Source organism: Rattus rattus, chromosome 14, assembly GCF_011064425.1.
Source record: "Rattus rattus isolate New Zealand chromosome 14, Rrattus_CSIRO_v1, whole genome shotgun sequence".
Taxonomy (NCBI): Eukaryota; Metazoa; Chordata; class Mammalia; order Rodentia; family Muridae; genus Rattus; species Rattus rattus.
In genome coordinates, this window is record NC_046167.1 from 62213307 (window position 1) to 62357485 (window position 144179).

A 144179-nucleotide genomic window follows, 5' to 3' on the forward strand; every position below is an offset into this window, starting at 1 on the left:
TGGACTTTTGAAGAGACCGTCAGCAGTATATATAAAATGGTGGGAGCACACAACAAGGGGAAACTGAATGGAAAGGCTCCTAACCGCCTCTGTAAGCTGGGTTGTTGCCAGGACTTCGATCCAAGTTATTTTGCAGAATGTTGTCGAGAGCTTGGGATTTCGGCCTCACACTGCTGTAGCCAATCAAGAATTTGCACGTGCAAAGGCAGGAGCTGAGGGAGTACTAAAGAAGCCCCTAACCCCATGCCCTGCCATTTTTACATTCAGAGAACTGCCTGGCCCTCTCTCCCTCCTGTTGGTACCTCTACCGTGTGCACACTCACTGCTCTCCCATGCTTCTTTCAAAGAATACGTATTCATTCTTTCTACATCCCCTGCCCTCAAATGGGAGTTTTTGGTTTCCACCCTGCATGTTTATCACAGAGTCCAGAGGCCTCTCATAGGAGAGCTCTCAAATATCCTGGAGAGAGCAGAGAAACCAAAAGTTGAACTCCACAGCACATTAACGTAGGTAAATGACTTGGAAAAAGGAACTTCGTACAGCCATCCACCATGCCCCTGATTTCATCCTTAGTCACAGCTTTTCAGGGTAGCAGGGGTGGGGGAATTACTGCCTCGGAGAGGAGGGACTCCAAAAATGTCTAGGAGGCAGCTGTGTGCTGAGTGTGGTTTCAATCTGACTACTGGAAACCTGGACCACTCGCCATGAGGGGTGGCAACCCAAGCTGTGGACGGTTTCGCTGACTGACTTTACCATGCTGTATTAAGGGGGTACGGGCTGGGGCGGGGGGTGTTCCTCAAAGGGCAACACCTGAGAAAATGACCATGATTCTGCTGGCATGTGGCCTCCAGTATGACGACTGTCTCTGTGAATTACCGGGGCCTCAGGAACACTGACTCTGGGCAGACTACTTATAGGGACTAGACACTAGTCTACCTACCCAGCCTCAAAACTGCCACAGGCCTGGTGAAGAATAGCAAAGCCAGCCAAGAAAAAGACAACACCCCCATGTTCAAAGTGTGTGTGACTTGACTTTTCTTTCCAGATTAGACTTGAATGCTTTAGTAATACTCGAGGACAGCAAACATTTACAAAGTTGTGTCTATCTATGTGCCCTTGTCTCTGTGAGCCAGTACTTGGCCATCTCTAGTTTCAAATGGAGGATAAAAAGACTAGGCGACCAGGAGGGGAAGAAAAAGATAGTTTTTCCCCCCAACTTGAGCCTTCTCCACCTATGTACGGCCCACTCCAGGCTCTAAATCCCCCTTTTAGAAACACTGAGAGTGATGTTCCCTGTTGGCTTTTTGTTTTTAATACCTATCCAGTAGTTTCCAGCTATCAGAATCCCAAGAGCCAAGGCCAAAGGAAGAGCCTTGAGTCTTAAGGGAAAGGGACTCTATATGGGCTGAAGCCACTGGCTTCCTGTTTAAGCCCACAAAGCTCACTCAGAGTCCTAAATGTCCTTCATCAGCTTGGCAGTTGGAGCTTCCAGCAACTCTGGGGCTGGCCTCGTGTTCCATTCTTTTGGGGCGCTCCTATTACCACACCCAGGGTTGCAGGCGCCCCACCCAGGCAGGCAGCTGCAGTCAGGCCCATGCCACATGTAGCGTTCTCAGCGCTGCCTGGAGAGCCTCTTGGCAGGACTACTGGGTCGCCACTCACACTGGTCCCACCGTGCTGAGGAGGGCTCTGAAGTAGCTCATTGCAGCTTGCCTGTCATCTTGGTCAGCTCAGAGGTACAGCTTACCGCCTCATTTGCTGTCCGTACACTGCACCACACACACTCACAGCAACGAGCCAGCTAGAGCTAAAACGCTTCCCCGAAGATAGAGCGACCGCGGGAGCGGTGCACTTTTCCTTCAGATCCTTAAAGTAAAACACACAGTGGCTTCCCGGAATTACAACTTTTTCTCAAAAGCCCCACCACCTCCTCTACCTCCCTCCACCAAAAACAACCCCAAAAACCAAAAAAAAAAAAAAAAAAAACAACCCTATGTAGGCATTTGATGAAGTGTGCCGCTCCTGCCAGTGGGGGGCGCTGACAGAGAGCCTGGCTCTGGCTGAGCTCGCCATCTGATACACAGCCTTGGTTTGCAAAGAAGGCCAAGGTCTGTGGATGGATGAGGTAGGGCAGGGGGCAGCCCCTCCTTGCTTCTCACAGTAATGGACTGCAAAGGTGCTAGTTAAATTCTCTTCCTCTCATCAGATACCCAATTAGGATGGCACGCCCTTCTGAATATTACGTCGGCCCACCACCCCTACCTTTGACTTGGGCCCCTCTACTTGGGATGGGGACCCACCTTATGTGCTGTGCATTCATGCTGTCCCTTCCATAATCCCCACCCACCGCCACAGTGCAATTCCCCCTAACTGGCCCCATGCAGCAGGTCAAGTCCACCGGGTCCCAGTGCTAACAGTAAAGGGACATCCTGCTTCTGCGCATGGCCTCACTGATCAGGTAGGCGGGGCTCAGCTCTGGCTCCTCGGTCATGATGGCAATGTTCTGCCACTCTCCGGTCTGGCTGGACCTCTTGATGGTGTCTACCACGCACAGAGCATACAGGCAGTCGTCAAAGGTGGCAGCCATGGTAAGAGGCCGCCCGTCCCATGTGCGCCGGTCATCTTGATCCTGGAAGGCCTGGCGCACTGCCTGCATCATCTTCATGGTGCCCCGCAGATAGGGTGAGGGGATGTCGCTGAATGCCTTCTCGGGCAGCAGGGAGTTGCTCACTGATGTAGTGTCCTGTAGCAGCAGCTCCTGCTCTGGGGCGCTATTACGCTGTCCATAGAGGTCGGTGCCCGCTGCCAGGAGCCGCCCAGCAGAGCCCACCACGGTCACGTCCTGCTTGAACTCTCCAGGCACGTTGAAGTTCAGGGTGACGGTGCAGCACACTCCACCCTCCAGCACCATCTGGAAGGTGCAGAAGTCATCGCTGGTGATCTGACGGATGCCCTTGATGTGATCTGTCTGCTTGACAAAGGTCTTGAGCAACCCATGGACTTTGACAGCCTTCTGGCCCGTGAGGAAGGTGAGCAGATCGATGATGTAGGTGCCCACGGAGTGCAGGCCACCGCCACCCATCAGGTCGTCGCAGCTCCAGTTGTACTTCTTGCCCAGCAAACTACCGCTGTGCACCTGCACCTCGCACACCAGCAGCTCGCCCACGTAGCCCTCCTCAATCAGCTGCTTCATGCGTACGAAGGCTGGCAGGAAGCGCAGCACGTTGCCCATGATGCTCATGAGCTTGGGGTAGTAGTGGGCAGCTGACATCATGCGGAAGGCGTCCAGCGGCGTGGCGGTACGGTCACAGATGACATTCTTGCCTATGCCTGGAAAGAGCAAGAACAGTAGGTCAGTGCCCGGTGTGGAGGGAGCGCTAGGGGGCGCTGTGGCCACCAAGGGAGTACCACGCTAGAGGAGCCCTCTCGATTCTCCCATTGGACAAGTCAGTCAAAGAGAAGTGATTGTTGCAAACTGGAGAAAAGAAACACGACAGATACCCATGGTCTTACACACACACACCCCTAGTTGCAGCTCTCGGTGATAGCCTAAAGCATAGAGTGCCTGAATCTGTTTGCCAGTTCTGAAACATGGCTGTTTGGCTGTCCCTTCTCAGGACAACACCTGCACAGTAAGAAGCCTTTGTAACAACTCCTAGAAGCCAGGTAATGAAGAAATGTGTTTTTTCACCAGATGACATACACCCCTATCACGGAATGCTCTGACAACAGGCCCATGCTGGCAAGGACAGATGTTCTTGTAAACAGATAATCCCTACAAGGATGTGTGACAAATACAGCCAACATCTGTATTACACCTGTGGACTATGGGCTCTGGCTACACTCTATGCCATATATCCTCTACCTCAGAAACCCCCAAATCTAACGGCCATCTCTTCAGTGTTGTACTCTACTGGACATGTGAATGAGCCTTTTTGAATTTTCTCTACTGTGAAAACGATGAAAGAAAAACAATCCACTTAACCACATACACCCCAAATATGAACAGTGAAAAGGGTGAGCTTCGTTAGCTCAGCAGATGAAGAGAGTCTGATGGACGCTCTAGGAAACGGAGGATGAATACACACAGAATCCTTCCCCAGCCTGAAATCTGCGGACAGAACCTGGTGGACGCAGTGTCTCTTCCTTCGAGGTTCTGATGCATGTTGGGGTTTCAGAGCCTCAAGTTCTTATTCCCCAAGGATAAGAACTAGATGTTGTGAGCCTTATGCCCAGAGCCAGAGTGTCCTGCATGTGTGGATACCCAGTCCCACTGCCCTGCCCACAGCCTATGACAGTCATGCTTTGCAGATGGGCTTGGGTACCAGTCCTTGTATACGCTATCCTTGAATCCATAAGCAACCTCTAGAAATCAAAGAAAAAATGCATATCACAAACCGCTCCTGCCTCAAGGGTGCTTTGTACATATTATTTCACACACACACTCACTCACTCACACATGCACACACACGCGCACGCACACACACAAACCTGGGAATTGTATAGATGGCCAAGAATGGGTAAGAAAGAGTGCAACCTTCAAACAGAATGGTGAGCAGTCTGGACACAGAGGCAGGCAAATCTCTGTGAGTTCGAGGCCACACTGGACTACAGGGTGAGTTTCAGGACACCCAAGGCTACACAGAGAAATTCTGTCTGAAAACCAAACCAAACTAACAGTGAGTCATGACAGGAGATGGCACCACAAAGGCCATTCAATGACAAGCAAGATGACTGGGATGCCGTGGTACGTGACAGGCTATGACTTCATCTCTCCTTAAAGAGACAGAAACGTGGTGGGAGGGAAACTGCATTGTTGTTTACAGTGGTTAGCTCCTGGTCGGTCCAGTTGGGTCTCATCTTTCTCCTCCTCTTTTGTGGTGCTAGGGCCTGAATGGGGGGCCTGACAATCTTAATGGGTCCCCTCTCACTGACCTAAAGTACCCCCAAAGACTTGTGTATGGTCTCCATAGTATGCTATGATCGGGGGGGGGGGAAGAGGAAGAAATGCTAGGTTGTTTTAGTGTTTGAAGGTGACAGGGAGACTTTAGGAGGCTCTACTCAGGGTAATGGGAAAGGCCTCTATCTCTTGGAAATCTTCTGGTCCTTGTCCCCACAAGAGCTGGTGAATATGCTGCTGACTTTGAACTCTGTAGGTTTCTGAGGTTCAGGCTGTGTGGATCCCCCCTCCTGCTCCAGTGGTGAGAATCTCTTTGCATGTGATACTGGTGGGTGAAATGCAAGGGCTTGACCTCAGCCAGTGACCTACTTGCCCTAGCCCCCTTCTTTTTTATGGGGGGGGCAGGGTTTGGCTAAGTTACACAGGTAGAATTTTAAGGCCCACTGAGTGGAAAACTGGGATCCTCCTGCCTCAACTTCCCTAGTAGCAGGGATAAGAGACCTGTACCACTAGAGAGATAAAGCTCCTCAGGAGACAGACTGTGCCTTCTCTCTAGAGAAAGGATGGGAGAGACCTGGCTGCCATTCCATAGCCTCGTGGCAGTATATATACCACGTGAGATATGGTATAGTATCTTCATGGGAAATGTATCTTTCTTCAAAGGCAGAGGACGCCAAGCTTTGGGACTTCCAACAATTTCCCAGAACATCCCCACTGCAGCAAACTCAGCAAAGGCCCTCGGAACAACACATGGGTTCCATCTCTGCACACACAGTAACGGCAAAGCAGATGGAAAGCAAAGTGGCTGAGAAAAACCATTTGTCCTTTTGCGAGCCCCAGACATTTCCTGAACTCTGAGCACGCTCTGTCAGAGTCCTCCAGTGCTGTTAACAACAATAAGAATGGGCAGGCATCGTGCACGTCCACCGCCGCTGTGACAGATACCAGTCACTCTGCCACTTCACCTCAGCCACCAGGAGCCATCACACTATAGCTTGCTCCAAGGGACCTGTCCCTGTGCCCGAAATGAATGTCTTGGGACACTGCCCATGTGGTCCTGTGTGACCAAGAGTGGATGGTAGAGAACACGTCGAACTGTGTCGGGCCATCTAGAGAAGGCTTAACCATCTTCTGCATGGACCCAGATCTTAAGACAGACACGAGCCCTCTGTATGTAAATTAACTTCATTTTTAGCACCAAGAGACCCCCATCAACAAATAAAGTGAGAGCTCCCCGTTTATTAAGGAGAAAGATGGGACCTTCCCACCTCTGCATGGAGCTGAGGCTGGGAGCCACGTGAGGTGGACATGCTCTCAGCTGTGGGAGGAGGGCTGCTGTTCTCCTCGTCCTGAGGTTTCTTCAAACCCGCTCACTGTGTTTTCTGTCACCGGGCTCAATGCCCGCGGCCTTCGTAAGGAGTCAATGCTACAGAGGGAAGATGTTTCCAACTATGAGATACCAAAGCCATCTTGTAAACAGCTGCTGCTTTCGTTTCCTCCAAGCCCGGGGTCTCTCAAGTTGTGACCAAGTCCCAGCCCAGGTCTTGACCTCCCAGAGACCAGAACTGCTATGGGCTGATTCTCCCATGCAAATATTGCTTCTGCATCCCGGGAGCCTAGGGGAGAAGTCTCCTGTGGACACACTGAGGAAAGACACCCGCTCTCTGCCCTCCCGTGGAGCAGGCAGGAGGTGGCAGTCACCCAGTGGCCAGGGCCATCCCAGACAGAATCAGCCAGGATCTTCAAAGCATCCTTCCCTGCTGGCGTGTTTCCAGCTGTACACTCCCTTATCTAATCTAGGTGGAATCTTCAAGAGCCATGCCGGGTTCCCACACCGCCTCCTGATCACTCCACTGGTGCTGACAGTCCCTTATCCTCTGGAAGCTCTGGGCAGCTGTCCCGGCAGACTGGCAAAACTCCCAACAGACATTCCATCAGAGAGGGTCCCCCTTGTCCGAGGATAAAGAGAAGCCCTTTCTGCAGGTTACCCTAACTTACACCCTGACCCTTGATCTTTTCTGCAGGTAACCGCTTACTAGTCTAACCCTCCAACACTACCAGACTCTGGGACCAACAAGATGCATAGAAGCTCCCAATCCAATCAGTAGAGGAAGCCAGCCAGGCTACGAGTGCCTACAGGATGCAGATCCAAGAGAGGCGCGGAGGCAAAAACAATGCAATACAGCTGCTTTGGGCAAGTGAGAAAGCTCCGCTTCAGAGGTAACATTTTAGCTGGGTTCTGAAGCATGTGTAGGAGTTTGCCTATTCAACACTCAGTTGACTTCCATTTAGAAAATGATATAAAAACAAAGGTACTTAATTTGAGATCCAGAAGCCACCGACTCTGGACGGTTTACAAAATATTGTATAAGTCTATTGTGAAGTGCAATTTTCTGGATTAGGCTCGTTAGATTCATAAAAGAATCTACCATTCAAAAAATTAAACTGTGAGTCTAGAGATGTGGTTCAGTGGGAAAGACAAATGCACTGCTCTTCCAGAGGACCTGAGTTTGGTTCCCAGCACCCGCTTCATGCGACTCACAACAGCCTGTGACTCCAGCCCCAGGGAACCTGCCGCTTCTGGCTACTATATGCAGAGATACATAAAATGTAGTTGTTTGTTTGAGACTCAGGGTCTTTCTATGTAGCTCTGGCTGGCCTGGAACTTGCTCTGTAAACCAGGCTGGCCTCACACCCACAGAGATCCACCTGCTTCTGCCTCCTGAGCTCGGGGGACTAAAGGCATGCAGCATCACACCCAGCTCTGATATTTGAAGTCAGATCTTTTTGTTCTGCTTTCTAAAGGTTAAGCAGAACAGGATCTTCAAGTGAAGGAAACAAACGGGGCTGAGAGCCAGAGGCCTAGCTCTAGCAGGTGCCACCATCCTCTCCGGAACATTTAGCCAGCTTCACTCACAGCAGCTCGCCCTGTCTCTGTCCACTCTTTCTCTTCTCCCAACTCTTCCTTGCCCCAGCTTCACTCCCTATACTTTGGCCCCTGCTCTACTCCCCAAAGACACACACACACACACACACACACACACACACACACACACTCACTCCGAGAAGTAGTGGCATCAGCATGGAGGGCTCATCCAATCCCGTTGCTCATGGCCCTAAGTCTTCAATTGCCAGAGCATCCTGACAGAAACGACGTTTCAGTTCACACGACTCATCTGATCACGGTGTGTGTGTGTGTGTGTGTGTGTGTGTGTGTGTGTGTGCGTGTGCATGTGCGTGTGTGCGCACACACGCATGACGACACTACTTCAACTAGTGAGTACAAGGGACTGGGGAGGTGGCTGAGTGACTAAGACACATGCTGTTCTTGCAAAGGACCTGAGCTCTGTCCCTAGCACCTACATAGGGCAGCCTATGACTGCCTATAATTAACTCCATGGGCTCTCTCTGCCTCTGGCCTCTGCAGGGACCTGTGTTCTCTCTCTCTCTCTCTCTCTCTCTCTCTCTCTCTCTCTCTCTCTCTCTCTCTCTCACACACACACACACACACACACCTCTCACCCCCAACACACATAATTTAAAATTTAAATATTTTAAATTATTAAAGCCATGTTTTAAGTAATTACTTTCTGCCAGAGGAGGAGGCTTGATGGTTTACATTCACAGTCTACCGTGTAGCCTTTGGCAATCCCAGGAACCAGACTGATAAAGAGATATGGAAACTAGGGCTTTAGGTGGCCAAGCATCTTGCTTTGGTCACTAGTCCTATCTGGGACTTGAACTGGCCCCCTTCTCTGAGAACCCTAGCTTCAGGTTGGGGGGAGTGGTTCCTTGCACACAAGTGTAGACTGCTATGTGTTCCCTGTTACTGCCTATTGCGGGGGCTTGTGCACACAGGCAGCGAGCGTCTGCAGCATGCAGCCCCAAAGGAGGCTGGGAAAAGAGCAGGCAACTGTACTGAGTGAGCATCGGAAATCAGGGCAGAGGGGGCTGGGGAGCCTCATGCACAGCTGGGTGGCATTTCAAGTCTCAGAGCAACTTGATTAAGTTTCCACCCTAATTCTGATCTTGAGATGGAAGTGGGTCAGGGTGACCCATATTCAGCTCCTTTGTCACAGCCCCGGGTGCTGTCACTGGGCCAGGAAAGAGGGTCACCACTAATGAGAGGCAATGGGCCTGGCCGACAGCGACAGAACCTGAAAGTGAACTTGGTAAAGTCACCGTGCAGACACGGGACTCACCCCAAGCCCAGCGGGTGCCCCACTGTCTCCTTTACAGACTGTCCCCACAGAGGCAGGGTAGGAAGTGACAGAAAACTGTATGGGTTCATTGGAAGGGGCAAAGGTCCCTTCTACTCCAGTCTCTTTAAATTCCTCTCCAGCACAGTTCACGGAGGTGACCTACACACAAAGAATATTTCTTACGTAGAAATACTGTTGAATAAGAAAGTAAAAATGGCAATAAACCAGGCTGGCAGTCTAAATGGAGGTAACCTAAGGGCCCCATGCCTTACTAGCAAGACTATTAACATGTTTACTGTGGAAGTTTCTTAGCCTACCTCATCCCTGTGATCCAGAGTTTAACCCTGTCAGGTGCCCCTCAGGAACCTCTCTGTGGTCTTGTTTAAACTCCGTAGCAACCCCTGGAAGATTCTAACCCTAAATCCGACATCTAACTGTTAAGACGACAGAGAAGTGAGGCTCCTCCCAAAAGCCCACGCCTGAACGTTGCGCCTATATCCCATAATGCCTTTCTCCTAACTCTGCTTCTTACATTTGCTAAGCGTGTCTTCTAATAAACTCCAGCTGCGCTCCTTACTGAAATTCTTTTCCTTCAGCAAAGCCGAGGTCCTGGCTTTACCCAAGCCGAGGCTTCTTAAATCGGGACTCCTCAGTCCGGCTGGTAGCAGCACGAAGCTGTGTCTCCAGGCCATCAACACAGTGACTCTAGTCCCTGGCCCCAGTTCCCTTTCGCACAGGAGCCCTATGAAAAGTAGGATCTTCCGTATGCTGCTTCGTGAGCATAACTACCACAGAATGAACAGCAGGGATCACACCCCAAATACCATACATCTCTGTGAGGCTACAGTAACAGGGAAGATATGTTCTGGGGAAGTTGCCAGCTAGTTCCTCCCAGCCTGGACGTCCCCAGATGTTTTGTTTTTAGATGTGAAATGTGCCCCCCTCCCCATAGGCTCACGGTGTTTGCATGGAAGGTTATGGAACTTTTGGTAAGTAGGGCCTAGCTGGAGGAAGTGGGTCACGGAAGGCCTCGAGATTCCACTTCCGGTCCCACCTGCAGTGCTTCCTGCTGTCTATGTCTTCCCTTCCTTTGTGGACCAAATCTAGACCTCCTAGAAGTTGCTTCTGTCATGGACTTGGTCAGAGCGAGGAGAAGCAACTATGCACAGAAGGGAGAGGAGTTTCTGCTTTTGGCCTAGGGGAGGTGAAGGAGATGTGTCCGCGGGAGCCAAAGCGCTAAGCGAATGGCCAGCTCCCCAGGTAGGTGGATCCGGCCGGCTTTTCATGCTCTCGGGTTGTATATGTGGACTAGAGTGGAGGAGTGGGAAGATGGAGGAGGGGAACAGCCAGGGCTGTGAACCCTTAGCAGTTGAGTCTCGCTAAATAAATAAGCCAGGTGATGCCCACTGGCCTCAGCTGTCACGTGTGGGGCCAGAAAGTGGTGCAACTGGGAGAACCAATCCAGAGCCAGAGTGAGGTCTAGATGTGTGGCCAAACCCTGAAAATCTCATCCTGCGACTGGCAGGAGTCAGATTGCTTTCTCTGGCCTACCCATCCCAATGCAATGTAACCAGTACGACTCCACATTTCTGCCACCGTAAAAGAAGTCATGTAGCTTGGTAGCCAAATTACAGGTTAATCATCCCTTCTCCCTATAAGGACATGTCTAGCAAGCACCCTGAAATGCCTCTTGATGCAAATGAAACATTCCCAGCACCTCAGCCCCGGCCAATGACATACACTACCCTCCCCCCAAACCCTTCCCCACTCCCCACGGTTTATATAGCCCTTGTTATCCCCAGGAAAAGAGAGCTGTTTCACTGAAAACCATCTCTGGAGAAGGCGGTTTCTCCTGCACTCATTCGGGCAGAGATCCTGTGTGACCCACCCACCCCGGCTAAGCTGCTCTCTTTCCAGCCCAGTGTGTAATGGTGCCTGGCTTCCCTGGGGGCAGAAGCAGACACAGCTGGCTGTCATGATTCTGGGGAGTAACCGCTCTTTAGTCTTGACCACCATTCCCAGAGATCCACCAACTAGATCTTGGGAGTGAAGAGAAGATCTATAGCAGCCATAATTTCTTCATAGAAGTGGTCACTTCTGTGTAACCCCAGCACTTGGGTGGTGGAGGGTGGGGCAGAAGGCAGAACGCCCGACCATTAGCCCCATCAGAGTCACTAAAAAGGAAACCGCAAATGGTAGAGTTCTGTGGGGCAGTGGGGTGGGCTGTGAAAGGTATTCTGGTTCCCAGTTGAGCTAAGGTTTGAAACCCCAGTGACCCTGAAAGGGACGGTAGGCGTCTTTGCCTGTTCCTGGGCTTTAGGCCTCTGTCACATAGCTACAGCCCCCACAGACCACTGTAGAGAGGTTTGGGGTCATCAGTCACCTAGGAGCAGCACCCCAAGCCCTCCCACATGTAGATAAGCCAATGGAAGTACCTACTGTCAGACCCCGACCCACCCCAAAACTGTATATAAGAATCCTATCCAGAAGGAATAAAGGCGTGCGAGAATTATTCTGTCATCTGAGTTTCTGTCATAAGAGCTGTAACACTATCACTTGGGGAAGAGATCTGCTCTCGGGGGAAAATGCCCCCAGCAGCTCCCCTGCACCCCTCACTGGCTCTGCTGGCCTCCAGCTGATGTCTCGAGCAACTAAAGGGCAGTGGGGAGAGGGAGGTGGAGCAGCAGGGGTGACGCCCCCTCCCTGCTCCAGTTCTCTCGCACCGACCTGACCGGGCCAGGGATCTCCAGTAGACAGGCCCACAGAGTTCCATGAGATTACTAGACCAGACAATTCCATTTCCTAGGCCCCTTTCAAGATGGTGGTTTACAGCAGCTATTAGCCCAGTTATAGAGGAATACAGAAATGAACATTTTTTTTTTACTCCTTAAGTGGAGTGTCTCAGTTCTCATCACATGCCTCCCAAGGTCCTCACTCAGTCTTTAACCCAAATTTACTGCCTGCTGCTTGAAGCCAATGTTTTCAAGAGAAACGCTATCTTCTCTGTGGGTAAGAAAGACCAGAGACTTTAAATTAGGCAACATTTCAAAAGAGGGAGACAAGGTGGTGCACCTCAGCGGTAGAGCAGGTCTTAGGACAGACAAGGCCTTCACTCCATCCCCAGGACTGAAACAAAAACAATAAGAGGAGGAGAGAAGAGAAAATAAGGCAGAAATGGCAGCTCACACCTGTAACCCCAGTACCTGGGAGGCAGATTGTCACAAATCAGAGGACCCCTGTCTCAACTCTGAACAAAGAGGGGAGAGGAGGGGGAGGGAGAGGAGGGGAAAAAGGAGAAAGAGGTGGCCACCTCTAAGGAGTATACTTTAGAGGAGGGATCTGAGACTGTTTACTCCAAAGGTGTTTGGGGTTTCAGTCATTGTTTTAAAAACAAGACATGTTACACAGCCTAAGTTTCTGGCCTCTCCTGAAAAATGGAAAGATGCAGAAACACTGATCGTCTCCCCGGAGCCTCCAGCACAACGTGGCAGCTGCAGTCCTCCCGGTGCCCCTGTGGGCTTCTCTTGTTGCTGTACTGCTAAGCAGGACACTGCTTCCCTAGCTCTTGTTTCCCTAGGTCAGAGGTTCAAGTAGCATAACTGGGTCCCCGAGAGGAGCCTACAAAGCCATTCTGGGGAGTAGTCTGCCTCCAAGCACACTGAGCTGTTGGCCAGGTTCAGTTTCTTGCGTTGGTGGAACTGGCCCTGCTTTCCTACCAACAGTGCAGTAGCATCTGGATCCAGCATCCCTGCCCGAATGCCATCACTCACCTACCTGCCAAGCACAGGCTTTGGAAGCTAGCTGCTCCTCCCACTGGCCATCTGACTCCCTCCCTCCTTCCCTCCCTCCTTCCGGTAGCACTCGCCAGAGAGATGTTCTGCCTTGGATGAGCTCCAGTTAGATCAGATACCACCACCCACAGTCTCCGTCTCTAGTCTAGGGAGTGCTACCGAGGGGCGAGCAAAGTCATCTTAGGGCACTGCCTACCAGTAACTCCCTCCCAGCCCGCTCATCTGCCGGGAGCTCCAGAAAGCTGCTCCTAGGAGGGGATGGAGGGGATCAGAGGAGGCAAGGAGCCTTCAGTATCTCTCATCGCAGTGCCCCTCCCTGTGTCTGCACCGCCACCTTGCCGACGCTAGTTCTCTCAACAGTTGTTGCTTCAGCAGATAGACTCGGTGAAGTACTCCAGGGTTTTAAAAAGAACCTATTATTAACCTATTATTAGTCTCCTCGTTACCAAGGTGATTGGGTCCCCACTTGGGCTCTCTCTATAGAGCAGGAGCAGGTGTTGGGTGGGGCAGGGGAAGGAACAGAGGACTCAAACTGTTCTGTGCCCACAAAGTGCCACACCAGTGCCATGTGGCCCGGGCATGACAAAATGGGGAAGTTGAAGCTTAGCAATTCCAACTGTCTAAGACCAGCAATACATACCAAGTACATGACGCGTGGCAGGGCTGTGATCTCCAGGCCCATGCCTCCCATTAAAAAAAAAGTCTTTATTTACATTGGTCATTTATTAGGGGGCCGGGTGTGTGCCGTGGCATATGTGTGGAGGTCGGAGGATAATGAGCCATTGGTGCTGTCCTACTGTGCGAGTCCACTTGGATTTGTCAGAGCTGGTGTCAGACATCTTTACCCACTGAGCATTTCAGGCTAGACAGTGGCTGCATGGGGAAAGGCCTGTACAGACAGCCTGACCCTCAGTGGTTCCCAAATCGTTCAGGAATTAGTCTTCCTCCCTTCCCCTGAACCCCTACCCTGCAAGCTTACACTGGCTTATGGTAGAGGGGCCATGAAGGTAGCAGAACCTGGTGTCTGAAGAGCAGGGAGGAAAGAAAGGACAGAGGTTGCCCACAGGTCAAGAGGGCTGTTGCTCTTTTTGAGGTCAGCTGTCTGATTACTCCATATCTGGGGCAATATAGCGGTCAGATCAACTGAAAGATGACTAACAGGGAAGAAGGTGACTGCAGGAACGGGTCATGGTGGTGACTGTGTTCCTCAACCAAACGCAAATACTCCATGGGCTCTGCCCTCCACAAGCCAGCACTGGCCATCTTGGCCAAAGGTGCTGTGTGACTTTGGACCTGCCTGAGGTTTTACCTCAAGACAAGCTACCACAGGAAAATATCTTGGGGTCAGCCTCATGACACCCAGGGCCCCAAGATCCATAGTGCTGCAGGCCCTTGCAGGCACCAGAGCATCTCAGGGCGGCCAAACCCTACCCAAGGAAGCAAAGAAGAACCATCTTCCCTTCCCAGTCAGGCAGACAGACGGCAGACACAGTGAGGACTGCAGCAGATTTATAACCTCCGACCAAAAGAGCAGTGTAACCAGTAAACAGCCCCGGCCCATCCCATAGCCTCAGGCAAACCGGAGCCTGCTCCGTGTAACAGCTGGGGATAATTACCAACAAGCCATTTCCTAGAGCACCTTCACCCACAGTGTCACCAGGCGCTGTGCAATCACAGAGCAGGTAACCCAAAGGCTAGTGCCCATGTTTGGAGACCCAGGAAGAGGCGTTTTGGGGAGCCTGCCCAGCCCCATCTATCTTGTTGGTGTGCTGGGGTGTACCCCACCTAAGGGTCTTCTTAAGGGGCGCAGTTTCTAGTTGTTAGGTCTCTCAGGGAGTCCAAATATCCAGAAATGAGCTCGTGCTGTAGAAGGATTGATGCTGGTTAGCATTCCTCAGGAACTTGTGAAACAGGTTTTTCATTTCCCCAAAAGAAGTCCGTTCCCTTACCTCTGGCAGAAGGGACACACTGCACACCAGCTGACTACTTATACCTGTGGCGCTCATCAGAACCATCAGAGCCCACACCGGCCTCCAGGCTCCCTCAACATCACCGGTTCCTGTTAACAATTCAAAGTCCACTCTAGCATCCTTGCCCCTCAGCCTTCCCAACGCTACTCTTCCTCCTTTTAATCCACGTGTTTTATCCACCCTATACTATCTTTTTGCTCTATCTCTTGCTCTGTCTGTCTCCCTCTGTCTTTCTGTCTCTTTCTCCCCCTCCCTCCCTACACTCCATTCTTTATCTCTTGCTATCTTTCTGTCACCATGATTCTTTCTGGCTTCCTTGGCCCTAGCCTCGTCCAGTCTGCTTTCTTTTCTCTCTGCTCTGGTTTTGTCCAGATGCCCCTGAATATTTCCTCTCTCCTAGTACAGTAGAAACTCTCCTAATAACCATGGAGCGGCCATGTTGGCTGTTTCATTACTGTGCCCCCTCATACACTGTACCCTGTAAAGCCAAGATAGTGGTTTGCAGTCCCAGTAGCCTTTGCAGGGTTTGGGCAATGGGTTTGCCCAATCTTGGATCTCTCCTGAGCCTGATACATGAGGGGAGAGGGACGCTGGAGAGCCATGATGACGGGGGGTGGGGGGAGTTGTGAGGAGACAGTCATAATAACACCTCATTTGCAGACTGTGGTAGCAGAGATGCTAAGAAAGGTTTGTCTGGTCCAGGCAAACATTACTTCATGCCACCAAGTCTGTCCATACTGGCTGGGGTCCCTGGCGCATTGGGGACTGTCATTCTAGTGATCTATTTCCCCTGCCTCCTGTAAATGACTGTAAAGGAATTAACAGAGTTTCCCAAAACGTCCCAACCAGCTAAGATCAGCCCTCTGGCCTCTGTGTGGGCAACTGATACGCTCAGATACCACAGGTTTCCTAGCTTTCTAGACTCAGCCTCTGAGATAGAACCGGACAGAGGAAGCCCTGCAAACCTATTAAGAACCCAACAGGAGGCAGACTAACTGGATAGAGAAGAGTGAGGGCCACGGGATATGGGTCTGGTTTATAAACGCTGTGAGCCTGGCCACTCCACACAGAGGAACAAACCTTGGTTCTTGCTAAAGTTAAAGTCGCTACACCCATTTCTAAGGGCTGCTGTGAGTACAGAACGGGAGTAACTGACCCGAGGCCAGGAAAAAAAAAAAAACAACACAACCATAACCAGGTCCGTTAAGGTCAATAACATGCAAATAAAAACTGCATGAGTCAGCTCTAACTGCAGGAATTCAAAACAAGTCATTGGCTGAGCTAAGTGTGTGACAAAGCAGTGGGAGGAGGCAGGGACAGGTCTGTAAATCCAATCCAATTCCTGGTGCAGAAGCCTAAGCGGGCGAAGACAGTGAAGTGAGCCACATCCAAGACTGTACACATGGTACCAATGCCAAATGCACTTTATGCCATGCATAGCCCAGGCAGAGACTTTGGAAGCATGGCTGCCTGTCTGGATTGGTCACTGGGAGGCTAGGCTAGACAAATGCAGGGCAAAGGTTGCCCATTTGCTGCTTCTAGTAGATGAAGAGGGCTTGGCTAGCTACGAGAGGCTGTCGATTAAAAATTCTCTGGCTACATTACAAAACTCAACGTTGGTTGCTGCCCACGGGGTAATTTGTTTTGAGAGGGGAGTGTTCCGTCTGGCTGGCCTTCAACTCCCTGTGTAGGATCCTCCTGTCTCCGCCTCCCAAGTGCTGGGATTATAGGTGTTAGGATCAATGTTGGGGTTTAAATCTTGGCTCGTGCCTGGACAAAGCACACCAAGCCAACATGGTTCCACACGGAGAGATTTAATGAGAGAAGAGGAGAAGAGAGGAAAGGCCAGCCGTGAGCACATTGGAGGGGAAGGGGTAGCTAGAGAGAAGGAACAGGGAAGAGGGGAAGAGCAGGGAAGAGACGAGAACAATGAGAAAGCAAGAGGAAGAGGAGCAGGGCAAGCAGCCCCTTTGTAGCTGGCTGTTGCCAGACAACTGTGGGGCAGAGCATACCTCCTGTTCCCAGGTAGCTGTGGGGTTGGGGCTTAGACCAACAATAGATAGGTACACACCCACAATTCTGGAATTGGAGGTCAAGCTGGGGGCTTCCTGCATGCTACAGGGTACTGTACAGACTGGGCCACATCTCCAGCTGCAGCTGATGTTTGGATTGATGCTTCCATCCTCTTGATGGTAATTATATCCTGTCAGTAGAGCTCAGCACCTTAACAACTGAAGATGAGGAATGAATGCTGAGAGGCTGTTTACAAAGCTCCTGATCCAAACCCGCCCCCCCCCGCCCCCCAGCAGGCCTGAGGCTAGCTAATTTCTTCTCTCCTATTGCCCTTTCTCTTGAAGGCACAGCACTTGGTTTTCCACCCGAGGAGAAGGCTTGGGCAAGTCCAGTCATCCAAAGTGAAGGCACTGCTCACTGGGGAAGGGAGACTGATATCATTGCCCCCTCACTGGCTAGAGAAATGCCTGGCTGGTTGTTTGCAAAAATTTGCAAGCAAGGCAGACTGTTTTTAGTGTGTCGTAAGACTGAGAGCTGCTGTACCTGGGTTTACATGGCCACAGCCACTTCCTTCAGAGCTAGAACAGTCCATGGTCCTCATGATGGTGTCAGGTAGGGAGGACCCTACCTGCAGATGCGGAAGTGGGGAAGGGATATACTTTTAACTGTGTGTGTGTGTGTGTGTGTGAGCGCACATGCATGCCATATAACACAAATGAAAGTCAGAGGACATTTTTAGAGGTTGGTTCTAGATACGGAATTTAGCTCGTGGCAGCCATCTTGCTGGCTCTGAAATGTCATCTGTTTGTTCTGTTTTGTGTTTTGTTTTGAGACAGGGTCATTTTTACATAGTCCTGGCTGTCTTGGAACTTACTATAGATATTTTAATACTTTTTCTTCCCTATGATATTGTGAGACCCTTAAAAAGAAGCCAGGATAGAGAAAGAGAACGGCTCCATCCCTGAGAGCAGAGTCCCAGCAGGGCTGTAATAGCCCCTCCCCCATATCTAACCCCGCCTCCGTGGAAGACCTCACTGACACAGAGGCTGTAGGGATACAATCCTGGGAGAAGGCTGGCTGGGGATGCAAGTCTCTCATCAGACTTCCCAAGGGCTCGGGCAAAGCCTATGGGAACACGGCTCCTCTCTTAGACCAACAGATGTCCCTAAGGATGTGCTAGATACAGACAGTCAGGTGGAGAAACACCGGCTTGGTTCACTCTGATCCTCGGTATGGGAGGTGAGAAGGGTATCCCCAACTCAGCTTCCTCTCTCTAACCCCTCCTGCCTCACATCTCCTGATCACATCATTGAAGGACTGACCTAGACTTCCTAGGTTGGTGTGGGCTCACAGTTCTTTGATCTTTGAGAAATGACCAAATCACCAAACAATTCAATTACAGGAACTTTTCTCCATCTGAGTGTCACAGGACTGTATTATAACATTTGGAGAGAAATGTAATATTCAACATGTAGTAGACTCCATGATAGAGACTGGCATGGGGCCACTGTTCCAGAGTGGTCTAAACATGGAGACCTTTCATTGTCTGCCTTTTTCTGTGAAGCCGAGCTCTTAGCAGTTGCTCTGATTAGAAACAACAACAACAACAACAACAACAACAACAACAACACACACACACACACATACACACACACACACACACACACACACACGAGGCAAAAAAGAAAATGGGAAAAAAATGAGGGTGGGGTGTGTGCTGTGTGGTCCAAGCCTGAGACCTTAAGCAGTGTCTAACAGGCACACATCCTGTTGAACGTCATCCTGATGACTTAAGAATAAAATGGAAGACATTTCTACTCTCTTAACATGTCTGTGTTATCTTTTAAGTCTGTGCCAAGTTGTTAGGAAGCAGATACATTGTTATTTGGACTTAATTATGTCTTAAACAAAGTTTGTGAGTCTTTCTTTTGGCCTAGAAGCTTCATTTAAATAAAAAAATCATTGGCATATTAAAGGGCACAGTAAACAGAGACTAGGAATATGTATTCTAGAATATTCTGTGTACACACCACCCCCAGCTATAGTAACACATTCTTTGAAGGGAGGCCATTTTATACCAGCCAACACCAGTTTACCACTACCATCATGCCTGAGTTTCACCAAGGCTCTTTAGTACTTCCTGGTAATTTATAATAAAAGACAGAACTTGGCTCTGAGAAGACCTTAGAGATGAGCATAGCTCCAGTGAGGGGTGAGAAAGAAGAAAAACAATGACTGTCTAACTCATAGGACCCCTGAGGTGGGAGTCTAATGGGGTTAGTGCCTTCCTGACCCTAACAATAAGTAGTTTCCTGAGCCCTCTGGTACAACGTAAAATAGTCAGCCGTCTTTTGTGCAGGTTTATGTACAAAGGAAGATGGAAGATTTTGTTATAAATCGTCTTAAACTCCTCTAGAATTAGTAAGCTTCTCGGCCCACATAGTTGAAGTTTGAATCTATCATTTTATAACTCCAGGTTATTTCTCCCAGACTCAAAAGGCAGACCCCAGCTCCAGGGGAAGAAAGATCCCCTAGGATATAGAGGTCAGTCAGATTTGCTTGGAGACAGCAGAGTTCAAATTCCATCCCTGGGGGCTATCTCAGGGCTGGGATTCTCTGACAGGAATTGTGGTGTTGGTCTGCCTTCTGCATCTGCTGACCAACCCAGCAGTGCTACAGATAATCTGGTTGCTTAGCAACCGTTGCAACCCAATGCCAGGGGAGGGCAGAGAAGGTGAGTGTTAGATGCAAGGTTGATGGTCTAGTGTCAGGCAAGTGTTATCTCTAGAGAGCACAGGCAAGAGAAATTCTACACAGGCAGCTGCTCCGGTTGCGCTCTCACCTTAAGGAAAGGTAAAGGAACCCAGCAAGCTCAGAGTACCACTGGAAACTTATATCCCCCACCCCACCCCACCCCAGCAAACCCCCAGTCCCCCACACACCTCAGGTACATCCTCCAGGGCTGTCCTTCACAGCGGGAGAGTGGTGGCGACAAAAACTTCCTTAAAGACCACCAGACCTTCGTGGTTTGTATCCCTTGCAGCTGGGGTCAGGAAGTTAAGAACATGAGGTCTATAGAAGACTCTTATCCTGCACTTGAGCTCAGAGAAGGATTGTTTTGCGCCCCCCCCCCAGTGGATTTGTGAGAACTGACTGGCCAGATCATCCAGCTAGTTCACTGCTCGTGTTGTGTGCAGGCTAAAAACCCACAAGTATTAAACACAGGGCTGTAGGAGAAGTATGGTGTCAGCAAAAATAAAGTGTCTGAGACAGGGGCAACCCAAAGCCCCTCCCACCCCACCCCCACTTCCAGAACCTAAATTCTAAAGAACAATGCGCATCAGGTCATCCTCTGCTACAAGGGGAGTTCAAGGCCAGCCTGGGCTACTCGAGCCTGGGTCTCAAGCTTCTCCCACAAAATAAAAAACAACATCCTAAAGAACACAGGCGGAGAGTGGAAGCACTTCCAGAGAAGAGTAAAAGCAAACATTCTACAACAGCACCACCATGTTGGCAGCTCTCTGTCTCCATAACAAAGAGCAGAGTTGAATAACTTACAAAGAGAAATGTTTGCTTTGGCTCTGTCTTGAAGGTTTCTCTGAGCCTGTGCAGCCCGTGATGGCAGGGACAGGAGGAGATGAAAGGCTGCTAACCTCATGGCTGGGAAGCAAAAGGACCCGAAAGGGGAAGGGGCTAGGGTCTATCCCACTAACCCTGTCAAGAGCACATGTCCCAATGACTGGGCTCCATCCCATAAGCCAAACCATATACACTGTCCTGCCCCGGGTATTGTGTTATAGCAATGCAAAATGGACCAAGGTAGGGCCTGTGCTTTCAGAAGGAATTATCAAAGTGGAATAAACAGGAAAAGGACATATCCATTAGGATGGCAGGCATGGCCTTCAGCATGGTCCTCAACTAGGAAGCACTGGGTCTACAATGGAGAGTGGATAAACCCCTGATTAATTATCACAGCCCTGCTGGAGAGACAAAAGGAGGCAAAATTAAAGGCAGAAAGGCCCTCACTTTAATCAGAGCCTGACTACTTGGAAGCTGACCTCTCCATGACTCATGTCTTACAGGACTCTTTTGAGCCTTATTCCCAAAGACTCATGACCCTTACCCGAACTGATCAATCTTAGTAGACAACAGGGCTACAAAATTAACTACTTGATAAGATATGGAGATTCCAGCTTATCTACCCCCACAGAATTGGCGTGAGACGTGATAAAATATCGTCTTTAACCGTGACACAAGAAGTCCTGTTCTTTCCCAGAGCCAGTCAACCGCTCCCCACCTCACCACCCTCACCTCCATCTCACTCCACCCCTACCCCTACACCCCACACCTCCAAACCCCCATCTCTCTCTGCCCATCTTCTATTGCTCTGTCTCCCTAAGTAGTTTCTTAAATAAATTTTCTCCAATTAATCTTTTTCTATACTTGTTCTGGTCTGGTTAAGTGGCACACACACACCCTGCCAGTGACATTTGTCTTCTATGAGAGTATCTCACTTTTCCTTTCCTGTAATATAGCCAGAGATCAGGAGATTGGTGGGTCAGCCTGACGATCAGGTATTAGAGTAGCTGCACTTTGCCCTGGGAAGGCAGATGAGGAAGTGAGTGGCTTCAGCTCCTAGCGTCTCCTAGATAAGTGTGGATAGTAACATCCCAATTCACAAAGATAACCAAACCCAAGACTGGTGACAAATGCTAGCCCCTTTCCCTTGAGCTCAGGAGCTTAGAGTGCCCAAATTGGAGATGTCATGACCCCCTTCACCTTCCTTCCCACCAAAGAAACTTCCTTTGCTTAAACATCCTGTCCAAGTACAAACCAAGGGGAGGAGGAAACGGTGGTCGATGCTATTTATTGAGCACTGTCTGCCAACCACCGTGCCAGACGTTTCTTCTTTGATCATCCCTGCAGCTAGATTACTGCCTTCATTTTATGGAAGAGGCCGTTGAAGTTCAGAGTTCACGTAAGTCGCCTGTGCCACCTCACAGACCCAATACGGCAGCCAGGTCAGAATTTAAACTTGGGCCTGAGTGATGGGGTGGAGGTGGGTAATTACATAGTAGCATCGCCGTCAGGGACGGGGACCTGTTCCCAGGGAGATGGTGCCAAAGATTCTAAGTCCTACTGAGGGTGAGCAAAAGATACCTCACAGACTGGAGGGCTGGCACACTGAGAGTCTTCTGAGCTACCTCAGAACCCAAGGCCTTCCCATCCTCCCTTGGTCCCCCTGCTTCTGGGACAGGTATCAACTTTCTTCCAAGTTCCCTTGTCTGCCTAGAGACAGGATCCTCCAAGAGAAGAAGCAATGGCCAAAAGACTTCTTACTCAAGGGAGTGACCACAGAAGACTAGACCCATCGGCAGACAGACAGAGCAGACTCAGTCCACACACCTGGACAGACTTCTGCCACATACAGTTATCTTCTTCCCTGACTTTGTAGAGAACTATTTGCAAATCGGTTTGTCCTCTGCAGGCCCAACACATTTTTCTCTCAGGTCACTAAATATTCTCCAAGTCCATTGGGTTCCCCTAAAAACCACTTACTCTTGTCCTAAAAGTTGCTGACATTTCCCAGCCTCTCCCCTCCCTACAGAAAAGGGGTATGTAGTTTTCCAAGTGATGTTGGGCTAAAAATAATTAACATTTGCCATTGCCCCATGCATGTAACACATTTGTGTGTCTGATTTCTCTGATGTCTTATTGTAACAACCGTAACACAGAAGCGAACAACTCCTTTTTGTCCCTATAGTCTTGAGGTAGTTGCTGGTTTAAAAGTGTCGATATCTTAATCCCCAGAACCTGTGAATGTTCCTTTGTGTGGGGGACAAAAGGGACATTTCTGATGCTCCAGTAAGTCAAAGGTCCTGAGAAAGCTCTGAGAAAGGTCCTGATGAGCTCTGATTAGCCAGCCGGCTGGCCCATTGTAATCACGGTGCTCTCCCTAAGAAGTGGGTGAGAGTTCAGCGTGTGTAACCACAGGTTGTAGAGCAAGAGGCTGGGATGAGCTTACCCAGAGGTCACAAGCCAGGATGTACTGGCAGCTGCTAGAAGTTCCCAGAGAGAGCCCGGTTCTGTCAGTATGCTGGACTAGAGAATAAAAATAAGTAAATGAAAAATAAATATTGTTTTAAGCCATTACACCGGTGGTAGCAGCTAGGGGAAAGGCATAGGTGTATATGGGGATGTGTTGTATCAGGGGATGGGCACTTACATCCCAGGAGCTGAGAAGGAGCTGAGCAGTACTGACCACAAGGGTGCGGTATCCCTCAAAGACCCACACCTGCAGAGTGGCTGAGAGACCAGGGGTGAGAACACCACAGAGAGAACACTCCAGGGGAGGGACAATGGCACCCAAGACACTTAGGCACTTAGACTAGAAGATGAGAAGGGGCGGGGAGCAGACCCACTGAGCATCTCCCAAAAAGGGACAAGGAACACCAGGCCTCAGGACCACGGCCCCTCCATCTGAGGACGGTGGCTGCTGAGAGAAGCCTGAGCTTCCCGAGTGGCTTTTTGCGTCTTCCGCTTCCAGCCCTTGGCCACATCCTGAACGTCTGGGAGCCGTAGCAAATCATAGAAGGGAGAGACAGCTGTGGGGAAGGCCCGAGGCCCTGGAACCAACTGGTGGGTAAACATCTGGCTCATCTGGTTCTGGCTAGAAACCAAGCCAACTAGGGGGGCAGAGTGGGAACAGGAAGCACATCTGGCCAAGGGCCAGCAAAGGCTCAGGAATCTCGAACCCGTAATGGTGACCCGCAGTAGGGGTGTGGCAGAAAGGCACCTCTGCAGAGTGCCCCTTGACCTGATGAGCTTGGGGACAGAGGGGAGGCAGGTTTTTTTTTTTGTTGTTGTTGTTGTTTTGTTTTGTTTTTTTAATAAACGTGTTTTAGATGACAAGAAACCAAGTGCCTTTGGAATTTGGAACTAGATCTAAGCTCTGCATTAATTTTTACAATTGGGCTTTTGAGACAGGATCCCATTACTTTGCTCAGGTTGCCCTGGAACCCGCTGTGCAACCCAGCCTTTAAATTCAATCTCCCTGCCTCAAGTTCCTAACTGATAGGACTACAAGTCTGTGAGGACACTCCTGTGTTGCACTGCCATCAGTTTTAGTGTCAGCACGTGGTGCTGTGAGACAGGCCCTGGTGTGTAACTTAGACGGACCTCAAACTCACAGCAGTCCTCCTGCCTCAGCCTCCTGAATACTGCAATTTGCATTGATTATTTTTTTGGTATATGTATGTATCTCTGTGTGTGCAGATGTGTGTGTAGGTGTGTGTGCACAGAAGTGTGTGCAGATGCGTACAGATGTGCCAGATGTATGTGTGCAGGTGTGTGTGCACAGAAATATGTATAGATATGTGCACAGAAGTTTGTGCAGATGTATGTGAAGATGTGTACAGATGTGTGCAGATGTGTGTGCAGAGGTTAGAGGCTGATGTCACTTTCCTCTATCACTTTCCATCTCATCCTTTTATTACACTTATTTATTTATAGTTGGGGGAGGTGGTGGGCACATTCCGCAGCACATATACAGAGGTCAGAGAACAACCTTTCCATTATGTGGCTGCTGGGGATCGAACTCAGGTTGTCAGAATTGGCTGCAGGTACCCTTATGCCCGAAGCCACTCAGAGGCCCTTAGTTTTAGTCTTTATGATTTATTTACTTGTATGTGGAAACACAACATTGCATGCATGGAGGTCAGACGAGGACAACTGGATCCTGCAGGACTGGAGTGCACAGGCCTTTGTAGGATGCCCAGATTGATACATAGCTGCGAGTATCCTAACTCTGGTTCTTACAATTGAGCAGTAAGTGCTCTAAACCGCAGAATCATCTCTTAGTCACCCCATCTTGTTTTTTGAAGAAAGGATCTTTCAGTTGAACCTGGAGCTCGCCAACTAAAGTACATTGGCTGGACAGCAGGCCACAGGGAACCCTCTGCATGCCTGATGCTAGAATTGGAGGCCCATACTGTGGCGCCTGGCTCTTTACATGGGTACTGGCTTTGAACTTGTGCTTGGGCAACAAGCTCGTCAGTGTCTGTGTTAGCCCCTGCACTAAGTTTTAAAAAGAGAAATGTCTGACTCTAAGTCCTACCCTCAGACATGCTCAGTCCTCCAAAGGACACAGGTCTTCTCTGTCCTTAACAAGTGTGCACAAGAAAGTGAAAAGAAGCTGGACTCAGGGAACAGAGCACAGAGGCTGGGGTGCAAACCAGGTTCATCTGCAGGCTCGGCTGCTAAGCACTGTTCCAGTTTGTTCGGCTCTTTTTGCTCCTCTAAAAGGAGAAATGGAACTCTGGCCTCACAGAGCTCGTCTGAGCGCCAAATGGGATCCAGTGCAGATGTGCCTTGTGACCCTCACAGATGCTGCAGTTTCTATAAGGTGTGGGGCGACTGTCATTGACCAAATGCATGACATCTTCCCAGCACCTCATGTGGCCAAGAGATTTACATTTTAAAAAATCTGTATTTACTTAGAGTGTGTGTGTGTGTGTGTGCACATGTGTGTGTGTGTACACCTGTGTCTGCATGCATGCATGCTATAGCATGTACAGAGGTCAGAGGACACCTAAAGGGAAATCGTCTCCTCCCAGCACATGTGTACCAGGAGTCAAACTCAAATCATAATACTTGGTTGCAATTGCCATTAACCTGCTGAGCTCTCTCCAGCCCTAGGCACGCACGCATGCACACACTCACACACACATACACACACTCACACACACACACTCTCTCTCGCTCTCTAAGCAATAAAATATTTTTAAGTTAGGTGTGAACACGTTTTTAAAGTTGTGCCAGTAATGCTCTCTTTTCGTTGTGTGAGCATGCGTGCATTTGCTCCCATCAGGGTCTGTTCATGTCCACATCAATGTGCCTGCTCCCAGGCCAGAGGCTAACGAACCTCAGGTGACATTCCTCAGTCTCTCCCTTCTTCCCTTCCTGCCTCTTCCTACCCTTCTCTGATCTACTCTGTCTGTTTGTCTGTCTGTCGGTCTATCTGTCTATCTATAGTCTGTCCATCCGTCCATCTGTCTGTCTGTCGGTTGGTCTATCTATCTATAGTCTGTCTGTCCGTCCGTCCGTCCGTCCGTCCGTCGGTCGGTCGGTCGGTCTCTATCTATCTATCTATCTATCTATCTATCTATCTATCTATCTATCTATCTATCAATCACAGGGTCTCTCCCCAGAACTGGGGCTCAACAAGCTCCAGAGACGTCTTCCTGTCTTCATTTCCCATCGATGGGATTACATTCCCATCATATCACCACATCTGGCTTTTTAAGCACGTGCTAGGGATTGAACTCAGGTCTTCATGCTTGTACAGTGTAGGACGATGTCGTTATGATGGAGATGATGGGGCAGGACCCAGGGGGACTGGGTCGATTTATCTTGTCTAGGTGGGCGGTTTATATCTTTATTCATTGGCAGTGAATTTACTGTGTGGATGGATTGTGGATTGAGAAATCAACATGTACATCTAATTGCTAAATGACAAGTTTCTGGAACTTTGATTTACCGGGCCAAGGGGACAGTGTGTGGAAGTGGCTGGCAGAGAAACAGCTGGAGCAGGCGGCTCCTGAGGATCTGCGTGGAGTGAGAACGCCTGGGGACCGGTTCAGCCGCTTTTTCAAATTTTCACCATAACAGTACAGTATAGGAAACTACTGTCAGAACCGTCGTCCCAGTAAGTTCATCTAGTCACGGCATTAGGCTATTGCTTGACAGACTGTAATGAATGGCACCAGGAAACAACTACAAACCCTATGTGACCTGCTCTACGGTCACATCTACTCTACTGCACTCCCTAGAGCAGGACCCTAAATACCCTGAGGTAAAGCCTAAGTCTGGATCTACCTCAGACTCACTCCCCTTTAAGCTGGGGCTGAATGGGTAGGAATCAGGAAAACGCACGTGGCCCTGGAGTCTACATGGGGCCTCCTTTCAACGTTATCCCTTTGACATATTAACATTTTGTTTGTTTTTGAGACAAGGTCTCACACTGTAGCCCAGGCTGGCCTGGAACTCAGAGCCATCTTCCCACCTTAGCCTCCAAGATTGACTGGGATCAATCCCAGGTGACTGGGATTACAATTACCCATCACCAAGTATAAATTTGTCCAAATCTTAACTAGAGTTATTATTTGAATGTGTATTTATAAAAGCCCGTAGGCTGTGTGCTTACTGCCTCTATATTTCCCTGTATGTAAATTTGCCTCAGCGAAGTGACTTTGCTCTCAAACATGCTTTTTTGTATGTTTAGCACAAATGTTCCTCGTCACCGCACAAATTTAGCATCCAAGGAGCTCACATCAGATGTCAAGTTTTGATTAATGGGCTTCCCTGGACTCATAAAAAACTCATTTAGAATCTCAGTGCCTGGAGGTCGAGCAAGGTTCTATAGAGCAATGAGCCAAGGCATCCCCCCTACCCCCCCACTCATGCACTCATGCACACACATATACACACGCATGCACACAGCTCCTCTCTCCTCCTGTTCATTGGCTATCACAGAGTAATGCCCAGATAGGACCTGAAGCGACATCCAGAGACACAGGGTTGTTTCTCTGACTGACTGAATCTCGAGTGTAGCTGAACCCACACATCTTTATTCCCAGCATGCCACAGAAGGGCTAGCCTCAGGAACCCTGCACATTTGGAAGAGATGTGCTAGCCAGGTGTGGTGGTTATACACTAATACCCCTGCATTCCAGAACCCAAGGTAGGAGAATTGCTGTGAGGACTGAAGAAGGCTAGCCTGGGCTATTTAGTGAATATCATATCAGGCAGGACCCTGTTTTTTAAAAATAAAAACGTTTAAAAAAAAGTAAAGTAGGGGCTGTGGAAATGACTCAGCTTGCCATACGTGACTGGGAGCCAGAGTTCAGAGCCCCAGAACCCACATAAAAAGCTGGATAGGTACCACGGCCGTCCGTTATCTCAGCACTGGGTAGGGAGACAGAAAGGCAAGTGAGCTAGCTGGAGCAGCCAGAACGATGAACTCCGGGTTCAGTGGGAAGCTCTGACTCAATAGAATAAGGTGAAAGCTGATGAACAAAAACACCTGGCATCACTTTCAGGTCTCCTCATACACGAACAGCACACGTACAGGAACAGCGCATACACAGGAACATACGCACACAGGTAGGTAGGTAGGTGGACAGACAGACAGACAGACAGATAGGTAAGTAGATAAATAGGTAGGTAGGTAGACAGACAGACAGACAGACAGACAGATAGAGAAGATAGACAGACAGACAGACAGATATCAGCTAACTATACATCCCCTTTGGAAACTAGACACAGTTGCCACCAGGAATACTAAGTATCTACCCGGAAGCTTGTCAATTTCACTCCTAGGGATTCTCTGACCATAACGAATGCATACATCAACCCAAACGCGTTCACAGCAGTCACAGTTACAGTCGCCCCAAACTGGAGACGGCCCAACGTCTGTCAACAGCTGGAGAGAGAAGCAACTGTGACCCACAAAACAGAACGGACTTCAGAAATAACGCGTCAACTACTGACACAGGTGGGGGCAGGGACGCTCTGAAGCATGACACCAAGCGAGAAGCAGAGGAGTCACCTCTGTGGACAGACAACTGATGACAGAAGCGAGCTATCACAAGAGGAAGCACAGGCACCATTACCTGCCCAGGCTGCTGGTGGAGGAGGAGCTGGGAGGGTGGGATTTTGTGGCAGGAGACCCAGACCCTCAGACTGATGTAGTGCTACATAGCTGTATCTGTTTTTATCAAAGTTTATCAAGAAATACATTTTAGCTGCGTGGTGATACATGCCTTCAATCCCAACACTCAGAAGGCAAAGGCTAGCCTGGTCTATAGAACTAGTTCCAGGACAGCCAGGACCATGCAGAAACCCTGTCTCAAAACAGCCAAATATGGGCTGGAGAGATGGCTCAGTGGTTAAGAGCACTGTCTGCTTTTCCAGAGGACCTGAGTTCAATTCCCAGCAACCACATGGTGGCTCACAACCATCTATAATGAGATCTGATGCCCTCTTCTGGTGTGTCTGAAGACAGCTACAGTGTACTCTAAATATAACAATAAATAAAAAAATTTAAAAAGCCAAATATATATAAAGTAATGTATATAAAGTAGACATGTGTGTAAGAGCACTTCTGTGGTTGTCTGTGTGGTATGTGTGTTTGTCTTTGAGTGTAGTGTGGTGTAATGATGTGCGACTGTGCATGTCTGTGTCTGAGCATAGTATGTCCACAAACGTGCATGTGTACACATGTGAGTGATGCGTCTGTGTGATATATATATAAGTGTACATGCATATGTGTCTGAGGGTGATGTGTGTATGAGTGATGTGTGTATGATCGTGCGTGTATTATGTCTCTGTGTGAGTGTGGTTTATGTGCACGTGGTGAATGAACACACCTGAAGCTATGTGAACGTGTGTGTGTGCCCACACTTGCCCATGGAGTTAAAGGGCGATGTCCAGTAGCATCTACTGCTGTCATCCTTATTCCGTTGAGGCGGGGTCTCTCCCTGAAGCTTGTGCTGTCTTCTCTAGGCTGGAATCACTGGGCCCTAGCTTTGTCTGCCCGTCTCGGTGCAGGGGCCGCAGGCTCGCTCGAGGCATGCACAGCTTGCTATTGGGTGTCAGGATCTGGACTCAAGTCCTCACGTTCGTGCAGCAAGCACTCCATTCCTGAGAGCTCTCTTTAGCAGTAAGGGTGCCAGGACAACCCAACGGGACAAGAATAACTTTCCAAAAAGTAGAGGCATACATGCAAAGAATGAAACTGGACCCCGTCCTCGACTCCCATGCACAGATGTACTCCAGAGGGCTCAAAGACGTAGATGTATATTCACAGAAGAAAGCAGGAAGGGGCTGGCCCATGGCCTTGACAGTTGCTCTTTCAGAGATGTCAATAGGGATCTTCTCTCTTCCCTATCTTCCAAATGGCTACTTGTTCCCTGAAGAGCTGAGTTCACATCTGTGAATTCATGGGAATACTGACCATTTTTAAAGGAACGGCCTTTGGGGCTGGAGAGATGGCTCAGCGTTAAGAGTGAAAGTTGATACTGCAGAGGACACAGCTCAGTCTCTAGCACCCACACCAGGCAGCTCACAACCGATTCTAATGCCGGTTCTGGAGCATCCAGTGCCCTCTTCTGGCTTTTGCAGGTACTACACCCATACACTTTAACCTCATACATTTGCACACAGACACCGCCCCCCCCCCTTTTTTTTTTTTTTTTTTTTTTTTTTTTTTTTTTTTTTTTTAAGAGTATCGTGGCCACTAGATCCACTAGAAGGAGAGTGGAGATTTTAGGGAACAGAGTGGAGCTCACATTAAGACACACACACTAGGCAAACTCAACCAGCTCACTGTGGTAGTCACCAGAGACGGGAAAACAAATTAAATAAAATATGTGCTTATCTATTGAGAAACTGCCACTGCCCTCAAACAGCTGAATCTCCCCCACATCTACACTCGAAACTCCATTCATTGCAAAGCTGACTCCAAAACCACCTCCAGTTCTGGTGGGGTAGAGCCTGATAATACCAGATGATGAAACATTTGGATTGCCCACAGACACAGTAGTCTAGGATTAACCCTCAGCAGACAGTGATCAATGGGGCACACAAAGAAGAAAAGTAATAAAAGTAGGAAGCCAAGCCTTCAGCTTTCTCTATTTCTGAGTCCTGCTTTCTCCCCAGCCGCAGACTAGCGTCTGTCTTTCAGATCAAAGTTTCCAATGAAGGAAAAGAGTCGTGGAGGATCCGGGAAGGGCAATATCTGGAGTTAGAGGAAACAGAAAGCAAGAACACAGAGAGATCCTGAACAGCTCTTCCACAGGACAAGGCAGAAGGGTGTCTCGCCGCGCCCTGTGAGCACCCTGTTAAAGAACAGAGATGAGTGAGGTCTCTCCCCAGCGCTCTACAACAATCTCCCACAGACCCTCAAGCGCTGGGGGTGGAGAAGGGGAGACAGAAGAACTCTGCCCAGCGCCTTCAGTGAGGATTATGTGTTCCCCAGGAGGTGTGGAGGTGGTGGCTTGTCACTCACAGTGCCACCCACTCGAGTGGCCAAGTACTAGGGGAGAAAATAAACCAACCGTTGAGTTTCTTCTCGTGAATGAAGGAGGGAAAGCGCCAGGTCATCAGACTGCAGTGTCATCCGTGTACTCTGTGAGCATGCGGGCCACTACGCCCGAACAATTGGTATTTAAACACTCAAAGGATGGCAGAGAACAAAAAAGACTACTAGACAATGGAGGCAGATTGAACAGTGCTGTTCTAGAGTAGAAGGCGTGGGCTAAGGTAGATCCTGATGGGGTGGGGGGTAGGGGTAGAGTTATCTTCAGAGCTAATCAGAGAAATGGGAACTTTACTGTGTGGTGGGTTAAGAAAGAGAAGGAAAGGGAACAAGGTCTGTATTCTGAAAACAAAAAGACTTCGTTGAAAGAAATTAATGTGATCATTGGAATGCACAAGAAGTAACTAAAATGGTCAGAAGACAATGTTATATGGTGGCTGTTCCCAAACCGGTCCACAGATTCACTGGAGGGCCTCCCTGCCAATTGACTTTATGCAGACATTGATTAAAATGGCTCTAAAATTCATCTGAAGATACAAAAGTCGTGGAATGGAAGAAAAATAATCTTGACAGAGAATAAAGAAAGAAAACCAGTGTTCTGTGGTTTCACAGCTTACTATAAAAGTGCACACACAAGGGGTTGGGGATTTGGCTCAGTGGTAGAGCGCTTGCCTAGCAACCACAAGGCCCTGGGTTCAGTCCCCCACTCCTAAAAAAAAAAAAAAAAAAAAAAAAGTGCACGCACAAAGCTGGTGTAATACAGGCACACGGATGAAGGGTAGACCCACTCCGAGAATTAGGTCTATAAATGTATACGGAGTCCTTGCTTTTATGTTCCTTTCCTTTTTCATTTTATTTATTTCGCATGTATATGCATGTGGGTGAGCACAAGCACAAGCCATCATGTGTGTGTGCGTGTGTGTGTGTGTGTGTGTGTGTGTGTGTGTGTGTGTGTGTGTGTGTGTGTAAAGGCCGGAGGACAACCAATGGGAATTGGTTCTCTCTTTCCACCATGTTTGGTCTGGGGAGACAACTCAGGACATCAGGCTTGGTGGCAGGAGCCTTTATCAAGCCAATTCTACAACACTCATCACTGACTTTTCAAATAAGCCTGCCAAGAAAAAAAATAGTCTTTTCAATATACAGTGCCAAGAAAACTGGAGAGCTACATGTAGAAGAGGGACCCTGGGCCCCTCCTCACGTTATCTGCAGACGGTGCTTTGGATGGATCAACAAGCTCTACACTAGAGTTGATGCTTCGAACTCTTGGAGAAAACCATAGTAAGTAAACAGTGAGAGCATGGGAAGGAAAACCTTTTTAGATATGACAGCAAATTCAAAGGAACAGAGAGAGGGGGGAAGGGAGAGAGAGGGGAGGGGGGAGGGAGGGAGGAAGGGGGGGAGGAGAGAGAGAAAGGAAATAGAGAGGGAAACTGGACTTCTACAACGAAAGCAGTTTGTACTTTGAGGGACATCATCAAGAAAACATAAAGCAATAGGAGAAAATACTTGCAAATCATATATCTGAGAAGGAAACAAGTGTCCACAGTATGTAAATCCATTTACAGTTCAATAATAGTAAGATAAACCAAGTGAACACTCATCGAGCAAAGGACCCGAGTAGACATCTCTAAGAAATGCCTGAAAATAACCAGTACATTTGCGGAAAGAGGTTCAACCCAAATAGTCGTTAGGGGAGTGCAAATCAAAAGATGTCAAGAACTCACATTGGCTAAGATGACCAAAACAACAACAACCAAAAACCAAAACAAACCCCCAAACCAGAAAACAGCACGTGCTGGCATGGCTCTAAGTAGGATACCCACACGCTGGCAGGACCGGATGGTGGTGTGCCCACTTCGGAAAACAGTCTGGCCATCTCTCCAGAGGTTAACCATCACGAGACCCTATGACCCACTGATGGCATTCCTGGGTTTATAGCCAAAGGAGCCTAAGGTTGTAGGCTAACCCACACTTGCACAAGTGTTCCCGGCCACACTATTTATCAGAGCCAGCTTTTGAAACAACCCCCGTGTCTATCAGTTAAGGAATGTATAAACAAAATAGAGTTTATCTACACAGTGGAATGCAGTCGGCCACAGAAAGGAATGAAGTCCTGATGTTTGCTACAGCACGGGTAAGTTCTGGAAATGTTATAGCTCGTACGAAGCCCAACACACGCGCAAACCCACATGTGGTATGATTTCATTTATGTGAATTTCCCAGAGTCAGCAAACCCGTAGAAACAGAAAGAAATTAGCATTTCCCTGGGACTTCAGTAGAGGGAATCTGAGAAAGTAATTGATACTTGATATGGGATTTTATTTGGGGAGGATGATAAAATATTGTAAAATTATGGTGATGGCTGTAAATTGAAAACTCATTTGAGGGGACAGAGGGAGAAATCAGAAAGCTACAGATATAATGTGGCAAAATGTTTGAATTTTTCACACCGTTTAAAGATCTATTTTTATTTTATGAGTGCTTTGCTTGGTGTGCACCGTGTCTGTGCAGTGCTCACAGAAGCCAGAAGAGGGCACTGGATACTCTGGAACTGGAGTTAGGAAGCGTTGTAAGTGGCCCTGGGGATGCTCAGAACTGAACCCTGCTCCTCTGGAAGAGGAGCCAGCTGAGTGGTCCGCCTTCATGTATGCAGTTAGTGTAAAACATACACCCGATCTCCAAGGGATGGTTTGAATGACACACGCATAGATCTCAAAGGTTTATATAGTTACGGTTCATCAAAGTTGAGGCTATACTGGCTTAAAGACGGTGCATTATCAAAAGAAATCCATTTGGCTACCCCTTGGGGTTCAGGCCCATCTCTCTAAGTCCCATATTTTAAAAAAAATTTTTTTTAAGTTGCAGGAGGCTAAACAAAATAGTTGGACACCAAAATCTAATTTTAAATGAAATGTGGAATAAAATACTGACTACCATTTACTGCACCGGGCGGGGAGGGCCTTGGGAGATACTCTGTGAATCAGCTGAGGGGTCCTCAGGAGCAGAACGCCTTTCAGGGATAACATTTTCTTTTGGAGGTGGAGGATGAGGACACAGAGCTATGAAGCCCAGATTGACCTCAAAGGTACCATCCTCCTGACTCCAAATGCTTGGGAGGATGTGTGCCACCAGCAAGCTAGCCCTGCCTTCTACCCAGGCAGTCACAAACACACCAGCTCGGAAAATATTCCACTTCTTGGAATGGAGAGAAATCACAGCCAGACAGCCATCAAGACAGAGGGACATGTCCAAGCCCCCTGCCTTTCACAAGGGCATCTGTAAGGAACCAGCCAGACTGCATATAAGGAAGCTTTTAAAACCCTTGCGATGAGAGCACTGGCATCTAAAATATGCAGACTTCAACCTTGCTTCTGCTTTCTTGCTATGACCAAACAAGAGGTTTAATTTCCTGAGCCCCAAAGGGCAGCCAAACAGACATTTCTTTTGATAATAAGTCACCCTTAAATCCATATATCCCCCAATTTTATGAGCATGTAACCATAGAGACATTCGAGTTCCACGTGTGCCATGGAGAGCTCGTGTTTAGCTTAAACTTACTGCACGCTGAAGGTGGACCGCTCAAGTGCTCGATAGCTTAGTGGCTCCCGCACTGGACAGCCCAGATAAGGGTACAGGCATGTGCTACGTGACCCTGAAGGGGGAGATAGGGTGATTCAGGAAAAAGAAGAGCACACCAGAAGCTCTTCTCATGTCATCTCTGTGGCAACCAAGATAACGGTTATCTTGCCTTCCTAGAAGGTGGGGAAGGGAGAGGGCTGTCGGGGATTTTGTCCTTGTTGAGGTTCCTCCTTCTTTCATTCCTGGTCTCCGAGTAACCAGAGTATGGAGGACAGAGCTGAAGACAAAGGAAGGTAGACAATAGGGCTTAAGCCCGCCATTCCCAGGCTGCCTCCACTTCCACAGTCATCAGAGGCCCCAAGGGTCCTGGGCCCAGGAGTCTGGGAGGACTGGGAAGCCTGCCTCCTGTCGTCCCTGTCCCCGTCCCCAGCTTCTGAGGCAGCATTCTAAATCTCCACAGAACAGGCCTCCTGTTCTGCTATTCCCGACATACCCTGTTCTCCCAACTGTGATATTTTGGGTCTTTTTGGCAGGAGGTGGAGATGGGCAGGGGTGGAAAGAACCCCCGAATGTTCTCGCACAGACATCTGGTGCTTGGATTTTGCTGGCTCCAGGGACCGCACTATAAACCCACTAACACTAATTGCTTTCCTGTCTGCCTCCATTTCTAGTGGAAATAAAATGCCTCTCTAGCTAATGGAAAATGAACGGCCCATGCGCCGGTTCTTATGTAAGGGCCCATGGCGTCTATTCTTTTCCCCTGGCCCCTGTCTTCTCCAAAGCCCTTACAGCACAAGAGAACAGGTACCCCCATGCCTCCAAGGACTGCAGAACTCCATCCTAACCTATGTGGACCGCAAGGGGAGAGGAGAGGGCAGAGGGAGAAGGTGGGGGAGGAGGCAAAGACCCCTCTTTGTTTTAAATTCATGCTTCCAGGAATACTTTTTCTATCCTTATTTGATGTTAAATAAAAGGCATAAAGATGCTTTACGGACTGCCCTCTTCCAAGTTCAGCTGCCCTGAAAAGGGGGAAATACCAGAACTGAGGTTCAGGAAGATGTATTGATGTCGGTCACAGGAAAGACTTCATTGACAGATCTGTTGCAGTTGGCTGCCCTGACTTAGGTCTCACTACAGAAAATGGGGACGGGTGAAGAGACACCCCTATCCCTACCACCCCTGGCTATTCCCCCACCCCCCCAGAAGCCATTCCCTTCTCCAATAACAAAACAGCTCATTTTCACTATGAACTACATTTCCCACATGCCCTTGCAATAAACAAGAACGAGCACTGGTCTAAGTTCATGTGGCAAGGGTGACATGGGAATGTCCTATGGGGCAACTCTCCACAGGCTTTTCCTGTTATGAATTGTGGGGCACCATGACAGGATTGTGACCACAAGTGCTATGGTGCTGCTCGCCATACTCTTACTAAGGGACAGCAATGTATGAGAGAAAGTGGGTTTGGGTCTGCATCATGGGAACTGAAATTGTATCACTGGATTTTGTCTCCTGAAGAGAAATAGATGCCACCACCATCTGGCTTTCAGCCTACAGCTAGACTCTAACTCTTGTTGCCTTCCTTTCCTAACTGCTTAGCTGCAAAGACTGTATCATCCTCATGGACTTCCTCATTCCCCCCAACTCTCTCTACTCCTCCCTCCTACTTCAGGGCTATACCCATGAAAGCAGTACTCCTTGACCAGACCCACTCTGGCATTAAGAATAAAGGTTCATGTTAAAAACAAGGCCTTTGATGTGTCTTTGGCCTGCCCAGTTAAAATGACCAAGAGAGTAAAAGCTTATCTTAGAATCCAAACCTTCAGAGCCCAGACTGGGTTTTTGTATAAAGGCCATCTCTTTTGCCCATCTCTGAGGTTAGAGCAAACACAGAAGGGAACCAAGGTCAAGTGGATGCAGAAGATGAGACATTACAATGGGACTCCATTGGATGCCTTTGTCCGAGCCACTGGATTTCGTCAGCAGAGAATTGCAAACACAAGCCCTTTGTGTAAGGTAGCTGGTGATGCCAGGGGTTGACTCTAGCTAGATCTTACCACTCCTCTCCCCAAGCTCATCCAGCTGACTTTTGGAGATTGTTCAACCCATGAGTTGCAGCTCATAGAATTTCTCCTCTTGGACCAGTTCCCAAAGGATAGGAATGCTTGGCTCGGCTCCCCCCAAAAATCTCTGAAGCTGCCAAAGGTATGTGAGAAACAGTCCCTTCCCCCACTGAACACGACAGAAGAGAGTGGCCTGCAGCCCTGTCAAGTGGCATCTGTCCTCCACGTGGAGAGCACCGTATGAAGTGACAGGCTCTCTCCTCAGCTCCAGAAATAGCTGTCTGATCAGGAACATTACCACAAGCAACCTTGGGCCAGGCTGAGGCGGGCAGAGGTCAATGTCCCTTCCAGCTGAGGGCGGGACCCAGTTCCAATTGTTTTCTTTTGACTAATTAAATTTGCTGCACAATATAACAAGTGCTTTAGCTTGGGTGGGGAGGCCAAAGGCTTCTCTGGTTCTTCCCTGTGAATGTCAAGTGTAAATTAAAACCGACATTAATTGAGAGCAGAAATCGCCTTTTGTTTTTGTTTGTTTGTGGTTTGTTTTTTCTGCCCAATGCTTACAGCCTCTAAATATTTGTGTTGGCCTATAAGGACCTGCCTCGGTGGCCTGACAGAGAGAAGAACCACCCTGGAAAGGAGCTAGAAGAACCCCCAAAGGAAAGTAGGCTAGTGGGTCGAGATAAGATCCAACCAGAAGCAAACAAAAGGCCTAATACTCACAGGAGCTAATCTGACGCCCGGCAAAGCCCTCAGGCCTCCATCCTCAGAGACTTCGCGGCTGACTGTTCTCAGGACTCTACCCTGTAAAGGAAACCTCAGGCAGCTCTGTGTGTTGCTTCTAAATTTATTTATCTTGGAACCTTGTTTGTTTGTAAAGAAATGACATGTTTGAGTTTTTTTTCTCTTTTAATTAAGCAATGCAAGCAAATTTGAAGGAGAAAATTTATAGTCCCCAGATCCCACCACCGAATCAAGGACCCCACATTAGGTTTTTTTTCAAACTGTGATTCCAGTTACTTCTTCCTCCGTGACCCCTAGAAATAGGAGAGATTTACAGGCAGAAGCAATTGTAAAGGGAATATAATTTTTTTCTCTTTAATGAAGATGAGTCTGTTATGGAACTTGGGAAAGCAAGAGACCAGCAGAAGAATCTGTAGGATTTCTGAAACCATGTAAAAGTAGACATGTCCAACCAGTGGATCCCAGGAGAGCTGTGAATGTGTCCCGACACACATATCACAGTGTTAAAAGGTTGGACAACATGTCATGTCCTCCCAGCTCTCCCTCTCCAAAAGCCTACCCTGAGACTTTCAGCTTTTTCTGAACTGGCAGGATTTGGAAAGTGGCGTGGCGGGGTAAAGTTCACTGCCAGCTGAGGTCATTAGACAGGCTGGTAACGGGAGAAACGAAGCCCCCAAGCTCCAGTGACTTGAAAATATTTTCCTTGGCATTTCTAGCAAGATGCCTGAACTTCAGATAAATGTCGCAAGCTGTGTCGGAATCTGCACTTTAAATGGTGTAGCACTCTGCTCTAACGATGCGAGGCTCACCCTTTACGCTCGAATGGGTTATCTGACTTTTTCAGGAAAGGGTATCTCTCTAATATTTAGGAAATCCCTACAACAGCAATCGTAAAGAAACAGCACCAAGCACTCCAATCGGCTGGCAGGAAAGAAGTGGAGAATGGCGTATGAGGCTCCTGGGATAGACCAGGGTAGACCTGGCCGGTTTGGATGGGAGAAGAGCAGCTAAAGAGGAAGGAGAAGGGATTCAGGGAGAGAACCACTCCTAACACTGGCCTGAGAACATGTCTTCCCTGACTCCTCCCCCTTCAAGGTTCCCATGTCCATTGGCTGTGTCAGCAAAGCAGAGACTCAAGGACACAGTGGGAAATCTTTTGGCATCACCAGGAACCCTGACCCAACTGCATGGTGAAGCCTTACGTTCTTTCTGGAAGAATCCATGAGACTCCCAGCAGACAGGTACTATGTAGCCCACATCTTGTTACTGCTTCCCAGAGCAATGGCAAACAGGAGTAGGTCCCAGACAAAGAAGCCGATTTTAACCCTGGCAGGATCCACCGGTGGCAGCTGGGCCTGCCTCCTTTCTGTGCTGACCAATGGACACGTGGTGGTCATTATCGCCCTGATGTAGTCACATCGCCATCAGAAAGATTCCTTCTTCCAGGACCTCCGGCCTTACAAAGGTGTTATCTGAGTCTACTACAGGAGCCAGGCACCAGTGCGGACGGACAGCTCAATACGTCCTTCTTACCAAGGGGTTTGGACTAAGCCTCTCTATGGCTAGCACCAGTGAGAGAGTCAGATGAAGCTTCATGTGGGAATCTCAGGGCAAAAGCGGTACAGTGTTATGGCTCCTTTGAACAAACACATAATCAGACCCAGACCCGAGAAGCCATTGAGAGTTCTGCCTGCTTTTGAGGACTATGCAGGTTTACAAGGATGACAATCATGGCCATGTTTGCTCATGTGACACTATGTTCGTGAGATGTCCAAAGGCGTCCACCCTGAGAAAGAGGCTCACCCAGACGATCACGTAAAGCTGGTCTGACAGCTGAACGCGTATTTCTGCCACTCTACTGAGCGTCACCAACGCGTCTCAAATTTCTACATCCAAGATTCATATGCTTTTCATGCCTGATGCTCCCCTCACTTTTGAAATTACTAGCCACGGTATTTGGTGGAGCGCCTGGCACGGCAGTCCAACCCTTTGTGTTGTCTTAGGGAGCAGGAAGAAAGAGAGGGAAGCTGTCTATCTTAAACATCTGCCCAGGGCCAGACACCATGGACTAGGTACCAACTGGTTGTCACTTGTCTGCGTTCTCTCTCCTGCCATCCCAGCACTTGAGCACAGCTAGAGTTGGCACCCATGGTGACAAGCACCAAGCATATGTTCCCTGTTCTAGGCTAATCAAAAGGCAAGATCTGATCTAAGAAAAGCCAATAAACATCCGTGCTAAAAGATAATGCCTACAGGATAAAGACCTGCTGGGGTGGGTGTGGTCCAGTCCTTTACTCTCCCCCAGTAAGGTAAGCCAGAAAGGAGAGGGTACTCCTTACTGACACAGGGAGACACCCCCACATTAGCATGCACTGATCCTCTAAGGATGCGCCCACCACCAGCTCCAGGACCATCAGACCAGCTCCTAGGCTGCTTGCTTGCTGCCTGACGAGCCTGTTACAAAGCAAGCACAGGAAGGACAAAGAACCACTAGACAGATATGACACAACCCCTCGGGGGAGGGAGGGTTTACCAAGCAAACCAGGCCCCTTTGCAGAGCTCCGTGTAGTTCTGTTTTTCTGCCCAGAACACCTAGGAGCAGTGGCCCCCCTCGGGGACTATAAGGCACAAAGATGCCTGCAGAAAAAGGGCACCGTAAACTGCATGGGATGGCTGGGTTCCTGCGACTCACATCGAGACCAGGCTGATGTTTTCCATCTGCCGTGTGGTTGCCACAGCAGCCTTGTCTGCTCTTAAAGGAGATAAGAGCTCGCTCATCCCAGACGCTCCTGGGCAGGTTTTTATCTCCCACTACAAGGCCTCCACTTCAGAGCAGTCTAGCCCACTCCCCGCTCTGGAAAAGCTGCGTGAAAGAATTTCTAGGGACTGTGCTCGTGCGCACGCACGCGCACATGCACACGCATGCCTGGGTGTGGTAGCTCACACCTTTAACCCCAGCACTGGTGGGGTTGCAGGAGCAAAGGCAGGCGGATCGCTGAGTTCGAGGCTAGCCTGGTTTACAAACGGAGCTCCAGGATAAGAGTGACATAGAGAAACTTGGTGTTGAAAAACAAAAAAACAAAACAAAAAAAAGCCAGTCCTTCCCTCCTTCCATCTTTTCCATGACGAGTACACACTGCTTGAGAGCATCCCTCACTGTGAACACCTCCACCTCTCCCTCCCGTCCTGCTTACTCTGCCTTTCATCCACTGAGCCCCTTATCTGAGGCAGGGAGCCCACCTCAATACCCCCAGTGGATTCCTGAGACTAAAACAGCACCAAACCCTATACATGCGTTCCTTTTTCCCCTAAAAAATACATTGTATCTATAACAAGGCATAGTTCATAAATTAAGTGTCATATGGGCTGAAGACAGGACAGAGGGACATGTCACATCCAGAGTCGTTCAGAATGAGATAATATGAGGCTTCATAACATTGCTCAGAATGGCATACAATCTAAGACATGATTGTTGGTTTATTTCTGGAATTTTCCATGTAATATTTTTAACTGAAGCTGACTGCAAATAACTAAACGTCTAGACTCAGGGGGCTGGGGTACTGGAGAGTTCTCTAGTACCCCATGCTTGGAGATCTGTAACCCACTTCCAATGGCTGAGCCAAGAAAATTCTTTTCTTAAAGAATATGACATCTGCTCAGTGGTTCAGCTGATTAAACTCAGCTCTGAGGACAAAACCCAGAGACTTAAGCGTAAGAACATTCCCATGGCTCACCAAGGGCAATGGTGCTCTTGGTACAGACAGAACTGAAGGTGGTGGGTACTTAATGCTTCACACACCTGTCACACAAAGACCCAGGACAATGGCGGGCTCCAAACAGGAACAGAGCCAGGGACAACTTCTCATAATTGCAGCAGGAAAACAATTGCCGGAAGACAGTCCTTTCAGCCACAGCATGAATGGTAGCGCTAGCGGTCACATCATTGTTCAAACAATAACAGACATCTGGATTCAGAGCCTGCTAGGAAGAGATTAAGCTAAGAGAGAATAACGTGCCTTGGTGTAGAGCACGTGTGTGGATGGATGGACGGACAGACGGATGGACAAACACACACACACACACACACACACACACACACACACTTTGGTAGGGATACATTGTGGAAAACACCGTCCCTTTAAAACATGGAAAGGTTCCGTAGCAACATTTATTAGTCATCGTAGGAAACCAAAGCTAAGAGGAGAAAGAAACCCTAAGCTGGACTGCTTGGGTCTCCCCTCGTGCAGTACCCGGGAAGAAGGTGTTAACTTGCAGGTAAGATGAAAGGTATCAGGCTTATCTGACCTGGCTTCAGCCCCAGACTGGACTAAGGTTGTCATTCTGGAAGCTAGCCATTTTCCTACTCGGTTAAACCTTATACATCAAAGGCCCTGGAGGGACGAAGCAAGAGTAATTGAGAATAGGAGGAGTGGACCAAAAGTTAGAGGCTGGAGCTGGAGGGAGCAAAGCATGTGTGTGTGTGTGTGGGGGGGGCAACTGTCCATCTTCATTAATCAGTCATTTCCCATCAGATACGAAACAGCAACCCAGACACAGGAACTGGCCGGATACACTAGGATCCTTTGCAGAGCACACTATAACCAGCAATGAGTCTCCTCCAACGGAGGCTTACTTCCTTTAGCCCTGCCTTGAATTTGCTCATCTTTCCAACTGCACTCAGTTGTACAGACTTTTTATCAAACATGGATGAACACGAAGGATTACAGGAACCCGGGAGCTGCTCGGAATTCAGACCTGGGCCACCACTGTCAGCAACCTCCCAGGGGAGCATGGAGGGTTTCATCTGCCACCTCTGTTCCTTATTTCTTATTCATACTAGACACTTAGAATTGTAAGACGTTAAAGATGACATCGTCTTTGAAATCCGGCTGGCTGGGACTTACGGGCAAGTTGAAAACACGGTCCCCAAAGGGATCCATGTTCCCAACCACACACCTGGCCAACTAGCAGGCCAGCAATAGGAGCGACCAATGTCCCGGGTGAGGCTCTAGTAAGGCTCATGTCACCCTGGGAGACATCCCTGTCTTACTTTTCTGTGCTAAGACAAAACACCAAGGCAACTCATAAAACAAAGTATTTTGTGTTTCCTGGTGGGACTTTTCAGTGTGGGCACCCTGCAGGTGGTTGCTGTCTCTGCGCTTCTAGGTCCCTGCTCCATAGAAGGGTCGGCATGAAGGACAGACAGCAGGTGTTTCTTGGGCAAGTCCTGACTGCCGTGTTGGACTTTCACCGCATTTCCTTGTGAAGAAAGAACTCGGTAAGAAAGATAGGGGCCCAGATTAGATGGTGGGAAAAAAAGAGCCCCCAAAAATGGCTAAGACGGATGCAGAGACTGTGGAAAGCATGACTGTGACCCGGAGTGAAGATTCCAAGGAGAAAGTCGAATATTACCCAAGTTCTACTCCTCCCCGGGGAAGGGAAGGATGCCAGAGAAGGCTGCCACACCTGCGCCTGGCTACAGCTCTCCACGCAGTGCTGAGAGGCCTACAGTGTGTCCTGAATGGACACCTCTCACGAGCCACGGCCACCTTTGCCTGTCTCATCTATAAGGTAGCAGGAACCAATACTCCCTTGCTGCCATCTTGCTAACTGTTAAGCCAGAGTCAGACTCAACCTCTTCAAACAAGGTATCAGATCCGGTCCCTTCCTTGCTGTCAACCCTGAGTCCATGTAATGGAGAACCCCGATGTCTTAGTCAAGGTTTCTATTACTGTGATGAAATACCACAACCAAGAAAGCAAGTTGGGGAGGAAAGGGTTTACTCAGCTTACATTTCCAGATCTGCAGTCCATCACTAGAGGAAGTCAGGACAGGAATTCACACCAGGATGGGACCTGAAGGCAGGAGCTGATGAGAGGCCACGGAGGGGTGCTGCTCCCATGACTTGCTCAGCTGCTTTCTTGCAAAATCCAGGACCCACAACTCAAGGATGGCACTGCCCATGATGGGCCCTCTTGCATTGATCACTAATTGAGAAAATACCTTACAGCTGGATCTCACAGAGGTATTTCCTCAACTGAGGCTCCTTCCTCTTTGATGAACCTAACTTGTGTCAAGTTGACATACAAAACCAGCCAGTACACCCAAGTTTTTATAATGCTATTTGGGGCTACCAAATCCCTCTGTCACCCACAGCCCACATCACCACTTCTCCTCCTCCTCTACTCTCCTTGCTAGGATGGGAAGTCCAACTGTACTCTAAAGGCCCTTGGGCTTACTGTTGCTTCCATCTGGAGCCTGCTGTCCCCAAATGCTCACCTTCCTATTCCCCGAGTCCCTTCACATTTCTACTGGTCAGTGTTACTCCAATCTCCTCAGCCCCACTGTTTCTCTATGACCTCCCTTAACTGCATGGCTTTTGGTCCTGAGCTTAGCAGTCCTCTCAGAAGAGGGGACATAGTCCTGTCTTTAGTGTGTGTGTCTCTTCATCCTTCCCAGAAGGTGTGTGAGCATCATGTAGGCAAGACATGGCCTGCTTGCTTTGGGGTGCAGTATCCAGCTCAGAGAAGGCACTGGGCACGTGCTTTTGCTGGCATGTGTGGAGTCTCTTTCATGGTTTTAAGGGAGGTTCGCTGAGAGAACTTGTCTTCCAGAGAAGATCACAGCCAGCAGCTTCTGTCCAAACTTCTTTGTTTACCCAGCTTTGTGTCTGAATATTCATCCTCCTACCTTTCAAAAGTGATAACCAAGCCTGGGACAGGCTGGCGGGGGGGGGGGGGCTGAAAACACAGAAGATGCCATCTTCTTTGAGGGGAGGGGGTAGGAAGGTTAGGAGAATCCTGTGGTCAAACCTCAAGAATCATCTCGATTCCTGGGCCATCTCTTTGGAGAAGAGCCTAGTAGATCCTGGGCCTTCCAGATACAGCCAGTTTGAGGGGCCACATTCCAGGAGTTGGGATTAAGGAGAAGAGCAGTGGAGAGGCATGGATGAACGCCTTGAACTTGCTGTTGAAAGGAACCCAATCAGAGAACAGCTCTCTCCTCTCCTAAGTCTTTAGAACAGAGGTTTTCAATCTGGGGGTCAAAAGGCCCTTTCACAGGAGCGGCATATCAGATATCCCCCACACATATCCGAGATTTACAATTCAAAACGGTAGCAAAATTACAGTGATGAAACCACAACAAAAATAATTTTATGGTTGGGGGGTCATCAGAACATGAAGAACTGAATTTAAGGGGTCGAGGCACTAGGAAGGTTGAGAGCTATTGGTCTAAAACAAGCACAGCTGGGTACTTGGCTTAAATTATCAAGACTTGAGTCACACAGCTAGCTGATGGCTCGGTGTCAACAAAGGGCTGGTTTTTCTAAGTCTTTGAAAGGAAGTAGGCACCGGTGCGCTCTTTTGCATGGGAATGTAATGTCTCACTGAAGCAAGCCTGCGATACATTTCAAGTTTTGTTTTATTGCTTTTTAAATTCCGTGCCCAGTAATTGTGCTCGGAAGAATCGACTCTAAACAGGATGCTGTAAATCACACAATTTTATGAAGAGATATTCATCTATGTACAGGGCGGGAAAGTCTGAAAACAAGCCAAGTATCTAAAAATCGGGAGGAGGACACATGCAATAAGTCTTAGCCCAGTGCCTGGCCAGATACCGCGTTTGCATTTGAATCATTAACGTGTAGGAGATTTTTACCACCATTTCTACCTGCATTTTCAGAAGATCCCCACCAGTCTCCCCATCAACTTCCCTACTAGTGTAACCTCTGCATTTGACAATTGTACAGGAGCCACGGGCTACTGTTAGAGCTTTCTCTCTGCCAACCCACTGCAGTCCTCGTGAGTCTTCCCCAGGAAGGGCAAGTGAAAAAATAGTCCCCCATTTAACTGACATTTGTGCTTTGCTGTTGCTGTCATTTTAGCATCTGTGGGGCATGTATGTATGTGAGTATATGCTTGCATCTGTATATATATGTGTGTGTGTGTTTGCATGTATATATGTGTGTGCATATATGTGCATGCTTGCATGTGTGTATATATACGTGTGTATTCTTGCATGTATGTGTATAGATAGGTATATGTGCTTGCATGTATGTATATATGTGTGTGGGGCTTGCATGCATGTATATATGTGTATGTATGCTTACATGTATGTATATATGTTTAAGGGACAAGACTCATGAAGCTCTGGCAGACTAAAAATAGCCTTAAACTTCTGATCTTCCTGCCTCTATCTTCTTAGTGTGTGTATGTGACTATCCCCTATGCCTGGTTTATAAAATGCTGGGGGCCAAGCCCAAGGCTTCTTGTAAATTAGGTCTCAAACCTGGGAGCAAACCCAGGGCTTCTAAGCATACAACTGAGCTCATCTACAGTATTCTGAGCCCTGGCAAAGATAAAAATTATAGAAGCAACTTCTTGGGCTATTGGGCTGGAAGCCAGGTCTGTCTACAAGGGTTTCCCAATGGGAGAAGGGTGAAAAAGGGTTTTCTGCAGAAGCATGGCCTGCTTCCAGGACTGTCAATCAAATACATCCCAATCTGTAATGGAAAAGACAAGGGACAGTTTCTCCCCTGGGAGGCACAGTGAACTCAAACATGAAATCAGGAACTTTAGATCCTTCAAGGAGAAATATATCCAGTGAATAAAGAAAAAAAAAGCAATAGAAAACTAAGATTGGTTAGGATTCATCCCCTTTTTACCTAGACACACAGATACACACACACACATGCATAGATGCATGCACACATATATACCCATGCACACACATACATGTATATACACACATACACATACACTCATGCACACACATACATGTATGCACACACATGCACAATGTACGTACATACTCATGCATCACACACACATGCATACATACACTCATGCATAAATAGATATACACACACTCAAGCACACACACATATACACACATGCACACACAAACATGCATGCACACACACATATACATGCATGCACACATACATGCACACGTGCATTCACACTCTAACACACCCTGCACTGATATGCAGATGCCCCTGCATACACACATGCACACAAGCTCTCTATTCCTCATTCTGTCATCGTGCCTATCTTTAATTTAAGCATCCACTTGGTCTGTATTGTCCTGGTGACAATAAAATAAATATGACGCCCCCTCTGATGGTAAGGCAAACACCCCAAAATAATCAACAAGTCCACGGTGCACGAGTTGCCAGGCTGGGCTTTCAGGAGAGAGAAGGTGAGTCAGACATGCCTTTACTGTCAGAACTGGGGAGGCAAAGACGGGTAAATCTCTGTGATGCCAGCCTGCTCTACATAACAAACCCCAAGCCAGCCATGACCCCACAGTGAGACCCTGATTCAAAACATATAAAAAAAAATGAGAGAAAGCAAGAGTAAAAGAGAGGATGGCCCTGAGGATGCAGAATGACATGGGTAGAAGGAACAAGAGACAAGGAGCAAACTGAGGCTCCCTAAGTGTTTAGTGTCCCCAAACTGCTCCGTGGACACACCCATTCCCTCCCCATCCACAGTTCGGCCCAGCCCTTCCTTGCCTATATCCCACTTCCCTACTTGCTCATAACTTACTTTTAAACAATGCCTTGAGAGCACAGGAGCGACATTCCCCATAGCGGTGATGCCCGTGCAGCCCTTCACAAGGCAGTCACTCGCTCTTTAAGGTGGGTGAGGAGAAGGAAGATGGGATGAAGGAGGAAAGAGACCCAGGTTCTTTTGGACTCACATATTTCTATGTTAAACAATAGACTTCCCCCCCAAAGACTGCGGGAACCAGGGCAGGACTTCTTGGCAAAAAGTTTCTCTTCGTGAGGAGGTGCCCTGGTGGGATGCCTTAGCCCGGTTTGACAATGCTGGAAACAGGGGGCTTCGGGGAAGCTTTGTGTCACTGTGAGGGATGAGCAGATGCATTAAAGGCAATACTTTAAACCCTGTGTGCTTTAACTGGCCATTTCTTCTACAGCTCACACCATTTTAGGTACACATCTTTGATGTGGAAGATTCAAGCCAGCAACAAACATGGTGCACAGAAAGTCTCACATGCCCAAGGGAGCTAGACAAGACCTGCAGCTGCTTGACTGGATACTTAATCAACCAAGAAAAAAAAAATGGAAATCTTGTTTTCTTTACAAGAACCCCATGTGGCACTACATCTGAGGTCTAACAGACTTTCTGTCACAGAACTTGGTCTAGAGAGAATGGCATGCAAATGAACCAGGGCTGGGGTGTGGTTCAGTGGTAGAACACCGACCTAGAATCCAAAAAAGGCCGGGAAGGCATGGCTCGACGGTGGAGAGCTTGCCTGGAATCCAGTATGGAGGGGTTGGGTGCATGGCTCAGCGTGCACAAGGCCCACGGTCCCATCCCTCACACTTCAACAAGCAACAAAACCCCGAATCCTTCATTCCAGTGTGGAGTCTGCTGTCCTACTGACTGCTGAAACTCACAGTCACAGACATGGGCATGTCTGGGAAGTAGAAGCGTTGGTTTGCGTATTGAGCACTGAGGAGATCAACGCAATACAGGCAGGGGGCTAGCCATCGCCCATCACTGGTATTACACGTCACCCTGAACATGTGCTCAGACGCATCCACCAATCAGGGGAGGACACTGAAGGCACTGAGCCACGACACTCAGACCAGAGACTGACTCTGCTGGGGTCAGGAATGCACACCCCTCCCCACACTTCACAATGGCTCCTGTGAAGGAGATAGGCCTCCCTCTGACACCACCGTGAGACTCAAAGCCAGCAGATGGCCATCCACTCTGGTCCTGAACTAACCGGTGGTAATGGGCTCTAAGAGTCAACACTCCACCATCGAGCTGAGATCTAAGGACCAAAATTTCTGCCCCTACCCTAGACACAGATGAGACCAAAGAAGCTAGAACAGGTCACTTGCCTAAGGCTGTAAAACCAACCCAGGCAGTCTGGACCTGAGAGGCCATGTTTGCAGCTACAGATTAGGGACTATTTCCTCCGGGGCTTAGCTAAAACTGATGGGAGTCAGAAGGGCAGGAAATGACTCCAGACCCCATCTGGAAGTCGTGAGCTTGTTAAAGTTCTTTCTGTGCTGCTTGCCAGAGAGACAGCAGCGTCAGCAGCCCTGACTGAAAGCTTCAAGACCTCCACCTCACGCTGCTTCCTGCAGGACAGATGGAACCTGACTTCCCCACCGGAAAACTAAGCGAGCGAGCGAGTGAGCGAGCGGCCTCCATGTGACTCTTGTAGAAATTAAAATCAAGGTGACGTGCTCACCAGTTGTTCCCTGGAGGAGGACAGGAGCTCAGACAGACAACAGGCACACCCCCAAGGGCCACAGCTGGGTTCTGGGCCCCTGTTTTGTGGCCCTGCAGGACACAGGAAACAGCTTCCTGAAGCTCAAGAGGCCGCTGAGGCAGCCTCTCCTGCTTATTCCGTCCCTTCTGCCTCAGTGGGGCCTCCTGGGAGCAACTTCTGGATAAAGAAATCCACTTGCCCAAGGCCACATACACTGCCTGGATAGGCTACAGTGCAGAGATGCAATTGCCAGGGAGCCGTGTGTGGGGCTCGGTCCTTCTGCAGTCTTCCTATGTCCTGTGGGCTACAAGAAGACTGAAAAGCATGACTGGCCTGTCCCCAACAGTAACTGTGGTATCTCATTCATCCTTGGGCAGCCTATCAGGTTCCCACCAGTTTCTAATCATCTTTATGACTGTGTGTGTGTGTGTGTATGTGTGTGTGTGTCTGTCCATATCACAATTATATCACCCACATATGCACATATAAACGTATATACCATTTGAATGCAAGGCTCTTAAGCATGAACTCTGTATTCTGTCAAACACAACTGTTATGCCTAAAGGTTAGAACTTAGAAGGGCGACGCCTCTGACCTCACCCAAAGGACGGGGTTATAGCAAACATTCCTCTGAGAACCCAGAAGCTGAGGCCTGGGTCACTGGAGGAGGCAGTCCTTATGCTAGGAACAGAGTTTACAGGCAAACGGAGATTGGGAGAGAAGTTTCGGACTGTGCCATTTGCCTAATGCTTCAGATTCTCCTCAGGTTTTCTTTGCTCTGGCAAAGGCTGCCTGTGTCACCGGGAAGAGAGCATTGCCCTAGTGGTAGCACATACACTCTGTTTCATTATTTGTGTCTTGGGACACACCCCTTCGCTTCTCTGCCCTTCCACTTTTGCCTCCAAAGCACCGTTTATTTCATAGCGGTGAAGAGCAAAAGCAAGGTAGGGCATCAATTTGTAAACCACGAAGCAGTTGGCGACACCATGATGTTGTGTCCTGACAACCCACTGGACACCACGGAGGTGACAGAGGACTGTACTATCCCAGTCTTTGCGGTTGCCTTAATCCTCTCTAAGCCACACTTCCAAGGCCACCCACTCTTGGAAGAAGCCACAACATGAGTTTGTCTCACATCTCTGAAGAGAGGATATGTCTGCAGAAGGGTGTGGCTTTCAGAAAGTCCAACACCTCGGCAAACATTTGACAACTGGGAGAGGGCAAGTGAGAGGATCAGAGAGAACAGGAAGAGTTTAAAATGGGATGATAAAAAAGCAATTGGACTCAGTAACCAGCACCCACATGGCAGTTCACACGTGTCTTTAACTCCAGTTCCAGGGGATCTGACACCTTCTCACAGACATACATTCAGTGAAACACCAATGCACGCGCGCACACACACACACAAATGATTAAATAATTAATTTTTAAAAATAAAATAATCTACCTCCATAGCATGCTTTTCTTGTATCTTTCTGAACTCTGTTACAATTCTGATAGCTATACTCAGAAATGTCATATCCCATGGGCTAATAAAAGTTTTACCCCACTCTCTGCTGGGCCTGGTACTTCCTCAGACGTGTGCATCTGGACTTCAAATGTCCCTGGACAGTGCCTTTCTAGATTCCAAGGAATCTTTAACAAACCCAGGAAACCAGGCTGAGCCTCATGATTCTGAGGCCACCAAGCGTGGGAAGAGACTATGGTTTTTTGTTTGTTTGTTTATTTTATGTATGAGTACATATATGCTGTCTTCAGACACACCAGAAGAGGGCATCGGATCCCATTTCAGATGGTTGTGAGCCACCATGTGGTTGCTGGGAATTGAACTCAGGACCTCTGGAAGAGCATACTGTGCTCTTAACCTGTGAGCCATCTCTCCAGCCCCAAGACTATGTTTTGAGATCACCTTGACCATAATACAACAACCAGTCCTGGAGGGAAGCTATTGATCACACCCCTTCCAGAGACTGCTACATCTTGGCGGAGCACTGAGGCCTGAGCTCCCTAAGCTGTTTGCACACAAGCAACCTCCAAAGACTGGTAGGGTAGTGTACTGGTCAGTTTTGCCAACTTGATACAAACCTAGACACAGCTGAGGGAAAGAATCTCTATGGAGACAATGCCTCCATAGGATCGGTCTATAGGCAGATCTGTGGGGGTGTTGTCTTGATTAGTGATTGACATGGGAGAACCCAGCTCACTGTGGGCAGTGCCACCCCGGGCACGTAGTCCTGGATTGTATGAGAAAGCAGGTTGAGCAATCCAGTAGCAGCGTTCCTCCATGGCCCTGCTTCAGTACCTGCCTCCAGGTTCCTGCCTTGAGTTTCTGCCCTGACTTCCTGGGAGAAAGGCTTATCTGCAAGTGAACCCTTTCCTTCAGAGGGGCCTTTTGATCATGGTGTTTTACCACAGCAATAGAAATCTAAGGAAGACAAACTACATACCTCGGAGATACAAAGTCCAGATGGAAACAATGTTTCTTTGCTTTTGTTTGTTTGCTGTTTTAATGCCTTGCATATGTTGGGCGGGCACTCTCCCACTGATGTGCACCTCCTGCTCCCAAAGTAGCCTTTTCCGATCAGCCATGTTTGAGGTCTGAATGTAACTTCTTAGAATCACAAAGTTAAAGGGCAGTCACTCCACTGTCGTCTCCAGTGGTCATTTCCAGGAGGTTAAGTCCTTTCAGGACCCCTCAGGTTATTCCCTGGTCTGCCCCAAGCAACTCTTTTGACAGGACCTGAGCTCCACTCAAGCTGGAGACACTAGTCACGGGGCTATGCCCTGTGAAGACTGGGGGCTGGGGAGGAAGTGAGGAGGATGTGTAGTTGGGGGTGGCAGGCTGTACCACCTGAGGCCCTTGAGGCTAGCAGTGGAAACACAAACTTGACATTCACATTTTCCTAACCGCTGATCTCAGGCAACAGCGTGCACACGTGCTAACTCTTCATTTCCACCGCCCTCCACACCCCGACTGCTAATGAAGGCTCCATGCTAAAGTCTTAAACCACAAAGTCAGCACACTGCTCCTCCTCTCAAGGAATCCGCAGAGGTCACCTAGCCTGGGGTGGGGGCTGGTAAAAATGATGTCTCATTTAAAATTTTTTCTACTTATATTCATTACTTCATTTATCATCTCTGTTTTTCTTATTTAATATTTATCATCTCACTCTTTTGTGCAAGTGTTCATCACGTATGTGCACATGTGTTTGTGGAGGCCAGTGGACAACTTACCTGTCAGATGACAGCCACCTTGTTTTTTGGAGACAAGTCTCTCACAGGCTTGGTACTTACCAAGCAGTCTAGGCTGACTAGACAGCAAGCCCCAGGGAGGCGCCTGTATCCGCCTCTTCAGGCTGGGATTGTAAGCACATGTCACTGTGCCTGGCATAGCTATGGGGGTTCTGGGATCAAAGTCATGTCCTCCTACCTGTACAGCGAACACTGACTGAGGCATCGCCCTGGGCCTTATTCACTATTCTACCTTGGGCTCATTATGAGTTTACATTTCGAGTAATGTATTTTTATGACCCACACTTCTACAGCACACCTTCGACCCTACTCTCTCGGAACACCATAGCCTGCTGCCATTAGCAAGAGTTCCTGCTGGTCCTCCTTCAGGAGCAGGGGACTTGCTGATTATTCAGACACCCTAGTGGCAAGGCCCTTGGAGTATCTTAAGATGGATGGCAGTCAGTCTGCTCCTGTTCTGAACTGCTTAGAAGGCACAAATGGTCCCGAATGTTTTCGCTAACACCGCAGTTCCTGAGCAGGCGCACTAACCTGCTGGAAACTCATGTAAAGCCTTGAGAGTGTGAAACCAAATTCTCTCTCGCTTTTTTAACTTTTCATCTGTCTGAGAACGAACCCCGGAGCCCCATGCTAGGCAAGTACTCTCCACTGAGCTGTGCTCTCCTATCTCTTAAACCACGTTTGTGAGGCAGTGTTCTGGGAAATAGGCTCCCAGGGGAAACAAGGAAAGAGGCCAATGAGACATAAAGATGGAGATCTGTCTGTGGAAGGCAAAAGTTAGGGGTCAGTCTGTCTCTTTCTCTCTGCCTATCTCTCTACCTGCCTGTCTCTGTCTGTCTCTGTCTCTGTCTCTGTCTCTCTCTCTCCCTCTCTTAGCAACAGCAAGCCGGGGCAGGGGGGGGGGAATGGTGGATAAGAGAAATGAAGGAAAGAGAAAATGTGACAAAGGGGTCTTTTCCATCAAGACATATTTTCAAGAACTCACACAACCCAGGACGTATAATAGGTCCTGACAATCATGTAACTACAACATACCCTCTAATGTGACCTAACTCGGGCTGAGCCTTCTCCCTCCACATCATCTGCGATGTACTTCACAGGCCCAAACAACTGTCTAAAATAAACAGCCATCTCTCGGGTTCTAGCTCAAGTCTCACAGCCTGTTGCCCAGAACTTCACCTACTATGATGCCCCCACACCCCCAGGCCTAGTGGAGGCCACCAAACTTAAGCACCAGTCCAGCCAGGTGAATGCCCCAGGTCCCTGCATGTCCTGCCTGTGTGACTCCCACACCCAGCCAGGGTTCACAGTTTATACACTGTCTGACCCAGTCAAGTGAGCGACTCGGATCCCCACCTGCCTGTATGGCCCCCACACTCCCAGAAGACCTACCTCAGGTGAGGGGGCACAGCCTGTGTACCAGCTTAGCCTGGTGAATTACCCAGACCCCTGCCTACCCGTGTCTCCCTCACATTCACAGTCAGTGGTTCTCAACCTTCCTAATGCCGTGTGACCCTTTGATGCAGTTCCTCGTGTTGTGGTGTCTCCCAACCATAAAAGTATTTTGTTGCTACTTGATAACCGCAATTATGCTACTGTTATGAATCGTGATATAAACATCTTTGGAGATGGTGTTTTCCGAGGGTCGAGACCTGCAGGTTGAGAACCATTGCTCTGAGTCCTAGCTGGTGGTGCAGCTTATGTGCCGGAATTGCCAGGAATAGATTACCTGAACAAAACTGAAATCATAAAACTTGAAAATAAATGGACGGAGCTGCAAAATGTACCCAGTGAGGTGACACAGGTCTGGAAAAATAAAGACTGCATGTTCAATCCTGTTGGGTCCTGGCTCTGAACTTTTGGACTTATATATATCACTTAAGTAACTGCAAAGGCCAGGAAAGCAGAAAGGACCATGGGGGGTTAGGGAGAGCAAGGAACTCGAGAAACAGAGATAAGGGTGGTATGAAGGGGAAAGGGGAAAATGTGGAGTGGGTTTTAAGTAGGAAAGTGAGGAGGGTGGCAATGCAGAGGGAGCTAAGGATGTTTACAAGACCACAGGGAAACAGGTTATTTTAGAAACTTATCTAAAATACACATTAGGGTCTCACTGTGTACACCTGGCTTATCTGGAATTCGATAAGTTGACCAAGATAACCTTGAACTCCGAGATCTGCCTGCCACTACCACCCAAGTGCTGGAGTTCAAGGTATGTACCACCACACACAGCTACCCATTTTATTTCTACAGACGGTCTCTCAGTGGCCTGGGACCCCCTAATTAAGCTGAGCTGGCTGGAGAGCAATCCCCAGGGACCTGCCTGCCTCCGTCTCCCCAGAGTTGGAATTACAAGTACTTGCCACTACGCCTGGCTTTAAATGAAAAAAAAAAAAAATAGTTCTGGGTATGGAAGCCAGGTCCAATTGAACAATCACCTGGCCCCTTTAAATTGCATTTTAAGAATCAAAGTCCTCATTAATTATGAGAAAAGTCCCAAGAGAATATAGTCTTACGCCTCAATACAAACTTGAATGACCATTTATTTGCCTCTTGGTTTGTCCTCAAGTATGACGCATTCCTAGCTAAGAACCACTGATGAAACGCCTCTCTCCACAGTTCTTCCTCTCTCCAAAGTTCTTCCGCTCCCCTTCAAAATCTAAAGCTCTCAAACAGCTGCTACCTCTGTGCCTGTTCCATTTAAACAGCAGCTCCCCCACTGCAATATTCAAAACCACTGAGGCAAGCCCACTCCCTGGTAGCGCCCTCATTTTACTCTCTCCACATAGGTGTCATGGTGGGGGAGCCCCTAGCTTCTCAGTCATTCATCCCCAGGCTGCCTAGCTTTGCGAGGTGGTTTCTGAACCATCGCACAGCTGCAGGACCAAAAGTCAAAACAATGTGTCACACATGAACCATGCAGCTCTGTCTCCAGGCAGGAAGCTACCATCACTACATCACCAGCTACCAGATCCCAACCCCGGTTACACGATGCCCCATAGAGGTGAATACCTAGAAGAAAACAGAAGAGAGAAGCAAGACAAAGCTATTTCCACATCAGCCAATGGTGACACTTCCGCTAATGCAACATTTCAGGGGCTGGAGAGAAAAGAAGAAGAAAAAAAGGTATCTTCATTCAGTCCCCTCACCCTCCTCTCGTCAATAACTCTTCTGTCCTGAGGTCTCCCTCAAGGCTTCCAACCTGTCACATCCCACCACCCAGCACCCACCATGGAGTGGTGGAGGGGCAGCAACAGGAAGCCACAGACTGGCCTTACACTCTGCTCCACCATGGAAGCCTCTCTCACACTCTTGACCACATCTTCCACCCAAGTGAGGCCACTGGGGAGAGAAGGCAGAGAGGGCAAGCAAAGCTGTCCCTCCGCCCCACCCACTTCCTCTCCTTGTGTCTGGTCATCAAATGCTCCGGAGTGTCATCAGTCACACTCAGGTCTGTGTTGGCTAGAAACACTGCACACAGGCACATGAAGCCCTGCCTACCTGGAGTCTACCTCACTGCCCCTTCCCCTCCCCATTAGCTGCATATAGCAGCCCTGTTATGCAGCTAGGAAGATGACCATCGCCTGGGTTGCTTTTTATTGATTGGTGGCCACAGACCAGTGGATGTCCAACAGGGTGAGTGGGACAGCATGAAAAGGCCTGGAATCTGCCTTTCTACTGTGCCTGTCTCCTTGGCAGATTTAACCAAGATACCTACTAACCCCCAAGACAGGAACAGCCGGCCATAAACAGAGAAAAGAGAGGTAGTGCCTACATTTGGGGAGATCTCTGCATGTTTGAAGGCAGAGTGGGAGAATACTCTTCTAAGCAAATACCTCTCCCACTTACCCAACCTCTGGCACAGCCACCCTATGCATTCATTTCAGAGGCCGACTGGCGACCTGAGGCTACCCTCTGGAAGAAATCAGGTTCTTTCTCCTCCTGCTACTATGTCTCCGGAGTCATTAACTTTATCAAACAGCAGCAGAATCCAACCCTTTTCTTCTTACATGAATACCGAGATGAAGTAAGCGCAGCCGCGAGCAGCACCAGAGCCAGGGAGAACAATAGCTACAGACAGTGTCACAGCCTAGTACAGATTAAGTGCTGGGTGGCATGGGAGCACAGAAGCCGAGCGCAAGGCACCATGGGAGCACAGAAGCCGAGCGCAAGGCACCATGGGAACACCGATGTTCAGCTCCAGATTCTTGGTATAAAAGGAAAGGAAGGAGAGCCAGGAAGAGAAGCAGGTGTTCAGGCCAGATCGTACAAGGCCACCGGGAAGCAGAGAGGAGATGGAGTAGGGTGGGCATTCCAGGAAATAGGTTAAAGAAAGCACAGCGTGGTCACTGGACAGCAGCCAGGAGGCAGCCGACCAGCCAAGTGAGTGTCGAGGCCCAGGAGGTGGCCCAGTTGGTAGAATACTTGCCTGGCATACGCGAAGCCGTGAGTTCAACCCCCACAAGCACGTAAACCTGGTGTGGGGTTTACACCTGTAATCCTGGTACTTGGGAGGTGGAAGCGGGAGGATAAGAAGTTCAGGACCAAAACTACATGGTGAGGGCTGAAACCCTAGGATGCAATCCTGCCTCATGGACTTGTCACACACTCAGGTGGCATCCAGCGCCCCTCAGCAGAGCATTCGTTGCAGCAGCTCACCACCAGTCATTACACGAGTTCACACAGCCATGGGCCACGGCTCAAACCAAACATACCCAGGGCCATCTTCAGCGTTGCCTCTTCTCAAGACATGTTTTCTCTGTTTAGCCCTGACTCCCCTGGAATTCATCCCATAGACCAGCCTGGCCTCGAACTAAGAGATCCACTTGCCTCTACACCCCAAACACTGGGACTAAGGCTGTGCACCACCACCACCCTGTGAGAGCTGCCTCTTTCTAGAGCCTTCTTTGCCTGAGCACCTCCAAACACACATCGTACTCCAGTCAAGACCACCTTTAGCTCTCCCTTAAACAGGTGCTTTGGCTCTGAGGCTTCCTACAGCTGCTTTTTTCTTCTTTTCCTAACTCTTACTTACTTTTATATTGCACACATATGTTCACATATAGTCATGCATGCCATGCCATACACAAAGGCCAAAGGACAGCCAGTAAGCCTGACTCCTTGACTCCGAGAGCCACACGGTAGAAGGAAGAGCTATCTGGAGGGAGAGGAATCCTTGCAAGGAAAGACAGAGAGACAGGCAGATCCCTAAAACTGGACAGACAGACATCCTAGCTGATGTGGCAAACTCCAAGTCCAGTGAAGAGACTCTATCTCAAAAAATAAGGTGCAGAGTAATAAAGACACCCAGTGCTGGCCGTTGGCCTCACGGGTACACACGAGGATGTGCTGCTGCATGTACATGAACACACACACACCGAACACACACCCATGAGTAATTAACTCAAATGACCAAGCCTGGTGTCACAGGTCTGCTGTTCCAGCTACAAGGATCACAAGTTCAAGGCCTGCCCGGGCTACAGGGTAAATACGAGGCCATCCTAGACAATTTGGCGAGAATTTTTTTTTTTTTAATCTCAAAAAGAAAAATGCAACTGGGTAGTCAGTAGTAGAATGCCAGGCAGCATGGGTGAATGAGGCACTCGGTTCAATCCTGGGAACTGAAGGTAAGTCATCTACCTATTTGAAGTTTCAAGTCTCAAGTTTTCACTTAATAAGCCTTAGATGCTGTCTTCATGACTATTGCCGTGACAAAAACCTCATGAGACCAAGGCAACCAAAAAAAGAAAATTTGGGGCTCATGGTTCCAGAGGGTTAAAGTCCGTCACCACCATGGGAGGGAGCGTGGCAGCAGACAGACAGACAGACAGACATGGAGCTGGAGCAATAGCTAAGAACTTACATCTTGATCCACAACCATGAGACAGGGAATACTAGTTGGGAATGATGTGGTGTGGACTCTTGAAACCTCAAAGCCCCACCCGCAGTGACACATCTCCTCTGAAGAGGCAACATCGCCTAATCCTTCCCAAACAGTTCCACCAACTAGGGACCAAACACGAAAATATATGAACCTGTGGGGGCCAATCCTATTCAACACATCAGACACCTTTCCATGCCAGGAGACGCAAATCTAAGTGTCAGTTTTTCCGGCCTTCATAATTTATATTACTGTGACACGATTCACTTCATACATTTTCCTACGCCTAGACACAGAGGGAATAACTGCCTCAAGTATTCAATATCATAACCAATGTTGCAATGCACAGTTGCACTCACAAAACTAAGTAAATTACCAGAAGTCGATTTGCAGTGGTGACCGGTGATGTGGTTTCAGCTCTCAACGGCTGCGGCCCACTTGCCAGGCACCTACTTCATTATTCTGTGGCTTTAATCTCTCCATTTGTAAATGACAGGAAATATCGACAGGCTCTCCAGTTACCCCTATAAATGTCTCGTGAGCCTAAGAAATAGCAGGAGGATATTCCTACGGGACATCCAGTCAAAGGCACCGTGTCAGTGCGTAACTCCTACCCAAGAGCCCTGCCTGGGTCAGCTCGCACTGAGGGCAGACTGCTGGTCGCTGGTCATTCTCAGCAGCTCTGCGTGTGCAGGGCCTGTGCGCCTGGCATTTTGGAGGACTCCATGCTTAGCCTTTCCAGACATTTTCAGAGAAAAATCTATGTTGACATAAGATGAAGGTCATTTCATACGGAGAGGGACTGGTCCGTCCTAAAGGGCAATCGAAGGGCAGGCCATAAGGATCAGTCCAAAGTCCACTTCCAGTTCCCAAGCTCATCCTAGATTTCTGATGCTCTCTCCCAACCTGCACTGGAGTTTTCCTTGATGCCTCCTCACTCCTATACACAAGACTGACCTGCAGGACAGTCTCCTGGTTGGAGCTGTTTTCTCCTCTCAAGCCCCACATGCGGGCCTCCCTGAGTCCTAGGAAGGCCGATACTTGAAATGAGGCAGGAAAAGCTGAGTCTTTCATCCTATCTTAATTAATTAAAATGCAAACGACAATCTGCGGCTGGCAGTTCCTATCGGTTAAGCAAGCTCATCTACTGGTCCTTAGAGTGTAGGTAACTTTTCAGTCCAAATAAATCAGGGTCAAGTTAGCTGAGAGTGGGATTCAATTAGCATTCCCACCCTTTATCTGGTGACAAGGTCTCTGTCCCAGACTGTCCTTGAACTCAACCCAGGATGCTCTTGGAATTCTGCCCCCCTGCCCCCACTGAGATCACATGCATGGGCCACCAGTTGTGGTTTATGCGGGGCTGGGGTTTGAACTCAGGTCCTCACACATGAAAGACAAGCACTTTATCAGCGGAGCTGTCTCCCCAGCTTTCAAGTTTGTACCCATTTATTAATGATGGGGGTTAAGCCCAGGGCCTTCCCTGTGCTGACCATGCACTCTGCCACCCAACCACATCCTCACTCCCAACAGGATCATCCTTTAAAACTTATCCAGACATGCTGACAGCAGAGACGGAGAATCAGAGAAAGGGAAAGAACTGAAGGAACGGCTCAGTGGGGGAAAAGGCTTGTGTGTAAGCATACGGACCTGAGTTCAAACCCCAGAACCCACATAAAAGCCAGAATGGAATCTGGAAGGGCCAGCAAGCCTGAAACACTACCAGGAGAAACATCAAGGAGACACATACACACCCACCCTCACCCCACCCCATCACCACCTTAAACATGGTGGAAGGCAAGAACCACCACCTAAAGCGGTCTCTGACCTCCATGGATGTTTTACAAAGTGTTCGTGCCCTCACTCACACATACATCATATGGACACAACACACATGCACATGTCATGTACGCACACATATCGTACAGACATTAAGGAGAAAAGGAAGAAATGAACGAACCAACCAAGCAACAAGTAAAGATCCCCTGCCATTTCAAATAGACTGCTGGGTGCCTGCAGGTCTGAGAAAGCAGGGATGGCTGTCCTGAGGAAGCCAAGCCCATAGATGCTCAAAAATGCAGCTCAAAAATGCAACACCACTGCAGGCTTAGAGTCTGTGAGTCGGTCCATCTGTCTGCCTGCTTGTCTGCCTCAAATAAACCTACATGCCTTTCCTTTAGTATATGAGAGACACCCTGTTTTTCAGGAGTTTTATTTGACCCTCAGAGAGGCTGAGCTAGTGACACAGACTGGCCTTTCCCCAGCACGTCCCACAATCTGGGCAGTGGATAAAGCGGCATGCTCCAAGGCTGCCCACAGAGCTCTCTGGGAAGCTGTCTTCATCTCTAGATCTTGACTTCCGACTCCTTCTTCCCCAGGGCTAACTTGGTCTACTGGAGGCCATTTTGTTAGCAAATGTTTCCAGAAGTCAAAGGCAGTCTGTTTTCTTATTAAATCAGAGAACAGCTTTCAATGTGAACGTTAAAAGCAAACAAACAAACAAACAAACAAAACAAAACCAGATGTTTTTATCCAAGCATCACTAGTTCAAAACATGCACAGCCCTTGAAACACCCCAGAATAGATTGCTTCTGTCCTGGTCTTTTGTCAAAATCACCCTGGCATGTGTCTGTCCTGTTCTCAATACATCCTCCAGCCTTCTGGTCCTCCACACAAACAGGCAGGAGCCCCTGCAATGAGGGAGAGACAGGGGTGAAAAGAAAGAGTTGGGGCCTGATGTAACTCAGCTGCTGATCTGAACATAATCCAATCACAGAAACCGTTTTGGACTCCACCCCTGCATAGGCTGATTGCGTGGTATCACTAGAATTCGCTGATAAGTTCTCTCTCCATAGGCTGGCCTCCTGGCTACTCCATAGTTGTTTCCAAACAGACTCTGAGCTATATCCCTTCATTCTAGCGCAGACATCCATAGGGTTCACCACGGATGTCAGCTCTTCATCCACACCTACCACTACAGACCCAGAGAGCTTGGCTTTCCTTGTCTCCAGGTTGATGAGATATGGGCTGAAAATGTCATGTGATATTCTTGCAATGGACAGACCTCTTTCAAATAACATGAAGCCCACATTACTGAGTTGTCCCCACAGATAAATATCTATCTTGTAGAAAAAAAGAAAATATCTGAATTTAGGATACTTTCCATTTTCATATAGAAAATATACTATTTTATGAAAATTAAGAGAGTTTTCAACACAGGGAAAGAAAGGGTGCAGGGAAAGAGAGAGCATGTGTGTGTGTGTGCACATGTGTGCACGCACGCACACACAGTGAGATAGAGTATAACACAGGTTAATTAGCTTACTTTAACTATTCCATAGTGCATGTGGATTTCAAAGCAATTCAGTACATCCCAGCAGCCTTCATTTCTAGTCACATGCAAAGGAATTTCAGTCCTCAGGTTGAAGAAACACCTGTACTACGTATGTCATTTCTGCATTAGTCACAGAAGTCAAGATATGAAATCAATGTTTCCACCAATGGATGAGTGAATAAAGAAAATAGGATATAAATAATGGAATGCCATATCAACTTTTTTTCATACTGGGTCTCACAATGTAGCTCTGGCTGTCCTGGAACTTACTATGTAGACCAGGCTAGCCTCAGACTTACAGAGAGTCTGCCTCTGTCTCCCACGGGCGGGGATTAAAGCCATGTGCTATCACACTTGGCCATACAGCCTTTTAAAAGGGCAGTTTGGTGGACTGGAGAGATGGCTCAGCAGTTACGAGCCCATAATGCCCTTGGAGAGGACCCAACGTTGCTTCCCAATGTCCACCATGGGGCAATTCACAACCACCTGTTACTCCAGCTCTAGAGGACTGGATGCCCTCCACAGATTACCTACACTCTCTCACACACACACCACACACACACACCCACACACACACACCACACACACACACACACACACACACACACACACACTCACACTCACCAACACACACTCACACTCACACACACACACACACATAACACACACACACACACACACACACCACAAGACAGACACATATACTATACTATACACAAAATTTTAAAAAATAAAAAAAAATACTTTTTAAAAGGACCTTTGATACTCAAGACAATATAAGTGGATAAAATTAAGGGACATAAAACTAAATGATACAGCCAAACCCCAAAAGACAAAATATAGTGCTTACAGGTGGGGTTAGAGCAAGTCAGCCTCACAGGAAGAGTAGAAAGGCGGTTCCCAGAGGCTGGAGGACAAGAGGAGGGATGGAACAAGGGGAGAGGCTGCTCAAAGCAGGCAAAGCTCCTTACTGAAGAGTAAGAGGGTTGCTTGGAGAAGAGACAGTTTTTAACATTCTCACCGCAAAGATTATATCTATATCTATATCTATATCTATATCTATATCTATATCTATATCTATCTATAACTTTGTTAGGAGGAAGAGGTAAGATATATATATATATGTATATATGTATGTATGTATGTATATGTGTGTATATACATACACACATGCACATATATCTTGATTATAATACAAATACCAATCCCGCTATGACAGCACTGCTGTCAGTTACAGGGTGACATGGGGACAGCTGCATACATGAGCAGAAACTAATCACAGTAAAAGCAATAGGCTCAGTAGCTGCCACGGGTGGCGCGGGTGAGTAGAGGGAACAGCCACTCGCATTCCAGTGTCCCTGGGCTGGCAGCTTTTAACAGACACACAGCAGATCCTGCCCTCCCAGGGGGCCAGACTCCCTGCCCTTCCTGAGGACCATTTCTACTCACACTTGAGTGAAAGAATAATATGCATCGAAATGAGATCTCCAGGCCACTGGGACTGTGCTCTCCCTTTCAGTTGCCTTAGTGATAGTCTACACTTGCGCTGTGCCCTTCATCTAAAGGGACCAAGATCCTGCCCGACCCATCCCTAGATCCAGATAGCCACAGGATTAAAACGGTCTAAGCTGTTGCTGCATACGTTCCAGAACCAGGGCATGCACCTTCAGCAATGCCTGGCTCAGAAATCCAGAAAAGACCGTTACAGCCAAGGAGCAGGAGGAGGGAGAGCAGGGTCTGGACTCGAGCTAACTGGGCCTGCCTGCTTTAAAGTAAACAGCAGCATTGCTGTTTCATTTTTGTTTTTTCAGAATCAAGAGGTTTAGTCTACAACAAGGAATCCTCCTCATGCCTCTGGACAATACCTCAAACACATGTCTAAGCTTAAAGGGACACAGGTTTGTCCATATGTCCCTCAGCAGACCACGTGACGCCGCTGTGTGGATCTGACCACTCAAGACCGCATTCCTTGAGAGTGGCAGGAATGGAAGTTGTGATGAGAAGATGTGAGCAGGTAGAAGCAGGAGGAGCAGGAGCTCGAGGTCATCCTCAACTACATGATGAGTTTACGGCCAGTGTATGTTCCAGAAGACCCCCTCCCTGAAGAGGAGGAGGGGGAGGAGGAAGAAGAGGTGAAAGGGGAAGGAGAAGGAGGAGGAGGAGGAAAGAGAGGAGGAGGAAGAAGAGGTGAAAGGGGAAGGAGAAGGAGGAGGAGGAAGAAAGAGAGGAGGAGGAGGGAGGAGGAGGAAGAGGAGGGGGAGGAGGAAAGAGAGGAGGAGAGGTGCTAGGTGACAGAGGGGAGGCTGTTTGCTTAACTGTGTAAAGCAGAAAGCGGTAAGGGCGAGAACACAGTACAAACTGAAGAAAAAGAATCAAAGCCACCATGCTGGACTTCACACCTATGGTATTGTCCACCTTGTTGACAAGTTCAGCTGTATTCCCAGCCCAATCTGCCCAAGAACTAGAGACTAAAGATGCCACAGCCTGAAGACTCCAGTCTAGCAGGAATAGGCCTCTCAAAGACTAGAATCACTAAGTGGAATCTATTTCAAATTATATGCAAGATACTTAAACGTGGGCCAAGTGTGGTGGCACACCCCTTTAGTTCCAGCACTCAGGAGGCAAAGGCAGGTAGATGTCTGTGAGTTCCAGATCAGTCTGAACTACATAGAAAATCCCAGATCGCCGGACCTATACACAGCAAGACCCTGTCCTTAAACTAAACAAATAAACAGATAAACAAATGAATGGATAATTAGTTCAATAGATGAATAACTAAATTAATAATTAGCTCAAACATGTGTCCATTTGCTGGGACTCCCAAAACTCTGCCTGAAGAACCAACATATTCATTGGCCCTGCAGTACCAGAGCAATCAAAGAAGTGAGGTGTGAGGCTGGGGTCAGGTGGGGAGCTGACTGGATCACACAGCCATCCTGTGTGGATGCCGGAAGCTGCTGCAGCGCAGGAAGGACAAGCCTTCTGAGAAAGCCATTCAGCCCAGATACTTCTGGGGTGCAGATACAGCCAGTCAGGGCCAGGAAGCGGGGGGAACAGTAGCCAAGGGTCTGACTGTTGCCATCTGAGTCTCACAATGACTTTCATGTGAGCGTGCATATATGCAGTTTGTGTGAAGGTGTGCATGCATGTATATGTACATGCACATGGAGGCCAGAGAACAAGCTTAGGGGGCATTCCTCAGGCATTCTTCAGCCTCACTTTTAAGACAAGAACCCCCACTGGCATGGATCTCACTCGGTGGGCTAGGCTAGGTAGCCAGTCCCAGAGATCCAACTGTTTCTACTTCCCTAGCATTGACATCACACATGTGTCACCATGCCTAACTTTACATGGGTTTTGGGGATCAAACACCAGTCCTGGTGCTTCTTTGGCAAGCACTTTATGAACTGAGACATCTCCCTAGCCCATCATGGTGACCTACTTACACAATGCTCTGTCAGACACACTCCTGTCATGGCAGTGAATCACATCTACTCCTCAAATACATGTGTGTGAGTGGAAGGGAAGCCTGAACATCAGCTGCTCTTGGTCTGACCCACACACCTCATAGAACTGGCTCTCTAGAGGATTCATCTAGGCTCATGGTTTCGGGAGACTTTCATTCATCATGCTAGACAGAATGTGGTAGAGAGGCTGGGTCTGTGACATCAGCATAATGCAGCAGAATATGTCATGGAAGCCATTCATACCAAACTGACCAGGAGGCAGAGACCATACCAGAACCAGGTTCTAGGCTATGGCCTTCAGAGGCATACCCTACTGACTAGCTTCCACCATCCAGGCTCAAGCCCCCCAAACTCTCACAGCCATCAGCTCCGCGGGGGATGAGTGTTCAAAACATGAACCCATGGAAGAAAGTTGGGGTGCATTTCAGATTCAAACCAAAACAAGAAAGTAGGATTCTAAGAAACAGAAGTCTGACATGCTGTCACTCGCCTGTCTCGCCAGTCAGGGTACGGGATTTCGGAAACCACATGTGCATGCCAGGTTTTCTCTCATGTCACCACGGGCCACTGTCACATCCCCTAAGATCACCAGACTCTTCTCTGTCCCCCTTCTAGCTGCCCAAAGCTGAAGCGACTTCCAGAATTCTGAAACCATCCAGCTTCAGGTGTCAAAGACGAGGGACAAATATTTGCTCATCTGAAAGGAAGATTGTTGGAAGCCGTATGCTAGAACATTAAGCCTAGATGCTAAAGAAACCAATTCGCTGATTTTACCACCATTACCAAGGACCAGAGAAGATTCAAGGTGGAAGACGTGATGGTTGGCAAGGGCTGCTGGGAAAAAAGTACTGCAGTCTCACAGCGCTAGAGCCTGGAGATCTAAGAGTTAAGTGTGGGCCCATCTGATTCCTTTTGGGAGATATGAAAGGAAAACTATCCTATGCCTCTCTCCAGATTCTGGAAGGCTTTTCACTTTTTATTTTTCTTTTTTCTTGTGGAATTGAAAGCAGGGCTTTGTACCTGCTGGGGTAAGTGCTCTACAGCTAAGCCACACCCCTCTAGCTAAGCCACGCCCCAGCTTTCCAGCTAAGCCACACCCCCAGCTTTCCAGCTAAGCCACACCCCCAGCTTTCCAGCTAAGCCACACCCCCAGCCCAACTCTTATTAGATCAGGGGGTCTCTTCCTGTGCCTGCCTTACTTTACTGGGTCTGCTGTCCACGTCATCACACATGGCAGGACTGATTCTTCTTTGTAGCTGAATGCATTCTAACCAGTATGCAGGAGTCTTCCAGGCAAAGCCACTAGGCAGGTGTGAAATAGGTAATGGGGAAAAGTGCACGCAGCAACATACATGAGCCATCGTCACAAGCTAAGCCCTATCTCATGACAGCAGACAAGGTCAGTTAGTTGAAGCAGCACAGAGGACCTGAGGCAGGGGATGAGTGCATTCTATCTGGAGGAGGAGGAGAGGAGGAGGAGGAGGAGGAAGAATATGTAGAAACATGGCAGGCCCTCATATCTGAACTTGGTTTCTGCAGTTTCAATATTCACGGCTAACCACAGTCCAAAGATATTACATGGAAAATTCCAGAAATAAACAGTTTGTGAGAGTTTTAAATTGTGTGCTGTGATGAAAACTCACAGCATCCCACTCCATCCCACCCAGGATGTGAGTCACGCCTTTGTCCAGCATATCCACTCTGTCTCCGCCACCTGCACCTGTTAGTCACTGGGTGGAAGGAGGGGCGGAGCTCAAGTCCCCGCCCCCTCACTGTGTTTGGTCTCACTGGTCGTCCACCAAATAAGGATATTGAGAACGATTCTAAAAAGGAAATGGAAGTTTCCAAATGCCATAGCAACACGCAGCCTTCCTCCTCATAAACGCCAAGAGAGGCAGTGTCTGCTGCCTCCCTGAATGCTCTTCATAATCGCTCTGACTGGTGACGTTCAACGCGTCCTCGAGCGCTTACAGGCAAAACCAGCCACTGCTGCTACTAAACCGGCCCCGGAATGTACGACCTGTCAGAGCAACCACAGGAGGTGACACTTCCACCTGGGGCTGGAGGTGAGAGCCTGGTTGTCCCTCTCAGGCTCAGTGCATTAAGCTGACATCCAGCCCCGCCTGTGGAGACTGAGCCAAAGGCTCCCGACAGCAGGGCTAATTTTAAATGCTGGGACACAAAGTCTGGCAGAATGATTCCTTCTGACCTTGGCGAGTCAAACATGGGCAACTGGGGCAACTTGGACCAACTGAAAACAAAACAGGAATTGCCTGAGGAACCAACCTGACATCCCGCTTACAGCGTGCTTACGTCCTACCCCACAAAGTCATTGTAAACAAAATAATATCCTAGGCCCCGAAGTGCACCATTTAAGGCACCTCGCCTAGAAAACATTCTAACTTAGACGCTAAGATGGTCCTGACGCTTTAAGATCGAGGGGCTGACAAGGAGCTGTGGTTCAGCATCGTAAGAGACCTGGAGCACTGATCACTACCTGAGGAAGACCCCAAACCATAATTCTAAGGAGGCTTCTCACTAAACGCACACTGCCTTCCCACCATAGTAAAGTTAAAACAAGAAATCATTACGTAGAACCATTAAGCCAGACTATCTGTGTGGAGACTTAGTTTCTTGTGGTCCACCAAAGATAAGGCAGCCAAATATGAGAGCTTGAACGGTTGTCGACAGTTCTTCCCCAAATCCATGCCCCCCGAAAACGGAACTCTCATGAGTCCCTAGAACGCTGAGGAGTAGGTATACGATGCAGTCAAAAGTCATGGCTACTGCCTCGAGCTCCCTTAACAGAGACACCACACTTGCTCCCACTGGTCTTTCAGAAACATAGCTCCCAATTTCCATAAGGCTGGGCTCTGGAACATACATAGCCATGGAGTTGCTAAACAATCCTCTGGTGACCCCCAGAGTGAAGCAGGAGGGAAGCAGGCACATATGCGCATGTACACACACACACCCCACTATCACCACCACCCTCTAAGCCGTTCTGGTCCAGACACATCCCTCATGCTCTAGAATATCCAGGTGGGCCATGATTTCCTTACTGACTTGTTCCAGATGTTTCCCCACCCAGTTCTGAAGAGTGCCGGGGACTGAACCCAGAGCTTCATACATTTTAGGCAAGGACTCTCTACCAACAGAGCAGAGCTTCAGCCCCACAGTCAGAGTCTTAACCAAGCCGACATTCCTGAGAGCAGGCAGTGACTAAGAGTCCACTCCTGCCACTCACACAGGATGGCTCGGTTCTCCCAGCACTTACATGTGACCAGGGGCGTGAAGGGCTCTCTACCCAGCATGTTTGTCGCAAACCCAACTCTCATATTACAGACTTGTTTCCTGGGGTTGCCTCTGTGTGTCTGTTCTGCTTGTACCATCCCTGGAGTCCTAACTCCCCGATGGAAAGTGAGTGTCTGACAGACCATTTTCAGGATGTAGGCACAGGGAACTCAGCCTACTGGTTAGCAAAGGGAACTGTGTACCAGTAACCAGGTCTCACACCTACAAGCAGACCCTTCCAAGCCACATGGGTGAATCCCAAATCCCAGGACCGGCAATCATCTTGCCACAGCTTGACATTATCAGACCCGTGGCTGGTCCAATCTGATGGTTGTGCTGCTCATGCAAAGCTCAGGCCACACCTGTGGCAATCCTGGAGCGATTGCTAATGGACATTAAAGTTTCTCAGAAGTGGGGGTGGGGGATGGGGGAGGACTTGAAAGAAATTCAGGGTCATCCCTCTGGGAATACGAATGAGGAACAAAATGAGTTAAGCCTAGTGTTGGAAATCTTTCTCTTTTGCCAGATGCTCCTAGCCCTAGACACAGGAAGGGCTTTGCATGTGTGTGCTGTATCCATGTGTAAACACATGTATGTGCATGTAGAGGCCAGACGTTGACATTGAGAGATCTTTGTCTATCATTCTCAACCTTATCACCTGAGAAGGAGTCACTTATTTCAGTGACTCCTGGAGCTCACTGTTTCGACTAGACTGACCAACCAGTACCTCCCACCAATCTTCCTGTCTCTACCCCAACTCCACTCTCTACCCCTAGTACTGGAATTAAAGACAGACATTGCCCTGCCCAACTTCTACATGGGTACTTGGGATCTGAACTCGGGCTCTTGTACTTGAGCAGCAGGAATTTACTCACTGAGCTACCTCCCCAACCTTAGAAGGGATTTTGATGCTGGCTGGGCCCTATTCCAGGGGCCTTTGGCATGACCCACAGGTCTAGAAGGAAGGAAACCAACACATCGTACAGAGGAGAGGCCTGGTTGAGGCAGTAGTCTGGCTTGACTAACTGGGTCTGGTGAGGTCAAGCAGAAGGGCTGGGAAGTCAGCCATGAGGAACAAGATGTCAGAAAGAACAGGAACTCTGTCAAGGTCAGTCTATCCTGAAAAACAAAGAACCCTCAGGAGGTGGTAGCTTGGCACTTGATGTGAGAAGACCTCCCAGATGCTTAAGGGGTGAAGACCAGAGAAGGACAAAACTTGCTTGCCTTGGTCTGGGGTAAGCTGGCTTCGCTGCCATTTCAGGGGATGATGGTACAGCAATGGAACCAAAGTCATTATGCTGAACAGAGACCCAAGGGCACTGGACATGGGGTAAGGACACTCAGCTGGTTTCACTCACTCTCGGAGAGAAGATACTTCCTTTGCTGATATGGAGGTCCATGACGTGTGTTCTGTCCACTAGACCACACCCAGAACCTCCACTCTCATCCTTGTACAAGAGAGAATCAGACACACATCACACACACACACACACACACACACACACACACACACACACACACACACACACACCCCGTTTCACTGCAGAGAGCTTCCTGAACATTCTATGTCATGTGGAAAACAGGAAAACGATACCCTGCCTCCCTCCCGTCAGAGTTCACCTCCAATTTTGTGAGCCTTGTGTTTGCATTGAAACTACAGAAGGAAAAAAATGCTTCATTTCCAGGTAACTTTCTGTTACCTCTTTAAAATGCAGATGGAGGAGGAGGAGGAACTGTCTTTGCCCCCATGAGGATGTTTCAAAGACTGCTTTGATTGGCCCAGAGCCACAGGGTGCAAACAGCCTCTTCCCTGCCATCACCTCAGAGCAGTCTGTCTCTCTCACTCAGCTCAGACACAGAGACATTATCTTTGCTCTTTTGTAGTCCCCTCAGCATCAAACAAAGTGGTTCGAGAATAGCAAAGCTTGAATAAATGTTTATTAGATGAATAGGACAGGCTACAAAGGTAATTTTTCCCAATATTCAAAATACAATGGGTCCTTGCAGATTCCCTGCAGGGACAATTATGGAATCATTTGAAGGCATATAGATCAGAAATGCAGGCGGTAGTGTCCTTTCTTCTTTCAAAGCATATTCATTCAGGTTTCCTCAATAACAGTATGTTTTTATAACTTCAGAAGAACATGCAAACTGTAGGGATGGAAATAGCATCATGAAGCCAGGCGATGTGGTGCATGTGTGTAATCATGCAGTTCAGAGACTGAAGCAGGAGGAACATGAGTTCAAGGCCAGCCTGAGTACCACAGTGAGAATCAATACCAGTTCTCAACATGTGGGTCTTGACCCTTTTTAGGGGTCAAACGACCCTTTCACAGAGGTCGCCTAAGACCATCACAAAACCCATATTTACACTATGATTCATAACAATAGCAAAATTACAGTTAGCAAGTAGCCATGAAAATAATTATATGTTTGGGGGTCACCACAACTGTATTAAAGGGTTGCAGCATTAGGAGCATTGCAAACCACTGCCCTAGACCAAAGCAGCAGCAGCAGCAGAAGCAACTTAGATCTAGGGAAGAGCTATATTAAACCAAATGTTAAAAAGTAACCACACGTACAGATATGCACATACATGTGGGCACACACAAATGCACATACATGCATGGGCACACACAAGCATGCACATACATGCACACACATATGCACATACATGTGCACACACACAGACACAGACACGCACACAGACATGCACACAGACACACACACAGGCACACACACACACTAACCTGAAGCTGTCAATTGCTTTCTTTTTAATCTGCCCATTTGCTGATAAGGAAGTGAGGCAGGCACACTGCACAGACATGGCAGTCAGATCCTGCAACCTACATTCCTATGACCTCACATAAGGAGATCACAATACTCCAGCTGTCCTCACTATGGCCGAACTGTGCCTCTCCAAAAGCTACTGACATCCTTCACCCCTGACATCTCTGAAGGCTACCTTCTTGAAATTCAAGTTGTCGTCACATCACAGCCAGAACAGCCAACATCACAATGACACTGACAATAAATGACTGTGAGGCTACAGGAAAGAGAAACTGGATCCACTGCTGCTGGGAGGGAAACTGGTTCAGTCACTGTGGAAACCAATAAAGGGGTTCCTTAAAAATCTCAAATAGAACTACTACTTGGTTCTACTAGACCACTCCTGGGTATACGTCCAGGGGACTCTAAATCACCTACCACAGAGATAGCTGCTTATTGATGCTCTAATCACAAGAGGCAAGACATGGAACCAGTCTGATCAAACAGACATATACACAAAGGAAAACGCAATTTAAAATTAAAATAGGGGCTGGGCATGGTGGTGCACACCCCAACACTCAGGGAGGCAGAGGCACGTGGACCTCTGAGAGTTAAGAGCCAACTTGGGGGGTTGGGGATTTAGCTCATTGGTAGAGCACTTGCCTAGCAAGTGCAAGGCCCTGGGTTCGGTCCCCAGCTCCGAAAAAGAAAAAAAAAAGAGCCAACTTGATCTACAGAGTGATTTCCAGACCAGCCAGAGTTACAGAGTGAGACCCTGTCTAAACAGTATTAAAATAAATAAATGAATGAATGAAATAAACTAAGAAAATCAAAATTGCAACAGAGACAATGAGATGTTGTTACTGTCCCAGGAACATAGAGTCCACAGACCCTGTCAGCCCTGGAAAGAGGCCACACAGCCAAAGCCTTGCAAGCTCAGCATAAACTCCTGCTGTTCACCCATTAGCTGGTTCTTTTATGGTTGTTACATCAGCTCTTAGAAAGAAGTACACGCCCATCAAATGGCTAAAACCTCCAAGAACAACACACAATCCCACGGACAGCACGAGCAGAGGGTGACACTTGCATCCCAGTCATCCTGCAGAAAGAGGAAGGGGGATGTTAACAGGGCCCTTCCCCTGCCACGCCCCCCACCCTACTTCCCAGCCCTTCTGTGATACCTCCTTTAAACCAAAGCAAACCAAAACACCACTGAGCAGTCTGGTACAGACCTGGGATCCTAACCAATTTAGGAGGTTGAGGCAGGAGGATCCCCCATTCAAGACCAGCCTTGGACCACTTAGTAAGACCCCTGTCTTAAAAGAAAATAGTACGAAAAGCCAGAGATGGAGCTCAGTGGCAGAGTACAAGCCTGGTGCATGAGGCCTTGGGTTCATTCAATCCCCAGGACCCAATACCTCAATATCTCAAGCATAAAAACAAGGGGAAAAATAAACAAATTAAATGGATGGATGGATGGATGGATGATAGATAATTGGTAGGTAGATAGATTAGATCAGATTAGATTAGATAGAGAGATGATAGGTAGGTGGGTAGGTAGATAGATAGATAGATGATAGATAGATGATAGATAGATAGATAGATAGATAGATGATAGATGACAGATAGATGATAGATAGTAGATGATAGATAGATGATAGATAGATAGATAGATAGATAGATGACAGATGATAGATAGTAGATAGATGATAGATAGATAGATAGATAGATAGATAGATAGATAGATAGATAGTAGCAAGTACCCACCAGTTCCTCTGAGTGAGAACTACAGCCCTTCCCATCTGTGATCACATTTCCCACTCCCTGCAAGCCTACTAAGTGTCTTCATTCTCCCACATACCACTCAGAATTTGGAGGGGGCAGCTAGCAGCCAGGGATGGCTATCACACTGCCCAGTCCTACTGTGGGTTGCAAAGGGGCAGGGCAAAGTGCTCTGCAAAAAGGCAGATCGGCTCCACAGGGACTCCGAGGAAGCTCTTCAGACCCCAGGACCGTGGCTTCACCTCTAGCTGCCACTGACAGAAAAAGCTCTGTTTGCCCTGATATGAAAACCCTCAAATACACAATAAATGCATGCGGCTAAGATTTTCCGCCACCCCAGTCTGTGATTCACTAGAGTTTAGAGTTTAGTCATCTGATGCCCTCAGACCTCTATGTGTGCTCTGTACACATGTGCACTGGCAGCCCCTGGTTCTTGTCCTAGCAAGCATCTAGCGGAAACATGTGCCACCCTAACAATTCTGAAAGCTTGGCACTGAGTGGATGCATGTAGGGGGTGGAGGTGTGTGTGTGTGTGTGTGTGTGTGTGTGTGTGTGTGTGTGTGTGTGAGAGAGAGAGAGAGAGAGGAGAGAGAGGTTTCTGAGTCAGGTTTCTGACCCGATAGAACCAAGCCTACATCCCCAGTTGCTTCTCTCAGAAGTCCCTATCACTGAATCACCATGGTAATTCCAGACACTGCCCTTTGAACTTCAAGGGTTTCAGTTTTCTGAACACGAGAGCCAACCCCAGGCTCGGAGAAACTCAGAAGCTCCTTGTGAGTAGAAAAACCACCTTGTCACTGTTTTGCAGGCACCAAGGACCACATCCAGTGTTATTTTAAAGAGGAAACCCCGCCCTAACTCACCAACACGGTGACAGCTTGACAGGGATGTCAGAGGTACAGGAAGGGGTATCATTAAGCCATAACCATTGCAAATCCCAGGTCCCGCCATGCCTGTCAGTTGAGCCCATCCCAGCACCTGACACCCTGTCTGAACTCAAGAAGCCCATTCAGAGAAGAAGCAAACAGCTCTACCCAATTAAGCACAGACGCCCACACACAGAGCAGGATAGGAAAAGGTCAAAGGTCAAATCCTGACGTCACTTGCCCACACTACTTGTCCCCACACCCACACATTCAAGTCTGTCCCTGCATTCCCAGCCAGTTGCTTTGAAGGCCACCGGAAAGGAGACTCACAGTTCCTCACCCTCTCTCCGTAGACTTATGACGAGTGTGGGGTTTCCCCCACCCCTAAGCAAATCACAGCTGCAGCAGCGAACACCAGCTGGGTGTCCCCTACATTCCGTTCTCACAGGATGAGCCTAGAATTGGTGGCAGGTCCCAGAGATGGAGGGCTGAGCCCCAGGACTGCCTCCTCATACAAACACACAAGCCCAGGCTATCCTGTCTGCCTCTGATCCACCTGCTTTAAATCAGGGCTCTATTAAAAATAGTAAGAATAATAACAGGCTATGAAATTGTTTAATGAGAGGGCACACACATGGCCCTGGGCCCCATCTGCAGCACCATTTTAGCAACAAACAGAACCAACAAATGGATGAATGAATGATTCCTGATTCTGCATCCCAGTGTGATAGAGCTCACGTATACCCCGTCATTTGGGGGGTACAGACAAACAAGGGTTGCATGCTTAAGGCTAGCCTGAGCAATATAAGGAGAGTGTGGCTCAAAATTAATTATTTAAGCCAGGATTAGTTAATTAATTAAACCAGGTTCCTGTCACCTCCTCCTCTGGTTCAATTAATTTACTTGTACGGTTCACAGAGCCCTGGGAAACACATCTACTGGTTTATCAGAAAGGACTTTTAGGGCTGGGTGACAAAGCACTTGCCTCATTTGAATGAGGCCCTACATTGAATCCCCAACATACACGCACACAAAGAAATTACAAAGGACACTAATCCTTTGGGGGGGTGGGGCTTGGCGTGCCCCCATCCCTCTCTGGAAGTGCCACCCCCACCCCATGTGTTCTGCTACCCAGAAGAATGGGGCTTTACAGACACTTCATTAAGAAGACTTGGTGATGAAAGCCACCGCCAATCAACTTGACCTTCAACCTTTCCCTCTTCCCGGAGAGGCAGTGGGTTGAGCTAAGGGCCTCACCTCTCTAACCCCGCCAATCTTTCCTGTGACTGTCTTCTGCCTGAAGCCAGGCTGCCAGACTTCAGTCCATTCATTAGCTTTCAAAAGCCACTCAGCACGGTGAGATCTAAGGATTTTAGGATGTGTGCCAGGAAAAAGGCAGGGAGATCCGGTATCTATGATCTACGCCACCCCGGCTTCCTTCAGCAGTGCTTCCAAACAAGACAGGACTTGGCTCGATCACTTCTCTAGCTTGACTACTCTTTGGATTCGTGAGCCTACATTGCTGGACATGATCTCTGCACACTCAGCCTAGCTCCCTCCCAAGACAGTCCTCAGCACTGCTCATCCCAAGAAGGATGTAGATAGAGTGCAGGGTAAATGCACCAGGAAGGCAATGACTCCGCCTTGCAGCTAGATCCCACGGGATAAAAGCAAGGTGAAGCTTCTGGGCTGGAGTGTACTTTAATGGTTGTTCACTTGACTAACAACATGCACAAGGCTCTACCCCTAGTCTCACAAAAGAAAGAGGAGTTTTAGCTGGGCATGGAGGTGCGGGCCTTTAATCCCAGAACTCAGGAGGCAGGGGCAGGTGGATCTCTGAGTTCAAGGCCAACCTGATCTACTGACCTGAGTGAGTTCTACACATAGAGAAACCCTGTCTCCAAAAACCGAGAGAGAAAGACAGGGAAGGGAAGAAAATGGAGTTCTTAGACAATGCTCTAACTTTATTTTTTTAAAGAAAAAATATATGCAAAGGCTAATGTGTTTGCACACATACCTGCCATCCCAGCATTCAGGAGCCTTGAACAAGAGAAGAAGGAAACACATACACACACACACACACACACACACACACACACACACACACACGCACGCACACGCACACGCACACAAAGACGGACGGAGATGGAGAGAGACCGAGAGACAGACAAACAGATAAATGGACAGACAGACAGATGGAGAGAGACATAGAGAGAAACAGAGAGAGACTTTCCTCCCCTCTCCAGGAAATTTTTATCAGTATTGTCATGAATATAAACATGTTCCGCTTGCCTTTTTGTCCCCTGGATACAGGCTAGGCTTTTTAATAGCAAAAATCAAAACACACATACATGCAGAACTTAATTGTTCGTTTGCTACAGATTAATGCTGTGACCTCAAGATCTGGTCTTTGTAGACTCCTGAGTAGGCCTCAGGAGCCTACTGAGGTAAAAGCTGTCCTACTCAGTCATCCAGAAACTATTTGGAAGAAAAAAAGGTTCCCTGGTAAAATCCAGAGATCTTGAAGACAGCAATGCTAACCTTGCAGAATGCTCTGTCCTGCCCCACTCAGGGACCCAAGAGCAAGGAATGGGGATCCGGCTCAGAGAACTCACTCTGGTGAAATACAGAACACTTAAGCTCCTCTCTGCTCCCATTAACTAACAGGTAGGCTAGCAGGCTGGGGAAAATCAAAGATGGAACCGTTCTGTTGTAAATAAGAAATGCATGGCCAGGGTTTCTCTGCCCACAGCTCCGCAGAGCCCAGCCATGCAGTCCAGCTTAGGAAGTAGAGAAGATGGCCAAGGTCGACACAACCTTCCCAGTCATGTTCCCTCCTGTGCATCCTGACTCAGACTTTGCCAGAAGCAAATGGGCACCTGCCAGGGATCTGAGCCATGACCTGGAATTTTCCATGGCCTAAAATGGAAGAACAATGGCTAGAAAGACCCACAACACCCAGAACTGTGTTCTTCAGATAGCTGCTTAATAACTATTCGTGGGTGTGGACACGTTAGCCTTTCATGAGCCAAGAGCCAATTGGGGGGCAGGGCTTGACTGCTCAATTGCCAGTACCCCCTGATATTCTGGTAGAGGGATGGAGAGTCACCATTGCACTCTCAGTCAGGGTCCCCATGAGGGGGGCTCTGGGGTGCACTTTGAGAAGCACCTGAGTATGATGGAGCCTGGTCTGGATAATGCTTGGTGTCTCTTCTGTAACCATAAATATGACCAATTACTGATGGAGTCTAGCCATCAAAGCCATCCGTAACCAGCAGCCTAATGTGAGTCAGAGCACGAAGCTAATCTCCATGAATAAAGAACCCCATGACTTATGTTCTCCACAAGTGGGGACAAGCCAGGTCTTGCAAGAAAAAAACGAATGTGGGGTCTTCCACTGGCTTGGTTCTGGGTGGCCTCAATCATTTGCTTGGCTTTTGGAAGGACGGTTGAACTCATCCTTTCCCTGAGCACGTCTTTCTGCTAACTCCCATGCTAAACTGTTAAGGTCTCCTCTTAAACTTCAACTCAGCTTCCTACGGGCTCATCCCCAAATTCTTTTCTGCAGCAAAGTCAAGAAGCCTGGCTTCACTTGCACGAACAAGAACTCTGCAGTGTAGAACTGACACCCATCTATTCCTCAACCACACTCCACGCTCAGCTCTTCCCAGAAAACACAGCAGCCTTAGCTCAGAGGACCAGCATCCCACCTCTCAGAATGATGGCTACTGTGACTGTCCCACATCCCGGGGGTAACAGGGTCCGTGAATCGGTGAATGTTTGTTAGTGCCCTAGGCAGGCCTCAGAGAGTCAAGACAACATTTCAAAATCCTCGACAAACAGGTTTGAGTTCTGCTGTCTGGAACACCAGGCGTCCCAGTTTGCTTTTAGGCTGTGATAAAAAACACCGACCACAAACAACTTGGGGTGGAAAGCGCTGGTCGGTTCCATCACCACATCACAGTTGACCTCGGAGGGAAGTCAGGGTAGGAACCCAAGCAGAGACCGGGCTCTTCAGCTATGTGTCTAAGCCTCCCAGGACCACCAGCCTTGATGTGACACTAACCACAGTGAACTGGGCCCTCCCACATCAATCAACCATCAAGAATGACTACAGGCTAATCTGACAGAGACCATTTCTCAAATGTGGTTCTATCTTCTCAGGTGACTCTAGGTTGTGTCTGGGTAACACAAAACCAAACAGCACCGAAAGCCAAATACTGGCTCCTCAGTGCCTGCCCTCCTGGGCTGTCAACATTCCCTCCTCTACAGAAAGAGCCAGTCTGCTTAATGAAGTGACCATTGGTAGTTGATTGACAAGAAAAAGGACAGGAGGCTTCATTAACATGTGTGGAGACCTCACCAGGTGATACCCCATGAGATGCAGAAGTACACCACCCTTCCTCGTAGGCAGAGGGGGAGATGTGACATCCTCCATAGAGCCAATATGTAGCATCCCCTGTCACTTCTGGGCCCTATGAACATTGTGGCTTCATGCCACTTGTCAAGCCTTAGGGCTTGGGAGCAGAATCCAGGCTCTGAAACGCCAAGCCCAAGCACACAGAGGCAGCTCTCCCAAACCAACCCTTGGTCACGGCACTCAAGAATTTTTTTAAATGAGGAAGATCCTCCCACCCCTCATCCTGTCTTGGGTCACTGAATTTCCCCAGCAGGATGCTGGACTCAATGGGAAACCTGGCCTGTCCCATGTCCAAAGACTGGAATTTGAACGAACTCAAACTCAAACCGAATCACTGGCTCACTACCAGCATAGGGAATCGACAAACAAGTAGGGCCCCAGTTCCCATCCTCAGCTTTCCTGGGCCATCCCCAATGGCTTGCTCTTCTTCTTCAGAAAGCAACCAATGGGGCTGGAGATGTGGCTCAGTGGGAGAGTGCTTGTCTAGCAAATGACTTGCACATAAGCCAGATGTAAGCAGGCACGTGCGCGCATACACACATATACACACACACACACACTCACACACACAAACACACATTCACACACCACACATTCTCATACACACATACACTCACACGACACAAACACACACACACACACTCACACACATTCACACACCACACACACACATTCTCACACACACATACACTCACACACCACACACACACATTCTCACACACACACACACTCACACACCACACACATACATACACACACACACACATACCACACACACAGACACACACACACACACACCACACACCACACACACACACATTCTCACACACACACACACACACCACACACACACACACCACACACATTCACACACCACACACACACACACATTCTCACACACACATACACTCATACACACACACACACACTCACACACATTCACACACCACACACACACACTCTCACACACACACACACTCTCACACACACACATACACTCACACACACACACACACACACACACACACACACACACACACACACACACACACACACACACACACACACACACACACACACCTCTCTAGTCCCAGCACTGGGAGACAAAAGCAAGAGGATCAGGAGTTCAAAGTCATCCTCGGCTTCATAGGGAATAGCATGAAGCCAGCCTAGGCTACATGAGACCTTGCCGCGAAAAGAGCGACCCAGCAGAGCAAACACCTCCAACATCCCTTGCTCCTTACGAACAGCATCTCACAGTTCAGTAAGCCAGCCAGTGCACAGGGGCTGTGAAGCGTCATCAGGTGGAGAGGACCTGTCCTTTCATGCGCCGTATCACAGGCAAGCAATTAAGCCCCGCCGCAGATGGAGAAGGTTTCGGGGGCCTGTAAAGAAGCGAAGCATGGCGACCCGCAACGCCGCCCAGCACGACGCCCAGCACGCTTCATTAACCGGATCCCTGCATAAGCATCTCCAGCCTGGCTCCCAGACCCCAGAATGCAGAAAGGGAAACCCTGCCAGCTTTGCTTAGAGATTTCGTACGGACTTGGGGCCATCATCGCTGTTTTGTTAGGCAGTACCCTGAACCTAGCCTATCCACCACGGGAGCCCGCAGGTCAGTTTAAACGAAGCAAACTTTAAAATAATTTAAACGGACTAAAAATTAAGTTTCTAAACCTAAAACTAAGAACTAAAACCTAAATCCAGTTCATCATTTGCACTAACTACAATTGGGAAGACTGGGGGGACCCCTTTCCTGGACAGAAGAGCTGTTCATCATCCTAGAAGCAGCCACTGTATACTATGTTCTGGGTCGCACAGCCCTACCTCAGGACTGAGATCTCTTATTTCTCGGCAGTTATCCACCCACTTGGGGTTACGGCCAGCCACTCTTCTTCTAGTAAAATGAAAAACTAGAACATTCCATGAGATATCACATGTCAGCGGGAGAAGGGTACCACATCATGAAACCTAGCCTCCTCCCTGTTCATCGATATTATATATATATGTATATATGTGTGTGTGTGTGTGTGTATATATGTGTGTATATATATGTATATGTGTGTATATATATCCTATAGATCATATATGGGTGTATCTATAACATAAACTCGCTCCCAACAGCAGTATGCTACTTGTGCTCAGGTGACTGAGTAAGTCACACTTACTCACTTCCCCCTTCCCATATGACTGATCTCGAGCAGATGAGACACAGGGCCTGCTCCAGACAGGAATCCTCCTCCTCAAGTAGTTTTCCATGGGCTTCCCCTAGAATCTATGTCCTCTGGGCACAGGCCCAGGCATCTGGACAGCTTCATGTACCCACCAGGGCTCCCCTGCCCACAGACGAGAGGCTGAGTCCATGCCTGTTCTGGGGCCTGTGATGTCAGGCTCTTTTGTACATAACAGTAGAACAAAGGCTTCTTATAAGTAGGAAGGACTAAGAGGTACCCATAGATCACTCTTGCTCCCCTAGACCACGAGGTCTTCCCTTGCCAGTTATGGTTTGGTAATACTGCAGTATGTGTGCTCACACACCTGTACACACACACACACACACACACACACACACACACACACACACACACATGCATGCACCCGCACACACGCACACACACCAGGAGCCCTCACTGTGTTGGCTGATTCTGCAACTACACGGACACCCAACCATATTCAAAAGCAAATAGTTCAAACCAATTTCTAAGTGTTTTACTGTGTTTTTTTTTTTTTACAAGAGATTTGTGTTTAAAACAGTAGACTGAGTAAAACAGACTCTCTGAACCTGTGGGTGGCCCCTGCCCAATCCTCAACTTAAAACATCCAAGAAACGCTGACCCAGGAAGAGCTCTGTCAGCCTGTGGACCAGCAGGGTAATTCTTCCCTCACTCCAGCCCCGTGCTTCTCAACCCGAGGGTCAGCTCTATCAGCTATCCAGCATATCAGATATTTATATTACAATTCATAGCAGTAGCAAAATTACAGTTGTGAAGTAGCAATGGAATGACTTTATGGTTGGAGGTGACCACAGCAAGAGGAGCTGTATTAAAGGGTCGCAGCGTTAGGAAGGTTGAGAACCACTGCTCCACTCCAGAGATCTCTCACTGGTGTTCTCTTTCTCCCCGGTTCTCTCCTCTCCTTTTCCCATTTTGACTCAGTTTCCCTGGAGGACCCCGGCCACCTCAACTTCCTTCCCCATCGTTCAGTGCTTCTCTCAAATGCCTCTCTCATTCAGTGTTCTCTCTCTTGGGATCATTCTGGTAGTATATTGCTGTGTTACTTCTGTGCCTGCATATGTGTGTGCATGTGTATGGGCTGCTTTTGTGTGTCAACTTGACACAAGTTGGAGTTAACACAGAGAAAGGAGCCTCCCTTGAGGAAATGCCTCCGTGAGATCCAGCTGTAAGGCATTTTCTCAATTAGTGATCAAGAGTAGGAGGGCCCATTGTGGGTGGTGTCATCCCTGGGCTGGTGGTCCTGGGTTCTATAAGAAAGCAAGCTGAGCAAACCATGGGGAGCAAGCCAGTAAGCAGCATTCCTCCATGGCTTCTGTATCCACCCCAGCCTCCAAGGTCCTACCTACCCCATGTGAGTTCCTGTCTTGACTTCCTTTGGTGATGAAAAGCAATTTGGAAGTCTAAGCTGAATAAACCATTTCCTCCCCAATGTGCTTCTTGGTCATGATGTTTGTTCAGGAACACAAACCCTGACTAAGACAGCATGCCTGCATTCTTATATGTGTATATACCTGCATGCTTGTGTGTGTGCATGCCTGCATGATTATGTATGCACAAGCCTGTATGTATGCATGTGTGATGCAGGTGGTTGAACCAGGCCATTAAGCATGCTAAGCAAGCAGTTTGTCACCAAGCTATACCTCCAGAAAATGTCACATTTTCACAAACATTATTGTGTTTCATATTGCCTTTAGCTGAGCCTCTATGTCAGTTTTAAAGTCTATTCTTCAAAGCTTGGTTCATGAATGAGTGGCACCAGTCCCCATGACACAGGCTAGACGCAGAATCTCAGGCTACCTAAGACCTGCTAAGTTAGAATCCACAAGGAACCCCTTCATACAGTAAAGGTTGGCGTTCATGACATGTAATGCACGTGAGTGGTTCTGGGCTCTGAGAAACTTCATCTCTATCCTGGAAGACTGAAATGGCTGGTGTGAGGGGCATCAGGATGTCTGGAACCTTCCCAGATGGCCTTACCAGGCAACCAGCTTGAGAGCCACCCTGGAGGAATCCCTTGCTTTATAAGAGGAATGGAGGCCAAGAAAGTTATTGGACCTCTCTGAGGTCACACAGGATCAGACAAAAACTTCTTCCTACCAGGCTTACCTGACTTCCTAGACATGCTTTAAGAAATGAGGGAAATACCCAGTTAAAATGAAACCTAGAATCACAAGTTGAAGGCCAGCTTGAGAAACTTAATAAGACCTTATCTCAAAAATAAAAGGAATCTGGGGGAGGCAAGGTGGTCTTAGGCTACAGGGTTAAAATGCCTGCCAAACATGTAAACGGCCCAGAGTTCAAATCCCAGTAACACACACATGCACATATACATATGCACAAACACGTGCACACAGCACATACATACACATGCATGCACATGCACTCACATACACACACATGCAATATCCCCACACATGCACACATATACACACCCACACATATGTATGCCCACACATCTGTATGCACACACATGTGCACAAGCACACACATGCGCGTGTGCGGTGCACACACACACACAGAACCCCTGGATCACCCAACACCCAGCTGGAAATGTGTCCCTGTCACCACACCAAATATCTCATAGGTCAAGAAGAATCATCAAGGTTCATTAACATAAAAAGAATGACTCCATTTAAGTTGGATCATAGAAAGCCTGGTCATGTATAATAACCATGAAATGTTGAGACGATGTGGAAAATGAGTCCTGGGGAAAGATGTGTGCCACCCCTTGTGTAGGGTGACCTAAATGTGACCTGTGTGGCAGCAGATGAGCTGCTATTGGCTCCTTGGCTCTCTGCTGAGCCTTATGACTCACTGTTATGTAACTTTTTTTGGAAGCTTCGAGGCAATACTGTGCCTTCTGTGGGTGGCCATATGGCCTGGGTTTTCATCTCAGTTAGGAGAAGGCAGAAGGGAGAGAGGGGGGGAGAGAGGAGGGAGGAGGGAGGGGAGGGGAGGGGGGAGAGAGGGAGAGGGAGAGAGAGAGAGAGGGGGAGAGAGGGAGAGAGAGAAAAGGAGAGAGAGAGAGAGAGAGAGAGAGAGAGAGAGAGGCTGACAGACAGACTGACAGACCGACCAATCTGGTTTCCTTCCTCAATCAGTAGAACAGGCTTCTCATACCCAGAGGTGAGCAGGGCAATGGCCTCTGGCTTTGGGACTAGTAAGGACACTCCAGCTGCAGTGGATGATCCAATGACAGTTCTTACTACCTCAAGCGGTGTTCAACACCTCTGTGACTATAGCCTTTATCAGGTATCTGACCTGGGTGAGGCTACAACCAATAACCCCTGATCTGCTCAGGACTTCTCTGTCAAAAGCACATTGTTCCTCCGTCCAGTGGAGCCCGTGCTTAATGAGGATCCAACAGAAGACGATGCTTACCCATCCCAAACACCTACCGTGCAGATAAATCTGAGCCCAGGAACTATACAGTTGGTGGGAGCCGCTACCCACACACACGTGTTCTCTTCAGTGTGCCTAAAGAAATCCAAAAAACACCCTGAGGGTGTAACACATGCAGGTGGGTGCACATGTGTGTGTGCACATGCATGCATATACAGAGCATGCACACGCACACACGGTACTAGCAAGCAATGTTTCCACTAACCCCTTGACTTTGCTCTAGGACTTCATCTCCTTCCTCAGAGAGAGAGGGAAGGTCACATCCTGGAACACAGCAGAACTGTAGTGTGTTATATAAAGTATTAAAAAAGAAGCAGAAGCCAAACTAATAAACTACATGACAGCAATAGCAATGAAACTGCCCCCCGAAATAGCTATGAAAACAAATAATGTGGTCCACTGGTGCAAGTCATTCCAGTTGATATTCAAAGCAGAACGAGAGAGATGGTTTGAAAAATCCACTCTAGGGGTTGGGATTTAGCTCAGTGGTAGAGTGCTTGCCTAGGAAGCGCAAGGCCCTGGGTTCTGTCCCCAGCCCCGGGGTGGGGGTGGGGGGTGGGGGTGGGGTGGGGGGGGGAGGGTGGGGGGGTGAGATAAACTGAAAAAAAAAAGCCCACTCTAGCACCTTCCTTCTCTAAGAAAGCAAGCTTAGTTTAGGGAAGGCCACCCGCCCAAGGTCTACAGCTAATCAGCTGTGAGGTTGAGACACTTGCAGGCTTCCTACGTCTACACCCTTTCCATCTTCAACTGGCTACACAGGACTCTGGACAGCAAGGCTCTTCTTATATTGTTTGTTTGTTTGTTTTTATATGGTTTTGGTTTGGTTTCATTTGGTTTTCTTGCTGGCTTGGTTTTAACCTCTTTTCATTGTTTGGTAGTCCCGAACATTTATATCTAATGAATCGCAGTCATTTTCAACACGTTCTGCTCTCTCCTCCCCCACCTTCTCCCCACAGGAACCCCTACTCTTCATCTGCTCCTCTCGTGACTTCTTTTTATGTGTGGCCCGCTGAGTTTAGTAAGAGTACCTACCCAAGAGGGAGGGAGGGAGGGAGAGAGGGAGGGAGGGAGGCAGGGAGGGGGGATGATTTAGTGGATCAAGGGCCGTTTAGCTGTCCAAGAAAATGGCACCCTCCCCTAACAACCGCTAACTGCCAATAGTCCCCTTAGGAGAAAGGCAGCTTTGTGAGCCACTCCCCCATCGGTGAGGAAATATGTGGCCCAGTCCAGGCAATTAATCCACCTGCTGAAGTTTTTGTTTGTCCGGGTCTTACTTAGCCCAGGCTGACATCAAATCGGCTATGCCACTAAGGATGGTCATGATCTCCTGATGCTCTCGCCTCCGCCTCCTCAGTGCTGAGACTGCCCCATGCTCTGTGCTGTTAGCTTACTGTTGTGTGATGTAAGTATTCAAGGGCACGCCTCAGCACGGGCCTGCCAGCTACCCTCTCACCACGTTATATTTCATAACTCATGCCCCTGTCTCATCCCTATATCCTTTGAAGGGAGAGGTTAACAAAACCTTCATTTTATTTTATTTTACCACAGGTTCAAGTTCAAGCAGGGAAGGACAGGATAAGAACAGATCCGCTCTCTCCAGCTGTGCTTGGGTTTGGGCCACACAAAGTTAGGGTTATAAATAGTCAGCCAGGAGCCTCGCCTCCTCCCCTAAAGTGAGAGTCAGGTACAGATCACTCACAGAAACACCAGAGGCTCCTAGTGACTGATTCATTGCCTTGGCCAATGCTGGATTCATTTTCCTGTGCTAAACACGTGTGTGTTTGGGTCACCCAGCTGTCCCTGGCTCAGAGGGCTACAGAATCAGAGAACTAGGGAGTCACATTCATTACCCATCCCGCCTGCACCATCCCCTAATTTCTGTTCTCTGCTTTGTAGAACTGAGAGTACTGAGTCACATCCCCAGCTTGTCTGTCCCTGGAAAGATATATATATATATATATTCCCCATCATTTCTGTCCTAGTTAGGTTTCTATTGCTCTGGTAAACTCCAAATGACCAAAAGTTATCTGGAGAGGAAAGGGTTTGCTTAGCTTGTACTTCCGGATCACAGTCCATTACTGAGGGAGGGCAGGAACCTGGAGGTAGGAACTGAAGAAGAGGCCTTGGAGGAATGCTGCTTACTGGGTTGCTCTCCATGCTTGTCCTAGACCACCTGCCCAGGGGTGGCACCACCCATAGGAGCTGGGCCTTTCCACAGCAGTCATTAACCAAGGACTTGCACAAGCGAATATGATGGGGGCGTTTTCTGAACCGAGGTCCCCTCTTCCCAAAAGTTAACCAAGAGCTAAACAGGACAATGGCCATGATTTTATAAATTCGAAATCTAGGGAAATAATCCACACTCTTACTACTGTACAAACTATCATCAGGATTTAGGCCTATTGCCTACCAGACTTTCAGTATTTGGTTAAGGATATATGTATGGAGGGTTGGGGTTGGGGTGGGAGGGTGTATTAAAAAAGGTTACGGTTGTCACTTCTACACAAAGCTCCATCTCCCCAGATTCCAAAAGGCAGAAGGGACACATGTCTAGTTGTGGTGCCTCTTAGCGTAACATCCTAACGCTGGTCTCCAGACTCATCTGTGTCACAAGAAGCTGTTACACATTTCAAAGTCCATGCTAGCACCCTAGCACCCTAGCTCTTCTCACCTCCTCCCCTCCCCTAAACTTCCCCAGCTCTTTGGCTCCCTGAACCCATCCTCCCTGCCCCATTCTGCTTATAACCCTGGCCTTTCCCCCCTCCCCTCCCTCCCTCCCTCCCTCCCTCCCTCCCTTGAGCTCTCTCTGCTTTGCTCTTGTGTTTCTCCTGACCCAGGTCTAATCTGTTGGCCGTGTTCAGTCTACTACTTTCTCTCTCTGCTCTGGCCTCTTCCAGGTGCCTCTGGCTGTCCTCTCTTTCACATCTACAATAAAAACCTTCCCTTAACAATACCAAGGTGGTCAAGTCAGTCTTTGTAATCACCAATAGATACAAATATCTGTATCCTTTCTCTTTACGCATAATTATAAAGTTTCCATTTCTTTTGCTACAATTCTGCAATGCAAAATTCCAATGGCTACATGTGTTACCTAACCAGTGCATTTTCCATGGGAAATAGTGCTCCCCGCCATGGGACCCTACCCTTCTAGAGCTTTACTAATTTTAAACAAGAGTTCACTCAACACTACAGATAGGTAGATGTCTTTGTCACTGCCATTTTATTTCCTTAGGAGAACTTCCTAGACATCAGCCCCTCATTTTCCTCCTTGTTAGAGAAAGGCATGTGTCGACTGACAAACTAATCCCATGGCACAAAAGAATCCTCTCGGGAGACGTGGGTTTGGTCCTGATGTGGTTGTTAGTGATTAGGTCTCAGAACACTGACAAGCCGCTCGACTCTTCAGAGACTTGGTTTCCTGAGGCACAGTTTAGGAGACAGGTGTGACGGTGCCCCTCCCCCAACCCCCAGGACCTGCCTGAGGTATCTAACTGCCAGCCAGCAGGATTCTCTTTCCATTCTTCCACAAGGCTTCCTGTCTAAGGCATCAGATCTCCTCTCTAGTCTCTCCTCTGCTTTTCAGATAGCTGTCCAGGAAAATGACTTAGTTAAAGCCCACTGTACTATTTAAGCGTGAATCTGCAAATGAGTGGTGTATGAAGAAAGCCCCGTGGTGGGACTGGCTGTTCCTCTGCTTCCTAAGGCAACCTCGCTGCTGCTTCCTTAATTCAGGTCAGCTACGGATTCCCACAAGCTTCCTTATGTCTGCGAGAGATGGCCACAGGGTACTATGGCAATAATAAACATATCCAGGCCTGCACTTGGGAACTTCCCAGAATTCAGCTTGCAAGGAAGGGAGTGTCTCTTCTCATGGCCATCTGTCCATAGCTATTCCGCTCCACATGGTCCTTAGGGACACAGTATAGCAGCACTCTCGACATCCCTATTAAACCCAACAAACAGAACCACCATACTTTCCCCCAGATCACCCCAGTACAGATGGAGGCTAACATCAAGTGCTTTCTTTTTGTATTTTACACAAATGCTGGCCATTTGATTGGCTTTTTTAACAAAGGGGACTGGGTACCCAACACACACATCCTCGATTTACAGCTACTTACAACCCTAGCTCCAGGAGATTCAATGTCCTCTTCTGGCCACAACAGTAGCCTGTACGTACACACACAATGTGTATAAACACATATAAACACACACACACAATTAAAAATAAAGAATAAATAAATCTTAAACAACGGTCACATGTGGAAGCCAGGAACAAGGAAATTCAATAGGGGTCTCCTTTGGACCTAAGGGAGCCAGTATAAATCCACTGCAGACCAAGAGGCTGGAAAGAGCTGGGGTGGGCTCCGGATACACATGATTCTGGAATCCCCCATGCTTCAGGCTGTAGATGGAGGCAGCTGCATTCAAGTCAAGAAGGAGTGGCTAAATCTCACTTCCACAGACAAACATAGCATTGTGGTACCCATGGGCCTTAGGGGGAAAACCAGGCTTTCTGTACTCTAGATGTGAATAGCCCCGCATATTAAATCAGACAAGCGCATCCCTTAGGGCTCCCCACTTGTCTCCCGGGACTCTCTGAGAGCAGCATCATCATGGGGTGTAAACAATTGTCCCTGGAAGTGGTGCTGGAGGAAAAACAGAAGCATTTGCAAACAAGCCAAGCCATGCAGTCTCCCCCCTCTGTTTTTACGGCTTCTACTCTTTTCTCCATAGGAAAAAAACAGAGGAGCCCAGCACATCCTCAGTCACCTAGTTATTCATATTCATGTAGGAGAGGAGCAGAGTGGCCTGGAGCACCTCCACAGAAAGAGCAATGTGAAGGAGTACCGTGTACTTGACCTCGATGGAGAGTCTCTCTGCAGACACTCAACTCTGTCACACACTCAAATGTGCACACTTCACACCTCCACCACCCCCGCCACCGCCACCACCACCCCTCCTCCTCCTACTCTACCATCGCTGTACCACTACTACCCCATCACCACCACCATCATCACCATCATCACAACCACACCACCCCCTGCACACACATGCTCTCTCCTCTCCAACTCTTCCCTACCCCGCCCCACCCCCACAAACTCTGACAAGCTGGGATGCAAGAGCCCATGTTCCTTAAGGAAGGTTCACACCAATGGATATTGCTGCCACGGCATTAGCAGAACTCAAAGGTTGGCGGGGCATTATAGTCCTCCAAAAAGCAATAACCCTTTAGTTGAGGCTTTGTGCTCTGGATTATGAAGCCTCTCCCCTCAGATGGAAATGGAGAAAGGAAGAATGGAACTTTTCTTTCCCTGGAGCCCTCCAACATGCTGGTAGGAGATAGCAATGATGTTACTGTGAAGCCCAACTTTCCTTGGGTCCCAGGACCTGGCTGCCAAGTGTACTCACAGGTTTTTGCAGGCTGGAGGGACCTGGCATTAGCCGGGCACACCTTTAATCCTCGAACTCAGGAGGCAGAGGCAGGCAGATCTCTAGTCTTCAGATGGAGTTCTGGGACAGCCAAGGTTACACAGAGAAACCCTGTCTCAAAAAACCAGAACCAAAACGAGAACCAAAACAACAACAAGAGGCCCAGCAATGAGCTGGGGAGATAGCTAAGTGGATAAAATACTCAATGTGCAAGCATGAGGACCCAGGTTCAAATCCTCAGGACCCATGTAAAACACTCACATACCGTGGTGCACTTGTAATCCCATCACTGGGGCTCACTGGCCAGCCGGCCTAGCCTGCTTAGAGCAGCAGATCAACCAACAGTTGAGCTCTGTCCTTCCGAAGCACACACTGGAGGCGAAGTCGGGCTGGTAGCTGCCCTCCAGCATGTGAAATCCCTTTGTTCCTTTGCTTCTAAGTCTGCAGTGAAAGCCTGATCCTTACAGAGCTGGTGCTCAGGGAGGGAGGAGGTGTCCCTTTTCACGTGTGTTTCCAACATCTCGGGATGAGTTTAGGAAAGTTTCCACAGCACGTTTCCTTCTGATTAATAATAGAGTCCTTACTAATATTATAAGGGCTGTGTGTAGGCCTTGTGAAACCTCCACTAATTAGTTCTGAGACGCCAACACCCCAATGTGTACACTCCGCATCACCCCATCTCTCGGAGAAAGTGAAGCACACGTGAGTGGATTAATCTTGTAGGAAGGCAGAGCCCCAGTTGTCTCTTAAAGGTCCCACTCCTTAGTCTATTATGGAGATTAAATTTCAACACCGTTCCCAAGGAAATGAACCACAGCAAAGTTTGCCCCAGCAGCACAGGTCAGGTTGAGCCCTCCACAATCCCTTCTCATCCCCATTCCCCACCCCAACCCTGCCCCACACGAGCCTTGTCTTTAAATGTTTCAGGATGGATCCATTCTTGCGTGACTTCTCACACTTAATAAGGCAGCCATTTGGGCTCCTATCGACCTGGTTCCTTTCAAAACAGGGAGGGAGGAGGTGTCTCTTTTCCTGATACCTGTGTCCCTTGCTGACCCCAAAGATCTGTCACTTGTTGCTATCACTAATTGGGGCCCAAGGAGAGAGAATAACTTAAGGACCACTGACAGTAGCCCAAATATACATTTTTTTTAAATTTTTGGACATTCTTTAAAATGTTGTGACTGGCATATGAAGGAATTACTGAGAGATAGAGTGATAATTTGACACAGTTCTACCTACACGGTGGTCAAGGCAAGGTAATTAGCTTTCCCATTGCTTCAACTCTGATCCATTCTCGGGGTAGGGAACCTTCAAACTCTTCACTTCTGAGTATTTTCAAATATATAATAGACTGTGGAGAAAGCCAGACATTCTCCATCCACTGTGTCCGAGGCCGTCACTAGAGCTCAGCACCCGAGCACAGAGCTGGGCGGTTCCTCAGGATGACCCCACCCATAGAGCCTGCTCTTTCTTAAGATATGTGTGTGTGTGTGTGTGTGTGCATTTTCATTATTTACTCAGAATTCGCTTTTTTAAATGTATACAAGGTTTGTATGTATGTGTGCCACACGTGTCCAGTACCTGCAGGGCCAGAAGAAGGCATCAGAGACCCTGGAAGTAGAGGTACAGGTGGATGAGAGCTGCCAGGTCGGTGCTAGGAACTAGGTCTTCTGCAGCGCCATCTACCCAGCCCCTCGTGTACATATTCACTCATCCATTTATTTAGAGACAGGGTCTCATCCTGTAAACCTGCAGTTCTCAACTTGTGGGTGGCAACCCCTTTGCAGGTCGAATGATCCTTACACAGACATAGCCTAACACCGTCAGAAGACCTAGGTGTTTACATCACAATTCATAACAGTAGCAAAATGACAGTTCTGAAGTAGCGATGGAAATAATTTTATGGTTGGGGGCTCACCACAATAGGAGAAGCTGTACTAAAGGGTCAAAGCACTAGGAAGGTTGAGAACCACTGGTGGAGACTGAGCTGACTCTCTTGCCTCAGCCTCCCAAATGCTAGAGAACTCGACTGGGCCCAACTCACACTTTTCTTATAAATTATTTAAGTTCCACCCTCTCTTCTTGATCCGTTATAAGCCCAAACTCATCCCAAAACCTAACAAGCTAGGCTCAGCCATCCACCCTCTACCCTCCAATTAAAGATAAGCAGTAGTAAAAGCAGAGAAGTGGGGGAGTTTAGGAGAGACAATACTGGATAAGAGCACTCACTGCTCTTGCAAAGGGTTCGGTTCCCAGCATCCACATGGGAGTTCACAATACCTGGCAACTCTAATCCTAGGAGATCCAATGCCCTATTCTGGTTTTTGTGGGTACCAGGTCCACACTTAGTATACATACATACATGTAGGCACACCCACATACACATAAAATAAATAAGCCTTTTTTGTGTGTGTGTGTGTGTGTGTGTGTGTGTGTGTGTGTGTGTGAGAGAGAGAGAGAGAGAGAGAGAGAGAGAGAGAGAGAGAGAGAGATCAATGCGGCCACACTGGGAAGAGCGACAGGAGCCGCATCCCACCCCATCCCTGAGAGTCCATCCTCCAGGTTCCAACAGGAGGTTTAGATTTAAACACAGGCAAGAGGCATGTCTCACTAAGCCAACCAGGCTAAGGTGTGGCCACGCCCATCACTAACATTGTCCAGCCCCAGTTTCTCTTGTAAGGTGGTCAGACAGGTTTTCACAGCTGTGGGAAATGTCTTCCCGAGGAGGAGACAGAGGAGGAGACAAGTTCCCATTCTGGCTGGCCCCAGCGGGCAGCCTTTCCCTTCTCCCATCAAAAATTCCTGGAGAAATTCTAATCCTTTGAGAGCCATTGTTTGAGTACACTGCTAGCTGAAGGGGTTAAGTCTTTCCGTGATCCCTCCAGGTCAATGACACTAGAGTCCTTGCCTTGTATGTTCAAAGCCTTGGACCTTATCCTCAGCAATGTGCAAATGTATGTGTCCACGTGTAGATGCATATATAAACATATATAGTATCTTATATTTAATAAGATTGGTCTCACTGGGTCTCCCATACATTGTTTCTTTTCATTGTATTGTTATAGTCAGTTAGAAAAGTAATGCAACACTGTATTTCATAAAGAAAATAACAATGTAACATAAGAAGGAATGTCTAAGGGCCAGAGAGAGATGGCTCGGGTTAAGAGCACTTGCTGCTCTGACAGAGGACCTAGGTTTGGTTCCCAGCCCCCACGTGGAGGTTCACAACCATCCAAAATTCCAGCTCCAGGGGCTCTAACTCCCTCTTCTCACTTCTGGGGGCACCAGACTCACATGTTGCACATACATTCACACGGGCAAAACACTCCTACACATAAAATAAATGCATCTTTTAAAAGTTAAAGAGACATCTACATTGGTGCAAATACCAACCATGCTCTCCTCAGCATAAGAGTGTGGCTGTGCTAAGAAAAAGCATCCTTACTCCCTCTGCTCCTGTTACCCTCCAGCTGAGTGATCCGGGAGGCATTTTTTGCTGTATCCAAACACTAAAGGTATCCATAGAAACGACAGCCAGGAGAGCAGACAGAAGCAGAGACACCTGGGAAGTGGGGAGGGGCTGCTCTTTCTAGGTAGCCGAACTGTAGTGCACGGAGCAGGAATCTGCAGACAGAATTGTCTACCACATTGGAAGCAGCAGAGGCTGGCGTGAGAAGGGATGGGAGGAAGACATCGCTGACACTCAGAGAAGCAAAACTGACTCAAGGAAAACACAGCCCAGGTACCCAAGACCAACTCCGGGCTTCCATGAGATGTCCCACATCCCCATCACAAATGGTCAGTCTCTAGACACAGTGAGGACTGGCCTTCTGCTGACCCCACATCAATGAAGCCACTATGGTGATCCCTCAGTATCTGGAGGATCCGAAAATCTTTGGGTGCTCAAACCCCTTTTGTAAAAGCACAGTGTTCACCCAGAACCATATGCACTTTAAACCCCAGCTAGAAGTAAGGACTGCGTAAACCATTGTCCTACTGCATTGGCCAGAGGGATGATGACGTGAAAAGGTTTGTATGTGTTAGGTACAGGTGCAGTTTCTTTATATGGATAATTTCAACCTGTAATTTATTGATCAGAACATGTAGAACCCATAGACCGTGAAGGCTGACTGTACTGAGTTTGCAGCAAGGCCAAAATGAAAAGCTTGTCCTAGATAACCTTCCCTTTTGTGCGAAGGAAAAAAGGAAGGAAGGAAGGAAGGGAGGGCGGGAGGAAGGAAGGAAGGAGGGAGGGAGGGAGGGAGGGAAGAAAACTTTTAAATGTTATTTTCTAAATCTGGCAGGAAATATGAAAAACATTTCAAAAGCACCATTTGGGGCTTGGTAGAGAGTACTTGCCTGGCATTGATGGAGACCTGTGTGCTCTATCCCCCACCACTGCATAAAACCAGGCACGGTAGTGCTTGCCTATCCCAGTACAGGAGGTAGAGACAAGAGATCAGAAGCTCAAAGCCATCTTCAGCTACATAGCTGAGCTCAAGGCCAGCCTGGGAATAACAAGAAGAGGTCTCAAAAAGAAATACTTTTAATTGGGAAATAAAATAAGGACCATTCAACCCAGGCGTGGATGGTGACTCACATCTGTAATCCCACCCAGGACCTAAGAGGCTGAAGCAGGGGATTGCTGCACGTTCAAAGCCAGTCTGGACTATAAGATGAGACACTGTCTCGACTATTACCCCTCCCCATTAAAAAATCATACGTATAAACTAGCTAGAGAACCGATCACATGAGAGATTATGAGAAATGAATGTTTATTGAGCCGGTACATACAACGAGTGGGGACAACGGGCCAAGTTTTACACAAGCGTTCTCATTTTTAACTGTCCCACATGGTAGTACCCTTTGCTCCATTTCACTGGTGAGATAAACGAGGCTCAGGAACAATGGGTACTGGGTGAGGTTGGTGAGAAGGCTCAACGGGTAAAATTACTTACCGTAAAAGTCTGGCATTGAAGGCAGAAGCAGAGAACCAACCCTTATCCCCTTGTCCTCTCACCTCCACAGGCCTGCTGCACATGGTAACAATTCCAAAAGGGCTGGTGCGATGACCCAGTGGGTAAAAGTGCTCACTGCACAAGCCTAGAGACCCGAGTTCAATGCCCAGAGCTCACCTAACATCGGAAAGGGAAACCAGCTCTATAAAGTTGCCCTCTGACCTCCATATACACGATACATAAAATACACATATTATACAAAATATAATAACATTCTTAAAGTTCTTTAGTAATTATTTTTAAAACAAACACTTCTCTCAAAGACACACAGTAGCAACCCACCAACCAGTTCCTGCAGCTGGTTACTTTAGCCACACACAGAGCACTTTGTAGGCCAACGCTCCCTCCTAAGTCACGGCTAGCAAGCATGTCACAATAGGCCTTCGTATTAAGCACGCTTTTTACTTCCTCTTTCATCATCGGCCTCCCAGTGGAGGTAGCAAAATGCCCAACTTCATTTACTTTCTCCCTCCAAGCTAAACCTCTACGGAATCATCCACCTCCCACGATCCCATGATCAATCACTCAAGTGCACCCAGTATCAGTTCAATGTGATGAACCTGATCAGGCTTCAGCCTTCCTAACCCGTGAACAGAGTCATTTCTCCCATTTATACAATGCCCAGGGGCTTCCTCAATTCTACACCTAACTGGTAAACCAGAAATCATTTCCTGCTGTGTGCAGGGCAGGAACCCAGAGAATACAATCACTTCTTTTTTTTTTTTTTTCTTTCTCAGTGTTAAGATAGGAATTGATCCAAAAGAAACTCCAGGGGAGAACTGGAAATGCAGGGTCTGCCAGGATTTCAGAATGGCGCCCCTCACGTCCAAGTATGCCCTTGGCGTTATCTGAAGCCCATATGGTCTCTGGTGTGGCAACAATGGCCTGAGCCGTCAGTCCTCACCTCTGTCCCAGCGGCCCTCCTCAGTGCTAAAGCAACCGCAGCTGCCAGGAAAGGGTGGACCGCTCCAGGTCCTTGACTAATGATGCCAAATGCCAAGCGGGTCGAGGCAAGATTCCATGCAAGCAAAGGTCAGAGGTCAAGGGAAAGCCTCCGGCTTTACTCGCCGCCCCAGGGTGAATAAAGTTTCTATTCCCGTGGGTCTTCACAGCTACTTCCAAACATGGGGACAGGGAGCTTGACAGCCAAGTGGCATCCCATTCCACATAAGGCAGCAGGTATCTTGGGCACAGTTCACCAGCAAAGTGATTACTCGTGGAGGGAGGCCTCCCTCTGTTTGCAATTGCAGAGTGCTGCCGTAACCCCAGTGTCTAGCTGGTCCAGTGTCGCAACCACAGGCTGGAAATTGTGTGTCTCGGATGCCACCCAGGAGTCTCCACTGTAAACGGCTGCCCAGGTAATACCAATGCACAGTAAAGTTAGAATAGGGTGCAGAATACCACACCCGGCCCAGAAATGCTGGGTTGATAGCTGCGTCTTGTCCCTAACCTGTAATTCCTGAGATCCCGTGTCCACACGATGAAAAGGTCCCCTACACTCACTGGTCATTCTACTGGTATTTGCAGCCGACTGCTGGATGACTTAGTATCCGGCACTGTCTAGAGGGTAAAGAGGACGAGCTGCCTTCCAACAGAGGGACACCGAGCCGCTATGAGACTCGTTGGCTGTGAGAGTGTCGCCGTGAACAGAAAGGAGATAAGAGGCACGCGGAAAGAGACAGAGCTGGAAGAGGAACTTTGGTGGAATGAAAAGTCACTCCCTCAAAATAACACTTGAGTTGGATCTGTAGAAAAAGAGTTAGCCATTCAAAGGGAGGAGAGAGAGCAGTCCAGCCATTCAAAGGGAGGAGAGAGAGAGCAGGCTAGACAACTGTCCAGAGCCAGTGCAAAGAGCTAGAGAGTCAGATAAGTGACTAGGGAATTCCAGGAACACAACAGAGGCCTTGGTCTTGGAGCATGGTGCATCCAAGAGACAGCTCAAACGCCACAGATGTAAGCGACGTAGTGGAGACTCCCACACATTCACCTTCCCCATGGTACAGAGAACAGACTGGGCCTAGGCAGGTAGCCACACAGCATTACCTGTGGAGAGAGGGCTGCTGCAGGAGGGCAATGTTTTGGCCGGTTCTGACTGACCCAAGACGAGCTGGGAAGGGCTACTGTCCTGAGCTGCTAGCCGCTCTGACTGAACGGTGTGAACCAAGCTGTAGTCTAGGCATCCTCAAGGCAAGCAACCTCTAGGCATCTGTAGTCCAGGGCCTTGCGGGAGCCTCTCTGAAGGGAACTGACCAAAGGCAGTGTGTTGGGTGCGAGCCTGTCTGGCAGTATCTGCGTCCAATGAAATGCAAATATACCCCCCCAGCCAGCTCTCAGTTTATGCATTATGCTACAAACACACTAGTGTGTACAAAAAAATGGCAGTGCCTCGAGATGACTCATTCCATGTTTATGTGGGATGGAAAACAACCGAAATGTTGAATAACGGAAGGCGGGTCAAATACGCTTTCATTTCACCCATGCAGTGAGATCCTATGTAGCCCAAAACATGACTAAGGATATAGTCACATCTAAATATATGTATGTGTGTTCAGGTGCAGTGTCTATATTTGTATATAAGAGATATATTGCACATACTTATATAATATGCATTCAGTTATCCTTATCAGCAGGTGATTGGTCCCAGAGTCCCCATAGGTGCAAAGGCTCAGGGATGCTCAAGTCCTTTACATAAAACAGCTGAGCATTTGTGTGTAACCTACATTGTTGTCCCAGTGTTTGACCTATTAGCCTAGAGTAACTAATGGGATAGAAGGCTGGGTGTGGCCGTCTTACTATACAGTTCAGAGAGTGAGGACAAGCGAAACATTTGTGTTTGTTCAGTAGAGGTACAGTTTCTTTTCTTTGTTTTTCAAGTACTTTTGATTCATGGTTGGTTGAATACACAAATGCAGAACTCACAAACGTGGAGGGCCAACTGAATATGTAACTGTATGATACACTGAAAGTTTATATACTATTAAGCGCTTTTAATAGATAGATACAGAGGCTAACACTGTCAAATGATAGATAGTGGATTTCCAGTAGCATGAATGGGACTTTCATCCAAAAGAAATGAAATGAAAATTCTTACATGCAGCCTTGCTGTGGTGATGCATACCTTTAATTCCAGCACTCAGGAGGCAGAGGCATCTCTGAGTTCAAGGCCAGCCTGGTCTATAGAGTGAGTTCTTATAAACATATTTACTACTGTATCCAGGAAAACCTTGAAAAAAGGAGAAAGATTGATTACCTCAGAATAGGTTACACTTGCTCTATATAGCTTGAAATGTGTGCTATGTAAATGTATAACCTACTCACACTAACTGAATACAATTCCAATTTTAAACAAACACATTCAAATTAGTTCTAGAAAGTACAAAGGTTTATGGGACTGAGTGCCTCCAAGGGTACACAAAGGAGAGGATGGAGGTGAGAAGCAGAAGTATAAGATTCAGGAGGTGCTAACAGACGATCCAGTCTTGAAAGCTGTACAATTCTTAGTCCAACTACAGGAACAATGGTGCTCGTGACAGAAGCTCGAACGTAAGAACCAAAAGTCTCTCCAACATAACCCACTGGTATGTTAAGTATTAGCTCATGGAGTTTGCGCACACGCACACATGTGTGTGTGTGTGTGTGTGTGTGTGTGTGTGTGTGTGTGTGTGTGTGTGCATATCTGAGAGTCAGAGGACAATCCCGTGAAATCGGCTCTCTCATTCCATCTCCTTGTGAGTTCCAAGGATCAAACAGTTCTCCGGGCTTGCAGGGCAAGCATCTCTACTCACTGAGCCACCTCAGTGGATTCTTGAATGCCTTGCAGGGCATGAGGCTGACCAGGCTCATTAGAGGCCAGTTCTTGCTTATTGTGCCATCGGGCTAATAAGGCTTTTCCTAAAGGCAAAGGCAATGGGGACAGTGTCTCTGGTTCCCTGCTGTAAGAATGAATCTCAGTGAAGGATGAAGCCACTGGGCTGAGCCAGGACCCAGGACCCAGGACCCAGGACCCAGGACCCAGGACCCAGGGACCCAGGACCCAGGACCCAGGACCCAGGACCCAGGACCCAGGACCCAGGACCCAGGACCCAGGACCCAGGACCCAGGACCCAGGACCCAGGACCCAGGAAGGACAACAGAGACAGAAAGATTCAGGAGATGACATTGATATTATGGGGGAACTAATTCCAAGGGTGGGATAGAAAGCAACACAGGACACACACACACACACACACAGAGCGAGAGAGAGAGCGCGAGAGCGAGTGCTATCTCTGACAGGAAATGTGGAAATGGAGCGGGCTTAGGAGGTGGCAGAAGGAAGGACTGGAGAGGCTGCTGGGTCTCTGGCTGTGTGGTTAGGGGTAGCTGGAACTCTGCTCTCTGAATCTGGGTACCCTCATTTGCAAAATCAGCCAGGTGTCTACCTTAGAGACTGGTCTTCATCACATCAAAGTACACCACAAACTACCACACTGGCTGTCCCACAAGAGGTTCTCGGTTATAAGCATCCCTAAATGGCATACAAACTGTGTGGCAGAAATACCTCTACGGCAGAAATGCCCGGAGGCAGTGTAAATGCCCAGAAAAGAATGAACAAAGTCCAAAGAAACACCTCTCACTTTGTCTATCAGACAATGGGCCCCAAGAAACTGGAATCCCCACCCCCACCCCCTAGGAATCTCACACTGGGAGAGGAGAAAACTTAAAGCTTGGGCCAGCCCTAGGGGAACTTTTCTCTAGGAAAGCAATTTGCAATTTGTCAGCCTACCTGGCGGGAAGGGTGGAGCCAAAACAATGAGTGGTGGACAGCACCTGAACAGGAACTGCTCAGCCATGCGGAATTCTGAGCCTCCATTTAAACCTCTATTACAAGGTCTCACTTGAAGACCTTGAAACCAGACTTGGAGAGTCACAGGGTCCCGTTTGTCCCTCTCCTCGGTATTGACTAAATCTCCTTTTCTGCTACTAATTTGTCTGTTTTCATGGGTTCATGGAGGGCAGGTGGCTGAACCGGGCTTGCTGAACATAGACTGTGACCCAAGTCTAGTAGTAGTAGAACTTTGAAGGACGTTTCTGAAAATCAAAGGAAGATGAGTGCAATGCCACCGGCCCAATTTCACTTATCTGGTGCCATCTCACTAACAGGTCATGACATGGACTCAGCCACAGGTCAGTCCTGCTCACAGTGGAGGAAGAAGAATGTTTCTCCAGACTCATTAATGGATGGCTCTTTTCAGTCCCCAATAAACACTACTATGTGCAAACCTCCGACAGCCGAGACCAGCCTGATAACTGTTTGGGGCTTTCCACTTCCTGTGCAATGTGTGCAGAATGTCTTAACCATGACTGTGAAAGTCAGTCAGGAGTGGCCTGGAAGGTACAATCGAAAGAAGCCTCATGTGTCTTCCCATGAAGTCTTGACACCTGTTCAGCCATTTCCAAATCCAGTTCGGTGCCTCTACATTTCCCATAATCATGGACTACCTTGAATCGCTGGCAAACAAACCCCAAAAGGGAAAGAAGAAAGCCTACAGCCCATGGTGAAAGGAAGGCTGAACCCTGGGTTATCCCCTTATCATACTTAGTAAACTCGGTTAACGGAGCCTCCTGTGCTTCACTTTGAAGAGGAACTCACTTCAGCCTTGTCAGTGCAAAACAAGAACTTACATGGATTCTTTTCTCCAGTGCTGAGAGCTGAAACCTGATGCCTGTGAATGCCAGAAGGTGGTCTATCATGGTGTCACACCCCAAGTCCTCACACGGACGACATCATCATCACCATCATCACCACCATCCTCACCACCATCCTCACCACCACCACCACCACCATCATCACCATCACCATCACCACCACCACCACCACCACCATCATCATCACCATCACAGAAATATACAGAGAAGTACAACAATGGTCTACATCCCTAAACACTTCCGTGACCCAAGGCTGGCGGTGTATGTCGTTCAGTTAGTGAAGTACTTGCCTAACAGGCAAGAAGCCCTGGGTCTGATCCCCAGAACCAAATAAACTAGGTATGGAATCTCAGCACTCAGGAAATAGAGTCAGGAGGATCAAACGTTCAAGGTCATCTTCAGCTAAACCGGGAGTCGGAGGTCAGCCTTGCATACACGAGACCCCACCTCAAACAGCAATGATAGTAAGTACCAGAGACCATGAGAACATAAGAGCATTTCTGTTCTGTAACTGGCACTCTCCCCTGTTCTGGGGTTGCTCCGTGGGTCTGCCCTGCAGAGGTGCCTCCGTAGAGAAGAGAAAACTCCAAGTAGCTTTTAAATAGGACCAGACCTGAGCCTCCAGCATAGACGGGACTCAAGACAAACACGTTATAGAAATTACCCTAATACATTTTAGACAACAGCTTGTTTATCATCTATTTGACACACAAATCCAACGTTAACAAGGGAGGGGGATCTACCCGGTATAAACCAGCCATGAGAGGGAAAAGAAACATTGACAGAAAGTTAGCAGAATTCGGTTCAAAGCTAAAGAAACCAGGCTCCAAAAGCCAGAAGCTTAATACAATTAATGAGTAAAGGAGAGACCCGAGGCCCCCACTTTAGAATTTCTCCAGCCTAGTTTGTCAGGAGCCTCCTCTCTGTAACCCTGATTTCCAAGGGTGGGTAGTGAAACGTCTGGGTATAGCCAAGTGGGGTTGTCTTAGGTCTGGAAGAGAGCTGCAGATGGACAGACTTGCTCGGGGCATGCATTTGAGCACAGAAGAGCCCCCCCTAACCCCACCTTCCGTCTGCTTGTAAACACAATGTGTCTCGGGAATATTCCTCAGGCAAAATACGGAGGTGCCATCGCACGTTTCCAAAGGAAACTGCAGCGTCTGGCCTTTTCCCCCACACACAAAGCATCCTTGCCTCCGAAACCACAATTCCCATCTCCTCAGAACACAAGGTGTGTTATTTTCAACTGGAGTAGAAACCTACTCCCGGGAGACTGTGCCCAAAGGTTAAATTACAATCTTTACTAACCTCTGACACATCTGAGCGTGTTCTGATAGACCCGCCCACTCTCGCTTCCACCGTCTTGCTTGCTCCCAGAGCAAGAGATAATTCCAGCCAGCTGTCAAATCTCTAATCTCACGCTAAACTCACTTACAGTGAAGGGAAACAAACGACCCAAACGGGGTGCCACAGCTGCTCACAACAGGTACACCCAGGAAAAACCCTGCCACGTGTGCGGCCCTTTATTCAAGGGTTCCTGGCCACGCGCTCTCCTCTCCCAGACGCACGCGCACCAACACACCAGAGCACTAACTAACACATTCAGCTGGGTACCGAGTTTCTCTCCCGGAACAGCAACCGGTCTTCTGCCTCTGATCCATTTGGTTCCTATACCTAGAACCCAAGCCTATTCCAGCCTCCTCACCACACACGTGGGGATGCGCTTCCAGCTGGTACCAGGAGCGAAGCGTGGAGGTGGGGAAAGCCACCGACTGGGGAGGGGAAAGCTGGGAGTAATAGGCTTGGGTCTTGGATTCCTGGGGTGTCTGCAATTGGAGAGGGAGCGAAGCGAAGACCCGGGCTAAAGAAGAGAGGGCTGGGGGAGGGGTCGCTCACCCAGGGTTTTGACAGCGATCTGCCTGGTGAGCGGCGGCGGCAGGTTGATGCACACCAAGTCCACATCCTGGTGCAGTAACACCTCGTCGATGCGGCTGGTGTAGAAAGGAACGCTCATCTCCTTGGCCAGCTCCTCGGCTTCTTCCTGAGTGCGGCCCCACAGCGCCTTCACCGCGAAGCCCTCATCTTTCAGCAGCGGGATGATGACTCGGGCCGTGAGGCTGGTGCCGAACACGCCCACCCCGGGAAGCATGGCTGCTCAGGTCCACCCGGTTCTGCCTCTGCCGGGATCTCCAGTCGAACACCGGCGCGCACGCCTCTCCGGCCAGTCCCGCAGTCTCCGGCTCCTGCAGCCGACCTCGCTGCGCTGCGCCAGCCGCCGAGCCCCGGGCAAGGCGCCCGCGTGCGGCGGCGTGACAGCGCGCAGAACCACAGACCCTGCAGGCTCCGGGAGCCTCAGCGGCGTGACTGCTGCAGTGCCCGCCACTCGGGGCTCGTGTCCTTTCCGGAGACAGCGGCAGGGACTCCGCCAGGACGCACGAGGCCCCGAAGCCCCGGGGAGCCCGGGCTCAGGCAGCGCTCCCGCGGCAGCGCCGGCCGTCTCTGTGCGCCCCGCCGAGGCAGCTCCATGGTCGGCTCATCCCCGCAGAATCTCTCTCCCGGGTGACGCTCCGGCTTCACCACCCTCTCTGGGCTGCGGATCTCCTTTCCCCCCGGTCCTTGGTACCTAATGGAACCCAGAGGCCACCCAGAGGCCGACTAAGGATGAAGCTCGTAGGGTACCAGGCGCCGATCGCGAGCAGCAGCACCGCAGCGGCGGCCACCACCCGGCGCCAGGCTTCTCATTCTGCTGCCATATTCGCTCGCTCGCAGCGCGCCTTGGGCGGCCTCGGCCCCGCTCGGGCTCGGGCTCCGGCTCCGGGATCCCGCGGGTACGAGGGCGGAGTTGGCGACTTTGACTGTCAGCGGCCGGGGTTCCTGCACCGCCCTTGCCGTAGCGCCGCGCTCCATTGGCCGCCAAGCGTCGCCCCCGCCCTTGTCTCCGCCGCCCTAGGCTCTCGTTGCGCTCAGCGCCCAGCCCCTGGAACCCGCTTTGACTCCTCCCCAACCCCGCCTGGCTCGCCTGCTGCCCCCGGGTGGCTTCCCTTTCTCTGCGCTCTCCGCCTCCGCTGCCGCCTCCTCCTCCTTGTGCTCCAAGCTCCGCCCAAGCAAGCAAATAAATCTATCAAAGCAGGGCACGCCCTGAATGGGCTAGGACTGGGTCCCTTAGAAAAGATTGGCAGATGCTAGGACCCCGGGAAGACCGGAGGACCCCCATGAGGTGTGAGTAGCGTGGATCACAGTCTCCTCTCCCGAGTATTTTTCTGTGCGGGCCACCGCACTAGAGAAGCTTTCCAGGCACTTAACCCTGAGCTTATTGGAAACTCGTTTCATTGATGAGAAAGTGAGCTCGGGAGAGGTTAAAGGACTTGCTCAAGGTGACACACATAAACATCAGTGCCGGGATTGGAAAGCAGACACCAGCATCTCAGCGCCGAACCCCTAGAGTTCTGACTTCCAAGTGTGCCGGCTCCAATCCCAAACCAACTCCACTCCTGAGGAGGCTCTAATCACTGTTCACCTACTCCATGCTTGTTTTCCATTGCTCACCCAGACCCGGGGCTCCGCCGTGTCTGTGACACGTGTGTCTGGAGTCTGGCCTTCCAAACACTTGTTTACTTCTGGCTGCCTGCCACTCCTGGCCGCTGCCCTCTGTCAGCTTCAGTTCCTAGGTACAGCGCTGCTCTTGGCCTTTCCTGCATCTGCAGTCAGGAGGATGTTGGAGACCCTCAGACCAAAATACAGGGAAAGCCCTTACTGCAGTGGTGACCGAGTGAGCCTCTGATTTCTCAACATATGCTCGGCACTTATCACACGGCCTAAGGACATAGTAGGCACTCAACTAAATATGCAAATGATGGATATTCACCACCTGCCACGTTGTGCTCACTTAGTGCTGAGAGGAAGGAGTCAATGCCAAAGGGCAAGGGGACCTGCCCTCTCTAGTTCAGTGTTCTGGAAAGGTCAGGTCTACTGTCTGTCAGGGTCACCCCTGACCTTTAGCACTCAGCGGAAGAGGCACGCGTCCTGCTTCAACAGAAGCTGGAAAACATGATACACTGGAGCATTTAAAGCAACTTGTAACAACTGGTGGTGAGGCGGGGCTCATGGAGAGAGCTGTACACCAAAAACGGCTCTTGTGGCAATGAGAGGAGGCAAAGTTGACCTCAGGATGACATTAGTCAAAAGGACAAAGTGCTCCGGGACTGGCAACAGCCTGAACAGGGTCAGACAAAGAACAGACGACATATGCCTGCTGATGGTTAGCTGAGAAGTGCGAAAGAAAAAGTGGGTTTGCCGCCATCGCTGCCAGGGGGCGGCTTCCGGGCAGAGCAAGAACCACGGTTTGTTGCCCCTGGACAGGTGTGTGGTGTATGCCTCTTGGCTTGCAGAGCGAGAAGCCGGAGCTGACTCTTGGCTCTGCCATTTACTCCCTGTGAGACCCGGGACAAACATTTCCTCTCTGTAAAGGGGAACAGCATCTACCACTAGAGAGGACGTTGTGATTTGACTGTTCTGATATCCTGAGGATACTCCCTAGAATGTTCGATGTGATATATTATGCCCTCTATTTTGATATTTTTATTGCATACAGTCTATTTCAAAGTAAATGTTAGCCTGTGTATATAAGTTGAATGATTCTGTTGTAATCTTTCTGTTGTTTGGGTTTGTTTGTCGGCTGTTTTTCTTTAATATTGTTTATCTGTGTACGTGTGGGTATATACCACACAGGTGCATATGCCCTTGGAGGTCAGAAGAGGACATTGATCGGATCGGATCAGATTGAGAGCTACAGGTTGTAAACCATTCTACATGAGTGTCAGAAACAGAGCTCGAGGTCTCTGAAAGGACGGTGAGCACTTTTACCCGCTGAGCCATCTTTCCAGTCACTATTTGTTTCTGTTGTTTGTCTGGGTTTGGTTTATTTGGGTTTTTGTTTATTGTTTATTGTTTTGAGATAGGGTCTCATGTGGCCCAGGCTGGAATCCAACACACTGTCTAGGGGAGGATGACCTTGATTGAACTCTAATCCTCCTGTCTCCACCTCCCTAGCCTATACCACAGGGAGGGGTGTGTGTGTGTGTGTGTGTGTGTGTGTGTGTGTGTGTGTGTGTGTGTGTGTACACCTTCTCAGTCCTCTGTAACACTACCATTCCCTGTTATCCACAAAGAAGACTTTTACCTACGTCTTTCAAAGAGAGGCTGCTCTTTGAACGCCCTGCTGGTGATCAAGTCAGGGTTATCAGGAGCTGGACACTGTCCTTGCTGCTCTGCCTGATGTCACTCCATATTCTCCGGAGGCAGCAGCCAGAGTGAGCTAAGTGATCTCTTCAAAGGTGAGTCATCTCATGTCCCACAATGACAATTTGAGTCACTCTATATGCTAAAGTCCTTAGGGAACTTGAACAACCTTCCCTAACCTGACCTCACTAACCTCTTCCGGCTACAGACTGTCTGTATTCCAGCACGGTGACCTCCTAGCTATGTACTGTCCAAGCTGAGCTTGCTCTTGTCTCAAGGCCTTTATATTACCTGCTCCTATACACACATGCACACGCACACAGACAGACAGGCAGACAGACAGAGGCCTACTGCTCACTTTACTCCAGCTTATGCTCAGATGTCCCCCTCTCCTTAGATCAGGCCACCTCATCTAAACTGACTTCCTCATCACAAGCATCTTCCTTTATCACCGTTTCCCTCTGTGTGGCCTGTTTACCATCCACTTGCCTAACAGACTGCCGACTCCCTGAGATGGGAAGTACGCCTGTCTCCTTCACTTCTGAATGTCCAGTTCCTGTAGACACGACATAAAGTGTAGCCTTTGGGAGCTGCCTAGGGTTCGCTAAGGTCATCAGAAACGGAGCACCGAGGGGTTGGGGATTTGGCTCAGTGGTAGAGTGCTTGCCTAGCAAGCGCAAGGCCCTGGGTTCAGTCCCCAGCTCCAAAAAAAGAATAGAAAAAAAAAAAAAAAAACGGAGCACCGTGACTGAATTCTACAGGCTTCACAGAAGGAGAGAGGCCGGAAGAGGCAGAAATGCATGTTGTCTGTCTTTCCAATGATGCCTGGTACCACTCGAGGACATCGTTAGCAAGCCGGCATCCCCAGATCTGTCCCTCATCCTTGGACCAAACCCTGAGCCAAGACAAACCTCTTTTCTTTATGTTTACCTGTTATGTGTCATTATGTTATTAGCAAGAGAAAACTATCATTGGGGATTCATGATGTTTTTAGAACTTAGCAAAGCACACGCACTAGAGTGATTTGGGCACTGGAAACATCAGACCGCCTCTCCCTCAGATACTAACCCTAGGACACCTGTTGGTTTAGGACATAAATTGAGACAACCTGGCAGGGGCTGCAGGGGCTCATGTGGGTGTACATGAGGCCTCTGAAGTTGAAGAGGAAAGTCTGCAAGCAGGTACAGACAGGAAAGAGAGCTGGACCTGGGTTCCAGGAGATGTGCTGGAGTTAGAAGGGAGATTCTTCTAGACTGAAGGAGACTATACTTAAGTGTAAGGGGAGCTTGTGGAGATGACCTGGAATTGTTGAAAGATTTAAACCACGTCGTTTAGCTTCCGGTATGGTAGGTAGCTTACAAGGGGCCTGAGACAGCCCTGAGAGAGACACATGCAGTCACCAGAACTGAAAGGAGGTAAGGTGTGGCGGTAGATGGACATGCTCAGAGGGTGGCTCCTCACAGGCAGTGGGTGTCGTCTGGGTGTGCGCTTGTGTCCCACTGGTTTGGTAGGTCTTGCTTCATCTGTCCCAGGCATAGGATGACTCTGACTGTGCCTCCGCCCCAGGCCCCAGTAATACAACCATTTCAATGGACAGCATTAGCACACACACACACGGTTTTAGTTTTAGCTTTTAAAATTACTTGTGCAATATTCTTTACTGTTCTCACGTGAAAACCTGGCCTAGGATTTCAACTAATCCAACCTGACGTTTAGACATTTTAAAACAGTGCTGACAGGAGCTGGAGGGATGCCTCAGGGGTGAAGAGGGTGTACTGATGTTGTGAAACACTTGCGTTTGGTTCCCAGTGACCCTTTCAGGTGGCTCACAATCACCTGTCACGTCAGCTCCAGTGGATGCAAAGCCCTCTTGTGGACTCAGTGGCTATGTGCACATGTGCACGCACACTACACACACACACACACACACACACACACACACACAGACATGCATTTGCATGTGTGCACACATGCACAAAAAAATGAAAAAAAATTTAGGAACAGTGTTGGAAACAAGCCTAAGATTATCTTTCCCCTTCTTGCTATACTCTGGATGTTGAATGTCCTCCCATGGTCCCAAGTGCTCAAGGCGTGGTCCTCACAGTGTGAGGGGAAGTATTGGAGTCTTTGGGAGTTTAGGCCTAGTGGGAGGTTCTTAAGTCATGTAGCCAAGCTCTTATAGGGCATGATAATTGCTGATTTTGTGTGTGGACTTGACACAAGCTAGAGTCATCAGAGAGAAAGGAGCCTCCCTTGAGGAAATGCCCCGATTAAATCCAAGTATAAGGCATTTTCTCAATCAGTGATCAATGGGGGAAGGCCCAATCCATGATGGATGGTGTTATTCCTGGGTCTTGGGTTCTATAAGAAGCAGGCTGAACAATCCATGAAAACGAGTCAGTAAGCAGCACCCTCCATGGCCTCTGCATCAGCTCCTGCCTCCAGGTTCCATCCCAGCTGGAGTTCCTGTCCTGACTTCCTCTAGCGACGGACTACACACCCGGAAATGTAAGCTGAATAAATCCTTTCCTCCCCAACTCGGTTTTTTGGTCATCATATTTTGTCACAGTAATAGAAACCCTAGCTAAGACAGGGACTATGGAACCCTGGCCTCTCTCTCCCTCTTTGTGTTTCTTGGTCATGAGATGACCATTCTTACTCCATGTCCTTTTTACCTGACAGTCCACCAAAGCAACAGAGCCACTTGACCATGGTCTGGGATTTCCAGAACCAAGAGCCCAAAACAGTCTTTTTTTTTTTTCTTGACTAATTATTACATCAGATGTCTTAACATAGTACAAAAATAAATAAATAAATAAATATCAGAAGAAAACCTAACTAACACACCCTCTTTATCCACGATTAGCTACCAATCTCTGCTACTCTGGGTGAAGAATTTAGCCCCATTTGAGTGTAATTTAAAATAATATGGGGCTGGAAGATAGCTGTGCTTCTCACACAAGTAGGAGGTCTGGAGTTAAGATTAAAACTGGCGGCAGTGGCATACGTCTGGAACCTCAGGTCTAGGGAAGAATAGGCTAGCCCAACTGGTGAGCTACCAGCTTAGTCAGAGACCTTGTCTCAAAAAGTAAGGCAGAGGGTCTACAGAGACGGCTCAGTGATGAAGAGCACTGCTGCTCTTCCTGAGGTTCTGAGTCCAATTTCCATAAACTTGAGGGCAGCTCACGACCATCTATGAGAGCCGATGCCCTCTTACCGGTGTGCAGACATACATATAGACAAAGCACCCATCCATATGCACATAATGCATAAATTAATAAATATTTTTAAAAAGACTAGAGAATGACTGAAGAAGACAGTGTTCAGTTCTGGCCTCCACATGCACGTGCATGCACATATATGCACACCCTACACATGCATACACACAAAACATGTACTCACATGCACACGAGAATAATTGTGACATGACTAACACTTGGGACCTTTTGTCATTTTAGAAATAAAAACGGAGAAGCTGGAGAGATGGGTCAGAGGCTTAGAGCACTGGCTGTTCTTCCTGAAGCCCTGAGTTCAGTTCCTAGCACACACGTCCAGCCACGATGACTACCTGTAACTCCAGTATAGATCTCTGAGCATCTATACACACTCTCAGCCTGTGCGGGCACATGTTAACACCCATACACACAAAAGCTGAATCTAAAAGAAATAAAACTAGGAGTCATTTTCATGCTTCCAGAAGGATGCTGACTTGGGATTTCTTCTCATATTAAAATAGTTCAGTAATAATTTAACTGTTCAGTTATTATATATTATACATTATACATATCATATATCCTATTACATAGTTATTATATTTTGTGTATTAATAGTTCAGTAGTAGTTTAGTACGAAAACACTTGTCAACATTATGGGGATTTCAGAAAACGATATGACAAGGCCCAGCAGGGGGATGTTCATCTATGACTTTAGCGTGCCTTGAGTCAAGGCAAGAGGGTCACAGTTCAGAATTAACACAGGCCACATATCGAGATCTTGTCTCAAAGCAAAACCTGCTCTACCTCCAGAAAAGATGGAAAACAGGACATGTCACACGATGGACGATTGGATTTCTATGCTCGGTGATTTTAGGAAATCTGTTAGCATTGTGATAAGATACAGATGAGGATGCCCTTGCTCTCAGATATGAGTTTTGTTCCTTTTGGGGCACAGCATGGAAACAGTCATTTAACAGTTATTTTCAACCGAGTGGTCACAAATATGTAGTAACCTTATAAATAATATATAATGTATTAATATTATATATTTATAATTCTATAATTATAATATGATAGAATAATTATATATTATATTATAATAATATAAATAATATCCGCCTTGCAACATGCTCTCAGCTCTTCAGAAGAAAGCTGTGGGTGGGAATAAGCTCTGATGTTAGAAGTGGTACCACAGGTCTACCAAGCAGTTTGCAAGCTCGATCCTGAGGCTGAGTGCCACACTGGCTTCCGGTAGTTGGGTTTTTGAAAAGTATCTGCTTATCTTTAACTTCCATCTCTTTTATTTTCCCTCTCCAATACGGCTGCCACTAGACGAGTGCTTGCCATATGTGGGACACTAAGTTCCTCTGGCAGAATGTGGGACTCTTCCTGGCCCCTCAGGTAGGCACCGTTCTCTCCACCTAAGAAACCGATTTTGAGATTTTGAGTAACTTGTGGCTGTCGATGAAGCCCAGTTGCGTGGCTTGCCTAACATGCACGAAGCCTCGGATTCAGTCCCCAGTGCTGACTAAAGCTAGGAAAGGTAGCGACACAAACCTGTGATCCCGTCTCTTAGCGGGAAGACCAGAAGTTCAAGATCATCCTCACTCTTGGCCATGTAGTGAGTTGAAGGCTAACGTGGACTACATGAGAACACCCCCTCCTTTCACACACACACACACACACACACACACACACACACACACACACACACTCAAATGAATATGCACAAATACATATACTCATACACATATACTCATACAAATATACACAAATGTGCACACACACAGGCTTTAGTGTCATGATTTTATATTCAAGAAGTATACAGCCAATCCTTTCGGTTCATAAAGCATGATGATTGGATGTTCATGCCATTGTGTGACTTGTGCTGCCCATTAAACTTGTTATTACATGGGCACATTACCTGTCTGATGTGAAGGAAAAAAAGAAGTATGCAGCCCATGACTACACCAGACACTAAGCCCCTACTGTGGACCTCCTCACCCTACTCCCACACTTGGCATTCCATTCCCCGAGAGAAGGGAATCACATTTAATTCTCCTGAGGGCCTAGGGTCACACGAACAGCCTTCTAAGTCAGGGAAAGATCTCTGTTGCTGCTGTTCTTTGGGAACAGGAGGTTGAGTAACGACCATCTTGTCTACCCTGGTCTCTTCATAGGACAGCCCTTCATGCTTTTGCTTCTCTGATTCATAGGAAATCTGAGAGCTTTATAAAGCATCGGGTAGTCACTGACAGCCTTAAAACCCTACTATCCCAGTGGCAATCCATCTAAATCCCTCAACAGATGGCTAAGGCTCTGTGTGCTATTCCATCACTCTAATCGATACAGAGTGCTTTTGACCCAATGTCCTTTCTGTTCCTGTCGTGCTTGTACCTCGTTGGTCCCCAAGGCTTACCTGATTCCTTTCCACCATGGGGCACTTGTACTTTCCGTTCCTGACTCTAGGAATACTCTTCCTTCTATCCTTCATCTTCAGTGCTGGTTCACTGTTGGCCACAGGACTTAGCTCACCCCACCCACTGCAGGTAGTAGGCTATTGTGGCTTGAATGTGAAATGTTCCCCACCTTTCAGAGAGACACTTGTTCTCTGCTTGCTTGCCTGCTTGCTGGATGGATGGATGGATGGATGGATGGATGGATGGATGGATGGAGGATGGATGGATGGATTTTTTTTTTCAGGTTGAGAGCTGGTACACTCAGAAACATGAACCAAAACCAAGACCTCACCTGGAGATCTTCAGGACAAAGCAGCCACCACCACACCCGCCTCCTTATAGACAGAGGAAGGTCCTGGGCCCATCACTTAGTCTTTTTTGTGATGCCGTCTCTGGTTCACTACTGTCCTTACAAGGTTCCTAGAAATAACCTTGGAGTGAATAGGGCTGAGCAGGATCAGGAAACAGCACAGAAGCCAGGGAGCCAGGAAATCTTTAAGATTTGATTTGATTCCAGAACTGAATTCAGATGTAGAAATCCCAGCTACCCCTCCAGAACTAGCCCGGGGGTGCAGGTGTGCTGTGAGCATCATCTGGGGTTAGGGGTGCAGCTTTGGATGCAGGCTGCATCTCTAGTGGGGGCTTGAGCTGCAGCTGGGGCTGCGGGAGTGGGAGGGGGAACTGAGTCTGTTGTGTCCTCTTCAAAAGCTACAAATTGAATTGGGTCTGTGGCTTTTTTTGATGGAAATGGCCTACTAGTCCCTGCAGCCCTGACTTGGCCAGCCAGCCTTATACCCAGTCCTTCCCTAGGCCTGATCAAGACTGGGAAGATACTAGAGGAGCTGGTTTGAGGAAGGGAATCTGATAGGTCTGAGCACAGAGGATCACCAGTGGCGGGAGCATTGACAGGGACATGATCACTTGTGGTAGTTTGAATTAAAATGTGTCCATGTAAGCTCAGGGACTGGCACTATTGACAGGTGTGCTCACGTTAGAGGAGGTGTGTCTCTGGGAGTAGGCTTTGAGGTCTCAGAGCCTGGCTAGTGTGACAGTCTCTTCCTGCTGCGTGTGGATCCAGATGTAGAGCTCTCAGCTCCTCTCCAGCACCATATCTGCCTGTGTGCCACCATGATTTCCTTCATGATGATAATGGACTCAACCTCTGAACTGTAAGCCAGCCCCAAATAAACGTGTTTGTTTGTTTGTTTGTTTGTTTGTTTGTTTGTTTTTATAGGAGTTGTCATGGATGCTGGATGGTGACAGCACATTCTTTCAATCCCAGGATGAACTAGGCAGAGGCAGGCAGGTCTCTGAGTTCAAGGCCAGCCTGGTGTACAAGTGAATTCTAGGACAGCCAGAACTACACGGAGAAAGCCTGTCTTGGAAAAAAACAAAAACAAAACAAAGAGTTGCTGTGGTCATGATGTTTCTTCACTTCACTAAAACCCTAATAACGACACTTGTGCTGGTCTAAGGAGCGTGGGTGGGCTCGTCCACTCACTTCGCAGGAGTTTCTGGATATTCTTTGGGATGCCTCTGAGAGTAGCCAGCCCTCTTGTTCTTAAACCACACCGGGGTCCTCCCTCTAGTGCATCCTTTGTGCCAGCTCCACAAATTGCTCGACAGTCAGATGCTTGCAAACTCTGAAAACGTGATTCCAGCTCACACCTTGCTCCTTGGTGTACTTGGTGAGCTCCTTCCTTGGGGTCTTGGGGGAATTTGTGGCCCTGGAAGGACTTGAAGACCCAGAACTGGGAGATATGATGCGTTTGAGGGACATGAGTAAAACTGGAAACGTGGGTTCATTGGGGGCCTGGAGGCATCTGTAGACTGGCAGGTATTGGGGTACCTGGAGGCATTTGGAGATTTGGGGGCAGTGGAGGTCCAGAGAGCAAGTGTATATTTGGAAACATTGGGGGAGCTTCCTGCATTGGATATACTGGGAGGTCAGTAGGCTCCTGCATCTTGACGCTCCCTCTTTGGGGGTCTGAGGATTCTGTCACAGGAACTGGGCTTTAATCACCTCTGATTGTTAGAGTCCCTCCTTACCATCCCCTCTGCTCCTCCCCCACCCTGCAGTCCTTGCTACCCGCTCTTGCTTTCTGACTGCAAATAGAATGTGCCCAGCCTTCCTGTGCGTCTGCCTTCTCCATAATGACCCTAAACTGCAGTGAGTCTGTCCTTCCTTAAACTGCCTCCTGTCTGGTATTGGGTCACAGTCAGTAATTAGTGCATAGTCCTGTCCAATCCCCAACAGGTGCTCTCCAGCCACACTCCCTGTAGTTCCATGTGCAAGGCTTGCCACAGTCTTTGGTTGGCCACACTGCTGATGCAGCTCCCCAGATAGAATGTAAGCACCTTCCAGCAAGAACTCAAACTGGCTCACTGACAGCTAGATCCCAGAGCCTCGGCAGTCCTCCCTGCCTCCCTGTTGAATAGATAAATTAGCCCCATAGAGGCACAAAGGCCAACTAGTGGGAATTAGTTCTCTCCTTCCAACTCAGGGCATCAGTCTTGACAGCAAGCCCCTTTACACACTGCGCCATCTTGCTGGCCCTCTTTCTTTTCAGTTAAAATGTTTTTGTTTTTTTTTTTTTGTTGTTTTTGTTTTTTGTTTTTTGTTTTTTGTTTTTTTTTTGGTAAACTAAAACAATGGGTTTTACCATGACATTTCCCAGCATAGACATTATCCTACCTCTCTGGTGTTCCCCAGTCTCCCAATCCCCTCCCCCACTCACTGGGTCTCTTCTCTCAGATAAGCTACCTCTTATGTCACATACAGTCATGTTGCACACATGTGCACACACACACACACACACACACCTCTAGATTATGCGTATGAGAGAGAACATATTTGTCTTTTGGGGTCTGGCTTCTTTTACCAAACATGGTAAGCTCCAGTCCCATTCATTTTTATGCAAATTTCATTCCTTATGGATGAATGAAACTCAAAGGATTAACTAAATAAACAAATGCCCAGCAAGGAGGCTCGGTACGGAAAAGTGCTCCCCACACAAGCTTGATGACCTGAGTAGGATCCCAGGAAGCCATGATGGAGAGAGAAGACTGACTCCTTAGAGCTGTCCACTGACCTCCACATACACAATGGCACAACTGTGCGTGTACGTACACACACACACACACATACACACACACACACACACACACACACACACAAATAAATACATCAATTAACTAGGTTTACAATAAAGCGTTCCACTGCCCATTTTAGCCCCTTGTTTATTTTTAAAGGTACAGGTTACCGTGGTTACCACACATGCTCTCTGTTGGCCACACGACTACACACCTGTGTGTTTAAGAAGAAACAGAATAAACAAAAGAGCAGCGCCCACCTGTCTGTACTTCTGTTTCCCTTTTTGTCTTACAGTCACAATGAAGAAAGAGCATAGGAGCCTTTGCCTCCCGTCCCATCTCAGGGCCCTGTACATGGATGCACTGTGGGAGGAGTCTCTAGGTGCTCTGCTATGTCCTGCTTGTCACAGAAGCTTATGGGTGTCACTCTCTAGCCCAAGAGGGGAGTCACCTTGGGCTCTGGGAGGGTGAAAGTTATACCAGGAGCCCATCTTTAGAATCAGATACGTCCCAAGGTAGCCTGTGAGGGAGGCCCCAGAGCTGGGGTGATGCTGAGCCCTGCTTGTCCCCCCACCCCCATACTGTACATACATATCCACCAGAAAAATAACATTACACTAGGCATGCGAACAGTAACTAATAAAAACAATAATAATTATTACAATATGCTGTCACACAAATTTCTTAAAATGTATGGACTGAGCCAGGCATGGTGGCACAAGTCTTTAATCCCAGCACTGTGGAGGCAGAGGCAGTCGGAGCCCGTGGGTTGGAGGCTAGCCTGGTCTACAAAATAAGTTTTAGGACAGTCAGGACTACACGGAGAAACTCTGTCTCAAAAACAAAACAAAACAAAACAAAAACAAAAACAAGAACAAAAAAAATCAAAACAAAACAACAAAACCCAGCTTAGGAAGTGTTTGTTTCTGGAATTTTCCATTCAGCCTTTTCAGACAGAGCTGGAGCCTGGAGAAGTGAAACTATAGGAAGAGGAAACTGGATAAAAGGAAGTCCCTGTGAGCGCACAGGGTTATCCTGGGAGCTGCTGTGAACAAATTCAGAGCTGTTCATACCGAGGTGTGAAAGCCCTCAGCACACTTGGTGTCTCCCAGTGCATGACTTCTCTGCATTCATGCTGTTCTGCTAACTTTTTCTGCCTCCGTCTGCTGGGGACAGGGACGGTACGATTGCTGTGTGTGTGAACAGGAAGTGTGGTGTGCTGCATGTACAGCTCGGTGAGCATGAGCAAATGCTGCTTAGGGAAGGGGGGGGGAAGGAGGTCAGAAACTAACATGTACATATACATATGCATAAACAGATAAATAACTAGATAGATAGGTGATACAGATAATAGACAATGAATAGTAGATGGATAGGTAGATGATAGATAGATAGATAGACAGACAGACAGATAATAGATAGATGATAGATAGATAGATAATAGATGATAGATAGATAGATAGATAGATAGATAGATAGATAGATAGATAGATAGATAGATAGGGGAGGGGGACTTTCACTCTGTAGCCTTTAGCCGGCCTAGAATTTGCTATGCTGCCCAGGCTGGCTTCAAACTCACAGAGCTCCACCTGTCTTTGTCTCCCAGTACTGGAATGGAGGTACATACCATGTGTTTAGCTTTTTATTTTAAACTGAAAGACACTGATGTGGTCTTTGCGATTCAGGTTTAAGAGCATCCCGTCACATCATACCTCACGTTTATCTAATTATGTGACAAAACTTTTGAAATAGAAGAAACAAACTAAGGGGCTATCGAGGCGACTCAGAGACAACAGATTCCACGGTGTTCCTTATGGCCCCCTCCATCCAACAGACAGATCGTTGCAGTCCAGTATCAAAGGCCAAAGTACACTGGGCATAGTCGTGGTGCTCAGGAAGCAGAGGCAGGAAGAGCAGGAGTTCGAAACCAGCCTGATGAGACCTCAATCCCTGACTCAAAATTTAAACAGAAAGGGAGGGGGAAGGTGGGGGAGGGGGAAGGAGAGAGGAAGGAGAAGAGGGGGGTGGAGAGAATTGCAACTTTAATCTGAAGATCATAACCGAGGAGGCTGGAGAGATGGCTCAGCAGCTAGGACTGTGCACTGCTCCTGCAAAGGACCCTAGTTCAGTTCCCAGCACACATGCTAAAAGGCTCATTAAAGACCTGTAACTGTAGCTCCAAGGGACACCTTCCTCTGACCTTGCAAGGTACCCGCACTCACACACACAAACACGTATGCACACATACACACCCACACACACTCATACATATAATTTTAAAATAAAGATGAAATATTTTTTAAAAAGACCTTAATTGATTTGTATTTGTGATTCTGTGTTCAGGCAACACCGCACCCCATAAGGTAGAATTTGCTCCATTAAGCCAAACAGAGGAGGCTGGATTCGCAGACGTTAAGGGTAGAAAAGAGAGGAAGAGACGCAGAGCAGCTGGACATTTGAACGCTCTTTTCCTGAAAACGGCAAAGCAGTCTCGTCTTCCTGCCGACACATCTCAGGAGGACAAATAAACACCCTAGCTAGGACTTGCAAGGCGCTAGCTTCAAGGTGTTGAGTTGCTGTGTTGAGCACAGGCCAAACCAATCTCTCCTGTCAGTTTGCTGTGAGGAGAGTGTGTGAGTCACACCGACTGAAGGAAGCTACTTCTCTAGGTGCCTGTCTCTTCATTTCATAGCCTTAGATGTCCCTCACCCAGGCAGAAAGTCCGTGTCGCCTGGACTAGTCCTCTAGGCTGTCCAGACAGATTATCTTCAGGGGCTATTGCTACAGCTCGCTCTCTCTCTCTCTCTCTCTCTCTCTCTCTCTCTCTCTCTCTCTCTCTCTCTCCTGATAAAGCCGCACTCTTGTTCTTTCTCTTTTACCAAACAACAACACTGTTTATTATAAAACCATGGGTTTTAGAAAGGATATTCCCAAAGCAAATAAGCAAAAAGGTACCTTTGGGGACTAGGAGTTAGACAGATTCCCTGGCAAGCAGTCAGATAGGGAGAGAGGCCAACTTCCAAAATGGCTGGCTTCTTCCTCCCCTCCGAGACAAAAGCAGGTGGCTTAAAACAATGGCTTGAAGGCTCTTTCTCTTGTCCGCAGGGCCCCTGCTGAAGCCTCAACAGGCCCAAGGCCAGATCAAGAACTGTTACACAACTTTGGGGCCTATCAGCCACCCTGTCTTTCTTCAAACTGATCAACCCTAAATTAAGACAGGAAACTTTCAGAGACTTTAAAAGCCCTGGAACTTAAGCGGGGACTGGATTTTCAGCTTCCCAAGTCCCTGCTCTGCTTTGCAGAGGGTCTTAATCTCTGTGTATCTGGATCTCTATCTCTGTGTATTAAGCGTTTATACGTGCGCTTATAAGCGTTTATACGTTTGCGAGTTCTGAATCCCCAGTTCCTGACTCTGTCTGCTCCTCTCTGCTGAGTTTAAGGTTTTTCTGCTACTACCTATCCAGCTCAAGATTTTTCCACCTTTTGTTTATTTATTTTATTTATTTCATTTTTTTTAACTGGCTGAGAAAATGAACATGAGCAAGCCCCCTGGGCACTTCTAAGTGCTTGCTGGCCATTGAACCCAGGGCTTTGCACCTGCTCAGCACGCGCTTAACCATGAACTACAATGCCAGCTTGGAGAATACCCAACCCAGAACATTCATACACCCCGTCATTTATCGGACCACAAAGGAAATCACAAGACATTCCAAAGGAATGATGTCATTGATTCGTGTTCTTTTACCACAATGTACTGGAAATAGAAACCAGAAATAGAAAGGCATTCTTCTATCCCATAACCCTGACAACTAAAAATACCCCCTAAATAGTCTCTATACTAAAAGGAAAACTATGATGAAAAAGAAATATTTAGAATGGAATGCAATGAAATCATGCATTACAAAAATATACATGGGTCAGCTAAAAACTGTACCCAATGAGAAATGTAGATCTTAAATACATTCTGTAGATACAAAATACTTTTTAAATTTAATGAGTTAGACATTCATATAACTCAGGAGAAAATGACACCCCCTCCCCAAATTTAGGAGAATAGAGAAATAAATATAAACACAAAAATAATAGAATAAAAACCAAGACTATAAAAAAATTATCAATAATGGTAAAATATTATTATCAATTAAAGGGCTAGTGAGGTGTCTCAGTGAGTAGAAGTGATTGATGGTTAATCTGGGCCACCTGAATTGATCCTCTGAATTTAAATAAATGCAGGAGAGAATGGACCCCCCAAAGTTGTCCTCTGACCCCCCCTCTAACACACACATACACACACACACACACACACACACACGTGATAATAATACACAAAAGTAAATTTTAAAAAAATAAATTGCTATTAGGTAAAATAGAGAAATCTCTAGAGAAGAGCAAAATCAAAAAATCAGGATTGAAATATGGTAAAGCCTATCCTATAGTTTTGAAACTTTAATTAAATGGACTTTATAGAGCTAGATAAATTATATTGACCACAAGAAGAAGCAAAAAGTCTGAATGTGACAGTGATTATTAAGACAATCAGATGGCCAGTCAAATGTCTTCAAGAAAGAAAAACAAGATATATATATATTTTTTTTTCCCCAAACACAGGGTTTCTCTCTGTAGTCCTGGCTATCTCAGAACTCTCTCTATAGACCAGGCTGGCTTTGAACTCAGAGATTTGCTGCATGGGGCTTACAGCTATCTGTGTCTCCAAGGGCTACAATCACTTCTTCTGGCCTCCGTAGGCACCAGGCATGGATATCGCATTAAAAAAATTAGGAAAAAAAATATGGGGCTGGAGAGATGGCTCAGTGGTTAGGAGCACTGACTGCTCTTCCAGAGGTCCTGAGTTCAATTCCCAACAACTCCATGGTGGCTCACAACCATCTGTAATGGGATCTGATGCCCTCTTATAGCATGTCTGAAGATAGCTACAGTGTACTCATATGCATAAAATAAACTAAATAAAAATTTAAAAATGAAAAAAAAAAACCCCACATGTAACAGGTCTAAACTAGAAAGCTTAACTTGATATTTGAAACTAACCAGAATAACTCCATAGCTCCTGGTGAGAGTGAAAACACAGTTGATTAAAATCAGGATACAAACACTCCCTCCTGCCACCTCTTAGCTCCTGGGTCCCACCGTCTCCCAGTCAGGCCACGCATCCCTGCCCCTGGGGAATCAGAGGTAAGGTGACTGCAAGTACATCTAGTAGGCCACTAATCAACTAAGCCTTAGACCCACTTTACCCCTAGAAGCCTTTAAGAATGGACGTCTTGCTTTGTTTGGTGGCACTGAAGTCTCTCTTCAGTGCCTCACAGTGTCTGTAGCATTAAGGGTCCCTTACTAAAGCTCTCACCTGGAGAATCTCCGCGGATCTATCTCCCTTCCTCTTCATCCCCAGAAGCTAATAGTACTCAACATTATACTGTAATTTGAGCTCAGCATGGTCTACATAGTATTTTCCAGGCTAGGCAGGGTGAAATAGTAATACCTTGTTTGGAGGGGGTGAGGGGGATGAAGGAGGAGAAGGAGGAGAGGAGGAGAAGAGAGGCAGCATGGAGGAGAAGGAGGATGAAGAGGGAGAAGAAGGAAGAGAAGGAGGAGGCGGTGGAGGTGATGAGATTTCTCAGTGGTTAAAAACACTGGTTTCTCTTCTAGAAGACTGGGTTCGATTCCTAGCAATCACGTGGCAGCTCACGACCACTCATAACTGCATTCCCACGGGGTCTGCCACACTTTTCTGGCTCCATGGGTACTGCCCTCATATCGGGCATAGACATATAGTAGGCAAAGCACCCCATGTGTAAAATAAATTAAATGTTTTTAAAAAGGAAATGTCAGCTGTGCTGGTGAGGAAAGGGTGGTGGATGTGGAAAGCAACATGAATATGGGCAGCCTGAGTGGGGCCAGAGGCCACCACTTTCTACCAGGGTGTATTGTAAGTGTCCCAGCTCTTTGGTAATCATCCTTCCCTTTAAGATGTGGGATGGGTTTCTCTGCCCACTGAGTGTGGCTAGACTTTGTGACTCACTACAGGAGTAGAAGTGTGTGACTTTGGAAGCTATGTCATAAAAGGAACTGCAGCTTCCTGCTTGCTCACCCTTACGCTCATCTTGAATCAGAGACTCCAGCTACCAAGTTGTGAGGACCCCAGACAGTCTGGTGGAGGGTGGCCCTGAGCAAGAGAAGAGCTTCTAGCCAACTGTCTTGTGTGTACCTTCTTGGAAACATACCTCCTGTAGCCCTCAGATGTGTCTCGGTCTTCTTGATCTGCTGAATAAAATGCCACAGCGCGAACACCATGCGCTTCTCAGGGCTCTGGAGGTGGAAGGTCTGGGATTGAGGTGCTGCTGGAACCAGTGTCCCATGAGGACCTGTTTTCAGACGTGGCCTTTGGGGAAGTGATCTCTTCCTACCGTTCTGAGGGCGTTAAACCCATGACATAGTCTACACCTAAATACTTCCCAAAGGACTTCCAAACCCCACCACTCTTCAGATTAGATCTTCAACCCCCGCTGCCCACTCCGGGAGTTGGGGTGGGGCGGGGATGTGGGATTCAGTCTGCAGAGGATGATTGACACATCACGAACAACTTTTAGCTGTGGGAGAGAAGCTAAACTGACTTCAGATTCCTGACCCCTAGAACCTACAGGGTAGCAAATGTAGACTACGCTGCTACATTTGTGGGGCTATGTTTTATGCAGCAGCAGGTAACTGAAATATTGCACTACCAGGAAAGGTTCGTGAACCCCAAGAGAACAATCAGGTACTGATCTGACAAAATCACACAGGGCTCTTTATTCATAAACTCGAGTTTGGGATTAACTCACCACCAGCCCACAGAATGGTTCCATTGGAGATAAGCCCAGAACATTCATCAGGACAAGGCAAGCAAGGGATGTGTCTCTAGCCTGGCAAGCATCTAATTGGGGGCGGGGCTACTATGGCCTTTAGCATAATTGGTTGGTGCTGGGAGCCAAACCACCATAAACTTAACTTCTGCTTTCCTTCTGATTGGCGGTTATTAGGTGGGGGCGGGCTTGTAAACCTGAGGGTGAAGATTTGTTGAAGGAATAATCTAGAGACTGGTGCTAGACATGGGTCTTGTGGGGTAATCTGGAAACTGGTGTTAGATGCTGGATTTGGGACGGAAGTAACCTGGAAACTGGTGCTAGGTACCGGCTTGTTAGTTTACTTGAGTCCAGACTTAGGTCAGGTTCTCTAAGATGGTGTCTGAACCCAAAAATTTTGGTCTTCCAAAAATGACCTCATACCCCAACAAAGAACTTTGTACTATTTTAAAACATAAAACGAGCAAACATAAGAAACGCTTTAAATCTGAGACATGCATATTTTTTGTAGAGGAATTCTAATCCAGCAACATGGCTGCCGGAATACAGACATGCCCTTAGCACACCCCTTTAATCCCTAACAATGTAGGTGAAGTTAGTTTGAAGAAGGAAGCAGCCATGTTGAATAATGACATCTAATTGAGGGGCAGACAAAGTGACGAATCAGAGAAAGAGCTGACAGAATGAGTCAGATACAGGATATGCCCAACTCTCTCAAGTACAGGACAGGAAAGAGAAGCTATTTAAGAGCAGCACAGGGAGAGAGAGAGTGGGGGCAGTCCCTGTCCTCTAAGACGCTCCACCCAACAACCAATGGAAAGAGATGCAGAGACTCACACCCAGGCAGTAGATAGAGCTTAGGGAGTCATTCAGAAGAGATGGGAGAAAGATTGAGGGACCTGAAGAAGACAGGGACACCACAGGAAGACCAACAGGGTCAACTAACCTAGACCCTTCAGGACTCCCAGAGACTGAGTCACTATCCAAAGAGCAAGCACAGGCTGGCCCCAGGACCCCTGCACATATGGAGCAGATGAGCAGCCTGGTCTTCACGTGGGTCCCCCCAACAACTGGAGCAGGGGCCGTCCCTGATCCTACTGCCTATCTGCCTGCTCTGGATCCCACACCCCTAAATAGACAGCCTTGTCTGGCCTCAGTGGGAGAGGACGTGGAGGAGCTAGGGGGATGGGATGGGGAGGTTGACACCCAGATGGGGTTTTTCCCTTCTATGGGGAAGGGGGAAGGAAGAGGGGAGAAAAGGGAGGGCTGATATTGGGTTGTAAAGTGAATAAATAAATAAATTTGATGATGATGATAATAAAAGAAACTGATACTGCTCCCCGGCAGAGGAAAATGGACCTCTGTGTGTTCAATGCAAGCAATCAACGAACCCTGTCTGAAATATTAAAGAAAAAACCCACAAATAGTCATAAGGAAAAGCTTACACACACATATCTATCTTTGTATTGCTTTGTGAAGAAAAATTGCTCGCTGCAGGGGTGGCTCCATTTTAATAACTTTTGAAACGTACTGCCAGCCCCCTCCCCTCTGGAATGTGTACTGGTTCACACTTCCATTCCCCTCAGACAACAAGACCCTTCAAACCCCTTGACCAACATCTTCTCTGTGGCTTATTGTCTCCAGGAAGGGCCCTGCTTCCTGGAGACTAATAAAACCCCAAGTCTTCAACCACAAACAGACTTTTATTTACTTAACTTATTTGTTTAATTTCTATGTGCAGAACTGGGGAAGGTGACTGGCAAGCATTCTACGGTTGTGCTCTGTTCCCAGACTAGCATACTTTTTATTTATACCAACACCAAATTAAAAAAAAAAAAGTCTCACGAATGGAAGGTGTTGCACCATGTTTCAACATCGGATGGATGTGTATTGACTTAATGTCATGTTTACTTATAGGTGTTCTAAGCCTATTTCCCTTCGATGAGTGGACTGTTCTCTGGTTCAGAAGCTGGGTTTTCATTCAACATCTCCTCCTCTGAAGGTTCTCAGCATTGCTCGCACATTCAGGCTCCTTTCTGAAACAAGACTGGCATTATGGAAGATACCGCATACCCACGGTATTCTGTGCTTACCTGGGCGCCCCTGCCAGGGCCAGTGATCTCTCAGCACTTATAACAAAAGCAAGGGTTACCCAGGATACCATTGCAGCACCATAGAAATAGGAGTAGCTGTCTCATCATTAGTTAATTGGTCCTTAAGTGGCCCAGGATTCCTACCTTACACACACACATACACACACACACACACTCTCTCTCTCTCTCTCTCACTCACACAAACATGCATACATGCACACACACACCCACATACACACAAGAAAGCTGGCTCTTAAGGAATGTCACCCAAGATTGTCTTTCAGCTTTTGTCATTTTCAACCTCTGAAGTCTAGCTCTCGCCCAGCTCTCAGAAATACAGAGCTGTATTTTTCTTGCATGGGGCAAGAAGAATCAGTAGAACGTGTGTTATTCCCAGCACCGGGAAGAAGACAGGAAGACTCCTGGGTTTACTGACCACACAGCCTAGATGTTGTTTCAAACTGAGGTGGAAGGCTGGGGAGATGACTCGGTCAGTAATGGCATCCCAGGCACGAGGACCTGAGATTAGATCTATAGGGTCCATGATAGGCATGGCAGGGCATACATGTAATCCCAGGGGGACAGAGACAGGAAGATCCATGGCACTCACTGTTTACCGAGTCTGCATTTAGTGAGGTCCAAGATCAGTGAGAAACCCTATCTCCAAAAAACAAGGTATACAGCATTCAAGGACAACACCAATGTCAACTTCTAGTCTTCATGGGCACATCCGAACACACACACAAGCTGGCTTTTAAGGAACACATGTGTACACACGTGTACATATACACGTGTATACACACATGGACACACACAAGCTGGCTCTTAAGGACCACATGTGTACACACACGTGTACATATACACGTGTATACACACAGGGGCACACACAAGCTGGCTCTTGAGGACCACATGTGTACACACACGTGTACATACACACGTGTATACACACATGGACACACACAAGCTGGCTCTTGAGGAATATCACCCAAGATTGTCCCCCAGCTTCCACGCATGGGCACCCGTTGACACAGGTACACCACAGACACTTAGTACAACATTGTAAATTGTGGGTTTCTGAGGCAAGCTTTGAGAATGGAGGAGTGAGAAGCTTCTAGAGGCATTTTCTTTCTTTCCACACATCTGGGCAGTGGTGACTGAGGAGGCCTGGGCTGAGGCCTCATCAAATAAGCACTCATTTTCTAAACCCACACAGGCTCTGCTAAAGTGGGTGCTTTTCCTTCAGGCCCCAAGCTCCTGGAATAACAACTCAGGCTCGAAATATATTTACAAGTACCTAGGCGATATAGCTAAGCCTACTCCCTGACTAGCTAATAACTGAAACATTTATACTCAGCTGCATTCTGCCTTCACTCTGCTTAGGTGCCAAATGTCCGTCTTCCTCACGTCTTCCCTGGTGCCTCTCCCATACTGGCTCTATCCCAGAATCCTTCCTGCCTTCCGGATATCCCACCTTCTATTTCCTGCCTCAGCTATAGGCCAATCGGCTTTGATTGGCAGGTGTTACATCCACACAGTACACAGTAGATGTTCTTAACAGTACTTATTACTCAACTGTCCACTGAGAACTGCGCTAGACACTGTACTCGATGCCTGGACCAGCTTTCCTATCAGTGCATCAGCCCTCAGCCCTACTCTGCCATCAAGAAGATGGATGCCGATCAGGCATAGAAGGGCACAGCATGCTCTCTCCACCTCTGTGGCCAGTGACTGTTGAGTGCCGCGGCCTGCAGAGCCCTTAGCTGAGAGAGGAGGGGCTGGTGCTCATGGGCGTCCACTCAGAGAGCTTTCATGAGCTGGTAGCTATTAGGCTACAACAGCAAACAATTTCCTGACGCGGCACTAGACCATTCTGCAATTTCAAGTGTCTCGGAAGAAGACAGAAACAGTGAACGTCACTGAATCAATGAGTTTTTCAAAAATATTTATGTATTTGGTGTGTGATGGGGGGGAGTGTGTTTATGGGGGTGTGATACGGGGGCGTTGTGGGTGATTGTGCATGTGAGGACGTGTCCAGAGGTTAGAAAACAACTCATGGGTGTTGTTCTCTCCCTCTACCAGGTGGGTTCTGAGGGTGAAACAGGTTGTTCAGCTGGGTGGAAAGTACCCTTACATGCTGAGTCATGTAGTCCAGCCCTGGAGTAAAACAACAATATCCATAAAAATACAGTCCGTGGTAGATGTCCAGATGGGTCTAGACCCCAGTGGAGGTGACACGGGTCTGCCATTTTGTTTGTTCCTTGTGGTTCCATCTGGGCATCAGCACCTTTATAGCACCTGTGTGTACACGGATTTGTGGCTCAGTGAAACACGCCTTGAAAGCTGGCTCCCAAGCACAACCTTCCCCCTCTCCCCAGAACAATGGAAGTGCTTATTACCATATCGACCACATAGAGACCTAACCACACAAATATACCAGGACCAGACACAGTGCCAGCATCATTAACATAAGCTCTCAAAAGATTCTGAAACTGTGAAGGGAGGCTCAATACACACTCGCTCTTAGCAGGAATGCAGCTCATCAGTAAACAACTCAAAAGCAATGCTCCGTATCCTCAGAGACTGGTTCCACCTCTGCCCTGCCCCTCCCCGTCAACACAGATATCAAAACCTGTGGATGCTCAAGTCCTTTACATGAGATTTATTGTTTAATTATGTGTCTGTGGTGGGAGGGGTATGTGCTCATGGATACTAGGGCGTCAGATCCTCTGAAGCCGGAGTTACAAGGAATAGAAGACTGTGCCACATGGATGCTTGGAACTGAGCTCAGGTCCTCTGCAAGAGCAGTACATGCTCTTCATCACTGAGCCATCTCTCCAGCCCCTCAAGTCCTTTACATAAAATGCCATGGTGTGGAACTAGACGGATGGCTCGAGGCTTAAGAGCACTTGACGCTCTTGCAGAGGACCTGAGTTCAGTTCTCCACAAGGTAGTTCACAACTTTCTACTATCTGTAATTCCAGTTCTTCAGGATTTGTTCTTGTTGGGCATTAGTCATACATGCAGCACACATACATGCATGCATACATACATACATACATACATACATTCATACATATATGCAGAAGACACTCATATAGACAGAATAAAAACAAATCTTGTTTAAAGTGCCATGGTGTTTGCACTAAGCCCCCATCTCTTCCCATACACTTGAGTCGTCTCTAGATTATGATACGTCAGACAATGGCAATACTACGCAGATCGATATTGTACCACACTGCTTAGGAAACAATGACAAGGAAAAGACTTGGTAATAAAAATATACCAACTTCTGTAGGTCTAGCCACACCTACAAGGTGTAGGGTAGGGTTGATAGTTGAGAAAATATTCAAAACACATGCAGAAGGGGGTGTGCGCTTGGGAAATGTGTGGGGAATGACCTCCAGGTGTTCCTGCTCCTCTTCCCATGTTTGTGGATCCAGAGCTACACTCAAAGAGCAGCAAGGCCAAGCTTTATGTTCTGGAATTCTCTAGAATTCTTTCAACCACTTTTGGTCCGAGGTTCATTGGATTTGTGGATGTGAAGACTGAGGGTTGAAGGGATGATGGTATCTATATCGTCGTGTAAAGATGTAGATCTTTCCTCTCCGTACATTTAATTTTATGTCAAGATTATGCCAAGATTCAGAAAACTGTATTGCCTGGAATGAGAGATGAACTCTCTAAGGATGAGTTCTTTTTAATAACAGAGAAAGGAACATTTTAATGAATTATAAGAATGGTCATTATTGGGGCTTGAGAGGTGGCTCAATGGATAAGAACACTGGCCACTCCTCCAGAGGAACCAGGTTCAATTCCCAGCATCTGCATGGTGGCTTCCTGTAGCCATATGGCAGATCATTGTCCCCTGTAATTCCAGTTTCAGGGGACCTGATGCTCTTCTTTAGTCTCTGCAGATACCAGACATGCCCATGGTTCACGGACATACATGCATGCAACACACACACACACACACACACACACACACACACACACACACAATAGGAACAAAGGAAACACTGAAAAGTAAAATCTGACTAATCTATGACAAGAGCTACAATGGTCCCTAGCTATAACAGTGATAACCAGTCGAACTATTTTGTTCTAACCAAAATTGAACACACTAAATCATTAATGTTTGAACCTAAAGAACATACTAAATATACCTGTGTTCACTTCTGAGTGTTCAATATACTTACAGCACACAGCTATGCATTTTATAGTGAGGAGGCTAGACTGACTCTATGAGAGGCTACAAAGTTCAGGAGACAAGGCCTAAATCTCTGTTTCCAAGAACTGGGTAAGTCCAGGCAAGTCCAGGCCTCAGAAGGTGCCCTGCCACCTTCCCTGAGGCAAGGACAATGGGTAAGCGGCAGTTTCCAGACTTCCTCAGCAACAGTTTCCAGCACCCCAGGCCCCAGCAACGGTTCTGGAATGTCCTTAGAGATTGAGCTAAGATTAAGATAGAAGTTGCCTATTCCTCCCTGGAATTCCCCAAATGTTTCTCACTTCGGAGTTTCTCCACCTTTGTAGATCATCGACCCCAGCACACTGAACTTCTGCAGAATAAAACATTCTTTGTGTTTACATACTATTTGAGCCCAGGGTATCATTCTTCAGAGAATCATGGACCCTTACAACAGTAAAGGCTGTTATCTATTAGATGAAGGGCTTGGGATGTGAAGAAAGAAATATATTTTCTCAAACTTCAGTTTATCTCAAAAATATTAATGACGCACCTGCTTTTGTTTTGTCTTGCTATTTTTTTTTTTTACTATCAAAAATGCTTTTAAAAAAATACAGTAAGTATCCTGGAGATAAAACTGTTGGTAGAGGGGTTGGGGATTTAGCTCAGTGGTAGAGCGCTTGCCTAGGAAGTGCAAGGCCCTGGGTTCGGTCCCCAGCTCCGAAAAAAAGAACCAAAAAAACAAAAACAAAACAAAACAAAACAAAACTGTTGGTAGAATGTCCACGTGCATCAAATCACCTGAGGGTCTAGTCCCAGCGCCTCCTAAAACCAAGTGTGGTAGCAGAGACCAAGGTGGAGACAGAAAGGTCAGGTTCATCCGTTGGCTTGCTGTATAACAGTCCAGCCTAGGTTCATCCATCCCTCCGCCATTCACGGAGATCTGGCTTGTTTGCAGTTTGAGATTGCTACGGTTCATCCTCGTAGGAAGATTCTAGCAGTGCAGTCTGTTATCCAGCTCTGTACCTACTTCTGCAGAGGGTATGTACACTGTGAGATGCAATGGCCCGGGCCATGGGCTACACAAATGTTCGATTTGGGGTGGGAAGGGGTTTTACAAAGTGATTGTAAAGCTTCGTTCATTCTTGGCAGCCACTGCCTCAGTTTCTGGTAAAGGTAAGCAGAGTGATTTTTAATGTCTTCCAGGTTTCTCGCAAGTTTCTTTTCCACAAACACCACTTGAATGATTGAAGATTAGAGTTAACCAAAGGCCAAGGACAGAATTTCTTTCCAAACTACAGACTTGAATTAAAAAAAACCAACAAATCAACCCCAGAAGTGTAAATGTGTTCCGATCGTAATACGCTGGGGATTGCCTTGTTGCCAAAACATCTGAGAAGTAATCCGAGATGGTCAGTTCAGAACATGGAAGGCCTGGATCTAATCTCCTCCCTCGGTTTTCAATAGAACAAACGAAATACACAGAGAGACGTCAATCACCAATATTAAAGCAAGGCCACTCACAGACCCTAAGCAAATAAGCGACTCTCCAATACAACCACAGTTGCACCAAGAAGGGGAACAGGTTTGAGGGAGAGGAAGAAAGTTAGGCTGCAGACAAAGCTCGGGATAGAGCATTCATTTACCCAGCACCCATCTTCCATCCCCACCCCTAAAACTAAGACAGATACCAGACCGGAAGCCTCAGTGTCTCTGTTCTCAAATAAGTGTTGGAAGTAGAAAGTGGAGAAGTTTTCCAGAGAACACTAACACATCCATTACCGTGAGCCAGGAAGAATTTGGCATCTGCCTCACTCCAAAGAAACTTTGAAAGCAGTCCTTTGCAGGACCAGCAAGAACAAGTTCTCCAGTACTCCCTAGGCTCTTCGACAGATCTCCTGCCAAGATGAGTAAGGTTTCCATACAACCAATTAATTTTTTATGTCAGATAGTGTGAAGGCTAATGGCGAGCTGAGAAAATTGTCAAGACACCCCAGTTTAAAAGGTAAATAACTTCTAGGCCTGGTGGCACAAGCCTTTAACCCTAGCACTCTGGAGGCAGAGACAGACTGATCTCTGTGAGTTTGAGGCTAACCTGGTATATATAAGGAGTTCAGGAAATCCAGGGCTACATAGTGAGACTCAGTTTCTCTCACACACATGTAAATAACTTTTGGGAGTTTGCAATGAAAAAAACCATTTCTTTCTAAATGTAAATATTTGCAAATAAATCAGTATATTTACACAATAGAACACTAAGTAGCCATGAGAATAAACCAATTACTACTATAGGAGATGATATGGAGACTCAAACACAATGAATGAAAAAAGTGAGACATCTTGCCAGCCTTTTTTTTTTTTTTAAATTTAATTGGGGGACACTAGAGTGGAACCCAGGACCTTGCACAGACTTGGCATTAAGCTACATCCTGGGCATAGGCTGCCTTTAATTGTGGATTTTTAGTTTTGCTTTGTACTCAGGGTAGTGTGATGTATCCAATGCTCACTCTGGAGCCCAAAGCTGCCCTTGATTTCTGGTGGTAATAATGACCACTTTACGGAATGGGAGAGTTAAGAACCAGTTGTAGGAATGCCAGGCTGTAATACCAGCGTCTAGGAGGCAGAAACAGGAAGGGTTCCAAAGTTGGGGACTAGCCTGTGATAAATAACAGGTTCCAGGCCAGTTTGAGATATACAGTGAGGGGTTGGGGATTTAGCTCAGTGGTAAAAAAAAAAAAAAAAAAAAAAAAAAAAAAAAAAAAAAAAAAAAAAAAAAAGATATACAGTGAGACCCCATCTAGAAAAAAATAAGTTAGGTATTTGGCTTTATGTTAGATCTTAGAACCTATCTGTCTAGTCTATGCCATCTTTAGATTTATGAATGTATACCACATTAGTGTTTGAGAGTTATTGATAATTGGGAGCCATCATGTAGGTTCTGGGAATCAACCTCAGGTCCTCTGCGAGAGCAATAAGTTCTCTTATCTGCAAACCTTAGATCCAGTCTTAAAGCAGACATTCAAAAGAGGCAACACTGTCCTCAGTTTGGACAGCACAATAGAGTTCTAAGATATCTAGACATTTGTCCTGAGTTCTGCATCTGGTAAGTGTCTGCACTTAAGCTGAGGTCCTTCTTAAAGCATGTGCCTGTGAAACTCCCCTGTGGGCAGCTGTCCCATATGCCTACCACTATGGGGAACTCATATTCCATAGGCCACACAGAGGAAGACACTACAGTCTGACACACAGGGGCTCCATGTGTGTCCCACAGAGCTGCAGGTGACCAACCCCTTTAGTGATTACTAAATGCATGAAATTAGATTCTGTGTTTTCCCTACCTCAACATGAGTTCCTTTGTTCTCTATTGCCCTCCAGCCATTTAAGACGGGTCAGGAGCCATTTAGGAAAGACAAATGTTAACAAGTAACTTTCCTGGAGATGACACATCATATTGCATGGCTGCAATGGATAATTCTGAATTCCAAGGCTTTCAGAAATCTTAATCTCAAGATTGTTTCTTATTGCTGACATGCATTTCCTATCATCATTAAATTAATATAACAATCCCTGGCCATTGGCCCACCCTATTGGTCAGATTTTCTGTATTCCCTTGTAGCAATGCTATGTAGACAAATAGATAATTTCTTAATTCCTAACAATGATTCTATAGAACTCCTAAAGTTATACAGGTAATTTCCAGTATGAAGTCTGCAGTTAGGGCTCTGTAAACCTTCATGTGTCGTGAATTAATTGCACTAGGATAGAAAGGAGGCTTGAAGCAGATTTACAATTAGGAGAACAATTCCTTTTAGGCAGAATGTGAAACTATTATCTGATAACTAAAAGTCATAAACTAAGAATGAATAATTTACTGTAGGTGTAAGGACAGAAAATAAAATATTGACTGGATTTAGCTATACAAAACTTTGATACTAATGAGACACTGTACAGATGATTTGCCTCTTGACAAAACCGTGCTAATTTAGACATAAGAATTATTGTTTTAAACTCTTAATGAACCTGCAAAGCTAGTGCCAGAGAATAAATGTCTAGTTAGATAACTAGTTTTAAAGGAAACACATGTAAACATTTCTCTTACTTATTGGATTAATGATTTTACAACCTCTTAGGGTATTCTTTAAGTTGTAGATGTCTTCTTGCTATCTCAGAAGCAAGTAACTCAGGACACTTGAAGACTGTCAGAATTCTCTTTGAAGTTTTGACATCAGAAAGAACTTAATAGCAGTTCTATTATAAAAGATCTTAATAACTACTAATATAATTTTAGGAATTCTTATAGGATCATCATTAAGCATTAAGAAATCGGGGGCTGGAGAGATGGCTCAGAGGTTAAGAGCACTGACTGCTCTTCCAGAGGACCTGAGTTCAATTCCCAGCAACCACACGGTGGCTCACAACCATCTGTAATGAGATCTGATGCCCTCTTCTGGTGCATCTGAAGACAACTACAGTGTGCTTATATATAATAAATAAATAAATCATTAAAAAAAATAGCAGGAATCTTTCCTAAAATATAATCTCCTTGGCCTTTCCTAGAGAAGCGAATCCATCCTTAACTTTACAGTCCTCGGCAGCACCATCTCAGGAAGAGCACCTGCCAGTTTGTAGCTTCTCCTTGGTGGCTCCTAACGAATTATAAAGTAAGTTTATAAAGTAACTAAGAGGCAAGTTTGCCAGTGCTTATTCAAGCACAGAGAAATATAAAGTAAATTAAAAAAAGATAAAAAGTCAAGTTTCCTCAGCACTCAGTGAAGCACAGAACTGTAAGAAAGAGTTAAGTTTCCTACAAGGCCAGAGGGCATCAGTATGTAGTCTATGTTAGATGCTGTGTCCATTCCCGCTGGGGCAGGCCCCCAGCAAAGAAGTCCTTGGCAGGGGCTGGGGAGATGAATTAGTTGTTAAGGGTACTGACTGCTCTTTCAGAGGACCTAGGTTCAAATCCCAGAACCCACATAGCATCTCACAACTGTCTGCAACTACAAGATTTGACACTCTCACATAGACATAGATGCAGTCAAAGCACAAATGCACATAAGAGTAAAAAATTAATTAATTGTGGTCCATAAGTGGGCTTTAAAAATGAGATGGGAGATATGATTTAGAAACATAGAAGTGAAAGGAGAAATCAGTGGGCAGTTTGGAGGATACTCTCCCGGTGCTTAGTTTTAATATTTCAGTCTTTTCATCCACACCTGACCATCTCTGTCCTGGAATATGTGACAGGGGCCACCCAAGATCTATGATCCACCAAACCATGGTTGGGCTCCCTGACAACAACACTATCCCATGGTGTTTTACTAACTAGGGCAGCATGAGAAGCCGAGTTACAGATACCCAGCACCCAGCAGGTGTCTTTAATAAATGAAAAATGAAAGAGCTGTGACTATACCCTCAGCCTTTGGGGATTGAAGCAGGAAGACTTCATAACTGCTACATCAGCCTTGGGCTACAAAGTAAGATAGATAGATAGATAGACAGACAGATAGACTGACAGAGACACACACACAGAGAATACATCTAGAAGGAGTGAGTCAGTCAATGGCTACATAGTAAGATCCTGTCTCAAAAAAAAAAAAAAAAATGAAAGGAAGGAGGGTGCAGGGCATGTGAGACCGTGCTACCAGACAGGCATAAGAACTGTTGAAGTGGGGTGTGTTCAAGCCCCAGGAATCTCGGAGCTCTGAGATGGTGGGAGTGGAGCAGCCCTCTCCCAGCCTCCAATACCTGCTCTGAGACCACCAACCAAGAGGACCATGGACACTCGGTCACATAGCACAGCATCCACAGTTCTCCATGCTAATAGGTACCCTTGAGCCTTTAGCAGACCTTTCCTTCCTGGGTATTCTCATGCCCTTCCCCTGAGAGGTATCTAATTGCTGGTTCACCCTAAATAAAGTGCATGAGTCCACATCCACCCCCAATAAAGCATAGAAACAACCAAGGATCCTCTCGGAGAGCTGCTTCATTAAAAAACCTCCACAGGAAACGCCTTTGCCTAAACAAGCCATGCCTAAGACTCTAGAAGAAAGCACTTTATCCTCTCCGCCCCTCCAGTACTCAGCACTCACTCCCAGTCAGACTGGATCCCGCTTGTCCCGGAATCTGCTTTCCTCCTGCCTGGTGTGCAGATGCCCTGCGGGGAAACATGGACCACAGACCCCTGTTCCTGACTTCCTTTCCAGTTGGTGTACTGTGGTGTCTGGGTACCTGTGAGGAGACCTAAAATCACAGCATTCATCCCAGACCCCGCTTAACCTTCAGGTCCAGCGTCTGACTCCCCGAAACTGGACACTCAGTTCAGTCCTTTGCTCTACCTTGTCTGGACAGGCATTCCACTGAGGAGGGAGGGAGGGAGGTAGGGAGGGAGGGAGGGAGGGAGGGGTCTGGAAAGTTGGCTCAGTGGTTAAGAACATGAAGATACTGTTTTGTAGAGGATTCAGGTTCGGTTCTCAGCACCCATGTCAGCAGCTCACAACCCCCTGTAATTCATCTTTATAAGATCCCATGTTCTCTTTAGGCTTCCAAGAACACTGCACTCATATACAACAAATCTACGCACAGGCACACACATATACACACAATTAAAAATAAAAATAAGCCAGGCGTAGCGGAGTGCACCTTTAATCCCAACACTCAGGAGACAGAGGCAAGTAGGTCTCCTAGTCTAAGGTCAGCCTAGTCTACAAAGCAAGTTCTGGGACAGCCAGAGCTACACAAAGAAATTCTGTCTTGAAAGAAAAAAAAAAGGGGGCTGGAGAGATGGCTCAGTGGTTAAGAGCACTGACTGCTCTCCCAGAGGTCCTGAGTTCAAATCCCAGCAACCACATGGTGGCTCACAACCATCTGTAATGGGATCTGATGCCCTCTTCTGGTGTGTGTGAAGACAGCTACAGTGTACTCACATATATAAAATAAATAAATAAATCTTTAAGAAAAAAAAAAGAAAAAAAAAACCCAAACAACAAACATATATAAAATCTTAAAAAGAAAGAATAAAGAAAAAGTATCTGAATAACTGGGAAGGAAGAATGGATCAGACACGCATAATGGGCCACAGAGAGTGACCATGTCTAAAAAAAAGAAATTGAAATAGAGATAGAAAAAGAACAGAAAAGAAGAAAGATTCTGAAAAAGGGAGAACACATCAGTCCCAACCCTTCTAAAAATTCCTAAGCAGGGTCAGAGAATCCTGCTGCCACCATGGCAGGAAGAGACTCACACAGACAGGAGACTACACTGTGGGGGGAAGGACCAAAGAGGAAGCAAATGTGTATTTGGGTCAGCCAGATGCTGGCATAAGAGCCCTGAGAAGACAGAGCAAGGAGAGCCTCATAACTGCCTTTGGTCCCTTGCCACTGGGACCCCAGGAGGGCTGACAGGAGTCCCATGGTCTCAGGCCACACGCTGGGAAGTCAGCAAAATCACAGAGGAGCTGAGGTAGCAGAATCTTCCAGAAATCCTCCTGAGAGGATGACCCAGTCCCTCGGTCCCAGCAAAGTCTGTGGGCAAAGAGTCACCTGGGGACATGGAACCCATGCTCCCCAGTCAGCAGTTTATAGAGAGAGCCCCGCTTAGGAGGAACCACAAACACCGGTCACATGGGGCAGAACCTTCGATTCTTATATGGTCCCGGGTGCCACGTAAGCCACCCGTGGCTGCTGGTCTGTGACTTTCGGTTAACCAAAAAGGCTTCTGCAGCCCCTCTAATTCCCTATCCAACCCCGCTGGGCTGTGCTGTCTGCCTTCTTACTACCAAACATTCAAGGTCTACCCCGGGTCTGCCATTGCAGACAAAGCCAGCCAGTGCCAGCTTCAGGCTTCTAAGGAACAAGGAACCTTGAGAAAGCTGCCAGAGCAATAGCACTTCACTATTCCCTCCATCCCCATCACGAACTCCCTCAGAAAACCCAGAACCACCACCCTGTTTTCTCCTTCTCTTCCTTGGGACGGCCAAGGAGAAACCTGAGCAAACAGCCACCTCAGGCAAGAAGGAATGGCGGCCATGTGTGAGCAGGCCCCATGTTTGTACAGCGCTTTAAAGTCTCCATGCATCTCACACACGATCACATTTTTGTCTGACGACTGATGAGCGAGCCAAGTAGTGTTAACCCCACCCTAAGAATGCAGAAACCTAAACTCCAAAGAGCTTATGCCATAGCCCTAAAGTCAAAAAACTGGGTGCCAAGGCTGGAATGCCAACCCTGTCACTTAATCCCAAGTCAAGTCCTGTCTGATAACATAATGACTGCCACAAAGTGAACGCTCACGCTGGGGACCACGCTCCTGCCTCGCACGCCGGATTTAGTTAGTCTTCATGTAAGCCCTATTGCTTAAAGTAGCTCAATTATGCCACTTGTAGGGATGAGGAAAACTGAGGCTCGAAGAGATTAAGCCATTGGCGAGGTCATATCAATATGTAAAATTTCCCTCGTCACGTATCACAAGAAATCATGACCTCAGCCAGGAAACAAATAAACAGAGGAGAATCCCAAAAGAACGTTTGGAAAGTACACGATCGGCAGTTAGCAATGGCGTCTGGGAGCACAGGCCTGTAGGTCAAGGGCCACCTGTCTATAGCGTGAGTTAGAAAGTGGTTCTTCATAAACACACAAAAGGAAAGAAGGAGAGGGCTCGGGGGATGGCTCAGTTAGCAAGAAGGTACTAGCTGGACAAGCTTAGGGTCTGAGCTCACACACACACCCCCGAACCCATATAAAAAAGTTAGATATGGAGGCGCCCCTTGTAATCCCAGGCATGGGGAGCAGAGGTAGAAGGTTATCTGGGGCTTGCTGACCAGGCAGCCCGATAGAATCAGAGAGTTCCCAGCTGGTGAGAGATCTCACTCGAACCAAAATGAAACAAAGCCGATGGCTTCTGAAGAATGAATCCTAAGGTTAACCTCTGGCTTATGCACACGCGCACACATACGTTATTAGGACCTTGTCCTAGGGTATCTATTAAAAGCGCAGACTGAAGCCTGGAAACTGCAGGCTTCAGCAATTAAATCTGTAGACAGACATCCCCGGGTTACCGTAAAGTCAAAATGAAAAGAAGGTTCGTGACAAACAATAGCGGCCTGACAGGAAACCGAGGGACTATTTCAAAGTATTTAACTGCAAAACCAGATAATGAAACAAACAGTCGCATACAGAAGGGTGGGCAGGACCGGAGGAGGCTAGAAGGGAGGGGGTGGATCCCGAGGCTGCGGATGCTGGGAAGAGCTGCCACCTCGAGGGCTGAGAGGATGTGGGAGCCGGTTCTTCAGCACTGTGACAAAGTAACCGATGCCTTAACTTTATAAGACGGAAAGGTTGTTGAGCCCGCGGTTCCAGAGGTCCCTGGCTGTGGTTGGTATGCTTGTGCGTCTGGGCTTGTGGTGAACCAGAATGCTGCACCAGAAAGCAAGTGGTGGCACCTAGCTGCTCACCACAGGTTCGGCTAGGAAGTGCTACGCCCACAATAAACTAAAACCTCCCACTGGGTCCCACCTTCTAGAAGCTCCACTGCCTTCCAATCCCACCAAGCCGAAGACCAACTCTTCCTCTCATGGACCTCTGGAGGACATTCCAGAACAGTCTGCAGCAGGACAAAGTACAGTGTGTTACTGGGGATGAGTGACGGAGGGAGCGGGAGTGGGACAGCTTCCTAGGATGGACTACAACCATTTCTGGTGCTGCTCTTTGACCCTTTGGTTCCCTCTACAGAAGTCCCCGTTTAGCCGGGAGCTCCAGGAAGCCGGCAGGCAGTGAGTAAGCCAGGAAAACTGCCCCAGAAATCTTTGGGACCACCATCATTGCAGAGAAAGGCAAAATGAACAGGAAGCCAGAAGCACGCAGAAATAATCAGAAGGGTTCTGGGCCCGACCCCTCCCAGGCGGTGGTTCAGCTAAAGCCACCATTGAACACTGACTGCTTCTTCAGTAGAGCTTCTGTGCCTCAGCTCCCTGCTTTAAATGCGGCTGATTTGCATAAACTGCACACTAAAGAGAGTGTCAATATTTCCTGCATTTCTTTGCCCTGAGGCTTCACAGTGTTCCTCTTCTTGGGGCAAATGTCTTCAGGGCTCCCAGCCAAGCCTCAAAAGACAAAGGAGGGTTCATTCGCTGCCTCTCCTACCAGACCACTCAGCAATGCTACTTTGGGGTCTATAGCTGCACTCGGATTTACCAAGTATGACTATAAACATAAATGCATGGCCAGTCCTGGGTCGAAATGTGCTCAATCCATCAAACCTTCCAGAAACCCTCACTTAGCAGCAAGGCACAATACAATGGCAGGTAGCTATGGGGCTATGGGACACAGAGGCGGCTGGGGTCTGATTTGCCTATATGATCAGCCTAGGACAAGAGACAAACCCCAAACTAAATGTTCGATTCCTATTGAACGCTATCTTTGCATAGTTATGAAGTAAAACAAGTAAGTAAATAAGCCATCCTAAATCATAAGAATCTAAATCCAAAGGGACGAAGTCAGTCTGCACTAGAAAACATGTCTGCACTCCCAAATTCACTGAAATGTTAAGACGATAGCCAAGACGGAGAGACATCGTAAATGTCTGTAAACAGATGAATAAATAAAAACAATGGTGTGTGTGTGTGTGTGTGTGTGTGTGTGTGTGTGTGTGTGCGCGCGCGCGTGCACATGGCCAGCGTAATGTTATTCAGCCACAGAAAGAAGGAAACCAAGGCTGGAGATTTGGGTCAGCTGTTAAGAGTTCTGACTGCTCTTCCAGAGGTCCTGAGTTCAATTCCCAGCCACCACATGGTGGCTCACAACCATCTGCAATGGGGTCTGATGCCCTCTTCTGGTGTGTCTGAAGACAGCTTCAGCAGACTCCTATAATTCTTTTTAAAAACAAAAAGGAGAGCTTGCCGAGTATAACGATGTGAGTGAGCCTAGTAGACATCACGTTAGTGAAATAAGCCAGACACAGGACACGTGGTCTCATTTAGAGACTGAACTGGAAATAAATGGACAGAAACAGACAATAAAATGAAGTCGCCAGGGGCAGGGAAGAAATTGGGGAGATGTTGATCCCACTCTCTAAGTTTCAATGATAAGAATAGTAAGGACTTGGGAATATAGCTCACTGAGCAGCCTCCTTGCTTAGATGTATGAAGTCCTGGCTTCAGTACTCAGTACAACATGAACTGGGAGGCAGAGGACCAGAAATTCAACCATCCTTGGCCACATAGTGAGGTCCAGGCAAGCGTCACACACATAGGACCCTGTCCTTAAAAAACGAAATGAAAGGAATAAACTCAGGTCTTCTAGCTCGCAGTCTGGAAACTATGATTAACAGCTCTGAACTGTGCCAGGCATAGTGGGGCACACTTTAATCCTAACACTCAGGAGGCAGGGGCAGGGGCCTCTCTCTGAGTTCCAGGCCAGCCTGGGCTACAGAGAGAGACCCTGTTTTAAAAAAGCAAAAATAAAACAAACATCAAAAGTGTTGTAAACACACACACAAAATCACAACCTTCGCACTATGGTAGCCATGTCCGTTAGTCACTTTGATCATGGGTTAGTCATTTCACAATGTATAATGTATATATGCATCAAATTATCGCCTTGTATACTGTATGCCTTGACTACATGGTTTTTGTCAGTGGTATATGGATAAAGTAAAAAGATAAAGATCTCCATTAGAGCAATGAGACGAAGCAGCAACCAAACACTATTCTCCTCTTCATGTGTGTTTTACCCTCAGTGTCTATGGCTTTTCTTTCCTTAAAGGATTCATTGCAAGAACTCAGCAACGGAGAACCTCCAGACTGGCTGTATGTCGAGCTTTCTGGGTCCTACAGCATCCCGTTGACATGCAGTCAGAGGTGACAACATCTGTACCAACACCTCTGGTAGGATGACACCTGGCAGGTGATGCTGCCAGGCCTTTATGCTATAAAGGAGGCAAGAGGGTGGGGCGGCTCCCACAGCAGCTGTTACTGAGGGAAGAGGCTGAGGGAAGGGGCAGGGGCTTTTTGCTGATAAACAGGAAAACACTAGTAGAAGGAGACTTATAAATTATAGCCTAGGTCTGAAGATGGCGCAACCTGGTAAAGGGGTTAAAAGTGCTTTGTCAACAGCCTGGTGGCCTGATTTCTCTCTCTCCAATGGGGATAGTAAGAGAGAAGTGGCTTTCACGGGTTGTCCTGAGTTGCACATGTATGTCATGGCACATGCATGTACACTCATGCACAAAATAAAAAAAAAAGAAAAGTAAAACAAAACAAAAAGGCACCTCGTTTTTTAATATAAAAAGCCCTCACAACAGAAGGAATGAATGCTTGGGACCAAGCTAAAAGGCCTCAAAAAGTGTTAGTGTCCTTCCCAGGACGTGCTGGAAGCCGTAAGAGACCCAGCATCTCAGACCTTCAATGACAGCCATTTTGCAATGACACCTGGGTAGACTGGGTAAGGGGCAGAATAAAAGAAGAGTGTCTGTGTGCATCTATGTGTGTTTGTCTGCATGCTTCTATGTGTGTCTGTGTGAAGGAAATGGTTGTCTTATATAGCGTGTAGTTTACAAAAACAATCCATGCTTTGGCTGGATAAGCACTGCAATGGCTGTCTCCCCATCCCCATGGGGAGTCACAAGCAGAGGTTTGCTCTGGTTCCCACGGTGAGTTCTTGACAATCCACACTCCACTATGGCTACCTCTCCCCTGGAGCTGGGTCCTTTGACCACTCTTCTTATTCAAAGCCTGACTGAATTCCACCCCAGCTAAGTTCTTTCCCAGTCCACCTGAGTTGCTGTGAATAGACAACACCAGACAATCTTAGTTTAAAATCAACAGATGACACAACTGCTGGGAGTGGAATCTATCCTCCTAAACTCATCAACTATTCTATGTTGGAAATCTTCCAATGGCAGAATCCACCACCAGATCTAACAGTTCCTGGTCTACAGCTTGCTTCCTCTCGCTCCCCACCTCGGGCTGTCCCTTCCTCCCCTGTCCCCTCTTCCTCCCTCAGACCCAGAAGGCCCACCTCCTCCTTTTCGCCCAGCGATTGGTTTCTTGTCATCTTTATTATCCAATCAATTAACTAGGGGAAATTCCACTATAGTCTTAGGGTTTTATTGCTGTGAGCAGACACCATGACCATGGAAACTCTTATAAAGGTTTAGTCCATTATTTTCATGGCGGGAAGTGTGGTGACATGTAGGCAGACATGATACTGAAGTAGCTGAGAGTACTACATCTGAACCTGCAGGCTGCAGGAAGATTGAGAGAGTGACTAGACCTGGCTTGAGCTTCAGAGACCTCAAGCCACGCCCCTAGTGACGCACTTCCTCCAACAAGGCCGCTCCTACTCCAAGGCCACACCTCCAATATGTCACTTCCTATGAATCTAGGGGGACCATTCAGACCACCACCCACAATGATTTTCAACTGTAGAGAGGGGCTTCATCTCTGAGTTACTTTACCCTTCACATCAGAGCCTTCTCACTGACAAGAAACAGCTCTCAAACAGACAGTAGTTTTGTATAATACTAAAACAGAATGTAGCCCACCTTTAAGGACTGCAGAGTCTTAGATACACTGGCCTATGGGACGAGGTGGGGTGAAGGACTGCAAATGGTCAATCTCCTAGCACTAGTTTCCTAGCACTAGTTTTGTGAGTCCAACAATTTTCCTTTATGGCTTTTATAAAGAATAACAAAAACTGGGGCCCCAGCGGCCAGAGAAATGAAATGCACCACTGTCAGAACGCCCACTAGGGGCTTGCTGGACAAAATGGCTCATCAGTTAAAGAGTGCTTGCTGCTTTCCCAGAAGAGCCAAGTTCGGTACCTGGCATCCACAAGAAGTGGCTCACAATTGCCCATTATTCTGCTTTAAGGGATCAGATCCCTCTTCTGAATTCCATGGGAGCGCGCGCACGCACGCGTACACACACACACACACACACACACACACACACACACACTTACTTTTTAAAAAAGGAAGAAAACCCTGTTAGTGTATAAATCTGGAATGTTCTAGCCTCCAGTTTTGCTCTATTAATGACACTTTGCTCTCCTCCCTCTATTATTTCATGATTGTAAAATGAGTTATTTTATAAGGAGATAATAAATGAATCTGACAGCTGTAGGCATTCCCCATTAACCATACAGAGAAACCAAAATTTATTTCAAGCTGCATCTCAATAGCTGGGCAGCTAAATGATCTACCTTAACCTTCTATGCTAACCTGGCTACCTCCCAGCCCCAGCCATGATACTTACAGTTTAATATTGTTCTAGCTCTTTCCACTTCAGATGTTGCTTCCCATGGTGTCTTCTTAGACCCACTCCTCATCATGGTTCATCTGAATCTCTCACTCCTTCTCCCTCTTACTCTCCCTCTCCCTACACCCTCTCCCCTCTCCATCTGTTGGCTGGCAGAAGTCCCGCCCTATTCTCTCTTCTGCCCAGCCATTGGGTGATCTGCATTTATTGACAAGGCAAAAGAATACAAGGTATGAATAGTTTACACAAAGCTGAGACAGGAGATCCTAGACACAAGCTTTACAATGCAGTGTCCAGATTGAAACAAGATACGAAGGCAGAGAAATCTGCATTTGAACAACACAAGGATAACCTTTACACAGTGCACAAAAGTATTATGTCTATACTCATCTAAATGGTAACCAGGCCCAGGAGCCTGCAGGCTTATCAGAAGAGGAAATAATAAACACATAAATATGTTTATCTCAGGTCAAGTGGCAGGTAACAGAAATCACGTTCATTCTTCTCACAGAAAAGACTTGAGGGGTTTACGGGCGATGCTTCAAAAATGTCAAGGGCTGGGGACCTTGGGGAGGGGACCTTTGTTGGTTACTAGTTGTGTGGTCAGTGTGCATGGGAAGGTTTGAGCGTAGACGAAATACTTCGTTGATTCTCTTGGCTATCACAACCTCACTTCCTCATCTCATCTAGGCTTCAGAAATTGTGGGCAGCCAGGCAGCTGGTCCTCTGGGGTCCTGATCAGGCAATGGAATGTATGTGATGACTGCCCCCTTCCAGTTGGTGCTTAGTTGAAAAGGGAAGGCCCCTGTAGACATTTCAATGCAGCCCTTTACAACTGGTGGTATCAAGCTCAGAACTGGTTTTGGTCTTAATCTTTAGACATCAGACAACCCCTCAAACATCCCCTATACAGAGCTGTTTTAAACCGCTCCACACAAAGCAGCTTCCTCCTCTTGCTTTGCCTAATCTTCTTCATCCCCATTATTAAGAATTATTTATTTGTTTAATTTTAGTATTCTTTTCCCATAGTCACTCCTCCGAATCTCAAGATGAGACTTTGTCCCAGCTCTCATACCAGGTCAGCTGGCTAGGGTTCTCTGGGTTTTGGGACCTGGGCCTCACTATTGTTTAAATTTCCCAAGGAGCTGGCAGCAGCTTGCTGACCTAGGGCAGAGCTGAATACAGAATTACCTCAAGGGAGTTTTGAAACACTGATACCTGGGAGCCCTCTCCTGGGACTCAGGGTCACCTGCTCTCCTGAGGACCTTCTCGTTTCTAAGGTGCTTGGGTGAGCCTGCTGTACCGTCAGGGCTGAGACCTCAGGCCTGCAACTACCTCCTTAATTAGGTTAGCCCAAGCCAGCGAACTTGCCTCTCCCACATCCTCTGGGCTTCTGAAATCTTTGCAGTCAGCAACGCTAAGGTGAAACAGGGTGAGGAGAACCTGTGCTTCTTTTTCTATTGTGATTTGCATGTTAATTAAGTCTGGCACCACCTTAGAGCCATTTTGTGCAAACTCCCTCCTGGGTTCTTCTCCTCTGGGAAGTTACCTCAGAGGGGTGGTACCGCTAGTGGGTGTCAGCAAGTGCAGAGACAGGCAAAGTAAGAAACCAGCAGGAGAGCAACCACATTCCATGATGTGAATCATTGTCTTCGTTTCCAGAATTCCATAGAACTTTCCCGTCTGGATCTTCCAGCATCCACCCGTGTGGTTATTACCTACTGTGCAGGAGGAGGGTGGCCTTGCACAAGCCCAGCTCTCCCAAAGCAGTTATCCATGCTGTCAAAAGGGAAGATTCCTTAGGCCAAGTCAATCCAGTAGAGGTCATCTGAGTACCAGAAAGCAATTCGTGAAAGTGGGCACTTCCCCAAACCAAGCCCGAACAAGGCTCTGAAACCTCCTGCCCACGATGCGTTGGACAGCATTTCTAGAGAAACAGAACACAGAAAATGACTGCATCCGCTACAGCGGGGTCACCCACTAATCGATAGCTTAGCTAGTTGTCTACAGCTTATTCAGACTACAGAGCACCTTGTTAACTGGCTACAGAGCACCTTGCAGCCAGGCAACGCACGTTTACTAAACTTTACCGTCTTGTTCTGTTGAGCTGAACACAGGTGCTCAGTCCAGGATCCGTGTCGTCTATAAAGAGTGTTCAATAGTGAGGCCCAAGGGACCTAGTGGAGTGGGGTTGACGATGGGAATGGAGGTGAGGATGGGGTTGGGGATGGGGGTGGGGATGTAGGTGGGATGGATCTTAGATGGGATGGGATGGGATGGGAATAGGGGTGGGAACTGCTGTGATAAGACTCTATGGATTCCTCCACAGGCTGCTGTTCTGAGTTCTTAGGTTTCAGTCTGGTGAAGCTATTTGGCAAGCCAGTGGGGCATAAGTAATGGAAGGAGATAATAGGAGGAGACATTTAGGTTATAGGCTGACCCCTAGTCCTGGCTGCCCTCTGCTTTGAAGGGGACATCCTGTAACATGCTATAACGAATGGAGTCGCTCCACCACGTCTGCTCTATGATGGCCCAAACGAAATCTCTGCCTTAAGTTTCCTTAAACATTCTGTCTTTTAGTAGGAATGTTGGTCCCAATGATGCTGAAACTACTACAGATCCAGGGTAGAGTTCATATGTGTCAGCCACCTGAACTACCACAAAGTAGGCTAGGTTCAACACCAGGAGTCTATGGAACCAAAGTTGTCTGTTATTCCCCCAAATTGACCTGACATCTTATTGCCACAGGCCCGTGATCACCAATGCTTTAGAGCTAGAAGGTTGTGGATGTTGGGATAATAAATTCATTAATATTCTTATGGCGGCACATAAATATTTATACAAAAGGGGACAGAGCCACACATCGGCCTTTCATCAGTTCACTTCGAGATATATGGCCAGATTTAAGGATTTGGAATTTGACAATTGCAGGCAATTGCAGACGGTAGGCATGAGCATCAAAGAAAGGATCCTATATAATAGGAAAAAAACTGTAATAGAGAGGTGTGCTGGGCAGTTTGTGTCAATTTGACACAGGTTAAAATCTTCTGGAAAGAGGGCGCCTCAATTAAGAAGATGTTTTCATAAGCCTGGACTGTAAGCAAGCCTCTAAGGCATTTTCTGAATTAGCGATTGATGGGAGAGGGCCCAGCCCATTGTGGGTAGTCGCATCCTGGGCTGGTGGTCCTGGGTTCTATGAGAAAACAGGCAGAGCAAGCCATGAGGAGCAAGTCAATAAGCAGCACCCCTCCATGGCCTCTGCATCAACTCCTGTCTCCAAGGTCCTGCCCTGTTTGTGTCACTGTCCCGGCTTCCTCCTGTGATGGACTATGATGT

The 144179-nt window shown here is 47.8% G+C and overlaps 1 protein-coding gene and 1 non-coding gene across 2 annotated transcripts; one reads left to right on the forward strand and one right to left on the reverse strand.

Annotated features, from left to right (window-relative positions):
• Positions 1 to 2181: 2181 nt before the first annotated feature.
• On the reverse strand, positions 2182 to 101625 carry Gfod1 (glucose-fructose oxidoreductase domain containing 1). Its single transcript, XM_032885253.1, has 2 exons — positions 101351 to 101625; positions 2182 to 3331 (listed from the first exon to the last, which is right to left on the reverse strand). Exons 1-2 carry the CDS (start codon positions 101601 to 101603, stop codon positions 2412 to 2414), a joined length of 1173 nt encoding a protein of 390 aa, XP_032741144.1. The 5' UTR covers positions 101604 to 101625; the 3' UTR covers positions 2182 to 2411.
• Positions 101626 to 109738: 8113 nt separating this feature from the next.
• LOC116884098 lies at positions 109739 to 109841 on the forward strand. The gene has a single exon (XR_004385837.1). It is a non-coding gene; the product is annotated as a small nucleolar RNA U13 (small nucleolar RNA).
• The last annotated feature ends 34338 nt before the right edge of the window (positions 109842 to 144179 follow it).

What these genes read in the sequence shown, in the direction of transcription:
- Gfod1 (XM_032885253.1), bottom strand. Translation starts at nt 101,603, where the DNA reads ATGCTTCCCGGGGTGGGCGTGTTCGGCACCAGCCTCACGGCCCGAGTC. An exon ending in GATCGCTGTCAAAACCCTGG is followed by an intron (nt 3,332 to 101,350) that starts GTGAGCGACCCC and finishes TGCTCTTTCCAG; the next exon opens with GCATAGGCAAGAATGTCATC.